The 144179-nt window shown below is 43.0% G+C and overlaps 2 protein-coding genes and 1 long non-coding RNA gene across 3 annotated transcripts; 1 reads left to right on the top strand and 2 right to left on the bottom strand.

The window, feature by feature from the left end:
- Positions 1 to 955: 955 nt before the first annotated feature.
- On the bottom strand, positions 956 to 36300 carry LOC125135358 (uncharacterized). Its single transcript, XR_007136948.1, has 3 exons — positions 36132 to 36300; positions 10997 to 11106; positions 956 to 1398 (listed from the first exon to the last, which is right to left on the bottom strand). It is a non-coding gene; the product is annotated as an uncharacterized LOC125135358 (long non-coding RNA).
- A 106-nt stretch (positions 36301 to 36406) lies between these two features.
- On the top strand, positions 36407 to 45430 carry SOD1 (superoxide dismutase 1). Its single transcript, XM_047795407.1, has 5 exons — positions 36407 to 36585; positions 41749 to 41842; positions 43174 to 43243; positions 44001 to 44118; positions 45220 to 45430. Exons 1-5 carry the CDS (start codon positions 36514 to 36516, stop codon positions 45325 to 45327), a joined length of 462 nt encoding a protein of 153 aa, XP_047651363.1. The 5' UTR covers positions 36407 to 36513; the 3' UTR covers positions 45328 to 45430.
- A 2390-nt stretch (positions 45431 to 47820) lies between these two features.
- On the bottom strand, positions 47821 to 106648 carry SCAF4 (SR-related CTD associated factor 4). The gene is given in 21 exon segments (XM_047795391.1): positions 47821 to 49145; positions 63213 to 63404; positions 63562 to 63648; positions 63733 to 63898; positions 65572 to 65729; positions 66895 to 67051; positions 68056 to 68169; positions 68597 to 68697; positions 69749 to 69939; positions 71322 to 71407; positions 71918 to 72082; positions 74041 to 74149; positions 74859 to 74962; positions 74964 to 75059; positions 78571 to 78747; positions 79377 to 79516; positions 80297 to 80432; positions 81470 to 81631; positions 83853 to 83897; positions 84789 to 84872; positions 106187 to 106648. Coding segments are annotated over 21 exon segments (3462 nt in total). The 5' UTR covers positions 106217 to 106648; the 3' UTR covers positions 47821 to 48183.
- Positions 106649 to 144179: the final 37531 nt, after the last annotated feature.

The raw sequence follows: 144179 nt of genomic DNA on the forward strand, positions 1-144179 counted from the left end.
CAATCAACTCGGTCACCAAAACAACTGTGAGGAGGTAGTGCCACCTGCTGGTCACAAAGCAACAATTCTGGGACAACTGAAGCTGGATTTCTTGGGGGAGAAAATTAATGATTAATTTTTTCTTTGTACTCTAATACAACCAATCTTTTCAGCTCCTGTGTGTTCAGCAGGTAGTATTAACAGTTTCCACAACTATTAATACACAAGGCAATTTTTGATGTCTACAAGTGAGAGATTTGATAACTAGGGGAAACACAGAAAACTTGTTTTCCTAGGACAGCGATGTTGAAAGAAGTGGGGAGTTCCCGGCGTGGCGCAGTGGTTAACGAATCCGACTAGGAACCATGAGGTTGCGGGTTCGGTCCCTGCCCTTGCTCAGTGGGTTAACGATCCGGCGTTGCCGTGAGCTGTGGTGTAGGTCGCAGACACGGCTCGGATCCTGCGTTGCTGTGGCTCTGGCGTAGGCCGGTGGCTACAGCTCCGATTGGACCCCTAGCCTGGGAACCTCCATATGCCGCGGAGTGGCCCAAAGAAATAGCAAAAAGACAAAAAAAAAAGAAAGAAAGTGGGGTTAGTCACCTGAGTTTTAACTACAGTTCGTATATAGTATAAAACAGAGCTATTGGGATTCCCATTGTGGTTATGACTAGCATCCATGAGGACAGGACACAGGTTCAATTCCTGCTCACTCAGTGGATTAAGGATCCATTGTTGCCATGAGCTGTGGTGTAGGTCACACACTTGGCTTGGTTATGACATGGCTGTGGCTGTGGCTGAGATGTAGGCTGGCGGCTACAGCTCCCATTTGGACCCTAGCCTAGGAGCCTCCATATACCTTGGGTGTGGCCCTAAAAAATCAACCACACAAAAAATAGAGCTATTAATAGGGTTTGAAGGGAGTCTGTCTTCACCCCGAGGTGATGGCACATCTTGATAAATTTCCAAAGAGAGACAGTTTCCAGATCCTCAACTTTCATTTACTCTTTTCCAAGATTCACGTGCCCGACAACCAGTGTGGATGAAGCTGGTTTTCTGTCTTCCTCCCCTTTTATAATTTCTCTTCTCCCACTTTACAGAGAAAGCATCCTTGTCACCCGCCCTGTCTCACTAAAGTGTCCTGTCCTCAGGAGCAGGGGGTCCTCTGGGCCACTAAAGAGGACTATCCATGTGGCCCAAGAGAACTGACTGATGACCAGGTCACCAGTCCTGATAAATCCAGTCATTTCCGGAGTTCCCACTGTGGTGCACTGGGATCAGAGGCATCTCTGCAGCACCAGGATGCATGTTCAATCTGCAGTTTCCATCCCTGGCTGACACAGTGGGTTAAGGGATCCGGAGCTTCAGCTTAGGTTGCAAGTGGGGCTCAGAATCTGATCCCTGGCTCAGGAACTCTATATGCTGGAGAGAAGGGGTCAGAAAAAAAAAATCAGGTCGTTTCCCACGCATCGTTTAAAACAAAATTAGAGGAGAATCTAATTGAATTGCCCATTAATAGAGCATTAAAATTAACGTCGATGAAAAATCACTAAATGATTTCTGACATATTATGAAAAAGGAACTCAAAGAATTGAATGACATGGCTGCGACAAAACTCCTTTCAGGAGTTCCTGCTGTGGTGAAGTGGGTTAAGAATCTGGCACAGATTGCTGTGGATTGCTGTTGAGGTGCAGGTTCCCCAGCCTGGTGGGTTAGGTTGCAGCTGCGACTTGGATTCAATTCCTGGCCCAGGAACTTCCATGTAACCTGGGTATGGCCATAAAATTAAACAAATCAAAACAAAAACTCCTTCCAGACCATCTTCTGATTTATATGAAGCTGGTTTCTCAGAGCATATATCTTTAAAAAAATTACTAAATAATTATGGATTCACCAGAAGTTGCAAAGATGATACAGAGAGGTCCATTGTACCCTTCAGCCAGCTCCCCCCACATGGACACTCTTCTGTAGCTGTAACTGCAATAGCAAAACCAGGAAACTGACACTGGTGCAGTGCATGTGGAAAGTTTATGCCATTTTATCACGTGTGTAGATTCACACAACCACCACCTCAAAGAACTTCTTTCCTGGGAGCTCCCCATTGTGGCGCAGTGGTTAGTGAATCTGACTAGGAACCAGGAGGTTGCGGGTTCAATCCCTGGCCTCACTCAGAGGGTTAAGGATCCGGCGTTGCTGTGAGCTGTGGTGTAGGTTGCAGACACGGCTCAGATCTACAGCTCGGATTAGACCCCTAGCCTGGGAACCTCCATATGCTGCAGGAGTGGCCCTAGAAAAAAAAAGACAAAAAAAAAGAAAAAGAAAAAGAAAAAAGACCTTCTTTCCACTGCTCCTTTATCATTCCATCCACTCCTCCCCTAAAGTGGCTAACCCCTGGCAACCACTATTTCTATATATTGTCATTTCCAGAGTATTATATAAGCGGAATTACACAGGATCTGACTTTTTGACATTGGCTTTTTTTAAGTCATAATGCTCTTGAAATTCATCCAAGTTGTTGCATGAATCAAGTTTTTTTTAATTGCTGAGTAGTTTTCCACACTAGTTTCCTATTTGAAAACTGGGGGATAGAATTGATGTCAAAGCCTGATGCATTCCAGCCGTAAGTAGTTTTTATTACCAACAAAGATAAACTCGTTGTCACCAAAAAAATCATCCATCTCATTAAGATATGTATTTCTAATGAAGTCACCTTTTTTTTTTTTAATCCAGCCGCACCCACGGCACGCACAAGTTTCCAGACCAGAGACTGACCCTGAGCTGCAAGCTGCGGCTGGTGCCACAGCTCTGGCAACGCCAAATCCTTAATCCGCTGAGCCATGAGGGGACTTCCTAAAATCACTATTTAGAATTGTCAATATCTTTTTTGTTTTAATCAACGGTATACTACTGGTCATTGTCATTGTAAATTAACACAAATTAAAGAAAATTTAAACCCTATAACCTTATGATCATAGCAAATTGAAAATATTTAAATGTATACAGTTTTGCTGGAAAGAAATTATAGATGATCAACAAAAGAGCTTCACATACATATATTAGGATAGAATTCTACGGTGGAATTGAATAGGAATTCAAGTTGAGGGAAGAAAGGAATGATGCAAAATTTCTAACTGTTGAAAAGGTTTTTTCTGAGTTCCCATCATGGCTCAGTGGAAACGAATCTGACTAGTATCCATGAGGACGCAGGTTCAATTCCTGGCCTCGATCAGTGGGTTAAGGGTCTGGCCTTGCCCTGAGCTGTGGTGTAGGTCACAGACACAGCTTGGATCTGGCATTGCTGTGGCTGTGGCGTAGGCTGGTGGCTATAGCTCCAATTGGACCCCTAGCCTGGGAGCCTCCTAAAAAAGACCAAAAAAAAAAAAAAAGGGGGTTTTCAGTATTTTGCAAATGTATCCTATGGGGTATTAAATCACTGAGTATTAAGGTTCCACCAGAGGAATTTAAAAGTGATCTAAGAGGAGTTCCCTGGTGGCCTAGTGGTCAGATCTGGTGTTGCCATTACTGTGCCATGAGTTCAATCCTTGGGTCAGGAACTTCTGCATGTCACAGGTGCAGCCAAAAAAAAAAAAAAGTTTATCTGAGAGATTTTGTTTGCAGTAAGATCACAACGTGAGATCTACCCTCCTAACAAATTTCTGTGTGTACGATGCAGAACAGTTAACTATGAGCACAATGTTGGAGGCAGGCAGGTCTCTAGAACTCATTCGTCTTTTCTTTTTTTGTCTTTTTGTCTTTCAGGGCCACACCCACAGCATAGGGAGGTTCCCAGGCTAGGGGTCGAATCAGAGCTGTAGCAGAAGGTCTACAGCACAGCCACAGCAGCACAGGATCTGAGCCGCGTCTGTGACCTACACCACAGCTCACGGCCACGCCGGATCCTTAACCCTCTAAGGGAGGCCAGGGATCAAAACCGTGTCCTCATGGATGCTAGTCGGGTTCGCTAACCGCTGAGCCACGATGAGAACTCCTAGAACTTATTCATTTTGCTTAAGTGGAACTTCATATTTGAAAAACTGATGTACGAGGTTTACTTGAAAATGTCAATGTCTACAATACGGAAGAAATTACATCCTTTGCAACAACTTAAACAGCATGAAAAAATGGTTTTTTTAAATGTTAAAACTTTAAAAAGCAGGTGGGGAAACACAGTTTTTTTCAAAATTCTTCTAGGGCATATGGGAGCAAAAACATGCAACTGCCACCACTATCAAGTGGTTTTAGCAAAGTGATTTTGAAAATGTGTGAGGTCATGAAAGGAACGTAACATGAATAGGGTGGCCCTGTTACATACTAACGTTCCCATAAATGTCCACTGGCATTCTCTTAAGAAAGCAATCTGTACTAGTCAGGATAATTTCAGTGGAACTAACCAAAATCTGACTCACGCTGAATTAAGCAGAAAAGAGAATTTATTGGCCTAAAAACTAAGAACACTGGGGTGGCTGGATCCATAGGCTTCATTGGTAACTTGAGGAGTGCACTTCTCTCCAGCTCTTCTGGATCTACTTTCCTCCCTGATGGTTTCACTTAGGGGCAGGCTTTTCCTCGTGGTGGCAGAATGGCTGCGAGTAGCCCTGCACACTCATCCTCCCAATTAGGCCACCCTGGTGGGAAGAAAAGATGCCTTTCCCAATAGGTCCAGTGGCATTACAGGAATGGAGTTTTATTGGCCTGGCTGGGGGCACATGACCCATCCCTGAACCAATGACTGTGGCCATAGAAATGGGATGCCCTGATTGGCTAGGTCTGGGTCATGTGCCTACCCCTAAGCCTGGGGCGGTGGGTCAGCCCCACTCAAACCATAGGCACAGACAGTGAAGGAGAGGAGGAGGATGAGAATTCTACCAGAGGAGAGGAGCCAGAGGGACAGATGGCTGCCTTGTGCCTTGTCATTTTGGTCAGCAAAAATTTACTGAGTCGTACACAGGGTTAGAGAGATATACCAGTCATGGATTTTGTTCATTATTAATGTAGGTACTGGGAATGGATTAATATAGTAAAGTGCTTAGATGAGTGTCTAGCACACAGCAAGTACAGGTTAACGGGTGTCCTAGGCCAGGCTGCCCAGAAGCAGACCCCGAGAGGGATTCTTGTTCTAGGGGTTTATTGAGAGGTGGTTCTCAGGGGAAGGGGAGTGAGGGAAGCAGGACCAGGGAAGGAAAGAGTTCACTAAGCAAAGATGTGGTTTTAGCTGGAGACGAACTTCAGGCTGATCCCACGGGAATCTGGCATGAGTGGCACCCCAGCGCTGGTCCCACTCAGATCAAGGGGGCCGGCCCTTTGTCCGCCTATGTCAGAGGGTCACCCACTGTTGCCACTGGGGATGGGGCAGGTTGATGAAGCACAGCCTCCCATGCTCTGTGCTCCTGGGCCTGGAGGGCAAGTGTCTGGAGAAGGGGTAGCTGTGAACTGTGGTCACATTCAGCAGGACTCACCTGGTCAAGGGCATCCGGGCAGGGCATCAAAGCACCTGCCACAGCTCCTATCTTTATTTTTATGGAGGGCACCAAAGCAAAGATAAATAAGGAAGGGGCCCTGTATTCCATGCAGGAAGTTCATTTTTTTCTTGGGCAAAATGAAAGGGGAGGAGTTCCCGTCGTGGCACAGTGGTTAACGAATCCGACTAGGAACCATGAGGTTGTGGGTTCGGTCCCTGCCCTTGCTCAGTGGGTTAAGGATCCGGCGTTGCCGTGAGCTGTGGTGTAGGTTGCAGACACGGCTCGGATCCCGCGTTGCTATGGCTCTGGCGTAGGCTGGCAGCTACAGCTCCGATTGGACCCCTAGCCTGGGAACCTCCATATGCCGTGGGAGCGGCCCAAGAAATAGCAAAAAGACAAAAAAAAAAAAAAAAAAGAAAGGGGAAAAAGTTCTCCCACGGACCATCCAGGCAGAGGGGCCTCAGAGAGGGAGTGCTCAGCAGGCCAGCTAGAGGGCCCCAAGAAGTTTCCAGAAAAAAAAAAGAAAGAACTTGAGCTGTTACTTCAAAGGTTGGGAAAGCTCTAGATGATGGGGAGAAGGGAGGAGGCAAGATGGGTGATGGGGTCAGTATTTATCGGCAGCTTATATTTAACTGGTGAAGCTCTGACTGGAGATGGATGGGGTAAGGGGAGGGAGGGGTCCACACCTCTGCAAGATTTCAGGGAGGCAAAAGGAGAGTTTCCAGACAGGCAGAGAGGATCATGTGACACAGTCGCCCTCAACTTCCTGACAGTGATCCTCTGAGTGACACATATATCACTGTGTCACTGATGAGACCATTGAGACGCAGAGAGGTTAAACTATTGCCCAAAGCTGCACAGCTGGTCAATAGTGGAGCCCAGGCCATCTGGCTCGAAAGCTGGCACTGGAAGAGAGCAGTGTGGCTCAGGCTCTGTGGCCACTGAGTTCTGGGGAGACAATGCCAGGGTGAGCTGGAAACCAGTGCCCCACCTGGGGCGGGGCAGAGGCACTGCCAAATCTCAGCTAAGCCTTCTGCTGCCCTGCTCCAGCCTGGGGCTGAAAATCCAATTGAGCAACTGGGTTGGCAGGGCAGGGAGCTGAGAAGTGGGAGCGAAGGCTGGGAAAATGGGGCTGGGGAAGAAGGAAAAGCTTGGGGCCAGGAATGCAGGAGAGCAAAGGGCTTCAGGGGTGTGGTGAGCAAAGGACTTGCCAGTGGGGTGGCTCAGGGGGGGTCATGGAGGGAAGCCAAGTTCCACGATTAGGCCCAGAGATCCCAGGTAGAGGTCCCACCTGGGAGAGGGGACGTTGGAGCAAGGCAGGGCCCACTCTGGGGCAGCTCCTGCCCCCAGAACAGGACTCGGCTGCATATTCATTTTGGAAGCAACTGGGGAGGTTCTGTTTTGTTTTAATTTGGGCGGGGGGGAGATAAAATATCCTTTTTATAAAATGTACTATTATAACTTTTTATTTTTTGGCCACATCCATGGCATGTGGCCAAGGATCAAACCCAAACCACAGCTGTGACAAATCCTTAACCACTAGCCCACCAGGGAACTCCCACCATTTTCACTATTTTTATTTTATTTTATTGGCCACCCCTGAGGCACATGAGAGTTCCCAGGACAGGGATCAAAAACAAATAGCAGCTGTGACCTACGCCACAGGTGCAGCAATGCCAGATCCTTACCCCACCGCACCTGGCTTGGGATCAAACCCATGCTGCCACAGAGACAACACTGGATCCTTAACCTGATGTGCCATAGCAGGAACTCCTTAACTTTTTTTGTTTGTTTGTTTTTTGCTAAGGGCTGTACCGGTGGCATATGAAACTTCCCAGGCTAGGGAGTTGCAGCTGCCAGCCTACTCCACAGCCACAGCAACACCTGATCAGAGCCTCATCTGTGACCTACACCGCAGCTCACAGCAACACCTGATCCTTAACCCGCTGAGGGAGGTCAGGGATCGAACCTCGTCCTCATGGATACTAGTTGGGTTCCTTACTGCTGAGCCACAGTGGGAACTCCCTAACTAGTTTTAAATGTACAATTTAAGGGCGTTAAGTACATTCATCTTGTTGTACAACCATCACTATGGTCCGTCTCTAGAACTTTTCTTCATCCCTAACTGAAACTCGACACCCATTAAACATAGCTCCCCAAACTCCTGTCCCCTTAGCCTCCAGTTATCTCTATTTCACTTTCTGTGTCTGTGAATTTGCCTATTCTAGGGGCTATGTATGTGTGGAATCATAGAGAATTCATCTTTTTATGACAGGCTCATTTCACTTAGGATGATGCCTTCACGGTTCATCCGTGTTGTAGCATGTGATGTAAATACCTGACATTCAGCTCTTGATGGTAGAGGCATCCACTTTAAAAGGCATTGCCTGCTATGTGACACAGCTGCCAGCTAAACAACCAGAGAAGGAACTAGGCCTCCCCTTCCCATGCAGGTGTCCTTTGAACAAATCCTTGGACAGCTTAAGCAATTGACAGCCTCAGTGGCCTGCCTCCACCGTCCCCGGCCCTGACTCCTGCTCTGAAGCTGCACATTAACCATATAGTTTCTTCGAACAATTTCTTTTCATTCTTTCTCTTTCTTTGGCTGCACCTGCAGCATGTGGAAGTTCCTTGGCTAGGGATCGAACCTGCACCACAGCAGTGACCAGAGCTGCTGCAGTGACAACACTGGATTCTTAACCTGCTGCACACAAAGGAACTCCTCAAACAATTTCTCATGTATGTTCTGAGCCATAAGAGAAGCCTGTGCAATTTCTTATATGTGGACATTGAGGTTGTTTTGAGTATTCTGATTTACAAATTATGCTGTAATAAATACCATTATATTTCTTATATTGTTAGAGGTAACTCAGGATAGCACCCACAAGTGATCCTTTTAGCTTAAAGGGTAACTGCTGGAGTTTCCTGGTGGCCTAGTGGTAAAGGATTCGGTATTGTCACTGCCGTGGCTCGGGTTTGATCCTTGGCCCTGGGCACTTTTGCATCTTGTGGGCACAACCACACACACACACACACAAAGGTAAATGCTATGTAATGTTCTTAGATATTTCTAGATCTCCTCAACAGGGGATGTACTATTTTGTATTCCCACCCATCATGTTGTGGGAGTGTCCACTTCCTCATAGCCTCAACACAGATTTTGAATGACAGGTGTCTGTCATTTGCGTCAACTGACAAATGACAGGTGCTCTGTAACTTAGGTCTGTCTCATTGTGTGCATAAGAACTTGCATCCTGCCACCAAATAAGTGGCCCCTAAGACCGCCCCCCCTTTTCTAGGGCCACACCCACATATGGAAGTTCCCAGGCTAGGTGTCGAATTGGAGCTGCAGCTGCCAGCCTACACCAGAGCCTCAGAAACATGGGATCCGAGCCGCATTGACAACCTATGCTGCAGCTTGCAGCAATGCCAGACCCTGAGCCCACTGACTGGAGCCAGGGATCGAACCTGCATCCTCATGGATATTAGTCGGGTTCTCAACCTGCTGAGACACAATAGGAACTCCCTATGCCCTTATTTTAGAGAAATGGCTTCTATTCAGGCTCTAGGTATTTATTCTTTGGCTCCAGCCCCTCTTTCCTCCCTGTCAGGACAGATGAGGATGTTCAGGCTGGAAGAATGGGATCCTCACTGCCATCGTCATCACTGTCAAATGTGCCTAAACCTGAGGAGGTGCTCTGCCCACTGGTGCCAAGTGGGGGCATTTATGTGGGGCGGGACTTCTTGCACCTCTCACTCCCATCTCTGTCCCCATGGCAACCTCCTCCAGAGGGCACAGGGACAACCCTCCCACTGAGTGTCAGAGAGACGAACAGCTCACCCAGTCAGTGGGAGGAAAGTCCAGGACCAGAGACCACATCTTCAGAGCCCTAATCCATGCCTGAAAGGTCCCCAGGACACCAGTGGCAGGGGTGTCCACCACTACTTCAAGTTCAATAATTCACTAGAAGGGCTCTCAGAACCTACTGAAAGCTATTACACTCACAGTTATGGTTTATTACAGCAAAAAGATACATATTAAAACCAGCCGGAGTTCCCGTCGTGGCGCAGTGGTTAACGAATCCGACTAGGAACCATGAGGTTGTGGGTTCGGTCCCTGCCCTTGCTCAGTGGGTTAATGATCCGGCGTTGCGTGAGCTGTGGTGTAGGTTGCAGACACGGCTCGGATCCTGAGTTGCTGTGGCTCTGGCGTAGGCCGGCAGCTACAGCTCCGATTGGACCCCTAGCCTGGGAATCTCCATATGCTGCAGGAGCGGCCCAAGAAATAGCAAAAAGACCAAAAAAAAAAAAAAAAAACCAGCCAAGAGGAGTCCCTGTCATGGCACAGCAGAAACAAATCTGACTAGCATCCATGAGGACACAGGTCCGATCCCTGGCCCTGCTCAGTGAGTTAAGGAACTGGTGGTGTTGTGATCTGTGGTATAGGCTGGCAGCTACAGCTCTGATTCTACCCCTAACCTGGGAACCTCCATATGCCACAGGTACAGCCCTAAAAAAACAAAAACAAAACAAAACAAAAAAGGCCAAGAGAAGAGACATATAGGGTGGAGTCGAGAGAGGTCCCTACTTGGCCTCCAGGTAAAGGAATGTAACCCAGCAGGACCCTATGGTGCCTCCCCTGGACAGACCACTCGCCAGCATGCCCTTTGCTGTAGCTCCTCTTTGAAATACCTGGATAACACTATCTGATGCATATTTCCCGAGTCATTTTACAGATGCTGAAACTACCACCGGAAGGAAAAAGTTGGAGTTCCCGTCGTGGCTCAGTGGTAATGCACCCAACTAGTATCCATGAAGACGCAGGTTCAACCCCTGGCCCCCCTCAGTGGGTTAAGGATCTGGCATTGCCATGAGCTGTGGTGTAGCAGATGCGGCTCAGGTCCAGCGTTGCTGTGGCCATGGGGTAGGCCAGGAGCTACAGCTTCAACTGGACCCCTAGCCTGGGAACTTCCATATGCCCCAGGTGTGGCCATAAAAAGGAAAAAACATACCTATACATAATAAAATGCTTCTCTGATACACACGATGGGGGGGGGGGATCCCAGTGTTTTAAGCACTTTACAATAAACACCACACTTCCTGGTGTCAGAAGATTGGCTTTTCTTTTTCTTTATTTCTTTTTTCTTTTGCTTTTTAGGGCCGCACCCGCAGCACATGGAGAGCTACAGCTGCCAGCCTACACCACAGCCATAGCAATGCAGGATCCAAGTCCTCTCTGTGACCTATACCACAGCTCATGCAACGCCGGATCCTTAACCCACTGAGCGAGGCCAGGGATCGAACCCGCAACCTCATGGTTCCTAGTTGGACTCATTTCCGTGGCGCCACGATGGGAACTCCCAGGAGACTGGCTTTTCTGTATGGAGGCAGGTAGACCCACAGTTGGTTTGGTAACACAAAGGCATTCTCACCAGGCAGGAGAGTCTAAGGGCTTAGAGAGCACCTGCCGGGAGCTGAGGGCAAAGACGTGCTCTCTCTCTGGGCAAAGCTAAGTCCTTCATCACCCTTTCCTTGGGATGCATTCACACATGTGTGGGTACCTGCTCCAGGCCTTTGAAGAAGAGCCCAGCCTCCGTGCTCCCAGGACTGGAATGAAGAGGAATCCTGTCTGGTTAAATCACAGAACTGTGCAACAGCTCCGACAGCCAGTCTACAAGAAAAAGCGGTGTAGACTGGAGTTATTGAGACTTTGCATCTGGTGTTTTTCTCTACTCATCAATGATGGACGAACAAGGCCAGCGGGAGCCCACCTCTCTCTGGAGTCAGGCCCAACCACCCCCAGGAGCAATCTCTGATTTGATTGCATCCAGGACCCATAGGTGGCGACGATTTTCAGATGGGGCGGCAAATACATTAAAGGTGCGGGGGAAGGACTCAAAGATTAACAAACCCCTTTCTTCTATCAAATTACATTTCCCAGTGAGGTAATGTTAGAAGGAAGATTGCTTTGCAATTTGTGTAAAAGGGGTGAGCTCACGTCTTTATTCACCGTGGGGCTGTTGCCGATCATTGGAAACAAACTTCCGCCTTCAAATCGGACAAAGTTCAGGAGAGAGGAGGCCAATCCTTACTATTCAGGGATGGGGGAGGGGAGAGAAACGGAAGGTCAATGGAGCCGGAGGGAGCAGGGGGGATGGGGTGAGAGAGCTGGGGGGATAGGGTGAGGGGCTGGGGGGATGGGGTGAGGGGCTGTAGGGGAATGGGGTGCAGAGGGAAGCTGGCAGTAAGGAGAAAATGCTTTTCCTTTTTTTTTTTCTTTCTTTCTTTCTTTTTTTGTCTTTTTGCCATTTCTTGGGCCGCTGCCGCAGCATATGGAGGTTCCCAGGCTAAGGGGTCTAATCGGATTTGTAGCCGCCAGCCTATGTCACAGCCACAGCAACACCAGATCCAAGCCTCGTCTGTGACCTACACCACAGCTCACAGCAACACCACATCCTTAACCCACTGAGCAAGGCCAGGGATCAAACCCTCAACCTCATGGTTCCTAGTTAGATTCGTTAACCACTGAGCTACGACAGGAACTCCCAGAAAATGCTTTTTTTTTTTCTTTTTAAGACCCCATCCATGGCATTTGGAAGTTCCCAGGCTAGGGTCGAATCGGAGCTACAGCTGCCGGCCTACGCCACAGCCACAGCCATAGCAAGGAGGCATCCAAGCCACATGGGTGAGCTACACCACAGCTCACGGCAATGCTGGATCCTTAACCCACTGAGCGAGGCCAGGGATCAAACTGCATCCTCGTGGATGCTAGTCAGATTCATTTCCTCTGAGCCACAAAAGGAACTCTGAGAAAAGCCTTCTCACTTTACCTCCCAGGTCTTCTCTGGGCTGTCCCCAAGGAGGAGGAGAGGGTTCTTTTTTCCTTTGGAGGTCCTCCAACCCATCCAGGGTCCTCAGGATTTCCATTCTCCTCCACCCTCTTCCTTAGACAGGAAGCCAGGGCCACAGGCAGATGTCTTATTGCTTCATTAATACGGGCACAAGGTTAAAAAGACCCAAACCCAACGCTTGGGCGACAGAAGCCTTGGTGGAGGCTTATTTTGGGCACAAGAGTGAAACTTTGCTCTTTTCTCCCGCCCAACACGCCTCCTCATGTGCCTCATTCCCACAGAGGAACCAGAAGGTTCCCCCCAGGGATATTTTACTGGTTCATTAACATATATTTACTGAGCACCCATTAATGTCAAGCACCGGTGGAAGTGACGTGGGAGAGACACAGATGCTAAAATAAACAAACCAGGAGTAAAAGAGTGTTTGAATGACTGGGTGGGTGATTTGGACAGGAGTGGGTTTCTTTGGTTTTTGGCCAAAGAGTTCCTGGGCCAAGGATGGAACTTGCACCACAGCAGTGACCCGAGCCACAGCGGTGGATTCTTAACCTGCAGAGCCACCAGGGAACTCATGGTTTCGCTGTGACACTGGAGTTCTCTTGTGATGCAACAGGTTAAAGACCCAGGATTGCCACTGCAGCAGATCGGGTCGCTGCTGTGGCACAGGTTTAATTCCTGGCCTGGGGCCTTCCACAAGCCACAGGCACAACTAAAAAACAAACAAACAAACAAAAAAATGATGGCGACACTGAAATAAGACAAAAGGAGCCAGCAAAGCTAAGAGCTTCCAGTGGGAAGGAAGTCAAAATCTTGACTACAGAAGGCCTGGCTTGCCCCAGAAAATGTGGCGTCAACTAAGATGATCCGAACTAGCTGAGATGTTGCTTCTACACCTCGTGGAATGAGTGTTCAAAGCAGAAGTCAAGTCCAGTTACAGGAAAATTTAGAAAACCGCAATCCTCACCAAGAGAGGGGAAGGCTGGGGAAGAACCCGGCCTTGGACTGAATGCTGGGGGCAGGGGCGGGGGACACACACACACACACACACACAAACACACATGACGACAACTTCCTCCAAGACCTGTCCCTACAGTGACCCACATCATGTTCACCCCAGTGGGGTGGTGACAAGTGGGGCCTCTGGCATTCAAGGACAAAGCTTTGAATTCTAGCTGTATGACTTTAGGCAAATACTTAATGCATTGGAGCCTTGATTTTCTCATTGGTAAAGGGGTCTAAGGCCCCCCCCACCGCACCCCTGACTCAGGTCAGGAGCGCTGTGTGTAAGGACTGGCAGGCAGCATTGTCACAAGGTCAGGCACAAAGGGCCCCAAGGGTGGTGCACAGCCAGCCACACACCAAAGGTTCTGGTGGCCCGCGGGGGACAGCTCAGTGGGATAAGCACGGTTCCCTTTGGCGGTCCCAAGTCTCAGGAAGGAGGAAGGAATGCCTTTACCATCTGAAGGGCTCTTTTCCAGCAAACTCTTATTTGGCCAAAGGAAAACATCACGTTCTCACGCTGCTGTTACACAACCGCTTATGTAACCGCTTAAAGGGAAGCCTAATGCTACTGAAGTCTGAGATTTAACAGTCTCAACTGTGATTATTGGTTCATTTCTTTTGGCCGCCCCACAGCATATGGAGTTCCCGGGCCAGGGATCAGATGCAAGCCACAATTGCCACAGGGATCTTTCACCCACTGTGCCAGGCTGGGGATTGAACCTGCGTCCTCATGGATGCTAGTTAGATTCATTTCCACTAAGCCACGACGGGCACTCCCACTTGATTCATCAAACATTTAGTAAGGGTTTACTGCGTGCCCAGGGCTCCGCTGGCACTGGAGGTTTAATGATGAATGAGACAGACAAGGTCAAATTTGAAGCCAGGCACCACCATGAGATGGCTTTCAGTTATTTTCGATTCCGGAGGAAAAAAATCATCTGAGAATTGAAAACGTTACCTCAGTCTTGTTAAAAGATAAACTGAGGTATATTAAGAGCATGCCACGGGTGCAGCCAAAAAAAAAAAAAAAATTGATTCAAATCATACATCATCCAGTCTCAGAGGGAAAAGGAGCTCCAAGGAGCTATACACAGTGAAGGCCTTTGACAGGCAGAAGGGAGCAGAACCAAGGAAGTTATACTAGGCAAGAAAGCGGTGAGAGCAGGTTGGTTACAGCAGTTACTGTTACTTTCAGGCAGATTAGCTAACTAGTTCTAGGAATCAGCTGATTCCTGATGAACTGGTTAAAGATTCCATTTAAAGATTCCATTTTGGGGAGAGCCACAACTGTAATTAAGCTGTCTTAAGTTGGTAACATGGGGCTTAACACAAGCAACTCCATGTTGGGCCTGTTTTGTTTTTCGTTTTTCTCTTTGCTTCTTACAGCCACACCTGTGGCATATGGAGATTCCCCGGGCCAGGGGTCACATTGGAGCTGCAGCTGCAGGCCTAGGGCACGGCCACGGCAACAGAGGATCTAGGATCTGAGCTGCATTTGCAAACTATACCAAAGCTTGCAGCAAAGCCCAATCCTTAACCCACTGACCGAGGCCAGGGTTAGAACCCACATCCTCACAGACACTATGTGGGGTTTTTAACCCACTGAGCCACAATGGGAACTCCTGTTGTCTTGTTTACACCAGTCTCAACCAGAGGTGAATCTTATATCTTGTACTATTTATCTTAGTAGTATTTTAATAGTTAAGCACTTTTAAAATACATAATAAAATATTTTTAGAAAAAGTAACACAGGATGTGAGCATGGTAAATTCAAATGGCCCGGAAGGATATACAGGTAGGTCAGACCCTCCCTCCCCTCCCCCACTCCGGCTCCCTCCCCTCTGAGCTGGTAGAGGAAATTTAGGCTTAGGGACTAGGAGGGGGTCTCCTAGCCAGCTCTCCTTCCTCCTCAGGCCTATTCTAGTTGTTGTTTTTTTTTTTAAATGTTTTATTTTTTTGCTTTTTAGGGCTGCACTTGCTGCATATGGATGTTCCCAGGCTAGGGGTCTAATTGGAGCTACAGCTGCCAGCCTCCGCCAGAGCCACAGCAATGCCAGATCTGAGCCATGTCTGTGACCTACACCACAGCTCATGGCCATACCAGATCGATCCTTAACCCACTGAGAGAGGCCAAGGATCGACCCGGCAACCTCATGGTTCCTAGTCGGATTTGTTTCCATTTATTTATTTATTTATTTATTTATTTATTTCATTTTTATTCTCAGGCCTATTCTAGATCCTTGGACCAGAGGACTCCGGTTTGCCGGCTAGAGGTGTGGAGGTGTGGTAATGGGCTGGACAGGGTAGAGGGAGTGAAATAACCCCCCAGCCCCAACTCAAGGTCTTCGGTTCATATATCCAGGCAGTTGTCTGGAGTAGGCATGGAAGTCACCCATTCTCAAATGCCAGACCCTGAGCTAGACACCTGCCATTCATCACCTTGGAGGTGAAGTGCTGGTAACAGGTGGGTGGGGGAGTGCCTGGTGTGAGAACCATGGCAAAAACATCCCCCCCCCCACTGTATTTAACTGTAAACTAAACAGCTTCATGTTGGGAGCGGGGGTGCAAGTGCTTCCTCCCTTAACCGCCTACAAGGCAAGGTGTGCAGCCACCACTGATGCCTCCGACGTGAACAAAAGATCCCTAAAGGATGTTACACCATGCTCTTCGTCAACAAAAACAGACTTTGCAACACAGGAATCCCAGTGAATTACCAACTTTTCATCTTTTTTTTTGGCCTCGCCCCCAGCATGTGGAAGTTCCCCAGGCCAGGGATCAAACTTGTGCCACAGCAGCAACCCAAGCCACGGTAGTGACAACACCAGATCTTTAACCCACTGCACCACAAGGAAATGCCCCAATTTTTCATCTTTTTTTTTTGTCTTTTTGGGGCTGCACCTGTGGCATATGGAGGTTCCCAGGCTAGAGGTTGAATCGGAGCTGTAGCTGCCGGCCTATGCCACAGCCTCAGCAATGCTAGATCTGAGCCATGTCTGCGACCTACACCGAAGCTCACAGCAGTGCTGGATCCTTAACCCACTGTGCAAGGCCGGGCATCGAACCTGTGTCCTCATGGGTATTAGTCAGATTTGTTTTCCGCTGAGCCACGATGGGAACTTCAGTCCTCAATTTTCTTAATTACCAACTAAATGACTGTGTTGGGAAGAAATCAGAATGGACATGCGGTCTGTTGGATGTTGACCACTTGGGTTTAATAACCCAACTAAAGCCCTCTCATTTAAAAAGAGAGAGAAAGAGAAGTTCCTATTTTGACTCATCAGGATACGAACCCAATATAATGTGCGTATGGATGCGGGTTCAGTCCCTGGCCTCACTCGGTAGGTTAAGGATCTGACATTGCCACAAGCTGCAGTATAGGTAGAAGAGGGAGCTTGGATCTAATGTTGCTGTGGCTGTGGTGTAGGCCGGCAGATGCAGCTCAGATTGGACCCCTAGCCTGGGAACCTCCATACGCCGCGGGTATGGCCCTAAAAAGGAAAAAAGAGAGACAAAAAAGGATTTTACCTTTCATAGATTTGTATAAAGTCCCATTCACTGACATACCTCATTTCTGGGGTAACTGTTTTCTCTTTCTCTTTCCCTCTCTTTCTCTAGCTGCAGATAAATTTCACCCACTATGGATAAATTTTTTTTTTTTGGTTCTTTTTAGGGTTGCACGCATGGCATGTGGAAGTCCCCAGGTTAGCGGTCAAACTGGAGCCACAGCCACAGCAATGTGGAATCCTATCCATGTCTGCAATCTACACTGAAGCTCATGGCAATGCCAGACCCTTAACCCACTGACTGAGGCCAGGGATCGAACCTGTGTCCTAATGGATGCTAGTCAGGTTTATTACCGCTGAGCCGCGATGGGAATTCCTGGGTACCATAATTTTATTAGGTGTTTTCCATACTCAGCTCACAGCTGCATCATAGAAATCGAACACCGAGAAGTTAATACCCCTTTCACTGCGGGTGTACATACTTTCACACGATCTCTCACCTTTGGTTTAAGTAAAAGATCAAGTTCCATCAAGTGAGAGAACAAAGAAAAGACGGAGACCTAAAAAAAAAATAAGCAGTTAAAGTATTTGAAATGGATGACAAAATAGATCAGTGGCTCAAAAGGGAATAGGAAATAACTAGCAATTCATAGACCTACACATGAAAGTGTGCTCATTGGCATGAACAACCAAAGAAATGGAAATTAAAAACTAGCCTTATTTTTCACCTCTCAGACTGGTTGATAAAGAGGCTGGTATTTTAGAGCTTTGGTGAGGTGGTAGGAAAAACAAACACTGAGGGCGGGTATGGAAATAAATGCAACTTTTTGAAGCACGACTTGGCAGAAACCTATGGCTCAGCATGTATGCTTTAAGGAATCTGTATTTCGGAGGCATTTCACAAGAATGACCAGACAAGTCCACAGGAAAACATGCAGCCTCGGTTCTAATAGCAAATGCCTGAGAACATCCACGAATCCACCCACAGGTGTAATGGGTTGAATTACGTCCCTCCCCCAAAGATAAGTGCTAGTCTCCCTGTAAATGTGACCTCATTTGGGAATAGGGTCGCTATAGAGGTCCTCGGTTAAGATGAGGTCATACAGGATGAGGGTGGACCCTAAATCCAATGACTGGGGTGCTTGGAGGAGGAGGAGAGGACACACAGACACACACAGGGAAGAAGGCCACGTGACCATGGAGGTGGAGATGAGTGAGGCAACCGCAAGCCATGGGATGCCGTAAGTTGCCAGATGCTAGAAGAGGCGAGGAAGGAACCTCCCATAGAGCCTTTGGAGGGATTACAGTCCCGTTGACACCTTGATTTTGGACATCTGTCCTCCAGAACTGTGGGAGAATAACTCATCTAGTTAGTTATAATTTGTTGTGGCAGCCTCAGGAAAGGAGCACAGTAGGGGTTGGTTCCATAAAGAATGATACATACACATGACTAACAAGGGGTGTGAGAGACTCAGTGGATTCCTTATTAAGCTTTGCCTTTTGCCTTTTTTTTAGGGCCACACCTGCAGCATATGGAGGTTCCCAAGTTAGGGGTCCAATAGGAGCTGTAGCTGCCGGCCTACACCACAGCCACAGCAACATCAGATCTGTGCCGTGTCTACGAGCTACACTACAGCTCACGGCAATGTTGGATCCTTAACCCACTGAGCGAGGCCAGGGATCGAACCTGCGTCCTCATGGATACTAGTCGGGTTCGTTAACCATTGAGCCACAACAGGAACTCCCCTTATTAAGCTTTGGACTATGTGAGTAGAGTTTCTTTTAAAAGAAATAAAATAAAATTTAAACAATAAATACCACTCTATTCCTTTCCCCATAACCTAGTTGTCTGGGTTTTATTTATTGCACTTTAAAGCCAAAATAAGAGAGGATGATCATATTATTTTTCATAAAATCTTTTTTCTTTTTAGGGCCACACCTGAGACATATGGAGGTTCCCAGGCGAGGGGTCCAATCAGAGCTGTAGCCACCGGCCTACGCCACAGCCACCGCCACACCAGATCTGAGCCTCGTCTGCAACCTATACCACAGCTCACGGCAACGCGGGATCCTTAATCCACTGAGTGAGGCCAGGGATTGAACCTGCATCCTCATGCATACTAGTCAGTTTCGTTTCTGATGAGCCATGACAGACACTCCTTTTTCATAAAATCTTGAATTGGAAAGATCTAAGAGAGCACCCAGTGTGGGAGGCAGAATAATGGCTTCCAAAGATGTCCACATCCTAACCCCCGGAACCTGCCTCAATGTTAGATTACGTGGCCAAGGGGAATTAATGTCACAGATGGAATTTCGGTTGCTCTTGAGCTGACCTGAAAATAAAGAGATGATTCTGGATGGGCTGGATCCATGTAATCACAAAGATCCTTAAAAGTGGAAAAGGGAGGCAGGAAAGTCAGTGGCAGAGTCGGTGAATGTGAGACTCAACTGGCCACTGCTGGCTTTGGCTTTGAAGATGAAAGAAGTGGCTGTGCACCAAGGAATGCAGACAGCCTCTGGGTACCAGAAAAGGCAAGGAGATGGATGGATTTACCCCAAGAGACTCCAGAAAGGAACACGGATCTGCCGACACCATGATTTTAGCCCAGTGAGAATCCCATCAGACTTCTGACCACCCGAAATGTAAGAGAATAAATCTGTGTTGTTTTAACAACTGAGTTTGCAGTCATTTGTTACAGCAGCAATAGCAAATGCGTACATCTTGGTCGACCCCTTGTTTTGCAGCGAAAGAAACTGAGATCCAAAAATATCAGAGAAAAGAATCAACATTCCACCTCAGAGCCCCTGTTCCTAAGGGTGTTTTCACTATAAAATCTGAACACAAAGAATTAGAGGATAAACATCCTTTCCCCTCAAACATATTTTGTCATAATCAAACCGCCCTGGAACTTTCTTTTATTACTCAATGAATTTTATTATATTAATAATTGTACAACGATCATCACAACCCAATTTTATAGCATTTCCATCCCAAACCCATCCACCCCTCCCCCAAACATTTTTTTTGGCTGCACCTGCAGCATGTGGAAGTTCCCAGGCCAGAAACTGAACTTGAGCCACAGCAGTGATAATGCCAGATCTTTAACCACTAAGCTGGCAGGGAACCCCCCCCCCCACCGAAACATTGAAAAAGTGACATGTTCTTTGAAAAATTTAGCTCATTAACATTTCTGGAACATTTTTCATCTTAAAAACAAAAATAAATGGAGTTCCTGTCGTGGCACAGTGGAAACGAATCTGGCCTTGCTGTGAGCTGTGATGTAGGCTGGCGGCTGTAGCTCCAAATTGGCCCCTGGCCTGGGATCCTCCATATGCCAGGGGTTTAGCCCTAAAAAGCAAAAAAAACAAAAAACAAAAAATAAACAATAAGGAAGGACATTCCGGAGTTCCCGTTGTGGCGCAGTGGAAACAAATCCGACTAGGAACTAAAGGGTTTCGGGTTCGATCTCTGGCCTGGCTCAGTGGGTTAAGGATCCGGCGTTGCCGTGAGCTGTGGTGTAGGTTGCAGACGAGGCTCAGATCTGGTGTGGCTGTGTCTGCGGCAGAGGCTGGTGGCTACAGCTCCGATTAGACCCCTCGCCTGGGAACCTCCATATGCCACAGGTGCAGCCCTAGATAAGACAAAAAGACAAAAACAAAAAACAAAACAAAACAAAACCCAATAAGGACATTCTATAGTCACGCTCAAAGCAACTTGTTAGGAACCACTTTTTCAGGACTTGCCCATAATTTGCTTGTCTCGAATTGTAATTCCTCTACTCTTCTCAAATAAACTCATTTTCCTGGTAAAATGACTGGCTCTTAACAAAACTACTTTTCCGCCCAGCTGAACAGGTCTGACTTGTCTTCCTTGGTAAAACGGGGCTACATTTCTCACTTTACATCAATTCAGTTTTTATTCCCATGCAAATGAAGAGGGTCACAAGAAGAAAAACACACCAGGACATCTCACGCCCAACGAATGCGTATGTTAGCAGGATTGCTATACATTTAAATACCTGCTCATTGTCAAGAGTAATAGATCACTTCTAGAATTAAAATGATTCTGAACCCTGTTCTATACAGCACTAAAAGATTAACTGAAAGCGCATTTGTAAGAAAACTGTAAAGGGGAGAAAAGAGTCCTGGTTAAGTGGTATATGAAGGAAAATTATTGTTATTATTAGTAACAGAAAACCAAATGGAGCCCAGAGACCTTAGGTACATAGTGTGTTTGTTTGAATTAAGGAACATGGGAGGCTTACGATGTTTGTTTACTTTAATCATGCTGAACACACAAAATCAGAATAATCAAGTAAGAACAATAATTGTTATTTCATTTTACTTGGTCCAAGGTATGTGGGCATTTCCAGGGCAGGGGTCGAACATGTGCCACAGCAGGACCCAAGCCACAGCAGTAACACCACATCCTTAACCTGCTAGGCCACCAGGGAACTCCAAGATGTCATTTTATTTTATATGTATATATATATATATTTTTTTGGCAATGGTATGCAGCAGCAGTGGCTTGAAGCAGGAGCTCAGTTCCCAGACCAGGGATTGAACCCAGGCTGCAGCTGGATCCTAGCCCCTAGACCACCTGGGAACTCCCAATAAGATGTCTTTTGTGTGTGTGTCTTTTTAGGGCCACACCTGTGGCATATGGAGGTTCCCAGGCTAGGGGTTGAATCGGAGCTGCCACTGCTGGCCTATGCCACAGCCACAGCCATAGCAACACCCGATCAAGCCACATCTGCGGCCTACACCACAGCTCATGGCAATGCCTGGTCCTTAACCCACTGGGCAAGGCCAGGGATCGAACCTGTGTCCTCATGGATACTAGTCAGATTCGTTTCCACTGAGCCACGGTGGGAGCCCCCAAGACGTCATTTTAGACTTTGAAACAAGTTCCCTGGTATGGTTCAAAGACTGCTGGCCTGCAATCCAGGAAATCTGGGTTCAAGTCAGGGTTTTGCCATTTCTAGGCTCTGACCTGTGACCTGGAGACTGGCACTTGCCTGCTGCCTCTACAAGGACTGAATCATGAGCCTCTTTGGCTACTGACCCTCAACATCCCCTGAAAGGAGCTCAGGATGGAGATTGGAGTGAGGCCCTCTGTGCTCTGGGAAGACTGGCAGGACAGGTCTTGAGCGAGAGAGAGATTTTCAGGAAATGATTTTATGAGCCCAATTTACATCTCCTTGTATCTAGAAAAGCACTAAAATGCTTCATGGGGACAATCTGCTCCTCGTGACTGGCAGTAACCTTCACAAGATTAGCAGCAGCCTTCTGTGAAATGCATGCTTGATTTCAGGTACGTCCCCCTTCACCAAAATCACAGATATACTGGCCTCCCCCTGCCTCTTTGGAGTGGTATTTCAGAGCTCTCTGAAATGCTGCCTCGGGCTATAGTCTTCATTCTGCCCCAAATAAAACCTAATTCTCAATCTTTAAGCTGTGCTTTTTTTTTTTTGCTTTTTAGGACCACATATATGGCACATGGAAGTTCCAGGCTAGGGGTCGAATTGAAGCTGCAGCTGCCAGCCTCCACCACAGCCACAGCAATACAGGATCTGAGCCCCGTCTACCATAGCTCATGGCAACACTGGATTCTTAACCCACTGAGCAAGGCCAGGGATTGAACCTGCATCCTCATGGATCCTAGTCGGGTTGGTGAAACACTGAGCTATGAAGGGAACTCCCCACACCAATTCTTTTTATAATTTTTCTTTGTTTTTTATTTACTTCTAATTTTTTCTGTATTTTATATAAAGTGATAGATACAATTATGTATTCTGGGGTTTTTCCCCCTTACACTGTACTATTAACATTTCTCGGGAGCAGTTTCTCAGGGCTACCTGAGATGCTGTCTCCCAGGTTTAAGACCCAATTTCACCCCAAATAAAACTTAACTCTCAACATTTCCTCACATCCTCAAAAATTCCCTTTTTTTTTTGGCCGCCTGGAGGCATATGGAGTTCCCAGGTCAGGGATCAAATCTGAGTTACAGTTGTGACCTATGCATGGCAACCCCAGATCCTTTAACCTACTGTGCTGGGCCGGGGATCAAACCTGTGTCTTGGTGCTGCAGAGACACTGCTGATACTGTTGCATCATAGCGGGAACTCCTACATCTAATTTTGAATAGTTACATATATTCTGTCCCAGAGATGCCATAACTAACTTTTATCTTTAAAAAAATTTTTTTTAATTATAGTTGATTTACAATGTGTCAGTTTCTGTTGTACAGCAAAGGAGGCCCAGTCATGTGTGTACACACACACACATATATGACTCACCTTAGGGCTAAAGACACATATAAATTGAAAGCGAGGGGATGGGAAAAATAAATTTCATGCAAACAGAAATGACAGGAAAGTGGGAGATGCAATACTCACAAGCAGACAAAACAGACTTTAAAACAAAAGCCAAAAAGAAAGACAAAGATGGACATTATTTAATGATAAAAGGATAATTTCAAGAAGAGAATATTACACTTGTCAATATATGTGTCCCTGATACAGGCGTTCCCAAATATATACAACAAATAGAAACAGACATAAAAGGAGAAATTGATGGGAATACAATAATACTAGGAGACCTTAATACCTCACTCACAACAATGGATGTCAGATTCTCTAGAGAGAAAATCCACAAGGCAACAGAGATCCTAAATGACACTTTAGAATAGTTAGACTTAATTGATATTTTCAGGACTTGACATCCAAAAAACCCAGAATATACATTCTTTTCAAGTGCACATGGAATAGTCTCTAGGATTGACCACATACTGGGGCACAAAACTAACCTCAACAAATTTAAGAGTACAGAAATTATTGCACAATGGCATGAAACTAGACATCAACCACAGGAAAAAAAGATGTGAAAAAAACTGATTACATGGAGACTAAACAACTGCTACTAAAAAAACCAATGGATCAAGGAAATCAAAAAGTAAATTAAAAAATACCTCGAGACAAATGACGATGAAAACACAACTATTCAAAATCTATGGGATGCCACAAAAAGAGTTCTTAGAGGGAAGTTCATAGCGATACAGACCTTCCTCAAAAAAGAAGAAAAATCTCAAATCAACAACCTAACGCACCATCTAAAAGACCTAGAAAAAGAAGAACAAACAAAATCTTAAGTCAGCAGAAAGAAGAAAACCATAACGATCAGAGAGAAAATCAATAAAATAGAGATTTTTTTTTTTTTTGGTCTTTTTAGGGCCATATGGAGGTTCCCAGGCTAGGGATCAAATCGGAGCTGTAGCTGCAGGCCTACACCACAGCCACAGCAATGCCAGATTCAAGCCGTGTCTGCAATCTACGCCACAGTTCACGGCAATGCCGGATCTTTAACCCAGTGAGCAAGGCCAGGGATGGAACCCACAACCTCATGGTTCCTAGTCAGATTCGTTTCCACTGCACCACAATAGGAACTCCAAGATAAAAAATTTTTTTTAAATCAATAAAAATGAGAGCTGGTTCTTTGAAAGGGTAAACAAAACTGACGACCCTCTGGCCAGACTCACCAAGAAGAAGAGAGAAAGAACCCATATAAACAAAACAAGAAGTGAAAAAGGAGAAATCTCAACGAATACTGCAGAAATACAAAAAAAAAAAACCCATAAGAGAATACTATGAACAATTGTTACATGCCAACAAATTTCACAATCTAGAAGAAATAGACAACTTTCCAGAAACATAGAGCCCACCAAAACTGAATCGGGAAGAAACAGATCAGGAGTCCCCATCATGGCGAAGCAGAAAACGAACCCGACTAGGAACCATGAGATCATGAAGTCGTGGGTTCGATCCCTGGCCTGGCTCAGTGGGTTAAGGATCTGGCGCTGCTGTGAGCTGTGGTGTAGGTCACAGACGCAGCTCGGATGTGGTGTTGCTGTGGCTGTGGCATAGGCCGGCAGCTATAGCTCTGATTCGCCCCCTAGCCTGGGAACCTCCATATGCACCATGGGTGCAGCCCTAAAAAGCAAAAAAAAAAAAGGGGGGGTGGGTGGGAGAAACAGATCATATGAACAGACTAGTTACTAGAAACAAAATCGAATATGCAATAAAAAAAAAACCCCTTTCTTAAAGACGAATGCTTTAAAAATTTTTTTAAAATTATAGCTGACTTACAATGTTGTGCCAATTTCTCCTGCACAGCAAAGTGACCCAGTCATACAGATATACTTTCTTTTTCTTATATTATCTTCCATCATGATCTATTTCGAGATTGGATATAGTTCCCTGTGCTGCACAGTAGGACCTCATTATAATTTTTTTTTTTTTATGAAAGAGGACCTTCCCCAGGAGCCTCTCAGTGACTGCTGCTCAGGTCTCACTGACCGGAGTTTGGCGACTGTCAGGCTCCCCCTACACTCATCACTGACATACAGAGTGGGGTGGCCGGGGCTGGTTTGGACAACTGGCACTGCGTCTAGTCACTAGACACTGGAACAAATTTGAGTCCTGCCAGTGGGGAAAAAGAGATCAGGGCAGCTGGACAGGTACTCAACAGTGCCTGCTGCCACTGGAAAATAATCTTTATAGTTCGGTTCAATTTTCTGTCTATGGTAATGGTGTAAAAGCTGAGAAGGGGAAGGTCCAGTCTTACTTTTTGTAAAAACACAGCTGCACCTGTGCCATATGGAAGTTCCCAAGCTAGGGGTTGAATCGGAGCTGCAGCTGCCTGCCTACACCACAGCCACAGCCACGCTGGATGTGAGCCAAAGTTTGCGGCAACACTGGATCCTTAACCCACTGAGCGAGGCCAGGGATCGAACCTGCATCCTCACGGACACTGTGTCGGGTTCTCAACCTGCTGAACCACAACAGGAATTCCTTTTCTTCTCTTTCGTATCTTACTGAAGAGACCTCACAAACTTAACTGTGTCCAAAAGGACGCTACTGATCATTTCCACCCACAGTCTTTGCAAACATCTTAATTAACAACCTCATGGAGTCAAAAACCCTGGACTCCTGGGCCCCTCTTCTCTTGCACAGAACACCCTAACCATCAGCAAATCCTACTGGTGCTGCCTTCAAAATACATCCAACGTGGGGCCCAGGAAACAAAGTATGGCAGGGAGTTGGGGGGAGGGCTCTGCATAAAACCCAGCCACGCTCTGGCACCAGAGACAGGCAGCATTTGGAGGCAGCCCCCCTGGCGTGGGACTGGGGGTCCTTGTGATGGGAAGTGACAGGGCAGGAATGTCTCCAGGTGGCTCTGTGGACTACGGATGGGAACAAGAAGCTAGAGCAAAAGGGGAAGGACAAGGCCATTCCTTGCGGCTGTGGAGGCTGCAGCTGACTTCTGGTTTGTGGGCACCTGTGAGCTGCTACTTTGGGCATGTCCAGAAATAACTAAGAAGACTGGGGAGAAGGGTTAATTCCCAACAGAGCTGCTGGGGGCTTGTGTCAGGAGGAAAGTGCAAACTGCTTCTATTGTGTGGCTACAGGCTGGTCAGGCTCTTTGGTGCTATAGGTGGATAATTCCAAATGTATATAATGGGGATGATGTTTTGAAAATATTAAACTCCCTGGAGTTCCCATCAGAGCTCTGCTGTAAACGAACCCGACTAGCAGGTTCGATCCCTGGCCCCGATCAGTGGGTTAAGAACCCAGCATTGCTGTGAGCTGTGGTGTAGGTCGCAGACACGGCTCGGATCTGGAGTTGCTGTGGTGTAGGCTGGGGGCTACAGCTCTGACTGGACCCTTAGCCTGGGAACCTCCACATGCCTTGGGTGAGGCCCTAAAAAAAAAAAAAGAAAATATTAAACCCCTGTATTTTTGTTTCCTTTTTTTTTTTTGGTCTTTTTTGTCTTTTAGGGCTGCACTCATGGCATATGGAAGTTCCCAGGCTAGGGGTCAAATTGGAACTGTAGCCACCAGCCTATGCCACAGTCACGCAGGATCCAAGCTGAGTCTGCGACCTATACCAGAGCTCATGGCAATGCTGGATTCTTAAACCACTGATCGAGGCCAGAGATCAAACTCGCAATCTCATGGTTCCTAGTCAGACTCGTTTCCTCTGCTTCATGATGGGAATTTCTGTTTCCTTCTTAAATCACATTCCTTGGCAACCTATTCCATCTCCAAGTCGAGCCAAGAGCCTCTCTGTCCCAGGACAGGAGAGGTTGTTCACTCCCAAAGCAAGGAAATAACCGGTCGGAGTTCCACATATGAGGTACTTGACGCTGTAGCATGGGGCAACCAGGCATCCTGGTTTTCCTAGGATGGTCCCAGCTACTCTGGCGGACTTGGCATTATCATTAACATCAATTCATCTAACCATCAAAGGTGTCCCTTTTTGGACAATTAATTATCCTCACCCCACCTTGTAAGATAATAGTCTGAAAATCTTTTGTCGAGAGAAAAGGATTTTCTAAGTTCCTTTGGCATCCACTAACAAATCATGTATCAAGTCTTGTGAAAAGATTATAGAATTTTGGAGTTCCCGTCGTGGCGCAGTGGTTAACGAATCCGACTAGGAACCATGAGGTTGCGGGTTCGGTCCCTGCCCTTGCTCTGTGGGTTAACGATCCGGCGTTGCCGTGAGCTGTGGTGTAGGTTGCAGATGCGGCTCGGATCCTGCGTTGCTGTGGCTCTGGCGCAGGCCGGTGGCTATGGCTCCGATTGGACCCCTAGCCTGGGAACCTCCATATGCCGCAGGAGCGGCCCAAGAAATAGCAAAAAGACAAAAAAAAAAAAGATTATAGAATTTTCCTTTAAATAGGGGGGAGCAAGAAATCAGGGTAGAAGAGGGGAGAGAGTGGGCTGGATGGTGAGTTTGGGGATAGGAGATGCAAACTGTTACATTTTAGAATGGATAAGCAATGGGGTCCTGCTGTACAGCCCAGGGAACTGTATCCAACCTCCTGGGATAGACCGTGACAGAAAAAAATATAAAAAAAGAATGCAAAGTGACTCAGTTTTATATATATATATATATATATATATATATATATATATAAGTCAGTCACTTTGCTGTATAGCAGAAATCAGCACATTATAAATCAACTATACTTTAACAATTTTAAAAAATTGGAGTTCCTGCTATGGCACAGTTAGTTAAGGATTTAGCATTGCCACAGCTGCAGTACAGGTCATAGCTCAGATTCAATCCTTGGCCCAGGAACTCCCATATGCCATGAGTACAGCCAAAAAAGTAAAAAACAAAAACTACTACTAATAATAAATATTTAAAAAAAGAAAATCAGGGTAGACAGTAAACCAGTGGTTCTTTTTCTTTTGCACTGGGGGCAATGCAAAGAAATGGAGATTCGGAAGCTCCCAGGCCTGGGATTGAACCCCTGCCACAGCAGTGACAATGCTGGATCCTTAACTGGCTAAGCCACTGGGGAACTCCTGGGTGAACTTTTTAGAGTACCTAAATTATCTGTCAATGACACTTTTTTTTTTTAAAGGAAAACACCTCTAGGGGTAGGGACAAGCAATCTGTTTTTAACAAGCCTTTCAGCTGATCCTAAGGTATATTAATGTTTCAGAGTCACTGCTCTAAAGAGACAGTTCTGCTCAAGAGAAGAACTTAAGAAAATGTCATTAGGTCTCACCAGCTTCCTCCCCCACGTGGTAGAGAATCATGAAGACAATTATATCCCCTAAAGGGGATGAGTAACTTCATTTTCTTACAAATTTGAATAGCAGGTGCATTGAGTCGGATATAGCGCCTCCACTTAGGGGTGACCCTGAGGCTCACTTCCCCGTCCTAAAGGACCCTCCCAGTTGGGCAGGGTTCCTCAGGCACCCAGATGCACCCCATCCTGAACTGAGCGCTTTATCTGGAACTTGCTTTCCTTGCTAAATGGCATCACCATCCAGCTCATCACCCGAGCCCCAAACCCCAGGGCCCAGCCTTGCCTTCCCCCTCCCCCACCCTGCAGGTGCAGCCCCTGAAGCTGAAGGCTCCTCTTCCATCACCTCTCCCCTTTTCTCTGGCAACAGCCTCAGGCCAGGACCTTATCACTTCTCCCAAATGGCCTCTCGGCCTTGAGTCCCCCCCCACACCCTCTTTCAATCTACCCACTCTGAGATCCTCGGACCCTTCTTACACAGAAACACAATCAAGCCAAGCTGCTTCCTGCTAAACCTCCTCTGGTGGCTTATCTCTGTCCGTTAGAAATCGCTTTCCACCACATGTAACAGAAACCTGGTCATGCCTTGTTTTTTTTTTCTTTTTTCTTTTTTGCCTTTTATTTTAGGGCCGTGCCCACGGCATATGCAAGTTCCCAGGCAAGGGGGCCGATCAGAGCTACAGCTGCCGGCCCAGGACACAGCCACAGAGGAATCTGAGCTGTGTCTTTGACCTACACCACAGCTCACGGCAACGCCAGATCTTTGACTCATTGTGCAAGGCCAAGGATTGAACCCGCATCCTCATGGATGCTAGTCAGATTCACTTCCTCTGCACCACAACGGGAACTCCCTGGTTATGCTTGTTTAACCAAATAAAGGTTTATTTTCCTCATAGGATGCAAAGTGCCAAGGTAAGTAGCCCATTTCCAATGAAAACCCCTGTCAGAGTCTGATGAATCTTACAGCAAGGTAATGTGCATTTAAAGTTTAAATATACACAATTTGAGGAGTTCCTGTCATGGCTCAGTGGTTAACGAATCTGACTAGGAACCATGAGGTTGCGGGTTCCATCCCTGGCCTTGCTCAGTGGGTTAAGGATCCAACGTTGCTGTGAGCTGTGGTGTAGGTTGCAGACCTGTGGTATAGGTTGCGTAGGCTGGCGGCTACAGCTCTGATTAGACCCCTAGCCTGGGAACCTCCATATTCGGCGGGTGCAGACCTAGAAAAAAAGGCAAAAATGGCAAAAAAAAAAATTTTACACACACACAATTTGAAGATGCGAATATAATCAGGCCCAAGCACAGTGTTGTCTAAAAGCTCCCGGGTGGTTCTAAGGTGCAGCCAGGGTTGACAATCACTGTACCAAACCCAGTTGCCTTTGATTTACAGCTGAGCTCTAAAGAGAATGAGCCAAGATGATACAGTGGGCCAGAGTGGGCCAGAGCCCAGGCTGGAACTGCTACACAGAAAGCATATGACACAGGTTATTGCCAAGATTATTAAGTATACTTAACTCTCAATTATTGTTTGCGAATTTCTAATTCCAGGCTGTTCACTTGTGCTTACTAAAAATCCAAATTAATTTTAATACTTTTTCCCTCTCCAACTTTTTTTTTTTTTTTTTAGGGCCACATCTGCGGCACATGGAGGTTCCCAGGCTAGGGATTGAATTGCAACTATAGCCACCGGCCTATACTAGAACCACAGCAATGCCAGATCCAGGCCACGTTTGTGACCTACACCACAGCTCATGGCAATTCGGGATCCTTAACCCACTGAGCGAGGCCAGGGATCGAACCCGAAACCTCATGGTTATTAGTTGGGTTCGTTAACCACTGAGCCACGATGGGAAATCCCTTCTCCAACTTTCAAAAATGCCTCAGATACTTCATGATTCTGGGATATATCTTACAGTGTTCACTGGTAATAGCTTTACGTTTGATTTACTAACATTACATATTATGCAGGCAGGACAAGCTAATACTGCCTTTAACTGTTTCTAAGTTGCTTCCTAGTTGTTAGTGGATTTATTTCTTAGCATTAAAAAAAGAGCCTCTCTCTGGAGTTTCCATTGTGGCTCAACGAGTTAAGAACCTGACTAGTATCCATGAGGATGTGGGTTTGATCCTTGGCCTCACTTAGTGGGTTAAGGATCCCACATTGCTGTGACCTGTGGTATAGGTCACAGAGGCTCTGGGAATCTGGCATTGCTGTAGCTGTGGCATAGGCTGGCAGCTGCAGTTCTGCCTGGACCCCTAGCCTGGTAACTTCCATATGCTACATGTGTGTCCCTAAAAAAAAAGCCTCTATGTACCTTGCTTCTTTCAGATTTCCCCTAGTTCTGACATTTCCCTACCATTCAGATAAAAACATACGTTTTCATCAGCAAAAGTCTTGGTGATCATTTGTGATGTGAAGGAGATTAAGAGAAAACTACTTATTTACTGAGCACGATAAATGCGTAAAGGGGAAATTGATTTGGGATTACAGAACTAAAAAACAATTTAGGGAAAGGGGGAGCTGAGATTAAGGAGAAAACAGAGGAGTTCCCGTCGTGGCGCAGCGGAAACAAATCCGACTAGGAACCATGAGGTTGCGGGTTTGATCCCTGGCCTTGCTCAGTGGGTTAGGGATGTGGCATTGCTGTGAGCTGTGGTGTAGGTCGCAGACGAGGCTTGGATCTGACGTTGCTGTGGCTGTGACATAGGCTGGCAGCTGCAGCTCCGCCTGGACCCCTAGCCTGGTAACTTCCATATACTACACGTGCGTCCCTTTAAAAAAAAAAAAAAAAGGAGAAAAGAGAAAAATGAGTCCTAAGAAAGGAAGGGGAGGAAGAGCAAAAAGATGGAAGTGCAAGGCCAAATTTCTGGTCTACCTTCTTGCTTACATCTTAACTGCAGAGGTCCCCAAACACTGGTTTTCATCCTCAGCAATGACACACGGCAAACTGCTTAGTCCCCTGCCTGGGCTGGAATCTGATCAGAGGCATCCAGCCCTCGCCATCATTCCCTACAAAATCCGGGTTTCTCTGGATTACCTGGGCTGTCAGATTCCAGCCACATTCCCAGGCTCAAGACAACTCAAGCTACTTTTAGATGCTCTTGATTTCTCAGCGATAATGACTCTCAAATGGGATTTGAACTTTTCAAAATCGCCTGAGTTCCCTGGTCACACACATGAACTCTGTGACTAGACTGTGGGCCAGGAGCACCCCAAAGCCATGAGACTGCAGAATCTCCAGGTCGACATGAACAGGCCTGTCCTAACACTCACAAGGCAGGAGCAAGGGCACAAGTGGACAGGCTCCTACCATAGGCTCAGCCTTTAAATGTGACACATCAGGATAACACAGCTAAATAAAATATCACCCATCCTCCTGCCTTAACAAATAGAGCTTCCGAAAGACCCGGAAGGCAGGTTCAAATGTGGAATTCTCGGACGTCTCTGTGTTGGAAGAAGGCAGCAGTATGAGAGTCAGCCCTCCCGTTCCTGGTTTTTCCTCCTTCTTTCCCCATGGTGGGCTCCAGGCTGCAGAGAGGAGCCTCGGGCCAAGCTTCCCTGTGTACCCACAATGACACAGTCCATTATCAGCCTGCCCAGGTCCTGGAAACAGGCTCCAGGCTATTTGGTTAGGAAATTCCAGGGTCCTGGATACTCCGTGCATGTTCCCGAAGAGCGGTTCTCAACTCAGGGGCAATATTTGGCAGTTTCTGGAGAAATTCTGGTTGTCACGGCTTGGGGAGGGGCTGATAAGAGGCCTGACATGATACTAAATATTTTGTAATGCACAGGCAGCCTCCCAGAACCAGGAGTTACCTGCCCCCAAATGTCAACGGTGTTGAGTTCGAGACATCCTGTTTTAGGAACAAACAAATACAGTTCAAGATCACATATTTAAACTTCTCAACCCTGTCCTGGAAGCAGGGGTAAGATTCTGGGTGGGAGCCTCTTCTTTCTTTAAATTTTTTTTTTTTTTGTCTTTTTGCCTTTTCTAGGGCTGCTCCCGCTGCACATGGAGATTCCCAGGGTAGGGGTCTAATCGGAGCCGTAGCCACCGGCCTACGCCAGAGCCACAGCAATGCGGGATCTGAGCCGTGTCTGCAACCTACACCACAGCTCACGGCGGTACAGGATCCTTAACCCACTGAGCAAGGGCAGGGATCGAACCCGCAACCTCATGGTTCCTAGTCAGATTCGTTAACCCCACTGTGCCATGACAGTAATTCCTTTCTTTAAATTTAAAAAAATTAATTTTTTTTTTTTTTTTTTTTTAGCGAGTTCCCGTCATGGTTCAGTGGTAACTAAACAGATTAGTATCCATGAGGACACCAGTTGGATCCCTGGTCTCAATCACTGGGTTACAGATCTGAGCTGCGGTGTAGGTCGAAGACATGGCTATGATATGGCATAGCTGTGGCGCAGGCCAACAGCTGCAGCTCTGATTCGACCCCTAGCCTGGGAACGTCCATATGTTGCGGGTGAGGCCCAAAAACAAAAAAAAATTTTTTTAGGGGCACACTTTTGGCATATGGATGTTCCCTGGGGCTAGAGGTCAAATCAGAGCTGCAGCTGGGGGCCACGGCCACAACCACGGCAACTCGGGATCCGAGCCGTATCCATGGCCTACATCTTGGCTTGTGGCATCCTAGATCCTTAACCCACTGAGTGAGGCCAGGGATTGAACCTGCATCCTCAAGAACTATGTGGGGTTCTCAACCCGGTGAGCTTCAATGGGTACTCCTGGGAGCATCTTCTTGGCTCCACACTCCTCCATGGGAAATATGGTCTGTGGAAGAACAGAACAGAGCCCTCTAAAGCGTGGGACCCCAGGTGTGAGGGCGGTACTAGGAATGAACCTCGGTGCTCCTTGAATCCAGAACCACACAAGCCCTGGCATCCACCTAGGCTTTGTCTACATATTGCAAAAGAGGAGGGGCTCACTGATCCCAGGGTCACTCTTCGAACCCTTGGGCAACTTTGCTGGCAAGTGAACTCAAATCTGATTCCAACTTCTTAGAACCCAAAGAAACTTTGGCCTTGGGCAAAGGCCCTTTGGCCCGGATTTGCACATTTATGTAACCGCCAGCACATGTCAGTTATCTGGAAAATGCTAGGAAGTACAACAGGTAAAATCACAAATATGTGTACTTTCTGGAGGACAATAAAAAATGGAGATTGTTTATTTCTGACAGAATGCCTTTGAGTCCAAGGGTATCTTTTTTTTTTCTTTTTCTTTTTCTTTTTTTTTTTGTCTTTTCTAGGGCCACACCCACGGCGTATGAGGTTCCCAGGCTAGGGGTCTAATCAGAGCTGTAGCCACTGGTCTACGCCACAGCCACAGCAACACCAGATCCGAGCCGCATCTGCAACCCACACCACAGCTCACAGCAATACTGGATCCTTAACCCACTGATCAAGGCCAGGGATCAAACCTGCAACCTCACGGTTCCTAGTTAGATTCGTTAACCACTGAGCCACAACGGGAACTCCTCCAAGGGTATCATTAAATAAGTAATGCACAGCCAAGAAGTGCCTGAAGCAGGTTCTGCCTTTTTTCACTCTGGCCTTGAATTAGCACCTAGGGTTTTACCACCTCACAACTAAATCCTCCCTACCCAGCATTGGAGAGAAACGTGGACTACCTTGGAGTTGGAGGGGGATGGAGAGGATTTTTAACTCCACAAAACAAATGGAACAGGAGTCCCCAGCAGTCAGGGCTCTTCTCCCTTAGGTGTGTCCCTTCCTGGCCCCTGTCTTGGTCTCACAAATCCAGGTTTCTTTTTTACTTTTTTATGGCCTCATATGGAAGTTCCTGGGATAGGGATTGAATCAGGGTTGCAGTGGCAAGGCCGGATCCTTTAACCCACTGCACCAGGTAGGGGAACCTTTGTCCCCACTGGGACCTAAGCCACTGCAGTCAGATTCTTTTTTTTTTTTTTTTGGTCTTTTTAGGGCTGTACCGGCAGCCCAATGGGACCTACAGCTGCCAGACTACGCCACAGCCACAGCCACAGCCACACCTGATCCAAGTAGCACTCAGGTTCTTAACATGCTGAGCCACAATGGGAACTCCCCACAGTTGGATTCTCAACCCACTGCACCACAGTGCGAACTCCTTCACATTTTTTTTCAGGATGCTTTCCTTCTTTTTTTTTTTTTTTTTTGTCTTTTGTCTTTTCAGGGCTGCTCCTGCGGCATATGGAGGTTCCCAGGCTAGGGGTCTAATTGGAGCTGTAGCTGCCAGCCTACGCCACAGCCACAGCAACGCGGGATCCGAGCCGTGTCTGTGACCTACACCACAGATCATGGCAACGCTGGATCCTTAACCCACTGAGGAAGGCCAGGGACCGAACCTGCAACCTCATAGTTACTAGTGGGATTCGTTTCTGCAGTGACACAACAGGAACTCCCATCTCTTTTGAGTCAGGATCTAGCTCTTGCTCTCAATTTGCATACTTCACTGGGCATGAAAGACTCCTTCGAGTCAGAGTTTCTCAAGGTGCCATTATCAGCGGTACCAGGGACCAAGATAGGACTGTAAATTCCAGGTTCCCACCCCAGACCCATTGAATTAGAAACACGACCTGCGGTTTAAGGAGGCTTCTGGGTGAGTCTAAAGCATGCTTCCAGGTTAAGTTAACCTCACTTCAGCTCAACTCATCTTTACTACTCAGGCATCGCTGGAGGGAGAAGATTCTGCTCCCCTTAATGGCTCCTCCCCAACCCTCGGGGTTTATCAATTTTCCCAACAAACGTACTCACGCGGGGGCGGGGGGGGGGGTGAGATCCCCATTTTAAGCCAAACTGTTGCAGACAAATGCACGTTCACTGTAAATGTCAGTTTACACTGTAACGTTTTTGAGAACATTAGCAAAAGGTACCCACCCACAGTCTCTGGTACATCTTTCTAGAGATTTCTGAGCACCCAGAAATCTTTTTGCCATTTCTTGAGCCGCTCCCGCCGCATATGGAGGTTCCCAGGCTAGGGGTCGAATCAGAGCTATAGCCACCAGCCTACGCCAGAGCCACAGCAACGCGGTATCAGAGCCACAGCAACGCGGGATCTGAGCCGCGTCTGCAACCTACACCACAGCTCACGGCAACGCCGGATCCTTAACCCACTGAGCAAGGGCAGGGACCGAACCCGAAACCTCCTGGTTCCTAGTCGGATTCGTTAACCACTGCGCCACGACGGGAACTCCAATGTTAATATTTTTAAATAAAAAGGCACAAAGGCAGTTTGTATGCTCATTTCTTATTTTTGAAATCTCTTCCTTGAAGGACAAGCAATCCTCTGGACTATGAGGAACCATCAATTATTCACCTACTCTAACCTCCTTGACGGCTGTGCCAGCAGAGACAGGCCACAGAGGTACGTAGAAGATCAGTCAGGTGACATTTTGGTATTTTTAGATTTGTGGCCTTGCCAAACAGGAAATGCTTGCAAAGAATACACGAATCTGATAACCAAAGAAGTAACTCCACAGGTCACGGACTAAGAAAACTGCAGGGAAGAAAAGCTGAGGCCAGGGATTGGGATGTTTCGACTTTACACACTTTCAGAAATGACAAACACTAGACACATTAAAAAAAAAAACCGAAAACTATCAAAAGCACCCAGCTCCATAGTGCCAACTTCTAAATAACAAATGCGACAACGTCACGACCAAAGTCAGCTAGAACGAACTACGTTTCCAGACAAAGGGACCTCAGATCTTCAAGGGGTGCCGTGTATACCTCATTTTTCCAACTTCGTGTGCTGCAATCCACGGATTGCCCCTTTTTGAGGAGGAATGTTTTTTTCCACAGCGCCAGCTTTCTGGGCGTTTTACAGCCGCGGGGCGGAGGGAGCCGGCGGCGCGGAGAGGAAGGCTGCACACGCGGCCCCTTGGCCCCGCCCCCGGCCGTTCCCGGCCGCTCGCGTCCCGAGGCTCCCCGTGGGGAGCGGGTTGAGCGCGCGAGCGGCGATTGGTTCCGGGCAAGGGTGGGCGGGACGCGACGGTCCGGCCTATAAAGGTTCCACGGCGGCCCTAGCTCGGTTTGCGTCGGCGTGTACTGCGGCATCTCTCGCTGCTTCTGGTACCCTCCCAGCCCGGACCGGAGCGCGCCCCCGCGAGTCATGGCGACGAAGGCCGTGTGTGTGCTGAAGGGCGACGGCCCGGTGCAGGGCACCATCTACTTCGAGCTGAAGGCAAGGGCAGGCGCGGGGAGAGCGGCGGCGAGGCCGCGCCGCCGCACCTGTGCCCTGGAGCAGGCGGCGGGCGAGCTGGGCCTCGGGCGGCCCTCGCCACGCCCCCGGCGCGCGGGGCGGCAGGTCCCCACCGCCTCTCTGCCCCGCGACAGTGCTGCGCCCCCGGGCCGCTACCCGCGCGCGTCCGCGGAATGCTGAGTCATTGGGCCAGCCCGGCGGTGGCGGTGCGTGGTGAGGCCTGGGCGGGTCGCCCCGTGGGTGCCAACAACCGCGGGCCCCGGGGAAGAGGAGAAAGTGAGGGAGGAAGGCCGGCTCCCCCGGGGTCTCCTCGGCATCCGCAGGCCTGGTCCGAGCCCTCACGTGCTGGAGGAGGCCGTGGCCATTGCTGGCGGGGTCATTTTCTGGGGCCTGAGGACCTGCGGACTCCTGAGTTGCGCAGTCTGAGGCCCGACCCGCCCTTGAGATCCGGGGGTGGCGGGTGCGGCCCGGCAGGCCGGTATTCGAGCATCCGTTATCCCTTTGGGGCTTCCTTTCAGCTTGAGCTCTCTGGTTCAGGGGTCTGCGGACTCCGGCCCGCGGACCTCTTTCATGGGGCGGTGATTGTGCAGCCCTTGAGCTGAGTAGTTTTTATGTTTATTTTCTTAGGCGTTTGTATCTTTATATGTTCATGTTCAAAGGGTCATGAAAACAAGAGTATGCGACAGAGACCCTTACAGAAAAGTTTGCTGACTTATTCTAGGTCATGGTCAGGTTCTGAGGGCAAAGAAGATGGCCCTGCAAAGCTCCAGAAGCCAGAGATCTAACAGGTTTTCCAGAGGGACGGTTTTTAACCCTGGGTGCACAGTAGACTCATTAAGGGAGCTTTTTGTATTTATTTATTTTGTATTATTTATTTGGTCTTTTGTCTTTCTAAGGCCGCACTCGCGGTATATGGAGGTTCCCAGGCCAGGGGTCCAATAGGAGCTATAGCTGCTGGCCTTTGCCACAGCCACAGGAACACCAGATCCGAGCCGCGTCTGCGACCCATACCACAGCTCAGAGCAACACCGGATCCTTAACCCACTGAGCAAGGCCAGGGATTGAACCCGCAACCTCATGGTTCCTAGTCAGATACGCTTCTGCTGCACCACAAGGGGAACTCCTTGTATTTTAATTAAAAATTTTTTTAATTTAAATTTTATTTTGCTGCAGCGGGGGCATGCAGAAGTTCCTGAGCCAGGGCTCAAATCTGTGCCACAGCAGCAACCCTAGTCACAGCAGTGACAAGGCAGGATCCTTAACCTGCTAGGCCACCAGAGAAGGCCTCAGGGTTTTTTTTTTTTTTTAAATACAGATACCAGGGCCCACTTCTGGATCATTTGAATGAAAACCTGATGGGTGTTGAGGGTTGCTGTTTTATTTGTTCATTTTTGGCTTCTCTGCCAGCATGTGGAGTTCCCAGGCCAGGGATCAGATCCCAGCTGCTGTTGCAATCTATGCTGCAGCAACGCTGGATCCTTTAACCCCCTCTGTGGCAGGATGGAACCCGTGACTAGGTGCTGCTTCGGATCCCTTTGCGCCACAGCAGGAGCACCAAGGATTGCTGTTTTTATTTTTATTTTTTTGTCTTTTGTCTTTTTTGTTGTTGTTGCTATTTCTTGGGCCGCTCCCGCGGCGTATGGAGGTTCCCAGGCTAGGGGTGGAATCGGAGCTGTAGCCACCGGCCTATGCCAGAGCCACAGCAACGCGGGATCCGAGCCGCGTCTGCAACGTACACCACAGCTCATGGCAACGCCGGATCCTTAACCCACTGAGCAAGGGCAGGGACCGAACCCACAACCTCATGGTTCCTAGTCGGATTCGTTAACCACTGCGCCACGACGGGAACTCCGGATTGCTGTTTTTAAAGTTTCCAAAATGGTTCTTAGTGCGTGGTGGATTGTGAATTCCATTTGGTAAGGGTAATGGATGGGATTTGGGAGTCCAGCTTAAGTTAAGAGAGCTGGAGTATTTCCATTGTGGGAAATTACCCTTTCTTGGAGCATTCATTTAAACACATTCTCTGTTCAGTGACTTTGAAATGTCTCTACAGTAGGCCTATTGCTGAGATGGTAGAGGATAAATCTCTAAACAAAACTGTACAGAAATACTGATAATATTGCAAAACACAGGTGTTATGAGGAGGGTCCCCCACTCCCAAATCTTAGTTTACCAGTGGGTGGAAAACTCTGTTGGCTTGTTAATCATGAGGGACTATTTAAAATAGGAATTAGATTTAGTCTTTAAAGTGGTGTATGGGGAGTTCTCATTTGGCTCAGCAGTAATGAACCTGACAGGGATCCATGAGGATGTGGGTTCGATCCCTGGCCTTGTTCAGTGGGTTAAGGATCTGGTGCTGCAGTGAGCTGTGGTGTAGGTTGCAGAGTGGCTGGGATATTGCGTTGCTGTGGCTGTGGTGTAGGCCGGCAGCTGTAGCTCCAATTCGACCCCTAGCCTGGGAATGTTCATATGCCACAGGTACGGTCCTAAAAGGCCAAAAAAAAAAAGTAGTTTATGGAAATGTGAGAGGATGGGAAAAGTAGTCTAGATAAGTGTCCCATCTGTAGAATTTATATGAGAGAGAACTTATATTTGAGCTGAATTTTTTCCTTTAAGTGGTTTTGTAATTTTCTGGAAAGGACTCTTTGGTTTTGATTAATTTTTGCAGTTTTCACTTGCCAGGGTTTGTGTTGTACTTCCTTTTTCCTGTCCCTTACAGACCCTAAGAAACCTCTGAGCATTCTTTCACTTTGGCCATTGAGAAAGAGTACAGAGGCATTATATTCAGAAGCCAAACTGAATCCACACATAACCAACGTTCCCTTTGTCTTTCCATCCTCCCTTAGCAGCTTGTATGGTTCCCACTTGTAAGTTCCAGACTTCATTTTGGTGGTGCTGTTTGTACCTGATAAAGACCCTTGGGTATGCAGGTGTATTAAATTGGTAATAAACGGTATTTCTTGGCTTAGTGAGTGCTTACGCTTTTGGATTAATTTCCAATTTTCAGAAATCAGAAATTTTCACCAGTAAGTCCAAATTCCTAGCTTTTCTTGAGAAATGTGGAGATCTGCCCACATGGAGCCGTCATTAGCCCAAGGCAACACTGTGCTGGACCAGTTTACACTTCTGCTTCCCTGACCTGTTTTACTCATTTGAGATAATAGCCAGGTCCCTGCAGGTTGTACCCAGGCAGCTTACTGTTGAACTTCTGTGTACTCTCTGCACACCTATTAAATGGAGGCTTAGAAGAACCTGCCATGTTTGTCTCTTTGTGCTCTTGATAACATGGCCTGTATTGGGGGATAACAGTCACGTTTGGGTTTTTCCAGAATTAAAGGTTGTACCTAAAAGGATTATAGCATATCTGTTCTCAAAAAGAAATACAAAGCAGCAGTTGCCATGCTGCTTCGTGGGAGCAGTGGTTTACAGCCAGTGGAAAGGCACATCCTCAAGGTTAGCACCTCTTTACCTGTTGGCCTTGGCTTTTTTTTTTTTTTTTTTGTCTTTTTAGGGCTGCACCCACAGCATATGGAGGTTCCCAGGCTAGGGGTTGAATCCACTGGCCTACACCACAGCAACGCAAGATCCGAGCCGCATCTGCAACCTATACCACAGCTCACGGCAATGCCAGATCCTTAACCCACTGAACGAGGTCAGGGATAGAACCTGCGTTCTCAGGAATGCCAGTCAGATTTGTTTCCGCTGAGCCATGATGGGAACTCTGGCTCTGGCTTTTTAAAAACCAAAGACTCCATCTTGTAATTCTGTATGATATGGATGCTGTTTTTTATTTAAATCCCTAAGAAAGTAACTTTTTTTTTTTAACTTAATTTTTTTTTACAGCATGTGGAAGTTCCTCGGCTAGGAGTTGAATCCGAGGAGCAGCTGATGCCACAGCCCTGTCAGTGCCAGACCCAAGCCATTCTGTAACCTGTGCCACAGCTAGCGGCAGTGCTGGATCCTTTATCCCACTGAGTGAAGACAGGGATTAAGTCCTCGTCCTCGTGGATACTAGTTGGGTTCTTAACCTGCTGAGCCACAATGACAACTCCAGAAGTAGTCACTTTCTTGATTTCTCTATGTAGCATACTGTGCCATTACTCCTCAGCATTGCCTGAATTGCAGTGTGTTTTATTCTATTTTATTTTTAAAAAACTTATCTGAGCCACACCGAGGCATGTGGAAGTTCCTGGGCCCGGGGTCAAACTGGCATCACAGCAGCAACCCAAGCTGCTGCAGTGACAACACCAGATCCTTCACCCATGGCACCACAAGGAGACTCCCACGATGTGTTTCTCTTCACCTGATTTAGTATTTTATTGTCCCCTCTTCTTGGTCTCAGTAGTTATCTAGGTTTCAATCCCTAAAAACAACTTGAGAAAGCTGTACTTCTGCTTAGACCAGAATCAGTCTCCCCAGGAGCAGTGGCATAGGTTATTTTCTGGCTATGAATCAAAAATATTTGTGCTGGAAACTGACGAACACCCCTCTTGTGGAGAGTGGAGAATGGGGATCCTAGGGTAGTAAGTTGAATGTTTCCAGGGTGCCTTTTTCTTTTTAGGACAAATCTGTATGTTTGCTGATATGAAAGAGTGTTTGCATGCAGAAAGCAAGATACTGACAGATGGATGATGTGCTCCCATTTGGGTTAAAAAGTTTGGAGTTCCCATCGTGGCTCAGTGGTTAACGAATCTGACTAGGATCCATGAGGTTTCGGGTTCGATCCCTGGCCTTGCTCAGTGGGTTAAGGATCCGGCGTTGCCGTGAGCCGTGGTGTAGGTTGCAGATGCGGCTTGGATCCCATGTTGCTGTGGCTCTGGTGTAGGCTGGCAGCTACAGCTCCAATTAGACCCCTAGCCTGGGAACCTCCATGTGCCACGGAAGCGGCCCAAAGAAATGGCAAAAAGACAAAAAAAAAAAAGAAGAACTTATATATGTTAATATGCATAGGGCAGTTAAGCGGCTTGCTGGAGGGTCATTGCTGGAAGTGATGGGCCTGGGGTTTGGATACAGATTTTTCTAGTCCCAAGTTCATGTTTGTTCCACTTTCCTGGGAGTGGTAAAGATAATTGAACTACATGTTCCTTTGTTCAGAGGTGTTTGCTTTCTCAAACTTCCTGTATTTTTTTTTTTTTTTGAATAAAGGGAGAGAAGACAGTCGTAGTAAGGGGAACCATTCAAGGACTGGCTGAAGGTGATCATGGATTCCATGTCCATCAATTTGGAGATAATACACAAGGTGGGTGTTATGCTGATCTAGTGACTTACGATGACTTAGCCTGGTAGGATAAACTGGGTAGCATTACCCCCTGACATTAAACACTTGCCACATTAAATAAAAGGTCACATGAATATGACTGCTAAAATCAACCTTAGGGATATATTGGTCATAAAAGTAGTTTTTGACTCACAACGTGTGGAATGGAAGGGGAAGGAGTTGATGTTTTTTATTGCGATTATGTGATTATGGGTGATTATGTAAGCGTCTTGGGTGTTTGTGGGTTTTTGGTTTTTGTTTTTTTTTTTTTTCTCGGAACCATGGCACATGGAAGTTCCTTGGCCAAGGAGTAGATCCAAACCACAGCTGTGACCTATCCTGCAGGTACAGCCACACTGAATCCTTAACCCATTGTGCTGGGCAGGGGATCGAACCTGTGCCATGGCAGTGACCCGAGCTGCTGCAGTGACAACACCAGCTCCTTAGCCCATTGCACCACAAGACAACTCCTGGAACTTGTTTTTAATGTTGCATAATCTGTTGCCTCTAAATAGTGATTTCATGATCAGATTTGATCTATTTCAACAATGACAAAATTATGTTGTTTTTTGGATTTACTGCTTCTGCTCTGGGAGGCAGTCGCTCTGTGGCTTTGATTTACTGTGCTACTTCCTGTAACTGCGAGTCTTCTCTCTGGGTGGGGAAGGTCTGTGGGGGTTGGGGGTGTGGCTCAAAGCTGCACACAGGTGAAACTTTCCATCAGTTGTTGAATGGAGAACCATGTTATGAAAGATGCTGCTGCCTCGTTGTGGTTGTGTCCTGTGTGAATCCCCGGTGCACATGAGCACCAGCGTTACAGAATACATTCTGAATGCCATTCCCAGGAGCTGCACAGAGCTACAGCCCTAGGACATAGGGTGCCGTTTTATATTCTACCTGTAGCAAGTAAAGGCCACAAACAGGAGAGCTGCTGGGTGGTACTTTGCTGGGGAGAGAAGTTTTTTGTAGGTAAGGTATGCGGTTGTCTTATGAAGTAGGATCATAATCATGGGATTTTAGTAGTAGAAGAACCATTGAATATCAAGTCTTGGCTTCTTATTTTTCAAGGAAGTAAAGAAACCAAAGCCCAGAGATGGGTATTCTCTTTACCAGTGTCCCACAGTGGTTGGAATTTGTCTCTACTCCCTGCCCATTTTAAGGTGTTGCTTTCTGTTTTTATTAGCCCAGAAGTCAGTGTGGGTCACTACTTTCTCTGTTCGAGGTTTTAGCAATGACCAGTTTCTTTTTAGAATTTGTTTTGGAATTTTGATTCATAATGTAGCTTTTTTTTTTTTCCCTCTTTTGGTAAATAGGCTGTACCAGTGCAGGTCCTCACTTCAATCCTGAATCCAAAAAACATGGTGGGCCAAAGGATCAAGAGAGGTGAGTGACCTAAGGTCTTTTGGGAACAGTAGGGAAATTGCATGCTAAGATAATTGTATCCTGCTCTTAAAGCTGTTGCCCCCATGTAACCCCCTTGCCCCAACTGCTAGAATGGCTTACTCCCTGGGCTAAGGACTTGACAAATGGGGACACGTAAAACGATTTGGTTTTATAGCATTTATTGAATATAGAACTAATACAAGTGCCAGAGGGAACTCATACAGGAAATGTCATGAGTAACAGTATTGTTAACTACTAGCAAAATAAAAAAACACTGTGAAACATTAGAAGCTTTGTAGATAAAAATTTGATATTGGAAATTCAGTGAGATTCCATTTGTATGTTTTCTGAGAGCCTTTCAGGAACACATTAAATTTAAGGACAAGGATTACCTTCCTTTTTATCAGAGGCCTAGAGGCATAGCTCTCTTAGCCAGGCCAGGAATTGGTTTACCCATTGGTACTTGAGCTCTGAAATTGGAGGTGCACCCCCATCCCACGCCTTTGCCTGGAGCATTGCTTTAGAGACGTGAAACCTTGTTTGAAGCCTTATGTGTCTAGAACATCTAGTTACTTGTTTTTAACTTGCATATTTTCAGAATGTTGCCATTCTGGAAAAGTGGGTTCTGTTTGATATAGACTCCGTCTTCCTCTTAGCCCAGCCTAGATTATCTGACTCAGTCCATTTTAAATTGAGTTTATGAACTGCAGTTAAATGGAAATCAGTCCTAATCCCGCTAATGCGTTTTCACCGTCAGGCACGTTGGAGACCTGGGCAATGTGACTGCTGGCAAAGATGGTGTGGCCCCTGTGTACATCGAAGATTCTGTGATCGCCCTCTCTGGAGACCATTCCATCATTGGCCGCACAATGGTGGTACGTGTTCATGTAATAAGGATGTGCATGACATTTCTTCTAACACATGGTTCTCTTTTCCTGTTTCATGGTTATTAATCCTGGTTTCTAAAGGTCCCCATAAATTGTACCTTTAATACAGATTAGGAAAAGCCAATTATTTTACTGAATGATTGTAGCAAAGAATGAATGACCTAGGTCAGTTCAGAACACTGCTCTGCTGCGATGCAGTAATAAAGCAGATGACATTTGATCATGTTAGATCTGTGTTACGGAAACAGACGCAGTCTTCATCTAGTTTTTAAATGGCCAGGTTTTCTTGCCACTATGGGGTCTGTAGTTAACCAGAACATTTTAAATCTAAAATCTGGGCTGGACCTCAGTACTAAGAATTCCCTCACGTCTGCAGGTTGTCATCGTTTCACATGTGGGATAGTTGCCCTAACCTAGTGTCGAGCTGCATCTGGTTCATACACGACAGCTGTTATAGGTTCCCTCTGACCTGCCCCAGAGGTCAGTTCACATTCAGTAGACACTTCCTTTCAGTTGACTCTTTTTCCTTAGAATTTTCTTCAGCTGTAGTTGTGAGGCAAAAAATCCATTTATCAATGTTTGATGAGCAAAATTTAAAACACTATTGCTTGACTATTTCAAAGCTGTCTTTAGGATTACCTTTTATGGGCCTGTAGTTCATTAGGTATGATTTTGATGTTTTTTTGTTTGCGTTCACTTTTTCCCCCCAAAAGCAGTTTACACTGTTATACTGTAAAAGAACGACTGCTGTAACAACCGAGATCACTTAAACTTCTTCGGGGGTCTTTAATTAGCACGTGGCGGCCTTATATCCTAATTGCGTGGGGCTTTAGTATTTCATTTAGAGAGAGCACTGCTTAACTTAGTGTTGAAGGGTAACTTATGTCTGCATCAATAAAAAAGCCTTGAGTAATAGTTTCTACTTTTTACTACTAGATTAAACATTAAGCATATTTTCCTACCAGTGGGATTATTTTAACATGTTATTTTCTAATACTAAGAGGTTCTTAAAAGTCTTTTGGGTATTGTTGATAAAAGATGATAATTGCTTGATAGCCCTAAGTTTTATGTTCTTAAATTTTTTTAAAGGTCCATGAAAAACCAGATGACTTGGGCAGAGGTGGAAATGAAGAAAGTACAAAGACGGGAAATGCTGGAAGTCGTTTGGCCTGTGGTGTAATTGGGATCGCCGAGTAAACATTCCCTCATGCCGTGGTCTGAATGCCAGTAACTCATCTGTTATCTTGCTAGTTGTAGTTGTAGAAATTTAACTTGATAAACATTAAACACTGTAACCTTAGAAGTGTTAATTTGTGTGACTTTTAAAAATTGCTTTAAGTACCTATAATGAGAACTGATTTATCATCACTTGGAAGATGTGTATAATTTTATAAAACTCAGACGTAATTAAAATGTCTATTTCAGTGATCTCTGTACCTTGCCAGACTTAATCACATATGCATATTAAACTTAGTTGTCTGAATTTCTCCAGTTCTCACTCAAGCCTGCAATAAACAAATACTCTCTATGGCACTGTATTTTGAGCCTATTAAAGTATCTACATTGAAATTCTAAATTAGCTCTGACGCTCACACATAGAGCTTGAATGGAACAGATTTAGTAATCTATTGATGGGTACCATTTCCTAGAGCTGTTTTTGAAAGTGTTTTTAATGACATCATCAAAATCTTCAAGTCTTAGCAACTGGTAAATTTAGCTAAGGCTAGACTGAACTTTAATCTTGGACAAATGGGCTGTCCTTTCTTGGCTTTAGGGAAATTAGGGTGGTTTCCTTGCTTTAGCTACTTTAGCATTCGATTTAGAAATTATCTAAGTTTATTTTAAAAAGTACATATTATGGTTTAATGAAGCCCTTTTATAACTTTTAGTGAAATTGTGAACAGCACGTTGGAGCCCCAGCTCAGAACAAGATTTACCTACCTGCCAAAATGGCACGTATTCATTTTTGTAGACCCTTGAACATTTAGTTTATAATAACAGCAGAGGTTGGCACAATCTTTCAGATAAGCCCTTTAAGTATATTATACCACCAGGAGGTGGAAGCAAAGAAATGATTGTGGGGTCCAGCTGTTTAAACACAATTTACACACCCAATTAGTGAATTCAAGTCTATTTCTCTCAATGTAAATACACACCTATAAAAGAATGCTTCTAAGTGAAATGTTAATTTAAAACAGGTTTTACTGTGGGTTACAGGTGTTTATTAAATGAAAACTGTGGAATATTATTTCTGATAGAGAAGCCAGAAATAAGCAACAATTTGGGCTGGTTGTAGCTATCATGTAATCATTTAGGAGAGGAAAAGCTAATGTAGAGGCAGTTTATAGTATTTTCAAGGTTTTAAATTGGTGATAACAATATGCTCACATTAAGTGGTTAAACCACCATCAGGGAGTTTTAAAAACAAGCATTTCATAATGTACAATTTATAAGACTGAAATACAGGACCTGCTTGTATCCTTTCAAGTCCCAAGTGTAACTACTACCTGCTACTTGGTACTTTTGAGGTTTGTCGTGTGCAAGTAGGATGGTCTTAATACTTTTGACTGGACATACAGGGCTGCAAATCCTTAAAATGTGAACACTATTCAGATGTCTATTTGCAGAAGCTGTTTCCATTAGGACTCAGTGGGCCAGCAGAACTAAGCTTTGCAATTGAAGTCTGTGGTTACTTCCCACAGGCAGGTACACTAGAATTTTGCCTTAGATACATTCTCCCCATCGAAACATACTGCAGAAAACTAACAGCCGAAGTAATGAAGCAGCTTCGCCTGGGGTGAGGGTGAAGAAAAAGTCCCCTGCTCGGCACGAGGAAACCAGGACAGTTTAAAAATGTAGTTTAAGAAAAAAGCTTCAACAAGGCCACAAATACTTGGACCGTGTTAATAGCAGGTCTTTTCCTTGGCACTGGGTAAAGTGGTTTTATGTAACTGCTTTTCTGTACTATTTCAGGTATAGGTTTGATAGGACTTTGGATGTCTTCATGTAATAGTTCTTGGATAACCTACAACTGTTTTTCTTAGTTATCCCAGCAATTTTAAGGAAAAGAGATAAAGTACTTTCTAAGTGGCAAAAGGTTCAGTTTACCTCTGCCCAGCAGGGAGTTTAAAAAATGGTAAAGAAAGGCAACAGGCAAGGCCTGGGGGAGAACAAGAGTTTGCACTGAAGTCCTTCAACAGGTATATTTTAAGACGAGAAGCTTTTAGGTTGCAAATGCAATTAACCTTGATTTTTTTTCACCCTTTTGAAAAATTTAATGGGATAAGAAAAACACCCAACCTTTTAAATAAGTAATACTCAGGCAGTCAGTTTATAGTACACTGGGTAATGCTGGAATCCAGTTTTTACCCCAGCAAAATTTTTTCTTACAAATTAATCAGGGCAACATTCACCACAAAGCCAATGGCAAAAGAAGGGAAACCTTGACTGAACTGCAAAACAAACTTTTCAGTTAACATTAAAACCACTAACCTTTGCCTTATGATTAAAATGTTAGGAATCAAAAGTATCACAAATGAAGTGTTTGAGAGTAACTACATAAAGATGTCTATTTCCATCAAATAAACAAGTCTAATTTAGACTCCAGTACAGTATTAACAGCTCAAACTTTGATGGTGAACAATCCTTTTCCACCTTAATGCAGTGTAGGAAGAATAGCACACATTAAAGTTTGTTACGAAAATAGAGTTTATTAAAAACATCCCTATTGTTTTTGAGGAGCTTTCACCGTTAACCTTGTCTTAAATTAAAAAAAAAAAAAATAGAGAGCACTTCTAATTACGATTTGTAAACTTTTTAAAGTCAAAACTTTTAAAAAGTTACAGCAAAAAGGGTAATATTTATTCATATTTTCAGTATTTTTTGTTATTTTGTGGCTATTTTTAAATAGAAGGAAGCAATCAAATTGCTTACAATTCCCCACCAACTACTGTGGGGCTGTGATATAGCAGGAGCAAATATAATACAGCATCTGTACACCTCAAGCTCTACACTCCAGAAGTGTCACTGTCACGTTTAGACAAATTCCAGTCTCTAACGAGGAGCCTCTGCTGCTGAGCCAGAATCCTTTTCGGGTTCAACGGATGAGGTAGCCTCAGCAGGTAACTCTTCAGGTTTTACAACTGCAGACTCAGCCCCCCCCTTATCAAGTTCTGAAACAGTGTCTACATTTCCCACTTGGCTAATGGGAGGTTCAACGGTTTTGTTACCACCTGCTCTGTCTGTCACCTCAGGCTTTTCCTTGCCTCGGTTTTCTTCCTTCTCTCTACGAGACTCTCTAGAATCTCTCTCTCTGTCTCGATGCCCACTAGAGCGTCTATTCCTCTCTTCCAAGTCTCTGTGCCTGTCCCGGTCAGGGCTCCTTCTTCCCCACTCTCTCCTTTCGCGATTACTATTCTCTCTCTCATCATTACGGTTCCCATACCGTTCCCGGTCATTTTCCACCCTATTTCCGAAAGATCTTCTTCCAAACCTTTCTTGGTCTCTACCTGAATTGAACTGCTGCCTGTTATCATTTCTAAATGGTTGTGATTGCTGCTGAGTTGGTTGTGGTTGCTGAGTTGGCGGCGGCTGCTGTTGTGGCTGTGGCTGTGGTGGCGGCTGCTGCTGCTGCTGCGGCTGCTGCTGCTGCTGCTGTTGCTGTGGTGGTGGCGGCTGTTGCTGCCTCCCGTCTCTGTCTTCAGGAACCCCTGGGCCTGGGCCTGGGCCCCCGAGCCCTGGCATTCCACCAGGCCGAACAAAGGGGCCATGGGGCGGAAAGGGACCTTTCATTCCATGAGGCGGAGGCATTCCAAAGCCCCCTGGTCCTGGTGGTGGACCTCTATGCATCATGTGCGGAGGCATGGGACGAGGCGGCATCAAAGGAAATCGTTGTAAATGAGGTGGAGGCATTCCTGGTGGGCGCTGGAGTGGGATCAGGCCAGGTCGGGCACCAAGAAGACCAGTGGATGGGGCCTGGAGCCCAATTACAGGACCAGGTGCAACTCCTTGAGTACCTATAAGGCAATACAAATTTGAAAAATGTAAATAAAGTTAACATAGAAGAAAGCATTCTCTTTTCAACTACTTCCTGAAGCAAAATGAAATTCCATCCAAAATCTTCAAATTTCATACTGCCTGTCCACCTAGCAGATACTCAACAAACAAGCCAGGGCAAGCAGTCCTAAAATCACGTATGTATATAAAAATACATGGATATATGTGTGCGCCTAATAAAAGGTAGAGGTCAAATAAACAGCAAAATGAAATTGTAATATGCCAATTTTTGTTAAGACTACGTCAAAATCTCCTCCTATCGCCTTGATTAGTGGCTGTTTTACCATTCAAAATACTTGAGAAACACAACGTACTATGTCCTAATGAGATAAAGAATCAGTTCTGAGCTAAGTGAAGGTTATTTCAGGTGTACTTATCTTAATTTGACTTATTACTAGAAAAAAAATGGGGTCAATGCCCTAGAGAAACCCAGTGAAAAGAGAGGTCTCTGATTTTATGTCATTAAAATGCTTCATGTAGTATAAACACTAATGCTTTTAAAATGAAAAGCCATACACAAAGGTAGTTTATTTTTACAGGTCCCTTTTCAAAGCACAGCATAGCATGTAAACCACTTATGCCAAAGCGACTGGTGAACAATGCTGAGTGTTCAGCCATTTGCCTTCTATTGATTTTCCCAGAGGTGGCAAGACTGATAAACTTCGTGCTGTGGAAAATGACAATGACTTACTGGTTTTATTTCCCATTTACAGGAAGGTTTGCTTATGTTTTGGTGTAAGATATACAAGAATTTCTACTTCAGTTTTTGCTCCTAATGTGGTTTGATACCATTCTGTCACTTAGGCACTGAGTGGACTGGGGAATGGGTGTTTCAGTTGACAGCACTTTGTCTTTTTTTGGCCCCACCCACAGCATGTGGACGTCCTCTGGCCAGGGATCCAACGTCTGCACCACAGCAGCAACCTGAGTCACTGCAGTGACAAGGCTGGATCCTTAAGCTGCTGTACCACAAGGGAGCTCATTTCTGATCATTAAGATATTAGCCTCTCCTGGTCTTCCAGTATCCACCACAGTCTAGAGTCTAGCACTTTGGTAGTTGGGGGAAACTTGAATACACTGAGTCTCAGGCCTAAAGTGGAGAAATGCTCATTACCACAGTGAAAAGGCAGAAATATGAAATGGAGGAACAAGACAAGGGCCCTTCACAGACTTTTCATAACCTCCTCAGGAAAATCCCAGACAATGAACATATACAGAACAATCACTCATACTCGAATGTCGGACTAATAGAAAGCTCACGCCAACACTCTTCATACATGTAGTGAACAGTTGTTGAGTAGGTATCACACAGTAGCACAAGATACCTAAGACAGTCCTTGAGCCCACTTTTTAAAGTAACTGGACAGTCCTGACACTTGTGGACTTTAACTCAAAACAGGCAACATAAAATGCACGTACCCAGGTACAGCCTCTTTCAATGCAAGTATCATACATAGAAGCACTTAAACAAACTGAACTGCATTTTCTCACCAGCTTTTTTATTCAAGTCTAAAATGGTCAATGAGTTAGTGCAGCACAATCCAATACCTAACTATAGGCGCAAGGGGCGAATAGCAAGTTTTCAAATACTAGAAAAATGAGGAAGGGGTTCAAAGCATCTTCCTATAACAAAAGAGGAAAGAAACGTTTGCAGGACAATGGGAAGGTCCTATTCCCAGTTTCCACATGATGATGGCTTCCTCAATTACCAATCTGACAGGAGCCAAAGGAAACAAGGCTAACAGCAAGCGGCCTTATACACAGAGATCAAATGTGCGGTGATTCTTTATAAAATATAAATCTCTAGGGACACATCTTAAGTTCCTCATAACATGCATTTGAGGATGCATACAGACTAATTGAACAGAGTGAATTTTCATAGTACTCATATATTTAAACCGCCTATAAAGCACATTTTTTAAAAAGAAAAAACATTGTCTAATTTATCTATTCCATTTCTGTGGATGTTTATATTGGGATTTTGCTTAAAACATACACTCAAATCCCTTCCTTCTTTTGTAAATAAGTTGATTTCCTTTTAGTCCTTTACGGACCAACAAAAATTCATAGGTTCCTCTGAGAGAATACTCCCATAGTTCCAAATGTTGGTCTCAAGACCACTGAAGTGGTGGAATTATGGATTTTCTTCCCTATCTTGTTTCGCAGTGAACAAAAAAGCACTACTTTTATGATAAAAGTCATGTTTATAAATATATCAGGTGGTGTAAGCATCAGGAAGGCACAGTATCTGAATTTCATTTTAATTTTTATTATGAAAGCTGACATTATCTTTTTTCCGTCTTTTTAGGGCCGCACCCACAGCACATGTCAAGTTCCCAGGCTAGGGGTTGGATCAGAGCTGCAGCTGCCAGCCTATGCCACAGCCACACGGGATCCAAGCCATGTCTGTGACCTACACCACAGCTCATGGTGACATTGAATCCTTAACCTACTGAATGAGGCCAGGGATGGAAACTGCATCCTCATGGACACTAGTTGGGTTCATTACCACTGAGCCATGATGGGACCTCCCAGGAAAGCTGACATTATGTATACCAGTGGGATATGTAGGGAATTACCCAGGCCTAAAGGACATTCAAAGCAACTTTTCATTTTAAGTATGACATACAATACCACTGACAAGTTTTCTAGTTATAGACTTTAAAAAAATTCCATTGATTCATACACATGCTGAACACCTAAGCTTTACATTAATCATTTAATGTGCTGGGAATATTGAGATTAAAAACAATAATAATCCTGATTAGTAGAAGCAAATGTCAACTGCTATAGGAGATGGCACACAACAGCATGGTGACACAGGTGGACCTGATGAACTTGGTGTGTGCGAATCTGAGCAGGAATCCAAGGGGATGTCTGGACTGGGTCTCAAAGTCAGGAAGAACATTCAAGGCCAATATGAGAAGGGAAGGAAAGACATTACTGGTTCAGAGAAGAACAGCAACTTCTGAAAAGGCTTATTATTAGTAGTAAGGTGAAGCAGTAAAGTGTTATTCTGAGAATTGTAACAGAATGCCTTTTGATGAAAACTAAGGAGAGAAGGTGAGGCTTATTATTGAAGCAGCTAGAATTTGTATAAATACAAATTGCTTAAAAAAAAAAAAAGAGAGAAGAAAAGAAAAGAAAGATGAGGTCTGTGAGGCTGAACGGGTAGGCTGGAACAATCCAGGAACTTGGTCTTTGATCTAGAGCAGTGGGAACATTACCAAGGAATTTTTAGCAGGGATGATCCTACGTTCACGTTTGAAAGATCCCTCTAGCAAAGAGGATACAGAAAAGCAAGAAGGGGAAGGACTCGGGAGGGTAGTTAGGCTCTTATTTCAAGAACTTCAGGAACAGAGGTGAGGAACAGATTTAAGGCCTTTAGTAAGCAGGACTGGCAGAATTTAAGAGATGGAGAAACATCTAGGTTTCTACTTTTTTTTGGTCTTTTCTAGGGCCTCACCCACGGCATACAGAGGTTCCCAGGCTTGGGGCCAAATTGGAGCTGTAGCTGCTGGCCTACACCACAGCCACTTGGGATCCCAGCCGAGTCTTCGACCTACACCACAGCTCATGGCAACGAAGGATCCTTAACCCACTGAGCGAGGCCAGGGATTGAACCCACAACCTCATGGTTCCTAATCAGATTCAATAACCACTGAGCCATGATGGGAACTCCTAGCTTTCTACTTTGAATGAGTGGATGGAAGTTATTCAACGCAGGAATTTAGGAAGAGAAGCAATCTGAAAACATGACAAATTTCACATGGTAATAATACTGGCAGTTGGAAGAGCCTGGACTACATCTGGTGGGAATGTGCTGAAGAGACTGATGAAATGTACAGAGCTCAGAGCTGGGGAAACATCACACTAGATAGACACCTCTGAATTTCCTAATATAGTAAGATTTTGAGGCAGACAAAAGAGTGCTAGCCCCAAATGTCTGTATTCAAATTCAAGCCCACAAAATACACTGGAGTTTAAATAACCAAGGCTATTTATTTCCCAATGATGAGCCAAAACCCTGATACGTTGCACAATTAAAAAAATAAAACTCAAGGTTAAAGAGGTAGTGTGCCATTGCTCTCCATAGCAAAGATGTTGGTGATCGTGGGAAATAACAACGTATGTTAAAAGGCTGAAGGGGTGGTGATGGAGGGGAGGGTTGATTCCATGGCTGGAAATCAGATTGGACCTTGAAACAGGACAATGTAAACAGGGGATACAAAAAGTACATCAACAACTACGGCAGCTCTCTGCCAAGAAGGACCAGAGTTGTGTGGTCAAGGAGACACAGATACAAGTTCCTAAAGGCTTGAATTAAATACTGTGGGAGTGACTAATGGAATGTGTTAGCCGGACAGTTTCACAGAGGATGTAAATTGAAGCTGGATATTTAAAAAGAAGCAAGGATTTGCCATGTGCATAAGGAAAGGGAGGAGAGTAGGAGGAAGGGCAAAGGGAACACATGAAAAGGCAAGTTAGTAGCAAACACAAGGTGGCTCTTCTACCTCTTCTTGGCCAACGTTCTTGTCTTCCATTCTACCACAGCTACTGCCTCCAGGAAGTCCTGCACCTTTCATTACAAGTAACTGCCAAATTCTTTTTCAAGTACCCCCTTCTCTGACCCCCTTCCCAGAACAAACATCAGTCCCTCTAGGATCATGTTCCCAGAGCCCGTCTTTATGTTCCTCCTTACCTGCCTTAAGTCCATGGTTCTCCTGCTCCATGTTGCCTGGAAAAACCTCAACACTGTTTTTAGATGTAACTCTTCTACCTAATCTGCACTGAACAAGGCTGCGTACCACCCCCGACACGCAGACTGGTTTTATTTTATATTTATCCCTACGACCACAAGTACTCCCTTAATTCTGGCCAGCAATTCTAATTTCCCTAGTCAATTCACATTCTCATGCTTCTAGATATCTATTTCACATGTTCCTGTTTCTCTTAATCCTGTCTACTCTTGGCTGGTTTGTGTTTTCCAACTTCAGTGAGGTAAAAATCAACAGCCTACAATTCACCTATGAAAAGGTTATAATTTGAATGGTTTTTAATATATTCTGTTGAGCAAGCATCACAATAAACCTTAGCACCTATTCATCACCTCAAAAAGCTGCCCTACATCCATTAACCATCATGACTTGCTTTCCCCCAACTCCACCCCCCAACCGTACATTTCATTTGCTGTTTCTATGGACTTGCCTATTTTGGACATTTCATGTAAGTAAGCCCTGGTGACTGGTTTCTTTCACTTGCATATCTTTTTAAGGCCCATTCGCGTTGTAGCATGTATAAGCACTTCACTTCTATTTACTGTCAACCTTACTCCATTAAATGGAAATACATTTTACTTATTCTACCCTTGCTTTATCATAAAAAAAAAAAAAATACAAGGGCATTTAGAAGAATTTTTCACCCACCTACCTACCATCAGATCTACCAATTTTCTGGCTCTTGTACTCATACTATCCCTTCTGTGAACATGTGTTCCACAAAAACAAACAAGCCCCACACTGAAACCCTGAATGCATGCCCTCTCACCTACGTAAGGTTACTAACCTAACAAGCATCTCCTTCTTTACATCAAAAATTTCCCGCTTACTGGGTTTTCCAATAAACGCTTTGTAGCTTCATCCTTTTTACAAAAACAAAAAACCTTCCTCATCTTGTGTCTCTTTGCATCTTGTGTCTCTTTCTCCCTCTCTTACTGTTCTCCTACCTGTACTCAGAGAGGTCAAAAATCACTGTATCCATTTCTTCCTCTCTCCCCTGATCTTATGTATATTTATAAAGGTGTTTAAAACCTTCACACCTATGAAACTACATTTCTCAAGATCACCCAGAAGCTTTCAGTTTGCTAAATCCAGTTGGCAATTCTCAGCACTCTTCTTGGACTCAACAATGGCATCTGACAGTTGATCTCTTCCCTCCTTCTTAGGAAATTTCTTGACTAGGCTTCCAGTATTTCTCCTCCTACTTTGGCTTCCTGGCCCACTGGCTACACAGTCTCAGTATCCTTTGCTGGGTGGAGCAGGTATAGAATCGTGATTAAATGCACAGGTGTTGGAGTAAGGGTACCTCCAATTCTAGGCTCTGCCACCTGAAACTGTGACTGTGGGTGGGTTACTTCATCTCTTTATGCCTCTGATTCCCCATCTAAAAATGGGGATAACTGTATTGACTTCCAGAACTGTAAGCCTTAAAAGATTAACACATGCAAACTCCTTAGAAGGGTTCCCAACACGTCTCAAGGTCACATCTGCAGCTGCTAAATGCTAGTATTCCTGGGCTCGTCCCTTTGACTACCTCTCTAACACTCCCTCCCCAGGTAACCTCACAGGCTCTGGGAGCTATAAATGTTATACTGGCTAATAACACCAGAATTCACATTTTTAGACTTTATTTACCAGTCGTTTAGTTTAGTTGAAATCTGCACCTGAGTATCAAAGTTAAAACATCCAACATTTTAACTTGACATGCTTCTTCCCAACTCATTCCTCTTTGACATCTGCCCATCTCAGGAATGGCAATTACTCTCTACTAATTGGCTCAAGTCAAAAACTTGATCATTCTTGACTTTCTCTCACATACATAAGTAATAAGGCAATTCTAAGGCTCTATCTTCAAAGTTCAGAATCCAAATGCTTATGATGTCTATTGTCACCCAAGTGCAAGCTATCAGTGCTCTAATCTATTTCAATGGCACCCAAACTAGCCTCTTCTCTCCACTCTTCACTAACTCCCATACTTTGCTTTCTACAGAATAACCATATGCAATCCTTTTTTGTTTGTTTTGGCTGCATCTGTGGCATGCACAGGTTCCTGGCCCAGGGACTGAACCGTGGCCACAGCATGACAACAATGGATCCTCAAACCGCTGAGCCACCAGCAAACTCCGATCCTTTGGGAAAAAAAATGTAAACGAGATCACAGCAAAACTTACATTTCCTGTTACACCTCTGACAACCAGCAGGACTGTCCTACTCCACACCTTAAGAACCCACTGCAGTCTCTCCAACAAGCCAAATGTGTTTTCAGTCCAAACCTTCCTTCCCCGATTCTCTCTAAAGGAGACCTTTTCCCTCTGTATCTACAATGGCTTTTTCCTCCTGTTATTTCACTTCATCACCTCCTTAGTAGCCACCCCCACCCATCCTATTTAAAACAGCACATCCCATGCGACATTCCCGCAACCTCATTCTCTGCTTTACTCTCTTCACAGGAATATCTCCATGTGCGATTACTAGTTTACTTACTATCTAAGTCCCTACTGGAATGTAGCTCTAGGAGGACAGGTCTTGTCATGCAGGTATCTCTAGTACCCAGAAGGGTGCCTGGCACACGGTAGGTATTGAGGAAATACATGCTGAATGTATGAATGAATGAATGGTGGCGGCATAAGCGATGACCAAACTCATCAAGAAGATACCTCTCAGGGGGCAAAAGCAGTAGCTACAAGGTCCAGGTCGTTCCCCCAGGATGGTGAGTCTCTTTCCACTGTAAACCTACAAAGAACTGAAATTTATTTTGAGAAAAGCTTTCACAACCTCCTCTCCTGTTCCTAGTCGAAGTTTCACCTTTTTTTATTCTAATAGAATGACTGTCACTGTGGCACTGTGCATGAACCTAACGTGAAACTTGTTCACACAAGGAAAAATATATGTATCAACCACTCTTATCTCTCTCCCACCAATGCCCTGGGATCTCTATGCTCTCATATCATTCAAACTGTTTTACTCCGGACCTTCAGAAAGCTAAAATTAAATAGCACAACCCATACACGTATTTATTTTGCCTAGATTCACCAACTAATAACATTTAGGAAATAATTATTTTGAAAAGACCTCCAGGTGATTCTTATAGTAGGTACTGTTTTGGGAGCTGAGAAAATGGAAAAATGAGGAGATAGTTTTCAAAGAGAGAGAGAAAGTACATTCTAGATTGTATTATACAGTTATTACACCAAGAAAAGCTTTTAGAATGGTAACGAGATTATTAAAAGAAATCTGAGTTTTCAATAACATATAGTGCAGGTACACTAAGATGTACATCAATTTTGAGCATTGGGTACCTTATGTTTTAATAAAACCTAACAGATAAAAATCATAATTTCAAATGAGAACCAGAGACTTTAAAATAACTCGTTTTCTTGCAAACTGTACAATAAGGTTTGGTCAATTTCCTTACAGCTCAGTTACAGTCATTTTTTTTAGAATTTCAGTTTGTATACAAATTGCTGTTTTTCTGTAAATGGTAAAGTGTAACAGATGTGACTTAGAGTTGAGTCAAGAACTCTGGGATATACAGTTAACTCATCACTGAATGAGATCATTCACAGGCAATTTTCTTTTTTCTTTTTTTGCTTTTAGGGCCACACCTGTGGCATATGGAGGTTCCCAGGCTAGGGGTCAAATCGGAGCTGTAGCTGCCGGCCTGCACCACAGCTCACAGTAACGCCAGATCCTTAACGCACTGAGCAAGGCCAGGGATCGAACCTGCGTCCTCGTGGATGCTAGTCAGATTCGTTACCCACTGAGCCACAACGGGAACTCTGGCAATTTTATTTTCAATCTCAGCTGGAAAAAAAAAATCTTACCTGAAATTCTTCACAGCATTATCTCTGTCTACCAAAAGCAATCAAGACCCCAGCGTTTCTGCCCCTCCCACCACCTTCCTCAAGCCCCCAAAGACGTCACAGATTCAAACTTTTAAGAGATTCTTTGAGGCTGGAGTTTTGTAGCCTACGAAGTGCAGGAGGAGATGGAGACAATGTGATAAGCAGCCTTTAAGTTTCTGTGCAAGACCTCTTGTTTGAAGTGCTTCACTTTTTGAGAAAATACAGTGTACTCATGCATAAATTCATATCAAAGGAAAGTCCCTGTTGTGGACTGATCACTATTCATTGAACAATGCTATATACTACGTTGAAGGAAACTGTGATGAGCATTTGGGAACCATTTCTAACTGACACTAATGGAATAATACGATGCAATATATTTAGGGTACCAATTCAAATATCTTAAAAGATTTCAAAGAACACTTTTATAAAATGAATAAACACCTGGGAGACCCCTCCAGCTCATAATTGAATACAACCAATATTGTAACGAAGTCCACATTAAGAAAAAAATTAAAATGCAAAGTGTCTTTAAAAATTAGATATTACTATTAAAAAAACTGTTTAGAATTTTCTTCAGGTTTCCTTTGAATGCTATTCACATTAGTGGACTGGTGCTCTAATGCTCTAATTTAAAATGCTAAAAATTAGTAATTATAAAAATACCAAAATTCTGGGCAGAAAAGTCTAAAGCTAATAAGTGAAATCACCCCAAGTGGAAACCAATTTTAAAGTACAGTTGACCCTTGAATAACACAGCTCTGAACCTCACAGGTCCACTTATATACAGATTTTCTTTTTCAATAAATACAGACTACACGATCCACAGGTGGCTGAATCTGCAGATGTGGAAGCACAGATAGGGAGGGATATGTGGACTGCATGGAAGTTGGCACCCTTAACCTCTGCACTGTTCAAGAGTCAACTGGAATTAGAACTTGATGGTAAAATTATTCATCTCCAAAGCAGTCTCAAGGATCACAGTTATTGTATAAAAGCAAACACACCTGGTTTAATTCACAAACCAATTCTATCTATGTAAGTCTTAAAGTGTCCAAATTTTGGAATATCAATTCAAATGTTGATTGAGGCCGGGCAAGTTATGTGTAGAAACCAAGCATGAAGTACATCATACCACTGTCCAGCAATTCAGCCTGAAGGCTACCAATTTGTGACTTTTAAATCTTTGGTAACTAATGTTATCAATTAAGAAGCAATCTTACACATACCCAGTTCTTATTTATAAATTCCACCATCATCTATAGCAATGTGACAAAACTGGGGAGAAACTCTGCATAATAATAATTAATGAATAAATGTATCTGGCAAGAGAAGAGAACTTAATTTTCCACAATAGGAATGAGTCCAACTCAGCTTAGTTTTTCCTTGAAAAGATATTCTGGACATGCTGGTAACACGATAGAGATATGTAACACAAACAAACATTTTTTGTGTATTTCTTTTATTGTTTGGAATACCAAAGTAACCCAAATTTCACATTTACAATAAACTTTCAAATAAAAATATGCTGTACATTGTATTAGAGATACATATTATACAAAAAGTTTGGAAAAGTAACACAAACACTTAAACAGTGAAGAGAATGCACTGAACTGCTATTCATCTTTAATATTCCTTTTTTCCTAAATGACCAACAACTGTTAACTGTCACCTTGAGCTTTTATAAAATGACCACTGTTCTAGCTAGCTACTTTGGAGTGTGAGATACTGAGAAGAGATGCCTTTAAAATCAAGTGATAATGAATTATACATCAAATAGTTTTATGTTTTCAGATTCTCGGTTACTGAAACAATCAAAATCTATAAAAGATGGAGGTTCAGTTCTCTACAAATTTGGTAGCGTGGGCTACCTCAGTCCAACTCCAGAAACAGGTAGCCATCACTCCCAAACTAACACCCACACTTACATCTGATCACTTGGAAAATTCTTTAAACCAAACCATCTTTAAAACATCTCACTATCTCCTTCATAACCAGGGCTCACTAGTTTCCTAGAAATTAGTTTGGCCCCTCTGCTTTAAAAGCATTATTGCTACATTTGAAAAATTAAGATCCAAGAACTCAGTTATGTTTCAAGGATACATTCACACATTCACCTTCCGTTGTAAGAAAATGATTCTGAGTATTATTAATGAAAAGAATACAGAGATCATATTGTGCTATTTAAATGAAATACCACCATGACTAACATTGTTTTTCTCAGCCAACTGATGGAACTCTAGTATGTGTGAACTCATGACCTGGTTTAATATACCATGAAAATATCTGAGACAACTATGCCAAGATATATACTTTCCTTAAAAGGTTCCTTCCTCTGCCAACAATTTGAACACATTAAAATAAATCATGTTAAAATAGTATAATTTTAGAATTTCAAAGTATAGTCTTCTCTAGGTATTCTAAATATTATCTATGACATTCCTTACCTGTAATAAGCACCCATCATTCACTAAGGGCCCACTCTGTGGTAGGCCCCATGTCAGTTATTTTATATTTGTTAGCCCACTGAATCATCACAACACCCTGGTGGGATATTTTTATTCCTTGTAAAGAAAGTGAAGTTTAATATCACCTTCCAAGCTTAAAATTTTCTAGTATGGTATGACATTGCTTTCTTTTAGTGTAAGAGAAAATGTTAGAGCACCAAGAGAAAACTTAAAAGCATCTTAGCTCCAGCATTCTGTTACTTGGTTAAAAAAAAAAAATCAACAATATCCCACCTTTTAGTGCTGCAATACTGCATGTGATTACTATATTCCTTTATCCAAATGACGGAACTATGTATGACTAATCTTTGGGATAACTCTTCCTTTATTTGCATATACATTAAAATGTCTCATTTCCGGAGTTCCCACTGTAGCTCAGTGGTTAACGAATCTAACTAGGAACTGTGAGGTTGTAGGTTCGATCCCTGGCCTTGCTCAGTGGGTTAAGGATCCAGCGTTGCCGTGAGCTGTGGTGTAGGTCACATATGCAGCTCAGATCTGGCATTGCTGTGGCTCTGGTGTAGGCCGGCAGCAAACAGCTCTGATTAGACCCCTAGCCTGGGAACCTCCATATGCTGTGGGTGTGGCCCTAGAACAGACAAACACACACAAAAGTCTCATTTCTACAAAAGGTCAAAATTCATGGGGTATTCTTTTTTTCTAACTGAAGCAGCATGGAATGCTATCTTTTTCATGATTGGAACTAAACCTACTTCATTTTAGTTAAAAGTGCTTACTGTAACAGAACAGTTTTCATTTTTATGTTATGTCATATTTTAACCGTTCCAGATTTAGAACAGCCTTTAATTTCTAAATTTTGTTTTAAAAGTTAGAGACAACGATCATCATCACAGGTGAGGTATAAACAGCCCTACACTGAAAACCAACCATCATCCACTTACGTACCAAATGTCCCTTCTAATGGAGCTTTCGTTCTGAGGGGCGGAAGGAGACGGACATCCAAACTGTGTGTTAGGTAATGATGCATGCTAAGAAATTTATTTTTCCAGTGGTGCCTAGCTTACTAAGTTTATTTTTCAAGCTCACCAGCTTTTGATGTGTGTTGTATTTTGTTTCACACAGTGGCTGAGAATTTAAATTGTACATTTCAGTAGAGATAAGAAATAAAGGGGAGAGCCCCTGAGACCTAAATGTTAAATCAGAGGCAGGTGATTTATCTGTCCCCCCCACTTTTCCTTTCCTTTTTTTTTAAAATGGCCGCACCCACAGCAAATGAAAGTTCCTGGGCCAGGGATTCAATCCGAGCTGCAGCTGCAACATTCACTATAGCTATGGCAACGCCAGATCCTTTAACCCACTACACAGGGCTGGGGATCAAACCCACACCTTCACAGTGACCCGAGCCCCTGCAGTAGGATTCTTCACCCACTGCACCATGGCAGGAACTCCCAGGTTATTTATTCTTCGAGGTTGTTTGAAAGCAGTGGTTATTAAACTCTTGGAGATAATGAAATCTTTCCACTCATTCCATGAATTTACTGAAGCCCATGAAAACAGGCACAAATGCACACAACTTTGTAAACATTCTTGGGTGGCCTAGTATTCATGGACACCAGACCAAGAAATTCATTTTAAAGAGAATTCAGTCAGGGATATGGACGTGTGGTGGAGGAAAAAATTTGATCAGAAAATTCTACCTGACTTAAGATTCACTGATTCTTGTGTAAATATGGGGGGTAAAGCATAACAAAAGTGAAATCTAAAGATGTTAATTTAAGGTTTCCTGGCTCCTGGTCCAATGTTCCTCTACTATGATTTCCATTAGGGCTCAGACCTCTTAAGCAACTTCCCCAATAAACAAATCATTTTCATCACCACGATGACTACTGCTACATTACTTGTGACAAATTCTAAACCTAAAGCCCTCTTTTACCATTAACCAGTCTGTGTAATAAAGGAAATAAAAATCAAGTTTATTATCAGCCTAAACTCAGTCTTAGAGAGGGCAGAAGATAGCATGCCATTTAAAAACAAATTGATTTTTATTCTAAATGCAACAAAGTGAAAATTTCCAACAGTACTGAAAGCTGTAGGTGAAAAGTAAAAATCCTGTATCACAAACCAATGTCCTCCAGTCCTATAACCCAGAAGTAACCCATGTACTCTTTCTTTATAACATCTAAGACTATAAAAGCAAACATTTGCATAGACATAGCTCTGAAAAATACAATGTGCTCACAGGACCAGAAAATGATAATACCAAGGATGAATTAACTATCCATTAGGAGAATCAAGGGTTAATTATACTTGGCGATACCACTTCAAATACAATGTAAACAATCTAAACCACCACATTTCCCTTGATGGTAGTAGGCAAATTGTGGATGAAGAGGACAAGAGAACTCTCACAGGCAAAAACTGAGGAGCCAGTGGAAAAGCACTGCCTCAGGCTGTGCAAATGTCATTCAGGTAACAAAGTCATTTTATTGTAATGTATCAAAGATAATTTCTTTGCTAGCCCACAGAGAATGCTACCAAAGTCCAGGAATTTAAATATATAAAAATTAATGCAGAAAGAAAAAAGTAAAATATGTTGTCAAAGAAATGTTATCGATTATCAAGCTGGGATGTCTAGGGTTATGTTAATCATGCACTGTGTACCAATTCCTTTTTTAAAAAAAACAGTAGTTTAATCACTTTTCTATACCAAATGAAGATGTGCAAACCCAAACTTTTATTCAAGACAGACAAACATGACTTTTTTGAGCTGTCTCTAGGAGGTACTCCTAGTAAAGGCCAAGTGCACATACTGAAGAGGAAGACTTTCCTCCAACAAAGTATCAGGCTCCGAGAAATTGCACCAAAATCAGCACTGTTTACAAAAAAACCTAACTTGGGCTGGGGAAAGAAAACTAATGATAAAAAAATTAACTTACCAAGAAGTGAGACAGGCTGGGTTACAGGAGGGGTAGGCAGATTCGTGGGTGCAGCAGGTGGCACGGCAGAGCCATACATTTTCACACTGTCACCAGACTCGGCGTTTCCTCTAGCCCCAGACACCACTGTTGGAATGGGATTTCCAATAGATAAGTCTTTTGTAGTGTCTTCATTTATACCAGCGATAGTAGCTAAGGAATATAATTACATCAACATGTGAAGCTGAATAATTAATTATCTCCCCGGTCACCATTCTTTTGCCATACTCTAGATCCTATTACTGGTCCATTCTCCCTCCTACTCCCAACTCCAACAGGACAAGTGAACACAAAGGAAAAACATGCTTACAGTTTGGGATGCTTATTGGTGGAGTGTGAGGAGGAGGAATGGATACTGGTGGAGTTATAGGAGGTGGGGGTCCAGGAGGAAGAAAACCTAGAATAAGAAAAATAATGTCAACCTGTGTCATTTTATTTCAGGCTCTAAAAAAATAATATCTTCTCAAATAACTCAGTGTACCTGGTGGTAAATGCATTGGGTTGAATCCTGGGCGCAAAAATGGCGGAGGAGGTGGAGGAGGAGGAACACCAGGACCAAAGCCTGGAGGCGGAATTCCTAAAGGAGGCGTGAAAGTGGGTGGCTGGAGAGCACCAACTACAGGAGGTCCCGGCTGATGTGGTGGGACCTAGAAAGAAAGAAAAATGAAGCCATCTATCTAGCCACCCTCCCACCCGCATAGTGTGTAGAGACAAAGAAAATACCTTGTTAAAAAAAAAGTTACCTCTAAATTACAGTTATGTGAATACACAGGTGATAACCTGTAACTACCCCAAAATGACAGAGATCACGTATCTGCTCTCTATGACAGCAAATTCACACTGCATTTCTTTTTCTTTTCTTTTCTGTCTTTTTTGCCTTTTCTAGGGCTGCTCCCATGGCACATGGAGATTCCCAGGCTAGGGGGCTAATCAGAGCTGTAGCCACAGGCCTAAGCCAGAGCCACAGCAACTCGGGATCCGAGCCACGTCTACAACCTACACCACAGCTCACGGCAACGCCGGATCGTTAACCCACCGAGCAAGGCCAGGGACCGAACCCGCAACCTCATGGTTCCTAGTCGGATTCATCAACCACTGCACCACGACGGGAACTCCCATACTGTATTTTACCAGAACCTATAACTGGTGTTCTAAGTCTGAGAAATACAACTACCTGGTAATGTGCCCAGGTATTAAGATTACAGGTCCTTGGGTCAAACCGCCTGACCCCCCCCATTGAAAGAAGTTTTGTGACCTGGAACAAGCTACTTAAATTACATTCTCTAGACCTCAGTTTACCAATCTGTAAGACTGAAAAGTGCCAACCTCATATAATTATGGGGATTTAAAAGTAAGTAAATGTTAAGTGTTAGTGCGTGGCACTTGATAAATACCCAACACGTTAGCTATTAAAAAAAAAAAGTATGATCAATCTTAACAGATTAGTCAAGTTTCTTTAAATTAGTGCTGATATACACTGAATCTTCTCTAGAACCTGCCTGCACGGAAAGGGCACATCCAAAGAAAGAGTCAACTAAAGAGTGCCAATGCGTGCAGTTCCCTTGTGGTGCAGTGGATTAAGCATCTGGTGTTGTCACTGCAGTGGCTCGGGTTCAGTCCCTGACCCGGAAGCTTCCACATGCTGAGGGTGCAGCCAAAAAAAAAAAAAAAAGTGCCAATTTGGGGGAATCCATTTATAAAATATCACAGCTGAGTATGTATCGAATCATGTAATTTTCTCCTTATTGAGAAAATCAAGAGGCTAAGGAACCCACTTTTGTGATAGCTTAGATTTATCTGATTCAGTTTTTTTGGGGGGGGGGGCTGCACCTGTGGCAGGTGGAAATTCCTAGGCCAGGGACTGAACCTGCACCATGGGTGTAACCAGAGCCACAGTAGTTGACAATGCTGGATCCTTAACCCACTGAGCTACAATAGAACTCCTGTCTGATTCAGTTTTAATATAAGAAACTGAGGAAAGAAAGCAATGAAAGAAAAATGTAATGGATCACATATGAAACTATGAGTCAAGTACCTATAATTTTTACCAAAACATTACTTACTTAGTTCTTAACATGTAACAGGAAGAAAAAATCACATCTCAAGTCAAAAAGGTTATAAGTTAAGACACTGAATAATCTGGACAGGTGTAAGGCAATATATTCTGGTTTTTAAAAGTTTATAAACAATAGGTTTGACAATACCAACATACAAAAAAATTAACATGTACATCCACGTACTCATGTTGTGACTAGGAATCTAGACATACATCTACAGTAAGATTTAGAAAGCTATCTTTTAGACACCCAAATATTCTTACCTGTGGAGGTGGTACTGTTATAGGTGCAGGAACAGGAATAGGAGGGACAGGTACAGGTAAAGGCTTAGGTATGGGTGATACTGGTTCTGTGTGTGAGGTTTCTGCCCCTCCATTTTGAGCAACTTCATTTTCATGCTTTTTGGGAATTCCCTTCCAATCTATGAGAGTTAAAGATATGTAAGAAAAGCTTACATTTTCAGTTTATAACTTTAAACCCAGAAATGAAATGCCTATGCTAATCTTATTCATTACTTAATAATCATAAACATGCAAAAAGAATGCTTACCACGTGAGAGGTACAATTCTAACCATTATGTGTATACATGTGTGTATATAAATTCATTTAATTTTCATAACCATTTATAAGTAGATCCTATTATTATTTCCATTTTATCAGTGAGGAAAACAAAGACAATTTGTGTAAAGTCATATTCAGTGGGAGTGGCAAAGATGGGAATCAACCCAAACACATTTGACTCTGCAGCCTAAGTTCTTCAACATAACAGTGTATTGTTTGAATTAAAGATCCTGGGAGGGAAGAGCAGGATTCTTTTCACCCAGGACCAGAGCCTCCCAGAATGCCTAGCACTTAGCAACTCTCAATACTTGTTGATCTGAACAGAAACCTAGCTCTAACCTTAAGTGATGGCATCATGCATGCACCCTGTAGAAAGGAGGTGGGGTATGGAAAAAGTCAGCCAGGTTTTACTGTCTTTTGGCTCCCAAATTATCACTCCTGTTTGAAGTTTTAAACATTTGCTCTATTTTGCCATGGCATCCTGGGCTCCTTTTTGTCCTACCATCTATCAATCTTCAGGTCATGCCCCCACAAACTGCCATTTTTCCCAATGCAATTCCACTACCATTCTGGCATTTTTAATCTTCAGGCTACTTATTGTACTTCCTCATCTTATATGTTTGCTTCTGATGGCTTCTCTGGACATATAAACATTTCCAATAAATTACTCCAAAGCAATGGATTTTACTAACAAAATTCAGTTTAAGAGTCATTTGATCTGTTAGGTTTTCACAAGGAAAAATTCTATGTAAGGTTCACTTAATACTGTAAATGGTAATTAATCCCATAATCAGTAGTTATTTCATTTGTGTCTATATCTCTCCTACTAAATATAAGGTGCACAAGGGCAAGGACCACATTTGTTTTATTCACTGCTGCTTCCTCAGTTTATAATAGACTAGCACCCACACAGTGAGTATTTGAAAAATCTCAAAAATCAGCTCCTAATGCAGAGAATAAGCATTTGTCACTGCACTACCAAGAAAAAATAGATCAATTTTTTAAAAAATTAAATACTCCTTTACCTGGATTAAGTGTATCGCTGTCCAACATTCCTCCTTCACAAAAACTTTCCAGTTCTTCAGGCTTGACTTTGTCCCATGGAATGTAAGTCACACCAAGTTCTACATCCCAATACTGCTTATAATCCGCCTTTATTCCTTTGTTTAAGGCCCAGGCAATCTATTTCACCATTAGTTAAAATATTAAAAAAAAAAAAAAAGGGAAGGGAGAAGAATGTCATAAATTTTGAGTTAACTCTTCTCACTCATTCTAATAACTCAGACTTGGTTGGCAAGGGAACAATCTGGCCTGGCCATCCTTGGATCTCACAAAGTTTCATTCGGCACTAGGAAACTGGTTACCCTTTTATCCCACTTTGTCTTTGGATGGAAATGTGACTGGCAATCACCTCTTTACTCATTCATCCAATCACCCACCATTTCCCAACTAAGGCAAAGAAACAGGGAAAGTTTATCAGGAACAGACTGAAGTTCCCCGTACAATTCAGCATAAAAGTGAGGAACACTTTGAAAAGTCTCGAGTACCGTGGAATTATTCAGTATCAGACAAAATCCTTTGGTAGTTCAAAGCCAAGGGTAGAACAGGGTGTTTTGACATTAAGACTGACTTTGAAATGTGAAAATTCCAAAATTTTTTGAATGACAAGATTACAAAATAACATTATCTTTAAAGCACCAATTAAATACCTCGATGAATTTGCACACACTTAAATTTTTTTTTTTTTTTTTTTTTGCTATTTCTTGGGCCACTCCCACAGCATATGGAGGTTCCCAGGATAGGGGTCGAATCGGAGCTGCAGCCACCGGCCTACGCCAGAGCCACAGCAATGCTGGATCTGAGCCACATCTGCAACCTATACCACAGCTCACGGCAACGCCGGATCGTTAACCCACTGAGCAAGGGCAGGGACTGAACCCGCAACCTCATGGTTCCTAGTCAGATTCGTTAACCACTGCGCCACGACGGGAACTCCCACCCTTAAAAAATTTTTTACCATGCACCTAACATTTAAAACTTTAACTCTTAGGAGATAATGATTTTTTTTTAAAGAAAGATGCACATATAATGCCCTAGTGCCCAAAATTATAGTTTTTAAAAAGTCATATAATACTTCATATGAAGTCTTAGAAGAAATGAATTAATTTAAAAGTATGAAACAGTACCTTTATGGATTTCTGATTCACTTTATAGTTTCCTCGGCTCAGTTTCTGCAGGGCACGATAAGCATCTTGCCTATGAACCATAACAATATAGGCACAACCTCTGGGAGGAATCATCTGCTCCAAAAGATTTAATTTTATGAAATATGAAAACAAGATATACTAAGTGATCACTTCCAACAAGCCCAACTCCAACCCTTTGCAATCCCCAGAGCCAGTGTTCTACATATAAAGAGATATTAAATGAATTTCTAAACTGTGGTTCCAGTCTGATCTTGACTGCCAATTAGCCACAAATCTACAGTCCCTCAAGCTTTATCATATAAAGACTGGTTTAGACAAAGGTTTTAAATTAAACTTGGTCATCCAAGAAATGTAGTTAGATGGAGAGAATGCTGACAAACACAAACTCAGAACACCTAAACTCTGGCCACATCTTCTACAAACCTGGGCAAATTTTAACTTAGCTCACAAGTCCTTAATTTCATAAAATAACATTAATCACATCTATCTACTATCATTGAATAATTTAATAAACACTCACATTAATTGATTCAATTGGACCAAACTCTTCTAGGAGACTGGCAACATCCTGCTGAGTAGTCCTTTTGTCCAGCTGACCCACCCAGAGTGTAGTACTACACACTAAAATAAAATTATAATCGTAAAATATATACATAAGATAATGAGTAGCATTATACTTAACATGAAAAAATATTAAAGAAAATACGCATGACTTAACATTATGATACCATATATGTTTAAGCAGAAAACCCCATAAACATTTTAAAAATTCTAAAAAACCACAGCAATCATGTAATACAGAAATGGAACCAGGATAGTGAAAGGTACACCAATGAGTTGGGGGAAAAAATGGCCTTTTTGAAGACACATCTAAAGATTTCATCTATGTAAACAAGGGCCAGAGAAGTGGTATTTTGCCCAACCCTGGCAAGTCAAGAGAGGAGCTAAGACATGATCCCAACCGATTCAGTGTTTTTGTTCACCATATGCAGCTGTCCCTTTCCAACTGTGGAGTGTATATGCTTTTTCTCTTATGTTGTATCCTCGGTAATAAGCCTTACAGAGTCAAAAGTTTTACATATGCCCAAGTCATATTATAAATTAAAATTTCATTAACAGCTACAGTTATATCAAGAATGTATCTAAGTACACCTTTTTAAACATATTCTAAGTAGACAATGAAATTTGGGAAATTAACATATTCTGTAAATTGTAAATCTTTTTTTCTTTTTTGGCTGTTCCTGCTGCATGCAGAAGTACCATGCCAGGGATCAAACCCATGCCACAGCAGTGCAATGCTGGATCCTTAACCGTCAGGCCACTAGGGAAATCCATGCTGTAAATTGTGAATCTTTATAAAAGAGGGCATTAGTTATTCTTGGGGAAAAAACCCCACCTTTCCACTATGTGTTGAAAAGCTAATGATTTTATATTTCACAATTCAATCTAAGACACACTATCACTCATCACTGTTAGTTTGCTCACTGCTGCTTTATAGCTGGCTTAACATACAAAAGCAAATCGAAAAGTTTATGCCAAAGCATAAAACAAATAAGACATGATGAAGCAGAATTTTCCTAACAGTTATAAAACGCTTCAAACTCACAACATGGAAGAAAAAAAAAAAAAAAACAATAATGCAGGATGTTTGAATATAAACATGTTCATTTACCACTTGCAGTTTCAGGCTTAATTTGAGGAAGGCCTTTTTGTCGGCGTTCTCTTTCTTTTTCTCGATCCCGTCTTTCTTGGGATCGGGATCTAGGAGAATGCCTGCGTCTATCTCTGGACCTTGATCGAGAACGTCGATGGCGGGACCTTCGAGATCTAGAACCAGATCGAGAGCGTCTCCTTTTTGGTGACCTAATATTTTCAGGAGGAGGGAGAATGGAGGGGAAAAAAAGAAAATGTAAACGTGTTATTGTGAAAAGGAAAAAATACAACTAGGTAATTTAATGTTTGGATATATTAAGAATGTGACAGAGGAAACTCACTTTGAAGATGTTCAAAGTTAAAAGCGCAACATATGTTAAAAACAAGATAAATAAGGTTGCTAACTTATGAAACCATCTTTCATCTTTGACACCCCTGGAACTACATTAAATGACATCTTTGATTGTAGAAGCTTATGTTATCATTGAGATATGCTTCTCAGTAAAGTCTTCTTTTCTGTAGCCATTAAAAATATACAATCTGTGGAGTTCTTGATGTGGCGCAGCGGAAACGACCCTGACTAGGAACTATAAGGTTGCAGGTTCGATCCCTGGCCTTGCTCGGTGGGTTAAGGATCCAGCATTGCCGTGAGATGTGGTGTAGGTCGCAGACGCAGCTTGGATCTGGCGCTGCTGTGGTGTAGGCCAGCAACTGCAGCTCTGATTCAACCCCTAGCCTGGGAACCTCCATATGCAGTAGGTGTGGCCCTAAAAAGCAAAAATAAAAACAAAAACAATCTGCGAGTTCCCGTCGTGGTGCAGTGGTTGATGAATCCGACTAGGAACCATGAGGTTGCGGGTTCGGTCCCTGGCCTTGCTCGGTGGGTTAACGATCCGGCGTTGCCGTGAGCTGTGGTGTAGGTTGCAGACGCGGCTCAGATCCTGCGTTGCTGTGGCTCTGGTGTAGGCCAGTGGCTACAGAGCCGATTCGACCCCTATCCTGGGAACCTCCATATGCCGTGGGAGCGGCCCAAAGAAAATAGCAAAAACACCAAAAAAAAAAAAAATCTGATTATAGTATTATTATCTTTTCTTCACTTTTTTTGGTTGTTAAATTGGTAAAGGAACTTTGAATACATAAATCTTGTAATTCCATATATATCCAGTTAGGTATTAGGAGAAAAAAACGTGGGTTACAATAACTTTTTTTTTTTAAAATACTTATCCTGTTTCCATCCCACACATATAGATATACAAATATACCAAGTGTTTATTAAACCTGCACATCTGAAAACAATCCAACTTGATTTTAAATAGTTTCCTTTTTTTTCTGTTTAGGGCTGCACCTGTGGAATATGAATTGGAGCTGCAGCTGCCAGAATACGCCATAGTAATGCCAAATCTGAGTGGCATCTTCAATCTACACCAAAGCTTGTGGCAATGCAGGATCCTTAACCCACTGAGCAAGGCCAAGGATCGAACCCACATCCCTCATGGATACTACTTGGGTTCTTAACCTGCTGAGCCACAAGAGGAACTCCTAAACTGTTTCCTAAGACATACAGATTTGGATTAACATTTTCCACAAATTACCTGGATGCTGATCTAGATCTCGACTTTCTGTTATCAGACATGTGCCGCTTCACCTCTTGAATACAAGGTTGTTCTACTTCCATTTCCTTTAAAAACAAAACATGAAATCCTTCATTAAATGAGAAAGTGGAAATTATAAATAAAGAGGACAAAAATCTAAAAAAAATATTAAACTGCAAATCTGTTGCTCTGAAACAGTTCTCTTTTGGTTACTCGAGACCAAATTACTAGTTTAATAATGGCTGGCCATGAGTGGGGAAAGTTTTTTTGTATGATTTACAGGATTAGAAGAAGGACTTCTCTACTTCTGGAAGTTATTCTGCGTAAGTTACACACTGTTCTAAAAAACAACCACCTAAAGCAGTGAATCAGGCACTGGTTAAGCATTCCGTACTCTAAATCGATCCTCAGAGAACCCATGGAAATTGGCAGTATACCAGCTTCCATATGAAAAACTAAGGTCACAAAGGGGGTGAATATGTGCCCAAGTTCATTCTTCATATTCAAAACTGAAGACGATAAACCAAGAGGCGGAAATCTGCCTACAAGTCAAGGGAACTACAATGGTAATCGACGACCTGAGAAGGAAGTTTTACCTGATGTGCCTTTTGTGTCAGTGGCTCATTCTGCGCCTGAAAGGAAGTTTGGAAAGGCTGCTGCACAGGTGGAGTTGGAGGAATCACGGACTGAGCCATGGGAGGAAATGGAGGTGTAGGAAGAAGGCCAAATCCTGGCATCTGTCCATTAGGAGGAAGTGGAACCTTTTGTTTTTTAAAAAAATTGTATGAGTAAGTTTTAAGTAATAGCTACCAAAAGTAATTTGAAAAAAACTTACTTTATATAAAAGTATCATTAATGAATTTTGATCAAGGAAAAACTATGACATGTTAACAGTGATTAAATAATTTCTATAGGTATAATCTTTATCCAAAGAATTGTTACATATCCACATATATGAATACACAGATCTGGTTTTAGAATTTAAAAACATCACTTCATTTATATGACAGACTAAATTCACAGGTACTCTATTGCAAACTGTCTCTCTTCAACTTTAAAGGCAATTATGCTTTTTCGGGAGGAAAAGTGCACTGACTTCTGGGTTCACTTTTTAAAAATTTACTAGGAAATGTTTCAACTAACATGCTTACTTTTAGGGTTTCAAATATCATAACAACAAGAGTAAGCTACAATCTAACATATTTCTACATATGACATTCCAATGCCAACAGAATTTAAAAAGTTTAATACAATAATATCACAAAGAATTATTCTTTCTAAGCTATTGATAAACATTCAGTAACTGTTAAACATTTGGAAATAAGTTCGCAGGTTTTATTTGTACTGTATTTGTATTTTTTTTTTGGCCGTGTCTACACATGCAGAAATTCCAGCATCAGGATCAAATCCACAGCACAGCAATAACAATACCAGATCCTGAATCTGCTGAGCAACCAGGGAACTCCTGTTTTCTTTGTATAGTCTCAACAGGCTTATAAAATATTTTTTAAAGCTTTATTCAGGTCATTAAAATCACAATATTGGAATTACTCTTGTGGTACAGTGGAAACATATCCAACTAGGAGCCATGAGGTTGAGGGTTTGATCCCCGGCCTCGCTCAGTGGGTTAAGGATCTGGCATTTCTGGGAGCTGTGATGTAGGTCGCAGACACAGCTCAGATCCTGCGTTGCTGTGTCTGTGGTGTAGGCCGGCAGCTATAGCTCCAATTAGACCCCTAGCCTGGGAATCTTCCTTCTTATGCTGCAGGTGCAGCTCTAGAGAATAAAAAAACAAACAAAAAAAACACCGTATCAATTTCATATGACCAAACACAGGCACATCTCAGAGATATCGTGGGTTCGGTTCCAGACCATTATAATACAGCAAATATTGAAATAAAGCAAGTCATATGAATTTTTTGGTTTTCTGAGCGTGCAATACAGCATTATGTCTAAAAAACAATGTATATTCTTTAATTTAAAAATTATTTTATTGCTAAAAAATGACAGCAGTCATTTGGCAATGCATGATTGCGACAAACCTTCAATTTATAAAAAATGCAGGATCTGTGAAGCATAAAAAAAACAAGGTATGCCTGTATACAGAATGGACTGAACATGATACAGATTAAGAAAATAGCCTCTAGGTTGACTGCAGCACTAAAGGCCTAGGATTTGTATTTTTTAAAATGCCCCTCCCTGTCCCCATTATTTAGGTGCACAGTCAAGTTTAGGAAGCTCTAAATTAGAGGGTTTACTAAAATAAACCCAATGAACAAAACTCTAATAACTTCCAGCAATACTCTACTATGCTATGCTCCTTTTACTGCAGATTTTAAACTATACTGATGAATGTTGAGAGCTGAAATATCTCTATGGCATCAAACCATACAACAGTTTAAAAAAAAGTAAAGGCTTACTACAAGGGAAAGAGCTGTCTATAACCAGTTCCCTGAAACAGAACCACAATCTCTCTCTAAATGATTTAAACAAAAAAACTCATTATTCAATTAGTAGCATATAATATTTAGCATCCTTTTCTTAATTAAAGGAAAAAGCAATTCAAATCAGCTGTGTGCTCGATGGCTTTTAGTGCATCTGTCAGTAGTATTTAGCTACTCACACAGCTAAATAACAGTGGTCTGGGAAGTGCAAGATATATAGCCTAATGAACAGATCTTCAGTTACTAAAACTCGGCTGCTAGAAAAACGCCCCTACCTGATGGTGCACTGGATCCTGCTGTATTGTCATCATTCGTGGTTGAAACTGATCCATGTTTTGATGTTGGGTATATGCTGGTTGCTGCATGCCATCTCCAGGAAATCCACTAAAAAAGATGAACAATCTTTTTACCTATTCAAAACCACATGATTTTCAGCCACATTTATACTACAGAAGCTTAAAGAATATAGTTCAGGAGTCATTAACAATCAACATTTAACAGAATCACACTCACACACTTAGCATTACTCCTAACATAAAAGCTATTTTAATTGTAAATCTGACAGAATCCCCTCTCCATTCACGAGAAAACTCCAAATACCACAATTTTAAAAAACAATTTTAGGAGTTCCTGTTGTGGCGCAGTGGAAACGAATCCAGCTAGTATCCATGTGGGTTCAATGCCTGGGCTCACTCGGTGGGTCAGGGATCTGGTGTTGCCGTGAGCTGTGGTGTAGGTCGCAGATGTGGCTCGGATCCTGTGTTGCTGTGGCTGCGGTGCGGGCCAGGAGCAGTAGCTCCGATCTGACCCATAGCCTGGGAACTTCCATACGCCCAGGGTGCAGCCCTAACAAGCAAAACAATAAATGAATAATTTTTTTTGGCCGTGGATCAAACCCGCGTCATAGTAGCAACCTGAGCCGCTGCAGTGACAATACCAGATCTTTGACCTGCTGCAACACAAGGGAACTCCAAAAAATAATTTTAAAAGACTCTATGTGAAAAATGTTTTGGTTACAAAGTGTTACTTGCATTATGCCTTATAATAATTACCAAATCTCTATTTGCTGAGAAATCAAAAGAAGGCAGCTTACAAGGGTGCCTGTGGAGGAGAAGCAGCAGTTGCAGCAGCAGCAGCAGCAGCAGGCACGGCAGCAGCAGGTGCAGGCGGTGCAGCAGGGGTAGGAGGTGCTGTGGTGGGCGGTGGCGGTGGCAGCAGCAGCAGCAGTGTCTTCTTTCTTTGACTCTTCCACAGCTTCTGGCTCATCATCGTAATCAAATCTATCAAGTAGCTTCTGGAATAGGTATGTCAATATTTCATTTTAAAACTGAGACCGTGAGTCAGTGCACAAAAAACTTTATAAAAACAGATATGCACCATCATCTATAATCCCACTATGCTGTCATGTACAATCTCATCTTCTCACACGCCTCTTAGGACCTTGGTTCACAGACAAAGAATTGTTATACAAATGCTATTTTGAAAAGACACACTTAAAAATTCTGCTGTTCTTCTACATTTCTAAGTATTCTCTTTTTGACTATTTCCCATATGATTTTATAGTTAATTTAGTGATAGAAAGATTTCACTAAAATACTCATTTTCCTAGACTAAAAACCTTTGGAACTTTGCACACATGTAAACAGGTATACATTTTCGGTTGGCTCTGCAAAATGTAAAAAGACCACGCAAGCATTATAAATACTTATAGAAAAAGGTCCATATGCTGCTTGCTCAAGAATATACCAGTAACATGAAAAAAAAAAAAAAGAGAGAGAATGGCATAGACAGGGCCACAAAGTCTACCTGTACACTTGTCTTCATGGCTCACCTTAGTTCACCAAAAATTTGTATTAAAAGACAAAAATAAACCAAAAAACCATAACCAATCAGGGCACTTCACTAGATCACATGTCCAGAAGAAGAGCCATTTAAAATATTACAGGAATTCCCGTTGTGGCACAGCAGAAATGAATCTGACTAGTATCCATGAGGATGGGGGTCAATCCTTGGCCTTGCTCAGTGGGGCGGGGATCCAGTGTAGGTCGCAGATGCAGCTTGGATCCTGTGTTGCTGTGGCTGTGGTATAGGCCTTCACCTGTAGCTCTGATTGGTCCCCTAGCCTGGGAACCTCCATATGTCGCAGGTGTGGCCCTAAAAACAAACAAACGAACAATTACTAGAAGTTCGTGTTGTGGCACAGCAGAAATGAATATGACTAGGAACCATGAGGTCAGGGGTTCGATCCCCGGCCTCGCTCAGTGGGTTAAGGATCTGGCGTTGTCATGAGCTGTGGTGTAAGTTGCAGATGCGGTCTGGATCTGGCGTTGCTGTGGCTGTGCCATAGGACGGTGGCTACGGTTCCAATTAGACCCCTAGCCTGGGAACCTCCACATGCTACAGGTGTAGCCCCAAAAAGACAAAAAAAAAAAAAAAAGGATGGCAACATGAAAACCTTGCCTTGCAGAATTCAGACTCAAGACTACAACATTAACTCTTACTTGAATTTCCAGCCTGCCATTTTGACCTACAAATTTCAAATTGGCCAGCTTCCAAAATTGTGTGAGCCAATTCCTTTTGCAAATCCCTCCCTTTGGAGTTCCCACCATGGTGCAATGGAAAAGAATCCGACTAGTATCCATGAGCATGCAGTTCGACCCCTGGCCTTGATCAGTGGGTTAAGGATCTGGCATTGCCATGAGCTGTGGTGTAGGTTGCAGACTCAGCTCGGATCCCATGTTGCCATGGCTGTGGTGTAGGCTGGCAACTGCAGCTCCAATTCGACCCCTAGCCTGGGAACTTCCACATGCTTCCGGTGCAGCCCCCAAAAAACAAAAACTCTCCCTCTTGACCTTTTCTGTGTGTTTTAAGATAATTTTTTTTTCAATTTTATTGGAGTATATTTGACTTACAATGTATTATTAGTTTCAGGTGTTCAGAAAAGTGAATCAGTTACACATACAAATTTAAGATAATTGCTAAAAACTAGACATTTAAGGGGTATACGTATGTGTATGTAATTGCTTCTGTCCCACTGAAGAACCCTAACATACGCGCCCAGGAACAGGCAAACAAAGTCTGAAAAGGAGTAAGGGCCAGGAACACACCTGGAAATCTAAGTTGCAAGTGTTTAAATTGCTACGATGCAGAAATAAATATATTAGAACAATGTCCAGAGACAGACACAGAAATAAATGGGAATTAAACATATGACAAAAAATCATGAGGGAGAATTCGCTGTTCCCAAAAAAATAAAGATTTAGCCATCCTAAATCATACTCTACAATAGGTTCTGGATGGCTTGAGACAAACAAAAAACAAAAATATAAAACTACTAGGCAAAATGTAGCATTTTAAAATACAGGGGAGGAGAGTTTTTCTGATCACAACACAGAAAACTAAGAACTAAGCCACAAGACATAAAAATTTATGTTCACAGATGTATGAAATAGCTGTGAAAAAAAACACATACGTATCTGTTCAAAGCAGAGTGGAACTGATTCCTTTTTTACTTTAGAACTTTCAGTAATATTTGCATTTCCCCCTATAAGCAAGTACTTCTTTTCTACTCAAATTTTATCCAACCTTCTGTTAGTAGTCACTCATAAATCACTAAGATAAATAACAACCAGTATTTACCATACGGACTCTTATTAATCTGGACTATCAGCTATAAAGTTATTTTATAATGAGAATTTTGGAATTAGAAATTTTAGAAATGATTAAACTAAAAGATATTTCATTATAGGATTTTCAAATTTCTGTGGTTTTTGCAGTGAAACTTGCAAAATGAAATGAAATTTTAAATAGTCATAAATCCAATAAATAGACTAGGCATAAGTAGGTAAGAGTGAAGTTAGGCTTAAGGAAACTCAGGTTGTGCATATTCAGCATAACTATATCCTTAGTGGGAGCTCCTGAAACATACCGAAGGTACAACAGAGCAGCTGAAAGACAATGAACCAACCCAAACCCTCATATTTCAGATATGGCAACTAACATTTTTAATAGCAAAAGACATAAACAACTTAAATGTCTCTCAACAGGAGAAGAGCTAGGAGTCCCTGCTGTGGCTCAGTGGTGATGAACCCAACTAGTATCCATGAAGATGTGGGTTTGTCCCTGGCCTCACTCAGTGGGTCAGAAATCCAGACTGCTGTGAGCTGTGGTGTAGGTTGCAGCTGCAGCTCGGATCCTGAGCTGCTGTGGCTGTGGCAGAGGCCAGCAGCACCCCTATCCTGGAAACTTCCATATGCCACAGGTGCAGCCCTAAAAAGCAAAACAAAAGAAAAACAAAAAACCATGAAAAGAGCTAAATTGTGACCATGTAATGGAATACTCCTAATAGGCACTCAGTAAAAATACAGATCTACATCTACTAACCTTAACAACAGAGACAAGAGGATTAAGACCAAAGCAAGCAAGTTAGAAACGGTGTGTAAATATATTAAAAACACACGTTTTTATATATGTATATATACACATATATCTAATGCCCCCAAAAGAAAAGCATATACTCACAGGACACTAATTCTAAAAAGACATACAGCAAAAAATCTTTAAGCATGGGGATTAACAGTGAAATGTTCTCCTCTTTACTTTCCTTTATACTGAAAAGTTTGCAGCACGTATATATTACATTTATAACCAGGAATAACAATCAGTATGTGATGTCGGGGGGAAATCCCTCAAACCACCACAGAACAACAAAATGAACAATTCACAGAGAAGCTAGAGAAGGGTAACTTCTACATTCCAGGTTGAGTGATAGAAACAATGGGGTGGGTTATGTGAGAGAAGCGTACCTTGTCAAATGCAGTTTTTTGTTCAGGTGGGGGGAAAGCAGCTTTTTGTTCAGGTGGTTGTGTAGGAGCTGTCTTTAACTGAGCTGTGATAGCCTGAACCTGGGCCATCACAGCATTGTCAATGGCGGGAGACTGTGGTTTTGGAGGCTGCTGAAAAGTCTGAAGGATCTGCTGAAGCTTAAAGAATGGGAAAACTGATAAACCACATAACAAAGTATAATCATAGTACCAAAAGTTAATTTACTTAAAAAGTCTTAAAGGTGACTCAAAACAGCACAGGCACAGAGTAAACTGGAAAAAGGAATCCACCTTTTTGGAATGGTTAAGCTCATCCATGGCTGTGAATGAAATATATCAGGGATACAATGTGTGTCACTTAAGGTTTAAAATGTATGCTGAAAACCCCAATAGTAGAAGATGATGGTCAGAGAGAAGAGAAAATACTCTGAATTGTGCACAAGGTAAATATGTTTTCTAAAAAAAGGGTAAAAATTCAAGTCCAATCCAAATAATCTTGAAATCAACTGGAAATGTTAGAATTATGAGCAATAATACCAGACACACTTAGCACTTCTGCAATTCCCTCCAAGGATACTTGCTATTGCTCAGGGTGCTGTTCCCGTTTCTCACCTTTCCCACGTGCTCTCTATTACCACTATGCATTTATTTACCTTCCAAGTGAAGGCTTTCCTAGTTGAAAGTAGAAATATTTCCTCCCCATACAGTGCTCATTAGTTAGGGATGAAAAATAAAAACAGACAATAGTACCTAACTGCACACAATTCAACCTTTGGTAAGTAGTTTACCTGTTGACCTTGAGTTGACTGAAAGAGTTGGGCCACAGCAGCAAATGCATCAGAGCTGGGCAACTGTGGTACAGTTGGTACAGAGTTTGTAGTGGCTTGTGGAAGTTCGGAAGAAACTTTAACTGGCGGCGGAGGTGAACCTTAAAAAGAAAGATCATTAAGGCCTAAGAAAACATTAACCTATAAATATTTTTCCCCACTCTTGTTTGGCCACACCTGTGGCATATGGAAGTTCCCGAGCCAAGAACTGAATCTGAGCTGAAGCAATGCCAGATCCTTAACCCATCTTGTAGGGCTAGGGATTGAACCCATGCTAGATCCTTAACCTGCTGCTTCACAGTGGGAACATCTTTAAATATTTTTTAAACTCCACTAAACTTCTTTACTGAAGTAATACTTCATTCAGTTTAACATAGAGTGAAAATATAGATTATTGTATTACAGTCTATACTATAGCAAGCATGAAAACTGTTATTAGAAGTAAGAATTATGCAGAGTTCCCGCCAAGGTGCAGCGGAAATGAATCTGACTAGGATTTGTGAAGACGCAGGTTCATTCCCTGGCCTTGCTCAGTGGGTTAAGGACCCAGTGTTGCCGTGAGCTGTGGTATAGGTCGCAGACTCGGCTCAGATGTGGTGTTGCTGTGGCGTAGGCTGGCAGCTACAGCTCCAACTAGACCCCTAGGCCTGGGAACCTCCATATGCTGTGGATATGGCCCTAAAAAGCAAAAAAAAAAAAAAAAGAAAAAAGAAAAAAAGAAAGACATAAGAATTATGGAAAGAAAACCATTATCTTCCAAGACATAAACTCAAAAGTTTCCTTCTTATGGAAAAATTCCATCACTATAAATAGATTCCAAACACCTAAATGCACAAAAAAATTATACCATTTTCTGAGCTCAAAGATACATGCGATCATACCTTCATTATTAGTAACATTTTCTGCAACAGGGGCGGCATTACTGGTTCCTGCCGCCATGTCCAAAAGAGGCTGAATAATTTCAATTTTGAATACTCCATTTTTTTGCCAAAGGTTCAGTACACGAACAATTTTACTCTGTTATATGTGAGAAAACATGAATACATAATAAATACTTGCAAGAATAATATATCACACCTCTTTCGAGAAGGGAAAAAAAAATCCTAGGCTATTATTTCCATATTAGATCTGTTTCATAAACAGAAAAAAAATAATCTATCATCAGAATCTCAACCAACCTGGTTAAACTACTCTAGCAAGCCTTTCTTCAGTAGTGTAACCCACAGAAAGAAATAGAAGGAGGAAAAAAAAAAAGATGAAAAATGATATAACCTAGAGAAAGAACCATTATCTTAGAGAAGTGAAAATTTTTTTCTAGGATGATTAAATAATTAAAATATTTAAGACACTGTAATTATTAGGTAAGTTGTTTTGTGGATCAGTAAATCTTAAGGCAATCCAGAGAAAATATGTTATTCGTGGATATAAACTCTCATCTCCTACTCAAGGAATGATCTTCTTTTCTCTTGTATCTTTTTCCCACAAAAGCATTCCTCCAAGAATATAAATACAGAATCCATAACACTCAAAATTTATACACTCATTTGTTAAAAAAATCTCTAGTCTCCATTTACTGAGCTTACCAGTGTATCTCTCCCACCTGTTAGAGTTCAGTTTTCATGTCTATGTTTTCTTATCTTTGTAAAGTACATGCCAAAACCAGCTATATGTGTGAGGAATTAAATACTGTAGTCTGACTGCTAATGAATACCATTTATGCTCTAGCATCTCTAAATGCTAGAGAAAGCCATCAATTATTGGTCCTTCCTTCCTCTACTGCAGAATTTTCTTTGCCACTCAATCACAAGAAATCTTTCCAACAATGTTTTTTTTAAAACAAGATGGTGTTCCTTTTATATTTCAGCAGTGTAATATTTTTAAAGGACTTTATAAGGAAATAAATGAGATGAAAAAATGCTCACGTTCAGAGAGCATTACTTGATTTTCTTTCTAGTAATATAGCAGGCTTCAGATATCTAACGTACATTTAAATAGATGTAAGTAAATATAAAAATAAAACCAAAAAGATACAATTTTAAAATTATGAACTATACCTTATCTTCAGATGGACAAAGATATAAATATTGGAATGTGGCAGTTATGTTTTTAGAGAATCTTGGCCCAAAAACATCTTTATCAGTTCCAAACTGATGACGAGACTGTCGCACAATTGAGTCAATTACATATAATCCTGGAACCTTGTATTCTGGTTTACACTACGAAGATAAAAATATAAAGTCAATGTAAAAAAAGCTAATCACAATATTACACTCATTAATTTCACTTTTATGAAACTGTATAATACAATAATTACTTCTATTTAGACAGTACTTAAATGTTTATTTCTCTTAACAGCTGGTCTGTCAAATTTCCCACAGGTCTGTACAGAACTGTCATTCTGTTGATACTTCAAACCCCCAATATTTCACTTTTCTGATTCCTTTATCTCCCCGTACACAACCTCCCAGAATCAACATTACTTTACTATCCCAAGCTACAAATCCATTTATTATGGATAAGTCTCTAATTCATCCTGCTCAAAAAATTATACCTTTGAAATTATCAAAAAGATAATCTTAACATATTAATTTTAACTTTATTAAAGTATAATACCAAAAAAACAAAAACTAAAAGGAAAGTTCATTTCTAGTCTTTCAAACTGGCAAGATAAAATGTAAAGAAATAGACATCTACATACAATTCTGGTGGTACAACCTTTATGAAAGATGATTTAGCAATAAAAGCAAAAGCCTTATTTGATCCAACAAGTCTACATCTAGAAAATTATCCTAAGGAAAACAAGATGCCTCTAATTTTGTCCATAGGGATAGCCAATGAAGTAAAATTTCCAACAATAAGGAACTGGCTGAGTAAATCATGAAAACAAACATGTGATAAAATACTTTGTTGATGTTTATGATAAATTCAGTAGAAAAAGCAGGTTATCAATCAGAATGTCTCCATTCTTCCTTTTAGAAATATACACGTACTGGAGTTCCCCTCGTGGCGCAGTGGTTAACGAATCCGACTAGGAACCATGAGGTTGCGGGTTCGGTCCCTGCCCTTGCTCAGTGGGTTATCGATCCGGCATTGCCGTGAGCTGTGGTGTAGGTTGCAGACACGGCTCGGATCCCGAGTTGCTGTGGCTCTGGCATAGGCCGGTGGCTATGGCTCCGATTCAACCCCTAGCCTGGGAACCTCCATTTGCCGCGGGAGCGGCCCAAGAAATAGCAACAACAACAACAACAAAGACAAAAAAAGACAAAAAAAAAAGAAATATACACATACATACTAAAAATGAGTAGATCCAAATGTAAATATTCATAGTACCTGGGGCAGTGGCACAGAAGTCATTTTAATTTTTCCATTTTATTTACTTACTTATTTATTTACTCACTCATTCATTCTTTTTAGGACTGCACCTGCAGCATGGAAGGTCAAATTGGAGCTGCAGCTGCCGGCCTACCCATCAGCCACAGCAATGCCAGATTCCAGCTGCGTCTGTAACCTACACCACTGTTCATGGCAACGCCAGATCCTTAAACCACTGAGCAGGACCAGAAATTGAACCTGCATCCTCATGGATACTAGTTTGGTTCATTACCACTGAGCTACAATGGGTACTCCTCCATTTTATTTATTTGTACTTTGATCTGCTACTATGAAAACCTTTACTGACTATTCTTTTTGGTCTGGCTGGAGCTCTAACTCCTATCTATCTCTCAGTAATCAAAGGCCATGGACCAGAGACATTTCCACACATATTTATTATTTTTAATTTTTTGGCCATGCCTGCAGCATAAAGTTCCCAGTCCAGGGACTGCACTTATGCCACAGCATGACCTAAGCCATAGCAGTGACAATGCCAAATCCTTAACAGCTAGGCCACCAGGGAACTCCACTGCGTACATTTATCAGTGTGACTGCATAGCTTAGATTGGGGAGAATACAAAGATGTCTAAGTCTCCATTCTCAGTCCTTTACTGAGACAGATGTGTGCTAATCACAGTTAGAAAATAACATAATTGTAGAAGTGAAAGATGATTTAATCATGATGGGAGCAGTGAAAAGTTGGGAAAACTTGACAAAGTGATTTCATGTGAAGCAAGCCAAGATGAGTTAAATGTCAACAGAGTAGACAGAGCAAAAGGGAGAAGAGACACATCAGGCTCAGGGAAGAATCCTATCCAGCAGACAAGAAAGATAAGAAACTCAGTTGTTGAATGCCTACCTCATAGTAAATGTTCCATCAATAGTACTGCTATAAATTTTTGTTTTGTTAGAAAACAAAAAACCAAAAAACTCTAATGTTACAAAGAACTTCTGGTGACAAATTTTTTTGTAGGGTGGCTTTAGAAGCAAGCATCCACATTATAATTTACATAGTAAATTACAAATACTTAAGCAAAACGAGGTAATAATCAAATGGATAGTTACCTTTTTGATGAACTTTTCTACTATTTGAACTACATGCTTATAAAGCTGAAAAAAATTAAAAGAAAATCATTATCCAGTTTACATACTCCTACATTCACTGTAATTAGAAAATACTTAAAATCTTAAAATTTGCACAATTTGAGTAATTCTCAAGATAGTATTGACTGAATCATGAGAAATAATCCATGCTCAACAACTGAAAAAAAAAAAAAAACTTAAATCAGGAAAAAATGAAAACAGAAAAAACTATAAAAAACCCCCAAACAAGTTGTTTTTCTTAGATTTTTTTTTAATAAATCTTCATAAAACAGTTTATCAAGTAACTTTTTAAGAGGGATGAGAACAAGAGAACTGGGGCCAAATGATGCAGTTTTTTTTAAAGTGACTCACTTATTTAGGCGTCATCTTGGTAAGACATTTAATTTAATGAAGACTAAGGTTTTTTAAAAAAAATCAAAATGAAACAAATATTCTGCTAATTTAAAAAATTAAATGAAAAAAAGGATAAAAAAAAAAAAAAACCCCAAACAATTCCGGTCATTCTGCTTTATTTCAGCAAATTCAATTTTTTAGTACCACACACAAAAAAGTTAATCATGTGAGGTGATGGGTTTGTCAATTCGCTTAATTGAGGTAATCATTTCATAATGTACATGTGTATCAAATCATGTTCCATTATATTACTAAATTTGTCAATTACACCTCAATAAAGCTAAAAAATACAAAGGGGAAATACTAGCAACAACAACAAAAAACACATTTTGAAATATGTTACAGTACAGATGCACCATATTGTATTATTATGTAGAAAACTTGCTTAGTGCTCTTTCACTCAGGCCTGAACTAATTCACAAGATAAATGCTCATGTTTAACAATAACATCTTCAAAATTTCAAAAACGTTTTTAAAATTAAGTATTATGTATTTTACTCTTACCTTAATAGCTTTAATAGCAGCTTTTGTGATGAGAATCATTTTGGCTCTAGAGATGGGAGGTTTCATATCCATAAGTGAAAAGAGCTTAAAAATCAAGCAAAAAAACCAAACAATGTTTTAATTAAAAGTAAAATTAGTATAGCTCCTGTTGTGGCTCAGTGGGTCAAGGACCCAACACTGTCTCTGTGAGAATGTGGGTTTGATCCCTAGCCTCGCTCAGCAGATTAAGGATCCCGTGTTGCCGCCAGCTGCAGCCTAGATCACAGCTGCAGCTCTGATTCAACCCCTGGCCTGTGCCACAGGCACAGCCGTAAAAAATAAAGTTAGAGGTTAATCCATCAGTTCTATAAATATATTTATATTAACTAAAAGAATAATAAAATTTGGAACCAAGTTTAACAATCTAGTTAAGAAAAGCCCAGAGCTTTCCTAGACACTAGCATCACTACTTTGGAGGTTAATCCATCAGTTCTATAAGTATATTTATATTAACTAAAAGAATAATAAAATTTGGAACCAAGTTTAACAATCTAGTTAAGAAAAGCCCAGGGCTTTCCTAGACACTAGCATCACTACTTCGAAAATATAATGATCATGCTACAAGAGGCAAAAAAGGGAGAAAAAAAAAAGGTAAAAGGAAAGAAACTTACAAAATCTGTAACCAAAAAATTGTAAGACTTTACTGAAGGAGTTCCTACTGTGGTGCAGTGAGTTAAGAATACGACTACAGCAGCTTAGGTCCCTGCAGAGGTTCCGGTTTGATCCCCGGCTCGGATGTGGTGTTGCCCCAGCTTCAGCTCAGATTCAATCCCTGGCCTGGGAACTTTCATATTCTGAAGATGTGCCCCCAATAAAACAAATAAAACAAAAAAACTTTACTGAAGAACTAAAAATGATTTGAATGGAAACTAACACATGTTCCTGTACTGAAAATAGCAATGGTGTGACTCAATATTTAACATTTCAATTCAAACCTCACTGAGATCCTGGAGAACTTCAAATAATTCTATAGTTCATTTGAAGAAACACATTCATCTTACATCAGGCAAGAAATTTAACATGCCATTATAGAGCACAAATTCACGATTTCTTTTTTCTTTTTGGTCTTTTGTCTTTTAGGGCTGCACTGGCGGCATATGGAGGTTGCCAGGCGAGGGGTCTAATCAGAGCTGTAGCCGCCGGCCACAGCCACAGCAACGCCAGCTCCTTAACCCACTGAGTGAGGCCAGAGATTGAACATGCAACCTCGTGGTTCCCAGTCGGATTTGTTTCTGCTGCACCATGCCAGGAACTTCCGAATTCACAATTTCTTGATTTAGCCAGGAATAAAAATGACATCATATTTAATAAATCTCACTACAATAAGTCTCCCATGAGACTTAAGCACACATGGATTCTCCTTCCCCCTGAAGTTTAAATTGAACCAAGACATAATGAGAGCCCACAGAGGGTTATAATGATACATTTCTGAAATTAAGAAGCTTATATCTAGTTTCTTAAATCCTTGTTTTTATCTTCTTTTAATCATAGGTACATACATACTCTTCTAAAAATACATTCTGAAATAAAGTTCCATGGCTTCCTGAGTATTACCAACTTTATGTATCATATATCCATTACTTTAAAACATTTTTTTTTGCCTTCTTAGGGCTGCACCGAGGCATATGGAGGTTCCCAGGCTAGGGGCCAAATCAGAGCTGTAGCTGCCAGCCTACAACACAGCCACAGCCACATGGGATCCAACCCACATCTGCGACCTACACCACAGCTCACAGCAATGCTGGATCCTTTAACCCACTGAGCGAGGCCAGGGATCAAACCTGGATCCCCATGGATGCTAATCTAGTCAGATTCGTTTTCACTGAGCCATGACAGGAAATCCCTAATTTTATTATTTCAATGATGGAATCCCTAGAACACAGACCACCTTTACTAGACCACTACTAAATGGTTAGCCTAAAGAACACAAGCCTCTTTTCCCAGAATAAACAAGCCTACCTGGTAACATATCTTAAATTCTCTGGCAACAGAGAATTTTTACAGCTTTTCAAAACTACAGATACAATGGGACTATAAATAATGGTAACAGTAATTTTAGAAAAAGTATTCAATGCCAAATATAATCAATATAAGAATCAGATACGTACTCTTGTTTAAGAAGAGGAAAGGGGAGTTCCCGTCGTGGTGCAGTGGTTAACGAATCCGACTAGGAACCATGAGGTTGCGGGTTCGGTCCCTGCCCTTGCTCAGTGGGTTAACGATCCGGCGTTGCCGTGAGCTGTGGTGTAGGTTGCAGATGCGGCTCGGATCCCGTGTTGCTGTGGCTCTGGTGTAGGCTGGCGGCCACAGCTCCGATTAGACCCCTAGCCTGGGAACCTCCATATGCCGCAGGAGCGGCCCAAGAAATAGCAAAAAAGACAAAAAAAAAAAAAGAAGAGGAAAGGTAGAATTTTTCTGTAAATAATACTAAGATACAGAAAGTGGGAGAAACCCAAAGATATTAACACAGAAATTAGTTGTTTTTTTTTTTTCTTTTTAGGGCCGCACCCACGGCATATGAAGGTTCCCAGGCCTAGGGGTTCAATTGGAGCTACAGCTCCTGGTCTACAGCACAGCTCACAGCAGCACCAGCTCCTTAACCCACTGAGTGAGGCCAGGGATCGAACCCTCAAACTCAAGGTTCCTAGTCGGATTCGTTTTCCGCTGCTCCACGACGGGAACTCCAGAAATTCAGTTTTTAAAGAGGGATTAATCTAAACAAATACGGTCATGATTATTTTATTTACCAACAAAATAAAAATTCTCCTTGAGAAAAAATGCTCAATGAAAAACAATACTCTTTGAAATTGTATAAACCAATGAGAAACTAAGAAACAATCTGAAATATTTCAACTTCAATACAAATTTTAAAAATATCAACAACTGCCTGAAATATAAAGCATACATTTTATAATAAAAGGGTGTATTCTGCCCAAGCTCATAATCCTTAAGTTAAAAAAGTCATTAAGACGGTTGTTTATTACCACTGTTCTATTTCCTTCCTAAAGAAGAGAAAGGGAAGGCAAAAAAGTTTATATACTTCCTGTATTAAAAAACAGCCAACTGAGCACACAAGACAAACCAGTGTGTCCGTTTTTTTGTTTGTTTTTGGTCTTGTTAGGGCCTTACCTGTGGCATAGGAAGGTTCCCAGGCTAAGGTCGAATCAGAGCTGCAGCTTTTGACCTATACCACAGCCATAGCAACACTGGGTCCATAACCCACTGACTGAGGCCAGGGATCGACCCCACGTCCTCATGGATGCTAGTCAGATTCATTTCCACTGAGACACAATGGGAACTCCCAGACCAGTGTTTCTGGTGAAACACTCCACAGTCTGTATTTAAATCATAATTTATTTAAAATTTAAATACAGGCTATATCATACAGCAGTATAACCATCATTTAGGCAACAGACCAGCAGGAGAGTCTTCAAGTGTTACCATCTAAGAGACAGAGGAGTTCCCACTGTGGCACACTGGGTTAAGAACCTGACTGCAATGGCTCTGATGGCTCCAGAGGCACTGGCCTGGCAACACAGCTGCAGCTCTGTCTGATTAGATTCCTGTCCCAGGAACTTAAATATGCCATAGGCACAGCCATTACAGAGAGAGAGAGAGAAGGGCATTTATTCCATGAAAGAAGGTATAACTCAGAAGAGGAAGGAAACAGCACTGAGTGCCTATGTACAAGGAAGAATTAAGTTTGATGGTGCATTATTTCATTTAATCATATTAACAACTAATACAGATTGTTACACCTATTTTGAGATGCTACCCCAAAGCGATACATCTGTTTTGGGGTGATGCCCAGCAAATGGGTCTGGACTAGAATTTTTTGTTTTTCAAGCTCATTTTGTTTTTAATAGCATACTCGCATTATAGAATGCCGCTTACTGACTAAATAATGCAGAGACCATTAACTACGATGGGGAATACCGACAAAATATCTGTGCCTGTCTATATGTACAATGTATTGATTCACGGATAATGATGAGACATACTGAATTTAATTTGGGATGCCTACTGAATATCTAGGCAGAGATTCAGCAGAGACTGGAATACGGATCTTGAACAAAGAGAGGTCCAGGCTAGAAAATGAAAGGTCACAGAATCAAAACCATGAAGATGAGTAAGAAGGGAACCAGGAACATACAATTAACTAGCCTATACCAGAAACTTCAATGTGGTACAGAGAAGGGGGCCGCATAAATGAACACCAGGAAGAACACCAGAAATTAAAGGTATTTACTAGCAAGATCAAATTAGTTTGTGTATATGGAATGACGGGTATATCATCCGCAACAGCTCGATAAACATCAATAGGTGCAGCACTCTCCCTGCTATCACAGCTCTGTATTCACAATGTAATCTGTCAATGAAAACAAACATATAAAAGCAGCAGAGAAACCATCCAATTCTCTTCTATAGAATAATAGCAGCAATAGGCCCCAAAAGGTACAAAACCTCCTTAGAAAGCCTCGGTAAGAAAAACATACTTGCCAGCAACAGTTGACAAAAGTTTGTCTTTTTGCTGTCACTAGCTGAATGACAATTAGAAAGTCTAAATATGAACAATGCCCTACTGGGTGCCTGTTATACAAAGTATTCTAAAAATTTTGAAGAATTACTCATCATGATCCCTTATATCAACAAAGAATAGTTTCAAAGGAAAATAAGGAACAAGCATATTTGGCCCATGACACCTGCAGAATTCAGTGTTTGGGGGTTAGTCAAAGTAATGACACTGCCATTTACCAACAGTGTAAACTTTGACTAGTTAACCTTTTCTAAATTTCAAGGATTTTTGAAATCTGAAAAAGGATTAATAGTACTCACTTCACCTCAAAAGGTTGTTAGGATTAAATGAGATAACATACATAAATCTCTTAGCCTGGTACCTGACATATAAAGGGCTCAGTAAATGCTCTGGGAATCGTGGCACGCACACCTGGAGTTTAATTTTTTATTATGGCTTACCACAATATCTTTTTGCATTACATCTGCTATTCAAGTGCTGCATTCAGAGAAATCTTTTCTATATTGAAAATGTAGTAGTATCAAAGAATTTTTAATGCTGCACAGTATCTTAGTACCTAATCCAGTACTGATAACAAGGTCAGAACTGTTTTCACAACATATCTGGAAGACTCCATAATAGTCACAGGCTTAGTAACTCTTAACTAAACAGCTCCTATGGTAGGGCACTCTTCTTTGTACTGACCCCAAATCTCCCTTCTGATAACCTTCCCCCTCCTGTTCTAGCTCTGCCTCTGGAGCACAGAACAATAGCGATCTTTCTTTTGATAAGATATTTAAAGCATGTCTCCCTCTCTCTTATCTTCTACTATTAGGTAAATGACTAGATCTAACTTTCCTGGCTATTTCAAGTAAGATATCCCCAAATAAACAGGGTCCAGATACATTCCTATGGAATCCAATGGACTGTCTTTTGCGTTAGTTTCTTATTCGTGAAGTAACATATTATCAAAAACTCAGTAACTTAAAACACTTCTGGAGGTCAGAATTTCACTAGTCTGAAATCAAGTTGTTGGCAGGGCTGCCTTTATTATGGGTGTTCTAGGTCAAAATTTATTTCTTGCCTTTTCCAGCTTCTACAGGGTGCCTAAATTCCTTTGGCTCACAGCTGCTTCTTCCATCTTCAAAGCTGGCAGCATCTTCTTCTCCCTAATCTCCGCTTCCACTGTCACATCACTTTCTCAGACTCCTGCCTTTCTCATGCAAGGACCCTTGGGGTTACACTGCATTCATTTGGTTGTTGCAGGATAATTAACCCAACTCAAGACCTCTAATCTTATCTGCAAAGTCTCTTTTGCCATGCAAGAAAACATTCACAGGTTCTAGGACTCAGAACACAGAACCTGGAGCAGAGGAGAGATCATTTATTATTTTAAAAAAAACCGTGCTTAATTCATTAATTTGTATTTATAATCAATCGGAAGCTCTCAGATTGTTTTCACTGGAATCTTCATCAAAACTAGACTTTCATGTTGACTTTATGTTGGTTTCTGAAAGTCCTTTTAATCTATTTAGGTAGTACGGAAATCATTTTCTGCTATTTGAGGTAGTAGCTATTCCAATCAGCTTGTAAATTTCATGAACCTGCTTTATACTGCTTCTTTCAACACAATGGTTTTTTAAAATAAAATTAAAAAGAACAAGAACTTGTAGGATGACCTTATCTGATATTCCCTGGGCACTACTGATCAGCTAAAACTCACTTAATACTCTCTCACCCAGTCTATATTTTTCTATTTTATTCATGATGAAATCATGACAAATATCCTTCTGAAATATGTGGTTTAGAGTTGTCACTAAAGACAGCTTAATTTACAAAAGAAAAAAGTTTAATTTGGTCTTTTGTAAACTGTTAGTGAATCTGTTCCCCTACTTTTTCCCCTTAAACTTTTAAGTATTTACTTTCCTTAAACTTAGTTTATAATGAATTATATTGATTATATTCAGAATTCCTTCTTTTGCTATTATGACCTCATGATGACAAATTCTGCCTTAAGCTCCTGTTATTTTTTTAAAGTAAATTTTATTGGAGTATAGTTAGTTGTGTTAGTTTCAGATGTACAGCAAAGTAAATCAGTTACACAGATATATATCTGTTCTTTTTCAGATTCTTTCCCCATATACGTTATTACACAGTATCTTAAGCTCTTGTTATTAATAATTACAAAGATTAAAGAAAAAATATGAACAGCTTCTAAAAGGAAATACATAGACTCAGAGTGACAGGCTGATACTCAAATCTCCCTTATGAGAGACAGAGACATCAAAGTGTTTAATTTTAGTCTTCTCTCCTCTTTCATTCAACTCAACAAATCTGATACACTGGCTCTCACCAAATGGAGAGTTAAAGCCAACGTAACTTAAGTGTTTACTGGCAACTTTTCAGAAGTACACATTAAATTTAACAAAAGAAAATTAGGGGAAAAAATCTTTTAAGATCATCATCTCTGCAAAGATGCTTTGTCCATTTAATTACAGTCTGAAGACAGCTCCATAAAACACTCAGCACTAGAACAATTAGGTAAGGGGTAATTTACAATCCTTCTTACCTAACCTTTCATTTCTTGCCTTTATGTACACTTGACCAAAGGTTTGTCTGAGCTAATACTTTCTTAATACCGGAAATTTAATGTGATGGGAAGACAGGGAGACGGAGATGAGGTGTGGGAGGGGAAAGGAGCTGCAAGCCGAGCACCACCATGCCACTCTACCTGAAAGCAGAACACTGTGTACAAATTAATCAATAACATGTAAATATAGTATCTCTACACAATAAAACTGAAAACTGTACAGAGGAGAGTAACAAAGAGAACCCCAAACTAATTAATAAACATAATAAACACAGGAAAAAAAGTTCAGTCTTACTAGTAGTCAGAAGGTACCCCCCCAAAAGAGGTACAAATGAAAACAATAAACTACAGCTCTTCAGTTATCTAATTGGCATTCGTGTAGATTAGATTAGCATAAAGCAAAGAAAGCACTCTGCTGATGAGAACTAAAGGGCAAGTTTTAACTTCAAAGGGAACTCGAAAGCTACATATCGAGAACTTAAAAAGCCCATATCTTTTATTTCTTTGCTTTTTAGGGCTGCACCTGTGGCAAATGAAGTACCCAGGCCAGGGAGTGAATCAAAGCCGCACCTTCTGGCCTATGCCACAGCCATAGCAATGCCAGATCTGAGCCGCATTTGCGATCCACGCTGCAGCTTGCGGCAATACTGGATCCTTAGCCCATTGAGCAAGGCCGAGGATCAAACCCGAATTCTCATGGATACTAGTTGGGCTCATAACCTGCTGAGCCACAAGGAGAACTCCAGAAGTCCATTATCTTTTAAATCATTAACAATTCCATTTCTAGAAATTTATCTAAAATTAGATGTTTCTAAATCTTCCAACATGACCATTTTAAAATTAGAAAAAAATTTATGTGGCGTTCCCACCGTGGCACAGCAGAAACGAATCTGACTAGGAACCATGAGGTTGCGGGTTCAATCCCTGGCCTCATTCAGTGGGTTAAGGACCTGGCATTGCTGTGAGCTGTGGTGGAGGTCGCAGATGTGGCTCAGATCTGGTGTTGCTGTGGCTCTAGCTCTGATTAGACCGACAGCCTGGGAATCTCCATATGCCACGGGTTCGGCCCTCAAAAGACCAAAAAAAAAAGAAAAGAAAACAATGCATGTTATTAAAAAGATCCGGTAACCATATATAAAATTTCTAAAACACAGGAGTTCCAGTCGTGGCTCAGTGGAAATGAATCTGACTAGCATCCATGAGGATGCAGGTTTGATCCCTGGCCTCGCTCAGTGGTGTTGCCGTTAGCTGTGGTGTAGGTCGCAGGCTCGGCTCAGATCTGGCGTGGCTGTGGTGTAGGCCGTGGCTGTGGTGTAGGCCGGCGGCTATAGCTCCAATTAGACCCCAGCCTGGGAACCTCCACATGCTGCGGGGGTGGTCCTAAAAAGACAAAAAGACAAATAAATAAATAAATAAAATATAAAATTTTGCTCTTAAAAATAAAAAGGTTTGCCCTCTTAAATCTTTATAACTGAAGCCTTTGTGCACATAATATCCAACTATGTGAAATCACCGTCTTAAATATATTTCTGACATCTGTGAATTAAAGAAAGCATCCTTTACTTACTTATACATGATTTAACTCCCACGTAAATTCTACTTACTTTCCAAGAGTCAAATTCTTTGAAACCCAAATGTTTAACCAATTTTCCACTTGCTTAGAGGAATGCATGGAGAGAAAACAAGCCTGGTATTAATACAAAATATTTATAAGACAGAGCAAATTGCATGGCTCTTTAAAATAGAGGCAGGAAAAAAAACTACAGTGTCTGCTCTTATACAGCAGGGTTTTTAGTTTGACGTAAACACTACGAAATAGTTCCATTTATTTCTCCATAAAATTCACTTTCCAGATTTCTAAGGATTTCAAACCAGATATTTTTACAAACAACAAAGCTGCACATAATACTCTTGATTTAAAAATTTCATTTCTTCCTACATTTCTTTACCTTTCTACATTTCCCCCACAAACTTGTCAGTTTTTCTCCCAGTCCTAGAACTTAGAAATGCTTTACAAAATATACATAATGCAAATTTACTTTACTCCTAGCTCCAGAATTTAGAGAAATGCTTTACAAAATTACACACAGTGCAAACTGCTGTTAATATTAAGTATCAAACCACTTTTAGGTTAACTATGTTTCTATGTGCATTAAGAAAACAGAATATAGTAATATCTCAAACAGTAGCTTAAACTTCACCTGCATTATTTCCCACTTTTTAATTATATCATCAACCTCAATTCCATTACCATTTGCTGCTGGCAGAACTAATTTTCTAAATAGTTAATATCTAACAACTCACTCTATAAAGTACGCCCTAATTTATTCTTTCTTTTTTCTTTTTCGGCCACACTCGCAGCATATGGAAGTACCTGGACCAGGGATCAAACCCAAGCTTCACCTGCGACTTAGCTGTGGCAATACCAGATCCTTAACCCACCGTGCCACAGTGTGAACTCCAATCCTAACTTATTCTTCATCTAAGAGTAACTCCTTTAAGTTCCAAGGGTCTACCCTTCACTCAAACTTTTTACTTTAGAACAAAGACCACCTCCCCCTCATCAGGACATTTAACCTGTTCATGTCCACTTACTACAACAGGTCATCTTTCTTTTTTTTAAATTTTTTTTTTCTTTTTAGGGTCACCTCCTCGATCCAGACTAGGGGTAGAAATCACAACTCTAGCTGATGGCCAGACCCACAGCAATGCCAGGTCTGAGCTGTCTGAAACCTACACCACAGCTCATGGCAACGCCGGATCCTTAACCCACTGAATGAGGCCAGGGATGGATCCCACACCCTCATGGGTACCAGTTGGGTTCTTAACGGGAACTCTCTACAATAGATAATTTTCTATTCCTTACTTCCATTTTGGTTCACCAAACTGCAATCAATTCCTTTCTATTTACTCAAGAAATATTCCAGGATGCGATTTTAGGAAATGCCAAATATTTTATCCATGCCATTGCTCTACTTTCTAACACAGATGCCAGGTTTCTAAAGCACTTTTATTGTGACTAGTTAAGTAAACTTTGTGTCCACCCAAAGTTGGCCATAAAACATTTTTATGAATCAAATAGTTTCTCCTAGACTTCAATTGAAGAAATAAAAAATTGGTTCCAGGATATTAAAATCATTTGATTAGGAGTTCCCGTCGTGGCGCAGTGGTTAACGAATCCGACTAGGAACCATGAGGTTGCGGGTTCGGTCCCTGCCCTTGCTCAGTGGGTAAACGATCCAGCGTTGCCGTGAGCTGTGGTGTGGGTCGCAGACGTGGCTCGGATCCCGCGTTGCTGTGGCTCTGGCGTAGGCTGGTGGCTACAGCTCCGATTCAACCCCTAGCCTGGGAACCTCCATATGCCGCGGGAGCGGCCCAAGAAATAGCAACAACAACAACAACAACAACAACAACAAAATCATTTGATTAGAAGAAAAAACATTCCATACATTATGTATTTTATCTATACCTATTTTTCTCCCGACAAAGTTGTAATGACTAGATCTATACAAAATTTGGGATTAAAACTGAAAGACTAAACTTATAAAATCCCTCATCGATTTAAAATTTTAATTGTGAATATAAATTAGTAAATGAAATGTAAATATCTAAAAACATATTTTAAGTTTTAAACACTGATTGCACCTACTGTACTACTATGAATGACTTAACAAACCTTCATCCTTCTTTTTTTTTTTTTTTTTTTTAGCTTATTAGGGCCGCACTCGCAACCTATGGAGGTTCCCAGGCTAGGGGCTGAATCAGAGCTACAGCTGCTGGCCTACGTAGCCACAACCACAGCAATGCAGGATCCTTAACCCATTGAGCTGAGCAAGGTCAGGGATAGAGCCTGCAATCTCACAGTTCCTAGTCGGATTTGTTTCTGCTGACACACGCCGGGAACTCCTACCTCCATCATTCTTAAAGGGCAGCAAATCCTTCCAGAAATATGCATTAGAGTGCACTCGCTACCTTGCTTCAAATATGCAGAAGTTGTTTAGGGCACCCTCTCCCTTTATAAACAATACAATAAACAAAGATCAACTACTTAAAAAACTTCAGCCTGAACCCATGAGGAGCTATGCACTGGGCTCAACTAGCCTCCTACAGTACTCAGTCAAATCTGAGAACTGCCATTTTTACACTGTGTGACCTTGTACAAATCACACCACCCCTCCAGCTTCTTTACCTTTAAAATGTAAAGAGCATAAAGACATATATAAAATACCTAACCCACATGATAGCGTCTGGCTGGTATTTAATGAGCAAATGCAAGATTCTTTCCCTGTCATTCCCTTGAACTGACTCCACTGGATTACTTCTTAAAATAGCATGTAAAAACTAAACTAAAGATATCCTTTGAACAAACTCAGGATTCAGGATCAACAAAATAATTTACAGAGCCACCCAGTAGCTAATAAGTCTTCAACCTGATAGATAATCAAAGTAAGCAAGAAAACAATGAAAAGGGTGTTAAAATCTGACTTTTCTTTAAACAGCTTTGAGATATAATTCATATACCATGAAACTCAGTTCTTTAAAGTGCACAATTCAGTGTTTAGCTATATTCAGAGTTATATAATCAACACTATTTCATTTTAGAATATTTTTATCATACTCCAAAGAAATTCCATACCGGTTAGCAGTCACTCCCCACTCCTCCCTCACCTCCCAACCATAATCTACTTTCTACCTCTATGGATCTGCCCATTATAGATATTTCAAATATCAAAAAACCCATTAAGTTCATAAAATATGCTCTTATATTTACCAAATAATGATTAAGGTCTTCATAATGACTTGAAATATCTTCAACTAAACCCCAAACTTGGCTGTCATTTCTAAAATGATTTATCATTCAGTATCTGTTAATTGAGATGAACTAGGTAATATATGACCATTAAAGTTTTATCTGCTTCCTAAAGGCTTAAAAGCCATATTACCATAAATTTCCATATTATAGTTTCCCTTTACCAGGGTATTATAATTCTACATAAGCTAAAACTAAGCTCTGACAAAAGGAGGAAACAATGAAAAACTCATGATAAAGTGTATAAAGATATAGAGAAGATACTGAAGAGGGAGATTTACAAACTATAGGGTTATTGCTCTCAAAGTAGTAACACATCTAGAGTGGGGCAATGGGAGAAGTTCACCAAGCAGCAGTCAAAAAGTAGGTGAACTTTCTCTGTAAGGACTCCAAATACAATAATAAAGCTGCTTGAAAATTGTTTTATTATCCCCAAACATTAGCAATTCTAAATATCAGGGATAAAATGTTCCTTCCCTTAAAATTGAGATTGTTGATTGAGATTCTTGTTTTAAACTATTGATGTGGTTACCAATGAGAATACATAAGAATCAAATTTGTACTTTTCCCTTTTCAAGGCCATACCTGTGGCATATACAGCAGTTCCCGGGGCAGGGGTCAAGCAGCTGAGTCCTACACCACAGACGAGGCAACAATGCATCTGGATCCCAGCTGCATCTGCAACCTAAAAAAGCAGCTTGGAGCAACACTGGATCTTAACCTACTAAGGCCAGGGATCAAACACAATCCTCCAAGAGACGCCAGGTCCTTAACCCAATGAGCCACAACGGGAAAGCCAAATTTGAACATTTTTATTATGTATCCTTTAATAAGCAATCTATCCTAAGCACAAGTTCGCTAAGAAACCCTCCAGTTCTGTGGTCAGTGCACAAAACACGCAGATTGGCTACACTCGTTCCCTTGGAGAAACACTACAAAGAGATGATAGCCTGCACCCTTCTCAGGTGCAGTTTGTCTCCAATTCTGTGGTTCCTATATATATATTCCTATGTTTAAACAGTACATTTAAAGTATGACAGCTGTATGCAATTCTTCTTTCCTGAAATATCTTTTTTTTTTTTTTTTTGACTAAGAGGACATTTGAAAGTCACTGGAATCAATGCTGAAAAAAGACATGGACAGTACTGGGATTCCAAGAATTTATTGTGAAGTGAGCTTTTTCTAAATTTCTGCCAAAGGTTATCTCATGTTTAAAACTTCCCTAATGTTTGTGTCTCTGCTGCTTCATGTATAACTTTTTGTTAAATAGAATTAGTGAGGAGTGATCTTCGATCACTTATGGGTGATGATAAGATTGCTAAACCAGGAGTTCCCCTTGTGGCTCAGCAGTAACAAACCTGACTAGTATGTGAGTTCCATCCCTGGCCCCACTCAGTGGGTTAGGGATCTGGCATTGCTGTGAGCTATAGTGCAGGTTGCAGATGCGGCTTGGAGCCTGCACTGCTGTGGCTGTGGCCTGCAGCTGCAGCTCCAATTCGAACCCTAGCTTGAGAACTTCCATATGCTGTGGCTGCAGCCCTAAAAAGCAAAAAAAAAAAAAAAGATTTGGCATGTGAGCTTAATGAACATTATTAACACTAAAGACTAAAGAAGTTCATCATTTATATAACAACTTTTTTTTCCCTATCATGTTATCGAGGTATTTCTGAAATGAGGGTTTTTTTGGGGGGTGGGGAGTCAGGGGAAGTGTCACACCCACAGCATGTGGAAGTTCCCAAGTCAGGGACTGAACCTGAACAACAGCAGTGACAACGCTGGATCCTTAACTCTCTGAGCCACCAGGGAACTCCAAAAATGAGTTTGTTTTGTCTTTTCAGGGCCACAGCCTCGGCATATGGAAGTTCCCAGGCTAGGGGTCCAACTGTAGCTGCAGCTGCAGGTCTATGCCACGGCCGCAGCAACGTTGGATCCTTAACACAGTGAGCAGGGCCAGGGATCGAACCTGTGTCCTCATGGATATTAGTTGGGTTCGTTACCGCTGAGCCACAAAGGGAGCTCCCTGAAAGGAGTTTTAAATTCATGCAGCTATATATAGAAAAGTTACCTGTCATACAATTCAAGACCGAAAAACAAATCCAACCAAAAAAAAAAAAATGGGCAGAAGACTCAGAGACATTTTCCTAAAGAAGATGTACAGATGGCTAAAAGGCATATGAAAATACAACACGGCTAATTACTAGAGAAATGTAAATCAAGACTATAATGAGGTATCACTTCACATGGGTCAGAATGACCATCATCAAGAAGTCTATAAAGAATAATGGAGTTTCCTGGTAGCGTAGGGGTTAAGAACTTGGTGTTGTCACTGCTATGGCCTGGGCAACTTCAGCATGCCAAGAACTTCCACATGCCATGGGCACTGCCAAAACAAAAAACAAATAAATAGGAGTTGCGTCGTGGCTCAGCTGTGACCAACCTGATAGTATCCATGAAGACGAAGGTTCCACACCTGGCCTTGCTCAGTGGGTTAAGGATCTCTGTTGCCTCAAGCTGAGGTGTAGGTCACAGAGGAGGCTGGGATCCTGAGTTGCTGCGGCTATGGTGTAGGTCGGCAGCTACAGCTGATTCAACCCCTAGCCTGGGAACTTCCACATGTCTCACTTGCAGCTGTAGACGCCAAAAAAAAAAAAAAAAAACCCCACACCAGAAACCAAAAACAAACAAAAAGCCTATAAATAATAAATGCTGGAGAGGTGTGCAGAAAAGGGAACACTTGCATGAACTGCTGGTGGGAATGTTAACTGGTGTAGCTACTATGGAAAACAGTATGAAGGTTCCTTAAAAAAACTAAAATAGAACTACCATATGATCCAGCCAATTCCATTACTGGGTATATATCTGGAAAAAAGGAAAACTTCTAATTCGAAAAGATACATGCACCTTATTGTTCCACAGCAACACTACTTACAATAGCCAAGACATGAAAGCAACCCAAGTACCCATCAACAGATGACTGTCTTAAAAAGATGTATGTATATAGATTACTCAGCCATAAAAATTAAAATATTGCCATCTGCAGCAACAGAGATGAACTTAGAGAATATTTAGTGAAGTAAGTCAGAGAAAGGCAAATAATATATATCACATATATGAAGTCTAAAAAATAATACAAATGAATCTATATATAAACCAAAGACTTACAGACATAGCAAACAAACTTAACAGTTACCAAAAAGGAGAGGTAGTAGGGAAGAAACTATTGATGAATATGGGATTAACAAACTACTATACATAAAATAGATAAGCATCAAGGACTTACTGCATAGCACAGAGAATTATACTTAAAATTGCTGGAATAGAATCTGCAAAAAACCCCAAATCACTATGCTGTACACCTAAAACACAATACTGTAAATCAATTATACTTAAAAAAAAAGAAATTTTCTGTAATGCTTAAGTAAATTATATCCACTTGGGCTCCATGGCAGGAGAGCAACCTACAATTTGTACCTGGTAAAAAAAACCAAAAACCCCACTCCCAACAAAAAAACACACATACAAAAACCAATTACCATTTTGCCAACTTTTAATTGGTGCTTTTATGTCCTGAACTGTTTCACAAGATTTACAAGCCAACGTTCCCATTATTCCAATTTTTCTTTGAATCAGTTCCTTATCATAGGTCCATGTAATTTTCTTTTGAAACAAAATACTAATCAAATTCATAGACCAGGGATAGGGATATTTTCAATAAGAACATCAATGATAAATCCTGCCAGGGAAAGCTTTAAAGAGCTCTACTATTGTAAGAGACAAGCAATTTTCTGAGAGTCAAGAAAGAGAAGAATAAAACTATAATTAACTTTTAATATTCCAGTTGGTCAAGTGAAATCTCTAATTTCACTTCAACTACTGCCCTGGTCCGCTTCATCTCTTACACACAGTAAGAACCTTGTTTCAACTCTTTGTTCACTTGTTTAGAAGGATCTCTCAAAAAAAGAAATGATCAAAAATAAATTAACATTATAGGTTAAAAAAAATACTTACAGCACCCTCATCGTATGATCTAAATTCTAGAAAGACTATCATGCCCATCAACCAATAAGTAAAATACACAACAGTCCCTACAGCAGGATTTCCCAGTGGGAATAGGAAGGGTAGCAAACTCCCCAGTGAGATACAGCACTCAATTCTTCCTTCAGGATAACAGAGGTCAAGACCAACAGCCCAAGTGGTTAAGGGGAGCAATACCAATTCATACATTCCAAGCACTCATAAAGCTTAATTTCTGTCTGATTTAAAAAATAAAACATAAAAGTAATCATCATCTTCCTGCACTTCCAAGTAGCATTATATGCATACCACACCTCAATGCTGTAGTTAGTTCTCAATTCCAGGATGGGGGGAGAGGGAGGTTGAGTTCCTTTCAGTGGTCTGTGAGGTAAAAACTGTTTGCATATTAATACCAAAACATGTCTTGCCCTTTTCATTCATTTTCTCACACGTATACAGCAAAGTTTTCTAGAGGCTACCTGATGTGCAAAACTGCAGGACTGAGAAAAGAAGTAGCTATTAAGAAACCAGGTTTTACTAAAAAGCTTAAATGAGGTTTGCAAAAATATAAAACCATGTCACTCTTCTCACCAATTGTTTTGTTTTGGAAATGTTGCTTTTCATTAAAAATGTTATTTTTGTTAACTTGTAATGGATTTGTTATTTTTAATAAATGTGTTTCTCGGTTTAAATTTCTGATATAGTAAAAATCGAAGTACAACCCAAATGAAAAAGCTCTCTGTGGTCCTTAACTTTTAAGAATTTAAAGGCGTCAAAGTCCCAAGTTTGAGAACAGCTGTCCCAGAGAAACTCTTACACAAAGAGACATGTTTGAGAAAGTTCATTGCAGTATTTGTCAGTAACAAATGAGAAACAAATGTTCATCCACTGGGGAACCAGATAAAATAAAATATGGTTTATTCAAATGACAGCCTACTACAGAGCAGTTAGAAAGAACTAAATCTTAATACACAGTATTAATAATGTTTAAGCAAAAAAACAAAAAACCAAGCCATTTTTCAGAACAGATACCATATACATCACTCATGCCAATTGAAACACAGAATATTATATATATTATTTATGAACCACAAAGACTGCTACTAAATTCATTACTTGATTGCTTCTGACGGGGGTGGGGGGAGGGGTGGAAGGGTGGGAATGGGATTGGGGATGGGAGGAAAGAAAGGCTTTATCATATTTTATTTTTAAATTTTAAACACCAATTCTTGTTATATTCTCTACACTTTTTTGAGTACTTTAATTAAATGTCTTAAAATCACTGATGCTACCGAAAAAGTGAGAAGAGATAACTTTTTGATTTAGAGAAACCTGATTAAACTCTTCACATTAAGGAGTATATAAACATAGTAGAACACAATTGCGTTTTTTCACTTATCTTTCCATCTTTTATAACACTTAACAGTGTCTTGCCATAAAAGTCCTGTCAAAATGTCCTTAATTACCTTAACTTTTTCATCTTCCTTTTTGTATCAGACATGTAATGACCTCTTTTACCTGTGCTTCAATCTGATCCTTTCCTCTCATGCATACTTTTGCTCTAAGTTGACCAACACCATTAGTTGCTTTAAACTATGCGTTTTTTGCACATCCCCTCCCTCAACATGCTCTAGCTTCTATGCCCACCTAATAAAGACCAGGGCTTGACCATGACTTAATGAAGACCTTGTACATACACTGTATAAACATACCAAACCCCTGGCACAAGTACCTAGTACACTGTTAATTGCTCTTCCTTCCCTTCATCCTTGAAGCAACTTTTCCCTCGAACACGTGACAACCAAACTTCCAAAAAAAGACTACTTTACATTTGCTATCTCTTATTTCCTTATCTCCCACATCACCATTCAACCCTAAATTACAGATCCCATTACCCTCAAAAAATTCAGTGACCTTTTCCTTAAGTCTTACCCTGTGACCACTCTTCTAGTATTATACAAAATACTGCCTTCAGGCAGCAATTAAGATGGGACTTCTGCATTCAAATCTCAGCTCTACCATTAGCTAGTAGTATGCCCTTGGGTGAATTATTTAACTTCTTTTCAATCAGTTTCCTCATCTATAAATGGATGTCTATGCAAGACTGTGGAAGTATTAACTTAGATATGTATAAATAAAATACCTGACATGTTATAGATGCTTATTAAATATTAATTCCTTTTCTCTCCTTTCAATTTTCCCTAGGGTACATCTGAATATCTCCTGCTATATCTCTTGGTTGCTTCCAACTTTGAGTTCTACATTACCAACTGCCTGCCTGCCAAAAATTTCCACACAACTGTTCTCAAACTGCTCAAAATCAAACATATTTCTGCCTCTACCAAATATACTCTTGATGACTGCTTGACGTGCTAACGGCATCACCACTCTTCTAGTGCTTAGAATGTGGGGGCAAAAGGTGCTTATAAACCTACCAGACGTCTAGTCTACGGATTCTTCTGGTCCATATCCTTCTCCTCTCTATTCCCTCTATAGACATGCCAAGTTCAGATTCTACTTGTTTTTCCTACCTCAGCCAGCCCCCAACCCGCCAAATTTCTCCAAATCTCTGCCTTCTACAGTACATACTATAAATCAGGCAGCATTTTGATCATGTCACTCCACTACTTAAAACCTTCAATTTACCCTCAGCCCCCCCCCCCCCCAAAAAGGGCAGCAACCAAGCACATTAGACAGACATGAAACTTATCAGGCTCCCAACTAGTTTAACCATCCTTACTCTCCAGCAGCCTCCAGGATCAAACTACTGCTCATTTCTCATCACTGCTCCCCGTGAATCATTTTTCCTACATCTTTGGAAATAAATCATCTCTTTCTCTCAAGTGATCCTCCCACCACCTCCGTGGCCACCCTATATGAGGACCCCAAAGGAAGCTGTTCTATCACATATTAAAGATGCTTTCCAAAGTTTTCTATCGTCCATTAGTTTAGGGTGCTAGCAGATAGAGATACTCAGCAGCAGTGCCACTGCCAGGTAACCAGGACACAGCTTTGCAACTGAGGAGGCACTCAGAAGTCCGTAAAATGAAGGTAAGATTTGGGAGATTTAAGTTTACAGGGAACTAATCAGTAACATTTCATGAACAGAGAGAATTAACTGAGAAGCGGTACAATCAGGCACAAGGAGATGGATTTTGAAGTCACTAATTTCTCCAGAAAAAAAGTTTTTTCCAAAGAAAAGTTTGGCAGAAGAGAGTCGGAATTGGTAACATACATCTAACATAATGCAATGTGAAGTTGATAAAGACTACGGATGGCAATGCAAATTATTTAAAGAGGAAAATAATCAATAGTAAGAAAATTCTCACTTTGGGAGTTCCCGTCGTGGCGCAGTGGTTAACGAATGCGACTAGGAACCATGAGGTTGCGGGTTCGGTCCCTGCCCTTGCTCAGTGGGCTAACGATCCGGAGTTGGCGTGAGCTGTGGTGTAGGTTGCAGACGTGGCTCAGATCCTGCGTTGCTGTGGCTCTGGCATAGGCCGGGAGCTACAGCTCCGATTCGACCTCTAGCCTGGGAACCTCCATATGCCGTGGGAGCGGCCCAAAGAAATAGAAAAAAGACAAAAAAGAAAAGAAAAGAAAATTCTCACTTTGTACATGTTAAAAGGTTAAAACATCATTTTCCTTTTTCAGGGCATCAATATCATACCTAGTTTTGTTTTTTCAAAGTAAAAATTACTACTGATCACATTCTCCCAGAATTAACATAAAACACTTGAATGTAGTTAATGTCAACTTCCATAATGCCTAAATCAGAATTAAATACTTCTGATTTTAAAAATACAGTAAAAATCCGGTATTTAATCCTTTCCATTAAAAAAGTTTCCATTAAAATATTCACAAAGTCTTTATCTTGAGAAAGAAATATACTTCTCTTCTAAAAATTCTACCGTTTGTATAAATTCTCATTCATTCAACAAGTATTTGCCAAGCCATGCGGGGGGGTGGGGGTGGGGGCGCAAAGAACAGAAACTTCCTGCCCTCATGGAGCTAACATTCCAGTGTATTCTGCCTTTAGGAAACAAAGTCAACTTCCAACCCTGAAGTCTTTGGGGCATGAAATTATCTAGACATCAAAAATCAGAAAATTTTATTTCGTCATTTTGAAAATAATCACTACTGAACTTGCAAGATTCTGTCCAACTTCTGCAGTTAAGGCATTTTATGTACCCTTAAGTGCAAGACAAATCATTTCTAGGATAACTAATAAGGCAATAAACGGCCCTAACTGCAGTGTTACTGGAGGGTACGGTATTATGGCACTACAAATTCAAAGCTATTGCACCCTAATTCTACTACAAGTGTAACTACAAAAATCTCACTGTGAATGCAGCAAGTTCTTCACGCCGGCCCAAGACACCTAGCACTACCACATCTTGAATTTTTCAATGTTGGGTTTATCTTTAGTATTTGGAAAAGAAAGATAATCCAACTCAACACATGACAATTGTTTCCACTTTGTAACTACATTTTAAATCATCAGTGGTCAAGACCCCTCTCCGCAAATCGCTCCTAAAAGAGAGAAAGTGTGGACTCTACATTCAAAAACAGCACCTGGAAAGATTTGAGATAAAACCACAGAGCTTCAGGGCGGCAGGCAGCTTTGTTCCCGGTTTTGGGAGGTTTTCACATGTAAATGTTCTCAAAGAAGGGAGCCGAGGATTAAGGGTGTGAGGGTGGGGGACAGGAGGCCAAAGCCGGCTTTCTAGCGGACTAACGCCGAGCAAATACTTGCCTCTCCCATTCAACTTTTTGGGTGTCACGTTGGGGCCCCAGAGCCCGTAAGATGGTTGGGTTAGCGACTCGGTATGGTGCCGCCTCCTAGTTTATTAACCCCACTTCCCAAGTGCAGGAATCCCGGGGGAGGGGGATGAACACCCTCTCCAACTCCTCCCCGACCTGGGATCAGAGTCCAGCCGCCGTCGCGCCGCGGCCTGAGCAACAGGAGAGCCGAGGCCGCCGGTCTGCCAGCCCCGCGACCGGCAGATGCTCCCGCTCCCCCACCCCCCACGCCCGCCCGCGCTTCTTTCTTAGCCCCTTGCGGGCTCCCGGCACAGGGAAGCCAATAACGGGGCTGGGAGCAGAAAGCGAGAGCGCCGGGACCTGAAAAGGGGCGAAGTTAGAGACACCAGCGCCGACGCGGGCCGGAGGAGGCCGGAAGGGGGCGAGAGGGGCAGCCCGAGGTCGCCGCCCGGGGGTGAGCGGTGGGGGAGGGGTGTGGGGTCGGCTCCCGCGGCCGCCGCGACCTCCCCGGGGCCACAGGCCGCTCCGCGCAGGCCCCGCCGCCCCGGAACCGGGGCAGGAAGCGTCCCCACCCCGACCTAAGCTTTAAACCTCCGGCGGCGGGAGAAGCGACGCCCCGACTCCGGCGGCAGGCCCGGCACCCCAGTGTCCCGAGAACCCCTCACCTCCTGGTTGAAGGCGTTGACGGCGTCCATGTTCGCGCTGCGGCGGCGGCTGCTCCGGGCCCGCCGGTCACATAGACCTCGCGCCGCGGCGGAGCGGGGCAGGGGAACCGGCCGGGCCTGAGGGGCCGGAGGAGGCGATGAGCGGCGGGGCCGGAGGCCGGGCAGGAAGAGGCTGCGGCCGAGGCGGCGGGGCGGACGGCCGAGGCAGAGGCGGAGGGGTGGCGGGCCCCCTCTCAGTCCCGTTCCGAGGATGAGGCAAAAGAGGCGGCGGCGGCGGCGGCGCTGGGCTCCAACATGTCCGTTTGGTGGTGGCGGCTGCGCTCTGCGTCTCGCTGACACGGCCCCCCGCGCCCTCACGCACTAGCCCACACTGGCCCGACCGGCAAGCGGGCGGGCCTCTCTCTCCCTCTCGCCAGCGGGATGGCGGCAGCGGCCCGAGTCCACGCCGCGCGGGGCACCCTGGGACAGCTCGGGCCTCCCAGCGCTTCCTGTGCCCGGCCCCCGCCCCTCCCCGCCCCGCCCCTCCCGCGCTGGCCCCGCCCCGCCCCGCCCCGACCGGCGCGCGCGCGCGCCGCCCGCTTAGCTGGTGGCTCGTGACGACGGTACGCCGAGCTCTTTCCCGCCCGCTGCGGCCGCGGGCCGGGGAGACTGCCTGGCCCAGAGGCTGGGTTCCCCGCGAGAGGCGCCGAAGAGCGCGGGATCCCAGCGCTGGAGGTTGGCTCGGGCAGTGCCCGCGCAGGCGCTCGTCCCTACCCTACGCGGCGCTCGCAGGGTCGTTTTTGTGTGCCATTCTACCCAGGCAGGCCCTGCACCCGGCCGGGGCTGGCGGGGCTGGCGGGTTCAGTGCTGCTTGATCTTCGTAGCCTGGAACAAAGGGCTCGGGATTTGACTTCAGCCCGTCGGGCGTGCACTTTGCAAGCCCCCGTGCAACCTCTACCGATGCAGCCCCGTGTCAGCCCTAATTGTGTGGGTTAATTCTGAGTAAGCTCCAAGAAGGACGTGCAGGCATTGGAGATCCACGCAGGCCTAAAGGAACCCCTGTGCAGTCAGTCATGTGCTGCCGGAGGAGTGGATTCGCTAAACCGTGATATATCGATTCCCCAAAACACGTTGTTTCCTTTTTGGTGGAAACCCGGCCCTGATTCACTTCTCTTGAATACCTCCTGTCTGCGGGGTACTGTGCTGGGTTCTGGGAATACGGAAATTAAAAGATCCAGCTCAGTTTAGTTGGGGAGGACAGGCGAATGAGCCGATAATAACTAAATCGTGGTAAACATTAGGGTAGAGACCCTGGGAAACAAGGAAGATACTCACCTGACTGGAAGTCCAGGAAGGCTTCTCAGAGGAGGTAGCACCCGAGCTATGTCTTGAAGAAGTAGCAAGAGTGGTTGGAGAAGATAACCTTGGCCTCGGGAGCTGGATGAGTACTGTGTCATTTCCCAGGGAAGACCAGCTGGAGCTTAGGGAGTGAGGAGAAGGACTGAAACCAGGTCCGGAAGAGTCTCTGTGCCCTTCCAGGGAGTTTGGATTTTGTCCCCAAGGCTGTGGGGAGCCTTTGCAAAATTGTAAGTGGAGAGTGGTGTCATGCAACGGGTAGAATTTCTAGCGTGGGGTCCAGGAAGGATTAGCTCTAGCCCAGGGGATGCTGAGGGCTTAAGGCAATGAAGTGGAGGTGAGATAAAGTCAGATACTTAAGGAATGGCGTGGACAGGCTAGGACAGAGCAACGGTGAGGTTGAGGAGGAGGGCGGTGTCACTGAGGATGGTTTAGACTCTGGCTTGGTGAGGGCATGGGTGGTGGGTTTAGGGAGGATTGGGTTTGACTGAAGGCAGAATAGTGGTGAACACTTATAGACTGTTTACCACATGCTGGAGTCTATCTGGCATGCTACTCTGTGTTATTTACTCTTAACAGGCTTCCGTTTGACGCTGCCATCAGTAATGCCTCTGTTTTCTAGTTGAGGAAGCAAGGCCCTATTCAGTTAATTAACATGCCCAAGGCAAGATGATGCCCTTCTGGGGCTTGTGGAGTTGGAGCTGCCCCTTGAGCAAATCAGTGAAGATGTCAAGGAGGCAGTTGGATAAACACATGGGGAGTCAGGAGAGATGGCTGAGAGGAGGTGGAGATCTGGGAGTTACTGGTGCACAGGTGGTGGAAGGAGCTGAAACAGGAGGGAAATAAGACTGTGACTCAGGTTCACGAGGGGCAAGAAATTGGCGTGAGCAGAGGCCGAGACAGTGTGGGAGAAGCCCGTCAGCTTCTTCCGGAGCTGAAGGTAGAAGTCAGCAAGGTAAAGATTGGGAAGTATTGGAGTTCCCGTTCTGGTGCAGCGTAAATGAATCCAACTAGGAACCATGAGGTTTTGGGTTCAATCCCTGGCCTCGCTCTGGGTTAAGGATCCAGCTTTGCCGTGAGCTGTGGTCTAGGTCACAGATGCGGCTCGGATCTGGCGTGGCTGTGTCTGTGGCCAGCAGCTGTAGCTCCAGCTCCAATTAGATCCCCAGCCTGGGAACCTCCACGTGCCACAGATGTGGCCCTGAAAAGCAAAAAAAAAAAAGAAAGAAAAAGAAAGAAAGATTTGGAAGTACTGACAGCTACTGCTGCCTCAGTAGGAGCAGCATTGGCTGAAGTGCAGAGGGCAGAGGTCAAACTGATGTGCACTCAAGGAAGAAAGGCAGCAGGAGATATTTTACAGACTTGACTGTGAAGGCAGGTTTGTGAGGGCCCCAGGGGAAAGATGCAGGATAAAGCAAGGGTATGCTTGTTTCATTTAGAAGTGAGAAATGGGGAGTTCCCATTGTGGCACAGCGGAAGCAAATCCGACTAGAAACCATGAGATCTTGGGTTCAATCCCCTCAGTGCGTTAAGGATCTGGCGCTGCCATGGGATTGAACCTGCATCCTCATGGATACTATGTCAAGTTCTTAACCCCACTGAGCCACATCAGGCACTCTGAGAAGTGTACTCTTAAATATTTGTTGAAGGAACAAACAAAATAGATCCCAAATATTCTTTTGGGGCCCATCAATCATCTGTTTCATTTCACTACCTTTTTTATCTCAGCTGAACTACCATTATGCTTTTTTTTTTTTAGCTGTGCCTGCATGCAAAAGTTCCCAGGTCAGGGGTCAAACCAGAACCCCCATGACCCTGCTAGAGCATGTGTTACCTTGCACCGCTATTATCTGGAAAAAAAAAGTCTTTGTGCCCTTGCCTTTCCTCTCCCTTTTTCTGTGGACAGTGGCAGAACTTAAAAATGGAGGTTGGCGTGAGAAAAGGAATGTATATATATATATGTGTGTGTGGAGAGGTTACTTCGCTGTATAGTGGAAAACTAACAGAGCACTGTGAACCATCATGGAAAAAATAGAAATCATTAAAAAAAAAAAAAAAAAGGGCTCAGAGTTCCCGTCATGGCTCAGTGGTTAAAGAATCTAACTAGCATCCATGAGGATAAATGTTCCATCCCTGGCCTTTCTCAGTGGGGTTAAGGATCTGGTGTTGCCATGAGCTGTGGTGTAGGTCACAGACGTGGCTCGGATCCCACATTGCTGTGGCTGTGGCATAGGCCAGCAGCTGTAGCTCCAATTGGACCCCTAGCCTGGGAACCGCCATATGCCAGGAGTGTGGCCCTAAAAAGCGAAACAAACAAACAAACAAAAATGACCCACAGAGAGGAGTTCCCGTCATGGCTCAGGGGTAATGAACCCGACCAACATCCATGGGAACTTGGGCTCCATCCCTGGCCTCACTCAGTGGGTTGAGGATCTGGCATTGCTGTGGCTGGGGCATAGGCCAACAGCTACAGCTCTGATTCAGCCCATAGCCGGGAACCTCCATATGCCAGGGCTGCGGCCCTAAAGAGACAAAATAAAAGGGGAGAGGCACAAAGCCTGCTGGAATTCCTTCTGCTCCAATTCATATTTGCCATCTTCTTTCCTCCTGTGAGTCAGGGAAGTAGATTTGTCTAAGGAAGTTTGAGGCGCGGGGGAGAGGGGAAGAGGACGAATTCAGCTTGAGATATTTTGCCTTGGGGTCTCAATGCATTATAGCTGTTGAGCTCTGTAATGACTCTTGAATTGAAGGAACAATGACCTGGAGGAGAACATTTTCTCTGCGCCATCCTATAGAGATTTGCATGTACAAAGAACAAGATTCGATGTCTACTAGGCTTGTGTTTGAGGTAGATAATTTAGATTTCAGGGGTTCTTTTTTGGATAGGCTTGTTTGGTTTATATGTCGATCCTGTTGGGGAGGTCCTTTAAACAAGTTGTTTGGGGGACATGTGCCATCAACCAGACTTTTTATGCCCTGACAGCACTTTCTACCATTTTTCTGCTCTGAAGATGGCAGTACCCCTATCTGCTTTGGGACATCTGGTGGCTATTTGCATAGTGGCCACTGGATTTCCATCTCTGTCCTTCCAGGTAGACAAGTCAAATCCTCCAATAGGAAATTGAGGCAAATAACAAAACTCCTGAGGACTGTCCTTTGTGAGCAGACCTTTAAACAGTAAGAATGCAGCCTGTTAAAAAGATGGACATGGAGTCCCCTTGTGGCTCAGTGGTTAACAAACCTGATTAGGATGCATGAGGATGCGGGTTCGATCCCTGGCCTCACTCAGTGGGTTGAGGATCCGGTGTTGCCATGAGCTGTGGTGTAGGTCAAAGATGTAGCTCGGATCCTGAGTTGCTGTGGTTGTGGCATAGGCTGGCAGCTGCAGGTCCAATTCGACCCCTAGCCTGGGAACTTCCATATGCCATGGGTGCAGACCTGAAAAGCTAAAAAAAAAAAAAAAAAAAGGGCAGAGGAGTTTTTGTTGTGGCTCAGTAGGTTAAGAACTTGACTGGTGGAGTTCCCATTGTGGCTCAGCGGAAACGAATCTGACTAGTGACCATGACGTTGCAGGTTTGATTCCTGACCTCGCTCGGTCGGTTAAGGATCTGGTGTTGCCATGAGCTGCAGTGTAGGTTGCAGATGAGGCTCGAATCTGGCATGGCTGTGGCTGTGGTGCAGGCCCAGCAGCTGCAGCTCTGATTCGACCCCTAGCCCAGGAACTTCCATATGCCACAGGTGAGGCCCTAAAAAGAAAAAAAAATTAAAAAAAAAAAAGATGGCTGGAGGATCATAAATACATGTGACTGAGAAAAATCATCAAGACATTTTGTCCACTTGCAAACTTGCCTTCTCTCAAAGAAACTGTGTTTAAACAGATTCATGTGTTCCTAAAGTGGGTGTGGAAATTGACAGTTGTGAAAAGCCATTCCAAACAAACTCGTTTTTAAAAGGAATGGATGAAGGAGTTCCCATCGTGGCGCAGCAGAAACGAATCCAACTAGGAATCATGAGGTTGCAGGTTCGATCCCTGGCCTTGCTCTGTGGGTTAAGGATCTGGCGTTGCTGTGAGCTGTGGTGTAGGTCGCAGACACAGCTCGGACCTGGTGTTCCTGTGGCTGTTGTGTAGGTGGGCGGCTACAGCTCCAATTGAACCCCTGGGAACCTCCATATGCCTCAGGTACAACCCTAAAAAGACAAAAGACAAGACAAAAATAAAATAAAATAAAATAAAAAGAATAGATGAAATCAATATTCAGATGAAAGAAAGCCAGCACTCGGAAAGTAATATTCTGGTTAATTCTGTGACCTTCGCTTGTCAACTCATTCTCTTGATAGGAATTCTTGCCACAGTCTGCAGGTGTGCAGAATACAGAAAGAAAGCATCTTATTCCTTTTCTTTTCTCTTTTCTATTCTTTTCTTTTCTTCTTTATCTTTTTTGAGCCACCCTCACAGAATATGCATTCAAGCATCTTATTCCCGAAGAGCCCAGGGAAATGTCCATAGGTAAGAATTCAAGAGAAAACATGTTCTGGAGTTTCCGTTGTAGCGCAGTGGTTAATGAATCCGACTAGGAACCATGAGGTTGCAGGTTCTAGGGCTGCACCTGCAGCATGTGGAGGTTCCCAGGCCAGGGGTCCAAACAGAGCTGTAGCTTCCAGCCTACACCACAGCCACAGCAATGCCAGATCCAAGCCTTGCCTGCGATCTACTTCTCATGATAAGGAGAGATATTTTAACCAATTCAGTGAGGCCAGGGGTCAAACATGAGTCCTCATGGACATTAGTCAGGTTCGTTAATGCTGAGCCACAATGGGAAGTCCAACAGGTTCTTTCTTTACATTTTTTTTTTTTTTTTTGTCTTTGTAAGGGCCACACCTGCAGCATATGGAAGTTCCCAGGCTAGGGGTTGAATCAGAGCTGCAACTGCTGGCCTACGCCACAGCCACAGCAACATGAGATCCAAGCTGCATCTACGACCTACACCACAGCTCTTGGCAACGCTGGATACTTAACTCACTGAGTGAGGCCAGGGATCAAACCTGCGTCCTCATGGATAGTAGTTAGATGCTTTTCTGCTGAGCCACAACAGGAACTCCAACAATAATTCCCTTACACTCATAAGGCCTTAGCCCATATGCTTTCTAGAGTAAGTATAAACTAATTTCACTGTACCTTTCCTCTTGGTCTGCTTTCCTTCTCTGGCCAGCCTCCTCCAGTTCCAGAGATTTCACCTCTGGAATTCCAACAGGGATCACCTCTGTGATCCCTCTCCCTCCCCACTTAGGGATCTGAAATCTATCCTGGTTGACAACTGCATTTCCAGCTGCCCACCGGAAAATTCCACTTGGATGTCCCCCTCTGTCTCCAAGGGACTCACCTGATTTTTGTGTGTGTCAACCTCTGTCTCTCTGCCTTTATGTCACTGGAGCTGAAACAGTGGAACAGACCATAAGGAAAACAGGAAGTGGAAGAAAGAAGAGCTCAGTGGCAGTTGGGGCCATGGGATTTTAGGGAATTTTCACTTTATTCTTAATTTTTTAGCACTTTCTAGACTCTCTACTCTCTTTTGTAATTGGAAAGGGTTAGCTCCTTAAAAAAAAAAAGAAATGATACAGTTAAATGTGCAACAAACCTAAAATATTTTGCATAGATAATCTTAGCTATTGTAGTAAGCATATGAGCATGAGTAATGCATTAGTTTGGGTTCTCCAGAGAAACAGAACCATTAGAATATTTATATACTCATAATATAATATTAGTATAGTATATTTTTCTCCATATATGTTCTCATTACAGATATCATTATATGTATTTTTTTCCACATATGTATACCATTAGTGTGTATATATATATATTTTTTTTTCCTCCGTGTGTGCACGTGTGTGTGTGTGTGTGTGTGTGTGTGTGTGTATACTTTATACAGTTGGTCCTTGAAAAACGTGGGTTTGGGAGTTCCTGTCGTGGCTCATTGGTTAACAAATCTGACTAGGAACCATGAGGTTGCGGGTTTGATCCCTGGCCTTGTTCAATGGGTTAAGGATCCCGAGTTGCTGTTGCTCTGGTGTAGGCCGACGGCTACAGCTCCGATTAAACCCCAAGCCTGGGAACCTCCATATGCTGCAGGAGCAGCCCTAGAAAAGGCAAAAAGACAAAAAAAAAAGGAAAGAAAAGAAAAACGTGGGTTTGAACAATGTGGGTCTACTTACATGCAAATTTTTTCAATAACTGTACAGTTGGCCCTCCATATCCTCAAGTCCCGTATCCGTAGATTGAACTCTCCGTGGATAGAAAACTGAATACATGACCATGACTCACAATTGGTTGAATTCGTGGATGCAGAACTGCTGGATACAGGGAGGCAGACTATGCAGTTTGATCTTCCCCAGATATTGGTATCCGAAGTGGGTCCATACCACGGGATGACTGTATATGGAGATTTAGATAGATAGGTCTATAGCTAGATAGATAGGGATAGATTTATATACATAAAATCTTCCATCTCTGCCATCTGCAAGCTAAAGTATCTAGAAAGCTGGTGGTCAGTCCCAAGGCACGGCCTAAAAATCAGGGAGGCTGATGCAGTAAATCCCAGTGCAATAACAGGAGAAAAGATGAGATGTCCCAGGGCTTACGGGGAGGCAGGTTAAAAAAAAAAAAGAGCTAATTCCTCTTTCTCCTCCTCTGTTCTATTCAGGTCTTCAGTGGACTGGATGATGCCCACCCCCCTGGGAGAGGGCGGTCTCTTTTACTGATTCCGTCATTTCAGATGTTAATCCCATCCGAGACACCGTCATGGACACACCCAGAAATAACTAGTCTTGGCATTAGGTGGCCCAGGCAACATGACACAAAATTAGCCATCGCAAGTAACTAACTACTAAAAGACAAGTTTCTCATAGCCATTTTCTGTCTTAAGAATAGGGATCTGAGATTCCTTTTCCCAAAACTGAAATATCAAAATCAAGAAGTTCCCGGAGTTCCCATCGTGGCGCAGTGGTTAACGAATCCGACCAGGAACCATGAGGTTGCGGGTTCGATCCCTGGCCTTGCTCAGTGAGTTAAGGATCTGGGGTTGCCCTGAGCTGTGGTGTAGGTTGCAGACGCGGCTCGGATCCCAAGTTGCTGTGGCTGTGGTGTAGGCCGGCGGCTACAGCTCCGATTGGACCCCTAGCCTGGGAACCTCCATACGCTGTGGGAGTGGCCCTATAAAAGGCAAAAAGACACACACAAAAAAACCTTAGAAGTTCCCTTGTGGCGCCCTGGATTAAGGATCCAGCATGGCTGCGGCTGTGATGCAGGCCACAGATGTGACCTGGGTTCCACCCCTGGCCCAGGAACTTCCACGTGCCAAGGGCACAGCCAAAAAAAGAAAAAATATCAAGGCTTAACTGAGGTGAAATGTCACCTTGCAGGACTGAATCACTCCAATCTAATATTTACTTTTCATTCATTCATTCATTCATTCATTCACTCACAAAGTAAATATGAACATCTGCTATAGACAGGAACAGAGCTGGGTGTCTAGGATATCCCAGTAGGCAAAAGCAGATACTCGTGGAACTACTTTTGCAGAGTCTGATACCTAGCCCTGATGTTGAATATTTTTTCGTGGGCATATTGGTCACTTATACATGATCATGTCTTATGAGAAGATAATTTTAGGAGTTCCTTTAGTAGCTCAGAGGTTAATGACCTGATTAGGATCCATGAGGATGTGGGTTTGATCCCTGGTCTTGCTCAGTGGGTAAAGGACCCAGCATTGCCATGAGCTGTAGTGTAGGTCACAGATGTGGCTCAGATCCTGCGTGGCTGTGGCTGTGGCAGCTGTAGCTATGATTCAACTCCCAGCCTGGGAACCTCCATATGCCACGAGTGTGGCCCTAAAAAGCAAAAAAAAAAAAAAAAATTTTTTTCTAGTTACTGTGTATGTCTTTATTTGTTATTCTGCGCTGACTAATCTTCCAGTACAATATTAAATAAAAGAAGCAAAAGAATTCCCTGGTGGCTTAGTGGGTTAAGGATCCGGCATTGCCATAAGCTGTGGTCTAGGCCATGGATGTGGCTCGAATCCCAAGTTGCTATGGCTGTGGTGTAGGCCAGCAGCTGTAGCTCTGATTAGACCCCTGGCCCGGGAATTTCCATATGCTGCAGGTGCGGCCCTTAAAAGCAAAAAAAAAAAAAAAAAAAAAAAAAAAAAAATGGACATCTTTATCTTGTGTCTTATCTCAGGGGTAAGTATTCTTTCACTATTGCTTACATTAATTGTAGGTTTTTCATAGATGCCCTATAACAAGTTGAGGAATTTCCTTTCTCTAAGTTTCTTGAATTTCTATTAAATTATTATTATTATTATTTTATTTTATTTTTTTTTTGCAGAAGTTCCTGGGCCAGGGATAGAACCTGAGGTACAGCAGTGACAACACCAAATCCTTAACCACTATGCCACCAGGGACCTCCCCCTTTTTAAAAAATTCTTTTATTGTTGTGTTTTGGGTTTCTTTGTTTTTTCTTTCATTTTTGGCTGCCCCGAGGCATATGTAGTTCCCATGCCAGGGCTCAGATCTGAGCCACAGTCATGACCTAAGCTGCAGCTGCAGCAATGCAGGATCCTTAACCCACAGTGTGGGGCAGGGAATCAAACCTGCGTCCCAGCACTCCTAAGATGCCATCCTGTTGTGCCACAGCGGGAACTCCTTTTTTAATTCTTTTAAATCATGGCTGGGTGTTATATTTTGTCAGATGTTTTTTCCGTGTCTATTGAGAGGCTCATATGATTTTTCTATTTTATTCCATTTTAACAGTGAATTACATTGATTGGTTTCTGAATGTTAAACCAATCTTGCATTGCTGAATTACCCTTTTTGTACATTGCTGGATTCAATTTGCAAATATTCTGTCAAGAATATTTCCTTCTATGTTTGTGAGTGATATCAGCTTGTAGTTTCTTTTTCTTGCTTTTTTTTTTTTTCAGGGTTGCACCTACAGCACATGGAAGTTTCTGGGCTAGGCGTGGAATTGGAGATACAGCTGCTGGCCTGCGCCACAGCAACTCCAGATCCAGGCTGCATTTGCAGCCTATACCACAGCTCAGAGCAACACTGGATTGTCAACTGACTGAGCAAGGCCAGGGATCGAACCTGCATCCTCATGGATATAGACAGATTCGTTTCTACTGAATCACAAGGGGAACTCCCTGTAGTTTCTTGTAATGGTTTTGGTGTCCTCATCAAATATGTATCAAATATGTGTCTGTCCTCATCAAATATGTGAAGAACTATTTCTTTCCTTCTCTATTTTCTGAAAGAGGTTATATAGAATTGCTATTTTTTTCTTCCTTAAGATTTTGTTAGAATTTACCAGTGAAACCATCTGGGCCTAAAGTTTTCTTTATGGGAAGGTTTTTATTTTAATAATTCAATTTTAAAATTTGATATAGCCTTTTTGGGTATTCTATTTCTTCCATCAGTTTTTTTCTTTTTCTTTTTCTTTTTCTTCCGCTGCCCTGAGGAATATGGAATTCCCAGGCCAGGAATCAAATCTGAGATGCAGTTGCCAACACAGGATTCTTAACCCACTGTGCTGGGCTAGGGATAAAACCTGTGTCCCAGTGGTGCAGAGACACCACCAATCCTGTTGCACCACAGCAAGAGCTCCTCTTCCATCAGTTTTGATAATGCATTTTTTAAAAAAATTTTTTTTGTCTTTTGTCTTTTTATAGGACCGCTCCCACGGCATATGGAGGTTCCCAGGCTAGGGGTCTAATCGGAGATGTAGCCGCCGGCCTTCACCACAGTCACAGCAACGCGGGATCCGAGCCTCGTCTGCAACCTACACCACCGATCACGGCAACGCTGGATCCTTAACCCACTGAGCAAGGCCAGGGATCAAACCCGAAATCTCATGTTCCTAGTCAGATTCGTTAACCACTGAGCCACAATGGGAACTCCTTGATAATGTATTTTTTTGAGAAATTTGTCTATTTAAAGGTTGATGACTTATTGGCATAAAGCCTTTCATGATGATCTCTTACTGTTCCTTTAATGTTTCAATCCTAATGTTGGTAATTTGAATGTTCTTTTTAGAATTTCCTTGTTCTAGTTAGGGGTTTATCTGTTTTGTTGATCTTTTTCAAGAAACAGCTTTTGGTTTCATTGATTCGCTCTATTGTTTGTATACTTACTGGTTCATTGATTTTCACTATTTTCTTTATTCTGCTTGCTTTGTATTTAATTTGCTCTTCTTTTTCTAGTTTCTTAAAGGAGGAGCTAAAATCATTGATTTGAGACCTTTTTTCTTTTGTGGTATAGGCATTTAAAACTTTAAATTTCTCTCTTGAGGAGTTCCTGTCGTGGCGCAGCGGAAAAGAATCCGAGTAGGAACCGTGAGGTTGAGGGTTCGATACCTGGCCTCGCTCAGTGGGTTAAGGATCCAGCATTGCAGTGAGCTGTGGTGTAGGCTGCAGATGCGGCTCGGATCCCATATTGTTGTGGCTGTGGCATAGGCTGACGGCAACAGCTCTGATTGGACCCCTGGCCTGGGAATCTCCATATGCAGCGGGTACGGCCCTAAAAATACAAAAGACAACATAAATAAATAAACTTCTCTTGATAAAACTTTACATTTCTCTTGATATGTTTCCATTTCCATTTGGTTTGAAGTATTTTGCCATTTCCTTTGTGATTTCTTGTTATCCACCAGTTATTTAGAAATGTATTGTTTAAATATTTGGGAATTTCTCAAATGTCTTTCTGGTATTGGTTTATAATTTAATTTCGTTGTGGTCAGAGATCATAGTTTGTCACTTTTTCTTTTTTTTGGGGGGGGCCACACCCATGGCATATGGAGGTTCCCAGGCTAGGGGTCAAATCAGAGCTGCAGCTGCAAGCCTACACCACAGCCACAGCAACGCAAGATCCAAGCCGCATCTGTGACCTACATCACAGCTCAGGGCAACACCAGATCCTTAACCCACTGAGCAAGGCCAGGGATTGAACCTGCGTCCTCATGTATGCTAGTCAGTTTAGTTAACCACCGAGCCACGACGAGAACTCTAGTTTGTATAATTTCAATCCTTTTAAATTTATTGAGACTGAAAGCTATTTTGTCTAATATTGAAATTTATCTTTCTTATGATTAGTATTTTCATGAGGTATTTTTTTACCCTTTTACTTTTAAATGGGTCATCTCCAATCCTTGTGTTTGTTGTCCTATATTTTACCTTAAATATAACCATTACACAATAGTACTGTTTTTTTTTAGATGGTCATTTCTGTTTTCTTATCTTTTCTTTTTTTCCTTCTTCTTTTTTTTTTCTTAGGGCTGCAGGTGTGGCATATGGAAGTTCCCAGGCTTGGGGTCCAACAGGAGCTGCAGCTGCTGGCCTACACCACAGCCACAGCAACACAGGATCCCAGCCACCTCTGTGCTACACCAGAGCTCACGGCACCCCGGAACCTTAACCCACTGAGCACGGCCAGGGATTGAACCCACATCTTCATGAAGACTAGCCAGTTTCATAACCTGCTGAGCCACAACGGGAACTCCCAACAGTCATTTTTCTTTTAAAGACATTAAAACACAAGATAATACTTTGTATATGTCCCCACATATTTAACATTTTCCTTGCTCTTCATTCGTTTGTGTAGATCCAAGTTCCCATCTGGTATCAATTCCTCTCTGAAGAAGTTCTTTTAATATTTCTTTTAGTGCAAAAAATCTCTCTGCTTTTGTTTATCTGAAAAAGATATATTTCACTTTTATTTCTTCTATTTTCAGTGGGTATAGAATACTGCATTTACAGGATTGCTCCCCCCAGCACTGTACATGTGTTATCCTATTGTTTTCTGGCTAGCATAGTTTTTCTTTCTTTCTTTTTTTGCTTTTTTTTTTGAGGGGGCCACACTCATGGCATATGGAGGTACCCAGGCTAGGGGTTAAATCAGAGCTATAGCTGCTGGTCTATGACACAGCCACAGTCACGCTGGATCCAAGCCACGTCTGTGACCTACACCCCAGCTCATGGAAATGCTGGATCTTTAACCCACTAAGCAAGGCTAGGGATCAAACCTGAAAACTCATCGTTATTAAGTCAGATTTGTTTCCACTGCGCCACAATGGGAAGTCCTGGCTTGCATAGTTTTTCATGAGAAGACTTTGATAATCCTTATACTGGTTCCTCTGTCAATAATTTGCCTTTGGACTATTTTCTGAAAATAGCTGTTTCCTACATGTGTTCCAGTTTTCAAAAAATTTTTATGGCAGAAGGGTAATTCTGAACCTCTTACTACCTCATCACTAGAAGCAGAAGTTTCCAGAAAGTTTTAATTATTATGTAATAAAATTTATTAATTTTTTATTTTATATTTAAATCCTTTTTGTATTCTGGCTAAGAAATCTTTGCTGGTGCTGAGGTCGGGAAGATATCTGCCTTGTTTTCTTCTAGAAACTTTATAGTTGTAATGCTCTTATTAGGTCTATGGTCCATCTTCAATTAATTTTCGTGTATGTGTGAAATAGAGTTTCATTTTTTAAAAAGTTGTTCCGTCTCCATTTATTGAAAAGCCTTTCCCCGCCAACCCCCCCAGTGAATTGCATTGGCATATTTGTGAAAAAAAAGGCTGCATATGTATGGGTGCGTTTGTGAGCTAACTTATTATTCTGTTCCTTTCATCACTAATAACCCAATATCTTGGAGTTCCCGTTGTGGCTCAGCGGTAGGTAACTAAACCAAATGATACCCATGAGGGTGCAGGTTTGATCTTTGGCCTTGCTCAGTGGGTTAAGGATCTGGTGTTGCCGTGGGCTGTGGTGTAGGTCGCAGATGTGGCTCTGATCTGGCGTTGCTGTGGCTCTGGTATAGGCTGGCAAATGTAGCTCTGATGGGACCCCTACCCTGGGAACCTCCATATGCTGTGGGTGTGGCCTAAAAAGACGAAAAAGACAGAGCAGAAACAGACATAGATATGGAGAACAGACTTGTGGTTGCCAAGGGAGAGGGGAAAGAAGTGGGATGGACTGGGCGCTTGGAGTTAGTAGGTGCAAACTGCTACATTTCGAGTGGATAAACAATGAGGTCCTGCTGTACAGCACAGGGAACTAGATACAATCACTTCTTTTTTTTTTTTTTGTCTTTTGTCTTTTTTGTTGTTGTTGTTGTTGCTATTTCTTGGGCCGCTCCCGCGGCATATGGAGGTTCCCAGGCTAGGGGTTGAATCGGAGCTGTAGCCACCAGCCTACGCCAGAGCCACAGCAACTCGGGATCCGAGCCGCGTCTGCAACCTACACCACAGCTCACGGCAATACCGGATCGTTAACCCACTGAGCAAGGGCAGGGACCAAACCCGCAACCTCATGGTTCCTAGTCGGATTCGTTAACCACTGTGCCACGACGGGAACTCCTGATACAATCACTTCTGACAGAACACGATGGAAGATCATATGCAAAAAAAACCGTGTATATATATATGTATAGCTGGGCCACTTTGCTGTATAGCAGAAATTGATGAAACACTGTAAACCAACTATAATAAAAAAAATAAAATCAATGGCTAGGGTTAGAATATGAGTGACTTCATATCTAAGAGATCTTTGCCTACCCTCTGAACAAATAAATTCTATTAGCAAACAAGAAGGGGGACAAAGAGATCTAACATACGTCTGTCGAGTGGACCACAAAGCCTGACTGCCATCCAAACAAAAGACACCCTGTGTGTGAGTGTATGTTGTATGACTGTATACCTCAGAGGTAGAAAATATGAAAATATGAAATTATATATACCCAGATAATATGAAATTATATATACCCAGGTATGTAGTGGGTAGAAAATATGAAAGTATATATTCCCAGTTTTTGGCACATTCTACAACACAGTAGGGAAAGGAGCCCTAATGTGGATGAAGGCAGGAGAGGAGGCAAGCCAAAAAAAAAAAAAAAAAAGTCTTAAAAACACATAGATCACATGTATGCATTTACATAAAATTCTGTATATTTGTGAATACATAAATCAACAAGAAGAGTAAAAAAGCAATTCCAACCCCATCCGAAATAAAGCTCATTTTGGGGGCCAAATATTAGCAGCATGGTTGAGCACCTGCGTTCAAGCAAAATATAACCAAATGAAGGATGTGAATGAATAAATAAATGTCTAAAGCAGCCACAATAGATGTTCCGACTAAACAAACAAACAAAAACAAATCTCTGAACAGTCACATAGCTATCTTATTGTCCACATATTAAGATCATACATGCCACCAGTTGGACAATCAATCGGCCTTCACATCTAGGGCATTTATCCAACAATTCCAACACCTTGAGTCTTTGATTTTTTTAAAAATAAATTTTATTGGTATATATTTGAAGATTCTTCAATTTTTAAGTGCAAGCACATTAAAAGTAACAAAATATGGAAGGAGGCTGCTAGGGAATAGCAAACACAGCAACAAGAAGTGGTTGCTGATAGGCTGACTGAGAAAGGAGGCAGAAAATCTGTAGAACACCAGACACAAGAACTCATCAAGGCAAAGCTGTCAGGGCCATTCTTTTTAAAGAAATTGTTCTAGGCACCTCCGTAAGCCATCGTGGCTTATGTTTCTCAGCAAGTCACAACAAGGCTAAAGTAATATCAGACCCTGGTTAAGAAGGAATTGAGGGTGTGTAGCACATTCTTTTGTTTTGATTTGTTTTTTCTTTTTGGCTGTGCCACTAGTATGTGGAAGTTCCCAGGCCAGGGATGGAACTTGCACCACAGCAGCAACCAGAGCCACAACAGTGACAATATCAGATCCTTAACCCACTGAGCCACCAGGGAGTTCCCAGCACCACATTCTTTTTTTTTTTTTTAAGGGCCACACATGAGGCATATGGAAGTTCCCAGCTGGGGGTTGAATCGGAGCAGCAGCTGCCGTCCTACGCTATAGGCACAGCTGCAGCTACAGCAATGCTGGATCCATGCTGCATCTGTGACCTACACCGCAGCTTGCAGCAATGCCAGATCTTTAACCCACTGAGGAAGGCCAGAAATCCAACCTGCATCCTCATGGATACAGTTGAGTTCTTAACCCGCTGAGCCACAGTGGGAACTCCAACACCACGTTCTTTAAGAAACCAAGACAGAGTTTCCACCATGGAGCAGTTGGTTAAGAATCCAATTGCAATTGGCTCTGGTAGCTTTGGAGGTGCAGATTCAATCCCCGGCCTGATTAAAGGATCCAGTGTTGGTTAAAGGATCTAGTGTTACCACAGCTGTGACGTAGGTCACGGCTATGGCTTAGATTCAGTCTTTTGGGGGGAAAGGAACTGGTCCCATTTCATTCTGTGACTTTCAAGGCCCAGCCTTGATCTTTCTACTGGACATGCCAACTGGAGGCTGCAGCCACCTCCAGCTCAATGTATTTGAATATTTCCTGCCTCATTTCAATTAAGGTTCCAGTTTGTTATCACTTACAAAAGTGATTTTGAGGCAAATCCATGGATGAATATTTTCAGTGGAAACATCTAAGTGTTTCTTAAACTCTTTTTTTTTTTTTTTCCTGACTGCACTTGTGGCATATGGCAGTGCTTGGGCCAGGGATTGAATCAGAGCTGCAGCTGCATCCTATGCCACAGAAGCTGTGGCAGTGCAGGATCCTTGTATCCTTGAGTGACTGTGGGGTGAGAATGCTGAACCCTAACCACTTGATGTGGGTCCCCGGAACTTGTCCCTTTGGAGAAAGAAGTTGGCAAAGAGACTGAGGGTAGTGAGGAAAGTGTTTATTAAGAGAAAAGAGAGGAGTTCCCATCGTGGCTCAGTGGTTAACAAACCCGACTAGCATCTATGAGGATACGGGTTCGATCCCTGGCCTCGCTCAGTGGTTAAGGATCCGGTGTTGCAGTGAACTGTGGTGTAGGTCACAGAGGCTGTGGCTGTGGTGTAGGCTGGCGGCTGCATCTTCAATTCCACCCCTAGCCTGGGAACCTCCATATGTCGTGGGTGTGGCCCTAAAAAGACAGAAAAAAAAAAGAGAGAGAGAGAAAAGAGAGAGAAGGTAGGTGTGGAGAAAGGCTGGCTTTGTTGGGGGGTGGATGTGCAGAGAGAGAAAGAGAGAAAAGAAGAGCAAGAGAGGAAGGAAGCAAGCGTGCTTTGGAGGTCGTTTAAATCACTCCTATGGGGGCGGTCCTTCCGGGCTTCCTCTGGCCAATCATCTTGCTTCGCCTGGTCTGTGTGTGAGCATGTCTTTTAGCCAGGATGGAGTCTACTGCCAAGGTCTCTGGGACGTTGGCAGGAAGGACTGTGGTCTGGTGCTCCTCCTTTCTCTGACCCCCGAGGAGCCTTTCTGCAAATGTGCAGTTCCGGAGGTCTCTTTGACCTGAGGAATAAGAAATAGGTGGTCTCTATCTTTTATCCAAACAAGATGCCCAGGTGTTCCCATCGTGGCTCAACAGAAATGAATCTGACTGGTATCCATGAGGACACAGGTTCAATCCCTGGCCTCGCTCCATGGGTTAAGGATCTGGCGTTGCTGTGAGCTGTGGTGTAGGTCACAGATGCAGCTCGGATCTGGTGTGGCTGTGGAACAGGCTGGCATCTGCAGCTCTGATTCGACCCCTAGCCTGAGGACCTCCATATGCCTTGGGTGCGGCCCTACAAAGACAAAAACAAAAAACAAAAAACAAAGACAAAAATCAACCCCAAACCCACCACGATGTCGCTCCTACTTGCTACTGCCATAATCTTTATCTTGAAGTTCTCTGTCCTCAGGGAACGGATTACAGTTGCTTGGCCTGGGACCCATTTATCTCCTGCTTCCCTTGAAGCAATTGCACCAGGCCAGGGATGGAACCCACAGCTCTGCAGCAAGCCCACCTATGGCATTCAGATTCTTTCTTTTTTTTTTTTTTTGTCTTTTTAGGGCTGTACTTGAAGTGTATGGAAGTTCCCAGGCTAGGGGTCGAATCAGAGCTGCAGCTGCCGGCCAACACCACAGGCACAGCAACGCAGAATCCGAGCCTTGTCTGTGACTTACACCATAGCTCACGGCAATACTGCATCCTCAACCCACTGAGCAAGGCCAGGGATAACCCATCATCCTCATGGATACTAGTAGGGTTTGTTGTTACCACTGAGCCACAACGGGAGCTCCATTTTTTTTTTTTTTTTAAGATTCTTAACCTACTGTGCCATGGTGGAAACTCCTGAGTTTCTTAAACTCTTAAACCTCCTACCCCACTTTGAGATAATAAAAGTGATCAGAGTACAAAGAGAAAGGAATTGGTGTAAGGAGATTGGTAATGAGAAGGTGGCTATCTTTTTCGGGCTTCCCCCCTTACCACTTCCCCTCATTTCACTTCACTTATGGGAAGTGAAATGAGAGGTGGAAGAATGCTACATTTAACCCAGGGGGTGGCAGACTTTTGCCCGAAGGCCAAATCTGGTCACCATCAATTATAAATAAAGTTTTATTGAGACACAGCCATGCTGATTGGCTTATGGATTGTCTCTATTGTCCATATATTGTGATTCAAGTTACAGTGCAGACTTGAACAGTTACAACAGAGACCTGGAGACCACAAGCCTAAAATACACCACCCATCTGTCTTCAGAAAAATTCTGCTGACCTGGAGAGTTCCCGTCATGGCTCAGTGTTTAATGAACCAGACTAGCATCCATGAGGACGTGAGTTCCATCCCTGGCCTTGCTCAGTGGGTAAGGATCTGGCATTGCCGTTAGCTGCAGTGTAGGTTGCAGACACAGTTTAGATCTGGAGTTGCTGTGGCTGTGACTGTGGTCAGCAGCCACAGCTCTGATTGGACCCCTAGTCTGGGAACCTCCATATGCAGCAAGTACAGCCCTAAATAGACCAAAAAAAAAAAAAAAAAGGGAAGAAGAATTTTGCTGATGATTAGATTGCTACTCTAATCTCAGGCTTCATGAGGAAGATTTCAGGGATCACTGGAGAGTGTTAAAATGTGTTCTCTGGTGGCAGGGGACAGGGATAAACCATGTCTGGTGGCAGAACAAGCGCTGTGACACCTGGATCCAGGGTGGGGAGGGTAACTAACTCTGTTTCCTGAGGACGGCTCAGGATCGAGTGGAAAAGCAGTAGTGTGGTTAGTGTGGTTAATTCGGGCCTTTTTAGAGAAGCCACCTGGAGACCTCGGCAGAAAGAGGCTAGAATTGACCAGATATTGCATAACCAGGGATTAAAGAAGGTTTTGCAAGAGACCACGTAGAGTATGTACCTCTTTTATGGTCGAAGGAACAGGGAGAGAAAAGGATCCAGAAAAGAATCTTAAAGAGCCCACCAAAGCATCCTTGAAAGAAGGCCAGCACTAACCATCTGTCAGCCTGGAGACTCAGGCCCGATAAAACCATCTGCCAAATTAGAGCTGATCTAGACCCTTCTCTCCCACTTTCCCACTCTTGCTCCGTGCTGGTGGTGCCACACCAACAGCTGGCAAGCTGGGAGGACGTGAGCAGGGGGAGAGGAGGAGCAGAAGCTTCCAGACAACAAGCCGTGGAAGGGAGAAGCTTTAACACTGTCAAGGGGAGTGTCCTGACATTCTAACTAATAAATTGAAACTGTGACTTAATTTGACTCATTTAGTCCCTAGAAATGCGTAGAAATGCTATAGTACCTGCGAGTGTTAGATCCAGGCTCATGAGAAGATTACTTTTCCACCGAAGAGAGCTTAAGGGGATGAGGAGAAAAACAGAGCTACGGGTTTTGTTTTGTTTTGTTTTTTTCTTTTTAGGGCCAAAGGTGTGACATGTGGAAGTTCCCAGGCTAGGGATTGAATTGGAGCTACAGCTGCCGGCCTATGCCACAGCCACAGCAATGCCACATTTGAGCCTTGTCTGCAACTTATACCACAGCTCAAGGCAACGCTAGATCTTTAACCCATTGAACGGGGCCAGGGATTGAACCCGAATCCTAATGGATACTAGTCCATGGATACTAGTCAGGTTCTTTTCTGCTGAACCACAATGGGAACTCCCAGCGCTAAATTTGTTTGTTTGTTTTTTGGTCCTTTTAGGGCTGCACTCATGGCATATGGAGGTTCCTAGGCTAGGGGTTGAATCAGAGCTGTAGCTACTGGCCTACACCTCAGCCACAGCAATGCAGGATCCGAGACGTGTCTTCGACCTAAACCACAGCTCACAGCAGCACCAGATCCTTAACCCACTGAGTGAGGCCAGGGATCGCACCTGTGTCCTAATGGATACTGGTCAGATTTGTTTCCACTGCACCACGACGGGAACTCCTCCAGTAACCAATTTTTATGGAAAGCTCACATATGCCAGACACCAACCATGCCAAGCACTTCTCATGTGTGAGCACATATCATCCTTCCATCAGTTCTCTACTGTTAAGTTAGATTTATGGATAGGGAACCAAGACAAAGGGAGGATAAGATGTGGTCCGCAGCCTCACAGCTAGTAAGTAGCAGTGAGGAGATTCAAACTCAGACAGCCTGGAGCCAACCTGAGCTCTCAATCACTAGGTCATGCTCTTTTGTAGCACAGCAACCCAAGAGCTGGTTCTCTAAAGGTCTGTTATTTGCTGCGAGGTCTTTCCTTTTCCCAGAACCACACAGTCAAGTCTATTTCGGTTGTCCTGTCAAGGCCTGCCACAGATGCTATGGCATCCTAGCTGGTCAGAGACATGTCAGGCCTCATTGGATCATTTGGAGGCCAAGTGCTAGAGGGCAGAGTGGCTGGTACCACAGCCTGGACCAGCTCTGGAACTTCTTGATCACCAAGCTGAGAATTGAGCCAACCATGGAATCAGATGGAGTCAGATGGCTTACCCCCTGGATTATACTAGCCTAAAGTCCACAAATATGGCACCCAATTCCTAGGTACAGCACACACTCCATTTTGGAGAGAGAGACCCCCATGCCCTTCATCCTTGGACCCTTTCCCCCACCCCTTCCCCAAATCTGCTGCCTCAAAGGTAATGTAGTTTTTTTTTAATTGTAAATAAATCACTTTAATTCTTTGACTCTTAATATAGGAGATAATTATATTTTTTATTATTATTTTAATATTTTTATTTTTATTTATTTTAAAAGCCATTTTTATTTTTTCCATCGTAGTTGGAAGGCAATGTAGTTTTGTGAGACTGATCTTCCATCTTTTTTTTTTTTTTTTGTCTTTTTAGGGCTGCACCACCGGCCTATGGAAGTTCCCAGGCTAGGGGTCGAATCAGAGCTGTAGCTGCCAGGCTACACCCTAGCCACAGTAACTCGAGATCTGAGCTGTGTCTTCGATGTACACCACAGCTCATGGCAAGGCCGGATCCTTAACCCACTGAGTGAGGCCAGGGATTGAACCCACGTCCTCATGGATGCTAGTTGGGTTCGTTAACTGCTGAGCCATGACGGGAACTCCCGATCATCCATTCTTTGATGTGATTTACTGATTCCAGTCATCCTGGGTGTGTGCTACTTCAGTTCCCGGGATTCTGTCGACTTGACATCCTTTGGATGATTGAGGTGCTGCAGACCAAACTGTGGCACAGGGCCAGGGAAGTAACATAACACGGAGATAAGATAATAAAAGGTGTACTATTGCCCTTGTCAGGTAAAGGAAACATCTGCTTCTGGTGTTCTCTGGGTGTTGGGATAGAACAAACATGCTTTTGGCAAATCCATAGATACATACCAAATGCCAGGGTCTCTCTATGTTTGCTTTTGTCAAAAGAAACCTACTGTTGGAGTTCCCATTGTGACTCAGTGGGTTAAGGACTCAGCTGGTATCCGTGAGGATGCAGGTTTGATCCCTGGCCTCATTCAGTGGGTTAAGGATCTGGTGTTGCCGTAAGCTGTGGCGCAGATCGCAGATGTGGCGCAGATCGCAGATGTGGCTCAGATCTGGTGTTGCTGTGCGGGGTGTGGCACGGGCCAGTGCTATGGCTCCAATTTGACCTCTAGCCTGGGAATTTCCATATACCTCGGGTGTGGCTCAAGAAGAAGAAGAAGAGGAAGAAGAAGAAGAAGAAGCCTCCTGCTGGAAGAGCAGATGTAACTGATTAAGATTACAATAATCTACTGTCATTCCCCAAGATCCATCTGGTTTTCTTCACTGGCCAAACTACAGAGTTAAAAGGAGATGTGGTAGCAATCACCACCTCTGGGTCTTTCAGGGCTTTTAACCTCTGATATTCTCCTACAGATGTGATATCATTTATGATGTGCTATTTTATATATGGAGAGACCCATGAGTTTGCACTTGGCCATACCTATCATAATGGCCCTGACTTCATGCATTAGAGAGCCAATGTGGAGAATTGCTATTTGTCATGTTTATCAGTTCCAGTTACACCTTTGTAAGCTAAGGAAAGAAACACTGATGTGGGGTCTCTTTGAGCCTAATGAAGACAAACTAAAGTAAAAACTCAGTTGATTACCTTACTCCCATCAGCCTTCTTTCTGATTGGAAGACAAAGTGGCATTCTGGTTCTACATGGATTAGCATTAGTAATGAACTCAGTTTCCAATAATCCTCTGAAGATCTAGCTATTTCCCCCTCTTTGGTACACACTTATCCTGATTAAATGTAGTAACTGTCTTGAAGGAAGATCAGGCTGAGGATTTTTTTTCTTTCTTTCTTCTTTTATTTTTTTTAAACTACTACAGATATTTATTTATTTATGAAAGTATGGCTGATTTACAATGTTGTGCAAATTTCTGCTGTACAGCAAAGTGACCCAGTCACACAAACACAAACACACACACACATATATATATATACCTTCTTTTTTCCCATACTGTCTTCCATCATGTTCTACCCAAGAGATTGTATATAGTTCCCTGTACTGTGCAAGAGGACCGCATTGCTTATCCAGGATGACGGGGTTAAGGATTAAGGGTTAAGGATTTGGTGTTGCTGTGAGCTGTGAGGTAGGTCACAGATGCGGCTTGGATCTTGTGTTGCCGTGGCTGTGGTGTAGGCCTGCAGCTGTAGCTCTGATTCGACCCCTAGCCTGGGAACCTCCATATGCCTTGGGTGCGGCCCTAAAAAAACAACAAAAACACCAAAAAAAAAATTAAAAAAATCATAAAAAAGAATGATGAAATGAATCGTTTTATAATGAAAGAGATACACTTTAGTTACCAAAAACTTTAATTATCTTGACAATTCAATTCTAAGTAATATAAAGCATTTCCTAAAGGCACTAAAGCATTTAGGAAATACTTATACAAGAAAAATAATAAACCTGCTTATATTCACGGCACCATTTCCCTCACATTGAGCTACGTTATTATGAAGCCTTGAAAAGAGTCAGGGAGCTGGTTTTTAATGTAACCTTAGGCAGGTGAATTTGATTCTCTGAATCTTAGATTTCTAATCTGCCTCAGAATTGCTGTTAGTATCAAATAATTCAGATGTGTGAAAAATCAGTACAGAGCCCCAGGCAGCAAAGAGGCAGGTTTTATGTTTGTCTGAATTGGGCAGAGTCGAGATGGTCACACTGATTATACATGAATTTTACTTCTAGTATCTATACTACATTTCCTATGTGGTTGTTGACTTTCATATTTGAAAAAAAATAACAAATCTATTGGTGTATATCTTCCATTGCTTCATAACTGGTATCACGTGTGTATATATATACATTAGATAACTGACTATTGATATTAGCTAACATTTTGTGGGTGCAAACAGAAGTAGTGAACTCCTTTCAAATGCACGGTCACATGTGAGAGATGCAGGGAATCTATACGATCAAAAGGAAGGGCAGCATTCTTTTTTTTTTTTTTTCTTTGTCTTTTTGCTATTTCTTGGGCTGCTCCTGCGGCATATGGAGGTTCCCAGGCTAGGGGTCCAATCAGAGCTGTAGCCACCGGCCTATGCCAGAGCCACAGCAACTCGGGATCCGAGCCGCATCTGTAACCTACCCCACAGCTCACGGCAATACCGGATCGTTAACCCACTGAGCAAGGGCAGGGACCGAACCTGCAACCTCATAGTTCTTAGTCAGATTCGTTAACCACTGCGCCACGAGGGGAACTCCAAGGGCAGCATTCTGATCACAACTTTCTGAGGTACTTAGAGAGGTGTGCACACCAGCTAGTTATGGGTCTACCTAGTTAGCTGTGGAAGGAAAATTTTAATTCAGTCTTCCAATGAGAGTCTCTCCTAATTTGACTTATTTTTTTTTTCTTTTTAGGGCCATGCCTGTGGCATATGGAGGTTCCCAGTCTAGGGGTCCAGTCGGAGCTATGGCTGCCGGCCTATACCACAGCTGCAGCAATGTGGGATCCGAGCCACATTTGCCACCTACACCACAGTTCACAGCAACGCCAGATCCCTGACCCACTGAGCGAGGGCAGGGATCAAACCCGGATCCTCATGGATACAAGTTGGATTCATTTCCGCTGAGCCACACAGCAGGTAGTCCTAATTTGACTTTCTTGTCTTCCCATGATTACTAGCTTTTTGATGTTGGTTAAGTGAGAGTTTTTTGTTTTTTGTTTTTTGTTTTTGTCTTTCTGCCATTTCTTGGGCCCCTCTTGCAGCATATGGAGGTTCCCAGGCTAGGGGTCTAATCAGAGCTGTAGCCGCCAGCCTACGCCAGAACTACAGCAACGCGGGATCCGAGCTGCGTCTGCAACCTACACCACAGCTCACGGCAACGCCAGATCGTTAACCCACTGAGAAAGGCCAGGGATCGAACCGGCAACCTCATGGTTCCTAGTTGGATTCATTAACCACTGTGCCACGACGGGAACTCCAAGTGACAGCTTTTTGATGTCTTCGTTTCGGTATCTGTAAGATGGGATAGTAATGGTGGTTTATGATAAGGCTGTTTTGGTTTAAATGAGTTAATATTTATAAAGTATTTGGACCAGGGCCTGGAACTTAGTAAGCACCGCATAAGCATTTGTTAAATAATAAATACACATACTTTTTTTATTCCCTGGTTACTACAATCATCTTCACCATTGATTCTCATTGTCAAGTCTTTCTCCTCTAATACCAGTGTTATTTTGACCTAATTTGTCTTTGACTACTACGTGCCTACGCACGATGAAATATTTTATGTGAAAATGCGTTACTTCTTACTTTTTCCCAGGCTAGGGGTCACATTAGGGCTGCTGCTGCCAGCCTACACCACAGCCGCAGCAACATGGGATCCGGGCTGCATCTGTGACCTACACCACAGCTCATGGTAACACCAGGTCCTTAACCCACTGAGCGAGGCCAGGGATCAAACCTGCATCTTCATGGAAACGAGTCGGGTTCATCACACCTGAGCCACAATGGGAACTTCCACACTTTTTAAACTGGGGGAAAAAAATTCCTTTCTTGTTTCTATGGGATTACAAATATAAATGATTCCTAGGAAACTGTTGGCCCACTTTTCCTATACCACAGATAAGGGGCAATTTTTATTTATCCTGTTATTATTACGTCAAAGGCAGATTGTTGTTGCCTAGCCTATGCCTGCCAAGAAGTTGTGGATTCAGCTCTTGTGTAATTGTGGAGGCTCATTTCCCTTCTCAAACATGATCTGAGGCTCTCCTTTGGATCAAAGAAGTGATTCATTCCCCCCCACCCCACCCCCGCCACCTCCAGATCAGATCAAAGCAGAATGGGGGCCCCCCGGCAGAATTGTGCTGCCCCCACCGCCACCTAACAGATACTTCCTGGTGCAGAGCAGTCCTCAAGTTTGATCCCGTGTTGTAACAGCTAGCTTTCTACCCTTTCGTGATTGCTTGTCACCCTCTTAATCTTGACTATTCGTCTTCTACAGCTGCGCTTAGAAGAGATTCAAGAAGAATCGGAATGGAGCAGATCAAATTCATCATGATTTCTCCCCTGGGGAAATAACTTGGGGCACATGACATGAGTCCCCTGCATGAACAGACCCAGCTGACGGTGCCTGGCATGTGGCTATATCATTGTGCATTTTTAACAGCCTGCTGTTTTGTGTTTTAAAATGATCTATTAGACAGCGGCTGTTTGAGAATTATCTCACATTCAGTTCTTCGAGTGGAATTGCTTTTCACAGATCATTTTTGGCAATTTGTCTTTAAAGCTTCTTAAAATTACCCCAGTATTCTCCTGGAATACCTGCCACTCTAAGAATTTGTCTCCCCTAGACATAATTCCTATCATGCTATAATGCAATGATATCCCTTCATAAATCTTTAATGTATGTTACTCTTCAGATTGACAGATTTGGGGCTTATTATCTGTGACATTTTCATTGACTTCTTTTGCAAAGTGACATTACTGCTATCCTAGCCTGGGTAAGATTTAATTCCTGATCTTCCCTCCATTTATCAGAATCATTCAGAACTCCCTCTTTCCTCCCCCTCCCCCCATGCAAAGTATAAATTCAAAGATTTTTCTTTTTATTCCACGTCCTTGGATGTTTTCCTAATTATTATTTTGGTAAAGAAATACTGTTACTTAAAGGACAGTAGCTGTCCCAATCCCTGTTTGCATTCTGATTCACTACTGAGATAGTTTATGGGGTTTTTTAATATAAAACTTTTATTACTTATTATTATTATTTGTCTTTTTGCCTTTTCTAGGGCTGCTTCCTGCAGCATATGGAGGTTTCCAGGCTAGGGTCTAATCAGACCTGCAACCACCGGCCTACACCACAGCCACAGCAACGAGGGATCCGAACTACGTCTGCGACCTACACCACAGCTCATGGCAATGCCAGATCCTTAACCCACTGAGCAAGGCCAGGGATCGAACCCGCAACCTCATGGTTCCTAGTCGGATTCGTTAACCACTGAACCAAGACGGGAAAGCCTTATACGAAACTTTTAAGGAAGTATCCAATATATTGCTAATGACAAAAGACCATTGTTTTATTATTTCTTTATAAACGTTATTTATAATGCCCTCATTAGAAACATTATAAATTGTTTCTAAGGTATCTCTATAAAGTTTAACATTTGTGGGGAGTTCCCATCATGTCTCAGAGGAAACAAATCTGACTAGTATCTTTGAAGACGAAGTTTTTATCCTTGGCCTTGCCGTGAGCTATGGTGTAGGTCACAGACGCCGTTTGGATCATGTGTTGTTGTGGTTGTGGTGTAGGCTGGCAGCTACAGCTCCGATTCAACCCCTAGCCTGGGAACCTCCCTATGCTGCGGTGTGGCCCTAAAAAGAAAAAAAAATAACCAAAACCATTTATGTAACTCCTGCTGTGGTGCAACGGGATAGGCAGCATCTGGGGAGAGCTGGGATGTGGGTTTGATCCCTGGCCTTGTTCATTCGGTTAAGGATCAGGTGTTGCCTTGAGCTGTGGTGTAGGTCACAGACACAGCTTGGATCTGGCATTGCTGTGGCTGTGGTATAGGCCTGTAGCTACAGCTCTGATTCAACCCCTAGCCTGGGAACATCCATATGCCGTGGGTGTGGCTCTAAAAAACAAAACAAAACAAAAGGATCCGATGTTGGCCAAGACTGCAGCTGGGATCTGATCCTTGGTTCAGCAGCTCCACATTCTGAGGAGTGGCCATAACATTTAGGAAAATTTATTTATTTATTTATTTATTTTTGTCTTTTTGCCATTTTCTTGGGCCACTCTTGTGGCATATGGAGGTTCCCAGGCTAGGGGTTGAATCGGAGCTGTAGCCACCAGCCTACGCCAGAGCCACAGCAACACGGGATCCCAGCCTCGTCTGCAACCTACACCACAGCTCACGGCAATGCCGGATCGATAACCCACTGAGCAAGGGCAGGGATCGAACCCGAAACCTCATGGTTCCTAGTCGGGTTCGTTAACTACTGCGCCACTACGGGAACTCCACATTTAGGAGAATTTAAAACTTTAAAGCCTATTTATATAAAATACTATAATATATATTTAATATCTTTGAAAGCATTGATTGTTAATTTTCATGACAAACTGATAAACTTGAAATACTAATTTATGGAGTTCTCTTGTGGCATAGCAGTTTAAGGATCCGGCGTTGTTACTGCTGTGGCAAGGGTTTGACCCTGACTCAGGAACTTCCACATGCCATGAGTACAGCCTAAATAAATAAATAAATAAATAAATAAAAAGAATAAAACAGAATTATAATGTTAGAGGTGCTAAGGGAGCTCCTGTTGGTGCATCGCATGGGTTTTACTAGAGCCCAGATGATGGCGTCTTCAGGGAGGACTTCCTGGAAGAGGTGAATTAGATCTTAAAGAAGCATAAGATGTTGCTGGATTGGGAATGGTCTTCCAGGATGAAGGAACAGGTTGAATGAAGTAAAGTAATTCTGTTTAGATAATCTTCAGCAGGTCCATGTGAGTATACAGTTGAGATTATCCAACTCTATGCTGATAAACGTATTTGCTAAGAGAAAAACTGGACTAAACAAAGTGTTAGCAGGCTATCTTTGGGAGATGCAACAAGGTCCAGAAGCAGGTTGGGGTTATGGGAAAGACATCAAGACCTCTGACAAGAGTTGCCATTGTGGCTCAGCAGTAACAAACCTGACTAGGATCCGTGAGGACACGGGTTCCATCCCTGACCTTGATCAGTAGGCTAAGGATCCAGCATTGCCATGAGCTGTGGTGTAGCTGGCAGCCATGCCTGGGATCCTGTGTTGCCGTGGCTGTGGTGTAGGCTGGCAGCTGCAGCTCTGATTTGAACACTAGCCTGGGAACTTTCATATGCCACAGGTGTGGAGCCAAAAATAAATAAATAAATAAATAAATAAATAAATAAATAAATAAATAAATAAGAAAAAGAGGAGTTCCCATTGTGGCTCAGTGGTTAACAAATCCGACTAGGAACCATGAGGTTGTAGGCGCAATCCCTGGCCTTGCTCAGTGGGTTAAGGATCCAGCGTTGCTGTGACTCGGCTTGGATCCCACATTGCTGTGGCTCTGGTGTGGGCTGGCGGCTACAGCTCCGAATAGACCTCTAGCTTCGGACTCTCCATATGCCACAGGTGCAGCCCTGGAAAAGACAAAAAAAAAAGTTTTTATTGGTTTTCCTGTAAACCAGCTATGATGAAAAAAATAAAAATTATTTAAAAAATAAAATAAAATAAGTTTTGAGCAATGAATTACAATGAGTAATTTCCTTGCTTTTTTTATTCTTATCTTTTTAGGGCTGAACCCTTGGCACATAGAGGTTCCCAGGCTAGATATCCAATTGGAGCTGTAGCCGCCGGCCTACACCACAGCCACAGCAATGCCAGATCTGAGCCTCGTCTGCCACCTACATCACAGCTCAAGGCAATGCCAGATCCTTAACCCACTGAGCAAGGCCAGGGATCGAACCTGAGTCCTCTTGGATACTAGTTGGGTTTGTTAACCTCTGAGTTACGACAGGAACTCCTGAGTAATTCTTCAAACATAACACTTTAGAGGCCCTATCTAGGGTCTTAACAGGGCAATCGTAATTTTCTTTTTGATTTTCTTTCATGTCTTATTGAGTAGGACAGTGTACAGTTGTTCTATAGACTGAAGGAAACGAGCTGAGAAAAATAATGTTTCCTATCTGTGGACTAAGACTAATTTTAGGAGACAGCAAAATAGAAACTTAATAAAAGCGGCTGTTTCTAAGCAGATGGTTTGTTCCCTCCTTTTGCCCTCAGCAATATCAGGAACATTATGTGAGCAAATTGATGATGCTTAGATGATATTGATTTTGTTATTTGTATTTTTTTTTTTAGGGCCGCACCTGCGTCATATGGAAGTTTCCAGGCTAGGGGAACTGAGCTGCCAGCCTACACCACAGCCACAGCAATGTGAGATCCAAGCCTCGACTGTGACCTACACTGCAGCTCATGGCAACACCATATCCTTAACCCACTGAGTGAGGCCAGGGATCAAACCCACATCCTTGTGGATGCCAGTTGGATTTGCAATAGGAACTCCCAGATAATACTGTTTTTGTATCTAAAATACACACATGGCAGGTTGCTTTCTGGTCTCATGCCCCGAACCTCCCCACCCCCCGCAAAACCAGGGTATTGGTTTAAAGACACTGTACTGTGGTGATTTTGAGCAAATATTTTGGAACCAGCCTACCTGGGTTCAAATCCTGGCTCTACCATTATTAAATGATAGATAGGGTGCATTCCTCAGCTTCGTCATGTGTAAAATGGGAGTACTATTAATAGTGGCAACTTCATGAGTGTTCTGAGCATTGAATGAGTTTATGTAGACAGATGTTTGGAAGAATGCCTGGTGTCCCCTGGAGCATTGGCCAGCCTCCTCTGGGAGACAGCATCTAGGGTTAGAGGTCACGGCACCAAGAAACTTTGGCCTCAGGGCTCTCTTTCTTCCTTTTGAATTGTTCCCCGTGCAATATCCTTCCATCTTCACCCTAGTTTGCTCTTGGGGCTCCAACTTCACTTGTTCAGAGGTGGGGGAGGGATAGATGAACATATGTGTTAATTATATATGTTTGTGAATTGTAACAAACATGTGGGGGGAGTTTGGAATTAACATATACACACTACTACATGCAAAATAGATAATCCACAAGGACCTACTGTATAGCACAGGGAACTCTACCCAATATTCTGTAATCATATGGGAAATTATATGGGAAAAGAATCTGAAAAAGGGAGCTCCTGCTGTGGCTCAGCAGGTTACGAACCTGACTAGTATCCAGGAGGATGCAGGTTTGATCCCTGGCCTTGATCAATGGGTTAAGGATCCAGCGTTGCCTTGAGCTGTGCTACAGGTCGCAGAGGAGGCTCAGATCCTGCGTTGTTGTGGCTGTGGTGTAGGCGGGTGGCTACAGCTCTGATGCTACCCCTAGGCTGGGAATCTCCATATGCTGTGGGTGTGGACCAAACAAGCCAAAAAAAAAAAAAAAAGGTTATTCCTTTAAGATACTGCTGCTGGATGTGGAATTTTGCATCTTTGTTTTTAAGTGATACACACGCACATACACACACCCCATATATACTTCTATGTGGAGAGACACAGAGGGGTATTAATGTTATACTGAACCTATAAAATGATTTGGTAGGCTTCCTGTCTCTTCCTAGACTCTGAAAGCAGGTTATGTGGAATTATCTTTTCTCTAAAGATCTGGTAGAATCTACCTGAAAAGCCTTCGGACTTAATGCCAATTTCAGGTAGATCTTTGACTAGCTCTTCACTTTCTTTTATGGCTGAGATTCTATTTTCCTACCTTTCCTTAGATGAATCTTTTTATCTTTTTTTTTTTTTTTTTTTTTTGGCTGCACCCACCTCATATGGAGGTTCCCAGGCTAGGGGTCACATCAGAGCTGCAGCTGCAGCTCTGTGACCAGCTGCAGAGCTGTGACCTACACCACAGCTACAGCAACACCCGATCCTTAACCCATTGAGCAAGGCCAGGAATTGAACCCACATCCTCATGGATACTAGTTGGGTTCAGAAACCTGCTCAGCCACAACAAGAACTCCTCTTTTTCAAGTTCTTTTCCCATATAATTTCCCATATCATTACAGAATATTGAGTAGAGTTCCTGTGCTATATTTTTAAATTATGCGTTGTGCAAAAATAGCTGGGAAGGCTGTAAACTGAGATTAATAAAAAGAAGCTATAGGGAGTTCCTGTCGTGGCTCAGTGGTTAACAAACTGGACTAGAATCCATGAGGATGTGGGTTCGATCCCTGGTGTTGTTCAATGGGTTAAGGATCCGAGTTGCCCTGAGCTGTGGTGTAGGTCACAGATGGGGCTCGGATCCTGTGTTGCTGTGGCTGTGGCCAGCAGCTGTAGCTTCAATTCGACTCCTAGCCTGGGAACTCCCATATGCCCTGGGTGAAGCCCTAAAAAGCAAAAAAAAAAAAAAAAAGAAAGAAATACATTAATAAAATAATAATAATGAAGATTTACATGGTGTCAGGCACTGAGCTGGGTGTTTTTCACACATTCTTTCACTTAATTCTCCCAAAAGCTACCAATAACACCACATAGGTGTTATTCTTCCTATTTTACAGATGAGTCAACTGAGGCCTCTGTGTGGTGAGTAGCAAAGTCAGAATCCACATCCCCATCTTGTTAACTTCAAGCTTGATTTTCCTTCTTCTATAGTTTTTATGAAAATAAATCAGCAGCCTGAGGTTCAAGTTTCAGCTGCTTGATTTAATCTCTTTAATTTTTAGATTTTTTTTTTTTGATCTTTTTAGGGCTGCACCCATGGCATATGGAAGTTCCCAGGCTAAGGGTGGAGTCAGAGCTGCAGCTGCTGGCCTATGGCACAGCCGTGGCAATGCAGAATCTGAGCCACATCTTCGACCTACACCACAGCTCAAGGCAATGCCAGATCCTTAGCCCACTGAGTGATCACAACCTCATGGATACTAGTCGGGTTCATTAACCACTGAGACAAGATGGAAACTCCAGCTGCTTGATTTTAGAAAGGCATTTGGTTTTGGTTTCTCTGAGCCTCAGTCACCTCAACTGTAGAATGGGAATAACGGTATCAATCTTCAGCTCCTCTTAGGATTATCGTAAAGACCAAATGACAGGATGTTTGTGACAACGTTGTTTTGCAAACTACTAAACTCTGCAAATATTGGTTATTTTATGGTCTATCGAGAAGTTTACAACAGACTTTGAAATTGCTAAATTTGAGTGTAAGACAGACAACCTCGCAGTTATTCAGAGCAAAAATAATACTCCCAGTCACCCGAGAGACGATTTTCTTTTTCTGTTTGCTTCTATTTTGAGTATTCAACTTTCTCTGCAGCGCTGTTGGGAGGTGAGCAAGCCTTAACCAAGTTTCTGTTCCTCAAATCAGTGTCTTCATTTGCATTCGGGGGAAGTGTTGCATAAGCTTATTTTATTGCCGTCCAGCCTGTCATAAGTCTGTGCTGAGAGACAACATAAGGTTATCGAAAGTGGCCTTGGTTGGTTGTCACGGGCCTGGGAGAGAGCTAAGGCCTGACTCACAGCAGCTGCCTGACCAGCACTGGGCGACTTCACCTTCTTGGGTGTCAAGCTCCCTCTCTGCCAGGCGATAATGATGGGGCGCTTTCTCTAAGGGCCCCCTGCTATACCGCTTAAGAATGACTGCAAAGGATCTTAAGCAAAACTGAACGCCTGCTGTAAAAAAAAGTCTGCACCACGGACATGGTCCACAGGGGAATCTACATTTAGTAACGTTGGAATAATGTTCTCTTCTCTTTTTGCTTTAGCGCGTCCTACCTCCAATTATTTGTTTATTACAGTGATGCTTTTTTTTTTTGCCCCACTAACGTGGGTGAGATGCAAATATGCCTTTTGTGACTTTTGCTGGGTTTCTGGGGTCTGAAATTGACGGACAGGAGACAGAATGGTTGTAGAAGGACGTCTTGGGGCTGGCAGGTTTGAGAGTCAGGACGTGTGAGTCAACACATAAGAAAAATGGAGCAGCGTTTGAAACGATGTTCTCTCATTCCGTAGGTTTTTTATTATTATTATTATTATTATTTTTAAATGGTTTCCCTTGCTACGCAAAACTTGTCAGTTTGATTCGGTGCCATTGGTTTATTTTTGCTTTTATTTCTATTGCCTTGGGAGATTGACCTAAGAAGATATTTGTAAGGTTGATGTCAGAGAATGTTTTGCCTCTGTTCCCTTCTAGGAGTTTGATGGTGTCTTGTCTTATGCTTAAGTCTTTAAGCCTTTTTGAGTTTACTTTTGTGTATGGTGTGAGGGTGTGTTTCAGTCTCATTAATTTATATGCAGCGGTCCAGTTTTCCCAGCACTTCCTGCTGGAAAGACTTTTTCCCATTTTATGTTCTTGCCTCCTTTGTCGAAGATTAATTGACCATAGTGTCTGGGTTTATTTCTGGGTTCTCTATTCTGTTCCATTGGTCTGTCTGTCTGTTGTGGTACCAGTACCTACTGTCTTGATGACCGTGGCTTTGAAATAGTGCCTGAAGTCTGGAGAGCTATGCCTCCTGCTTGGTTTTTGTTCCTCAGGATTGCTTTGGCAATTCTGGGTCTTTTATGGTTCCATATAAATTTTTGGATGGTTTGTTCTACTTCTGTGAAAAATGTCACGGGTAATTTTTTTTGTCTTTTTGTCTTTTTAAGGGCTGCGCCTGAGGCACATGGAGGTTCCTGGGCTAGGGGTTGAATTGGAGCTGTAGCCGCTGGCCTACGTCACAGTCACAGAACTCGGGATCTGAGCTGAGTCTGTGACTTATAGCACAGCTCAGGGCCATGCCAGACCCTTAACCTACTGAGTAAGGCCAGGGATGGAACCCAGGTCCTCATGGGTACTAGTCGGGTTTGTTAACCACTGAGCCACGATGGGAACTCCTGTGATGGGTAATTTGATAGGGATTGCACTGAATCCATAGATTGCTTTGGGTAGTATGGCCATTTTTACGATATTAATTTTTCCAGGAGGATGGAATATCTTTCCATTTCTTTGAATCCCCTTTAATTTCCTTGATTAATATTTTATAGTTCTCAGCATAAAAGTCTTTCACCTCCTTGGTCAGGCTTATTCCCAGGCATTTGATTTTTTTGTGTGCGATTTTATTTTTATTTTTTATTTTTTTTGTCTCTTGTCCTTTTAGGGCCACACCTGAAGCATATGGAGGTTCCCACACCATTGGTCTAATCGGAGTTGTAGCCACAAGCCTGGGCCACTGCAATGCCAGACCTGAGCCACATCTGCGACCTACACCACAGCTCATGGCAACGCTGGATCCTTAACCCACCGGGGCCAGGGATTGAACCCGACACCTTATGGTTACTAGCTGGTTTCGTTTCTGATGCGCAACGACAGGAACTCCTGGGTGTGGTTTTAAAAGGTATTATATTTTTGTATTCCTTTTCTAATTCTTTGTTAGTATATAGAAATGCGACTGATTTCTGAATGTTAATCTTGTACCCTGCTACTTTGCTGAATTTGTTGATTAGTTGGAGTAGTTTTTGTGTGGAGTCCTTAGGGTTTTCTATATATAGTATCATGTCATATGCATACGGTGCCAATTTTACCTCTTCTCTACACTGCAGCTTGCGACCACACTGGATCCTTAACGCACTGAGTGAGGCCTGGGATTGAACCTGCATCCTCAGGGAGACTACATCAGGTCCTTAACTCAATGAACCACAATGGGGGCTCCATCTATGTATTTCTTTTTCTTTCTTTCTTTCTTTTTTTTTTGTCTTTTGTCTTTTTAGGGCCACACCCACAGCATATGGAGGTTCCCGGGCTAGGGGTCGAATTGGAGTTGCTGCTGCCGGGCTATGCCAGAGCCACAGAAATGCAGGATCCCAGCCGGGTCTTTGACCTACACCACAGTTCACAGCAACGCCAGATCCTTAACCCACTGAGTGAGGCTAGGGATCAAACCCATATCCTCACGGATGCTAGTTGGGTGTGTTAACCACTGAGCCACAACGGGAACTCCTCCATCCATGTATTTCTTTCTTTCTTTTTTTTTTGTCTTTTTTCTATTTCTTGGGCCGCCCCTGCAGCATGTGGAGGTTCCCAGGCTAGGGGTTGAATCGGAGCCATAGCCACCGGCCTACGCCAGAGCCACAGCAACTCGGGATCCGAGCTGCGTCTGCAACCTACATCACAGCTCAGGGCAACCCCAGATCCTTAACCCACTGAGCAAGGGTAGGGACCGAACCCTCAACCTCATGGTTCCTAGTCGGATTCGTTAACCACTGCGCCACAATGGGAACTCCCATCCATGTATTTCTAAGTTGTACTCTCTCCTCTGGTTTTTTGCTTACCCACAGTCTCAGTGAAAAATTTCCCTGGCCCTCACTGGTTAGGTGGTGGCCTTGAGGAGGAAGCAGAACAGTGTTGGAGTAGGCAGAGGCTCGGGATGCAGTAGATTTTCTCTAGCAAAGAGAATGCTGCAGCTAAAGCCACTACACCCCTTCGGGGGAGCACCTTATCACCAGTGGGTGCTATAGGGGCCTCACCACATCAGAGGCTAAGAATTAATGGATGGGGAGTTCCTGTCGTGGCTCAGTGGTTAACAAATCCGACTAGGAACCATGAGGTTGCGGGTTCAATCCCTGGCCTCGATCACTGGGTTAAGGATCTGGCATTGCTGTGAGCTGTGGTGTAGGTTGCAGACATGGCTCAGATCCCGAGTTACTGTGGCTGTGGTGTAGGCCGGTGGCTACAGCTCTGATTAGACCCCTAGCCTGGGAACCTCCATATGCTGCGGGAGCAGCTCCGGAAAAGGCAAAAAGACCAAAAAAAAAAAAAAAAAAAAGAATTGACGGATGGATGGGCTCTTCAACAACCCACTGCCCAGGTCTGGGTCATGGCCATGGGAGCAGTAGACAGGCACCCAGGGCCAGGGGAAAGGACATGGTGCCAGAGCCCAGAGACCTCAGGCCAGAGGTCTCTGGGCTCTCTTATTACTGCAAGGATCATAAAGATATGAGCCTTATGAATCAGCTACAGTACGTTATTACCTTCAAAACAAGACAGTTTACATAACCAAAACCATTTCAAAATAACTCAAATTTGTTGCATCTTTTTCTCACTTCCTTCTTTCCTTCCTTCCTTTCTTTTTTTTTTCTTCTTCCTTTCTTTTTTTTTTTTGGTCTTTTTAGGGCCTCACTTGCCACATATGGACATTCCCAGGCTAGGAGTTGAATTGGAGTTGCAGCTGCTGGCCTACTCCACAGTCACAGATCTGAGCCACATCTTCAACCTACGCCACAGCTTGTGGCAACACCGGATCCTTACCTACTGAATGAGGCCAGGGATTAAACCCACAGCCTCTTGGTTCCTGGTCAGATTTGTTTCTGCTGTGCCTGCCAGAAACTCCTCTACTTCTTTTTTTTTTTAAATTGAAATATATTTGCTTTTTTTTTTTTTTTTTTTCCTTTTTGGCTGCATAGCATGTGGAATTTCCCTGACCAGGAATCAAACCCACACCACAGCAGTGACCCCAGCCACAGTAGTGACAATTCTGGATCCTTAAAGTGCTGTGCCACCAGGAACTCCTTAATTGAAATGCTGATTTACAGTGTCATTAATTTCTGGGGTACAGCAAAGTGATTTAGGTGTGTGTGTGTGTATGTGTGTGATGTTTCCCCCCTTCTGCTTTGGTAACCTTGAGTTTGTTTTCTATGTCTGTAAGTCTGAAACTTACTTCTTTCTTTTGATATGGTATTTTTGAGAACCAACCACCCCCACCCCCAACAGATCTGGTTAATGTCTTTCTATTGCTGTCTAGAATTCTATCTTATGGAAATGTCACATTTTATTTATCTATTCCTTTACTGGCATTTTGATGTTCTGATTGCTCCTGGGTGGTTTGGAAACATACGAAGACCGCCACAGTGAGCCTTCTGGTCCAGCCTCCTCATGCATGTGGTGAGTGAGTCTTGCTATTACATCTCTTGTCCTCATTTTTGCTCTGCAAGGGTTCACAAATTAGAGGCTCACTGCTGCTCCAAAACCATGCTGTGTTGGAACACCTACTTACCTCAGTTATCTGTATTTGGACCCTGAATGATTTATAAAAATTGCTTTGCCACGGAGTCCCTGTCATGGCGCAGTGGAAACGAATCTGACTAGGAGCCATGAGGTTGCGGGTTCAATCCCTGGCTTCTCTTAGTGGGTTAAGAATCTGGTGTTGCCGTGAGCTGTGATGTAGGTTGCAGACGAGGCTTGGATCCCGCATTGCTGTGGCTCTGGTGTAGGCAGCTGTAGCTCCGATTAGACCCCTAGCCTGGGAACCTCCATATGCCGCAGGTGCAGCTCTGAAAAGACAAAATA

The sequence above is a fragment of the Phacochoerus africanus genome, chromosome 1 (assembly GCF_016906955.1).
Source record: "Phacochoerus africanus isolate WHEZ1 chromosome 1, ROS_Pafr_v1, whole genome shotgun sequence".
Lineage (NCBI taxonomy): Eukaryota > Metazoa > Chordata > Mammalia > Artiodactyla > Suidae > Phacochoerus > Phacochoerus africanus.

Coding starts and splice junctions, on each gene's coding strand:
- SOD1 (XM_047795407.1), top strand. CDS start 36,514: ATGGCGACGAAGGCCGTGTGTGTGCTGAAGGGCGACGGCCCGGTGCAG. Junction 36,586..41,748: donor CCATCTACTTCGAGCTGAAG/GCAAGGGCAGGC, acceptor TTTTGAATAAAG/GGAGAGAAGACAGTCGTAGT. Junction 44,119..45,219: donor TCATTGGCCGCACAATGGTG/GTACGTGTTCAT, acceptor ATTTTTTTAAAG/GTCCATGAAAAACCAGATGA.